This window comes from Crassostrea angulata, chromosome 9 (assembly GCF_025612915.1).
Source record: "Crassostrea angulata isolate pt1a10 chromosome 9, ASM2561291v2, whole genome shotgun sequence".
In the NCBI taxonomy this organism is placed as follows: Eukaryota; Metazoa; Mollusca; class Bivalvia; order Ostreida; family Ostreidae; genus Magallana; species Magallana angulata.
Window position 1 is genome coordinate 6,731,110 of NC_069119.1, and position 120,941 is coordinate 6,852,050.

General features: G+C 32.8%; 6 protein-coding genes and 2 long non-coding RNA genes across 14 annotated transcripts; 4 read left to right on the forward strand and 4 right to left on the reverse strand.

The window, feature by feature from the left end:
• Positions 1–8,440: 8,440 nt before the first annotated feature.
• Positions 8,441–17,850, reverse strand: LOC128162830 (tenascin-R-like). The gene is made up of 6 exons (XM_052826232.1): positions 17,470–17,850; positions 14,179–15,493; positions 13,939–14,054; positions 10,614–10,710; positions 9,754–9,921; positions 8,441–9,040 (listed from the first exon to the last, which is right to left on the reverse strand). Exons 1-6 carry the CDS (start codon positions 17,797–17,799, stop codon positions 8,781–8,783), a joined length of 2,286 nt encoding a protein of 761 aa, XP_052682192.1. The 5' UTR covers positions 17,800–17,850; the 3' UTR covers positions 8,441–8,780.
• Positions 17,851–33,941: 16,091 nt separating this feature from the next.
• Positions 33,942–36,555, reverse strand: LOC128162833 (uncharacterized). The gene is made up of 3 exons (XR_008240714.1): positions 36,171–36,555; positions 35,306–35,476; positions 33,942–34,076 (listed from the first exon to the last, which is right to left on the reverse strand). It is a non-coding gene; the product is annotated as an uncharacterized LOC128162833 (long non-coding RNA).
• An 11,204-nt stretch (positions 36,556–47,759) lies between these two features.
• Positions 47,760–52,685, reverse strand: LOC128162831 (26S proteasome non-ATPase regulatory subunit 3-like). Its single transcript, XM_052826233.1, has 2 exons — positions 52,567–52,685; positions 47,760–49,522 (listed from the first exon to the last, which is right to left on the reverse strand). The coding sequence occupies exon 2, from the start codon at positions 49,508–49,510 to the stop codon at positions 47,999–48,001; it is 1,512 nt and encodes a 503-aa protein (XP_052682193.1). The 5' UTR covers positions 49,511–49,522; positions 52,567–52,685; the 3' UTR covers positions 47,760–47,998.
• A 126-nt stretch (positions 52,686–52,811) lies between these two features.
• On the forward strand, positions 52,812–59,123 carry LOC128162832 (pituitary tumor-transforming gene 1 protein-interacting protein-like). The gene is made up of 7 exons (XM_052826234.1): positions 52,812–53,085; positions 53,338–53,387; positions 53,794–53,902; positions 54,179–54,290; positions 54,616–54,681; positions 54,910–54,956; positions 57,087–59,123. Exons 1-7 carry the CDS (start codon positions 52,917–52,919, stop codon positions 57,134–57,136), a joined length of 603 nt encoding a protein of 200 aa, XP_052682194.1. The 5' UTR covers positions 52,812–52,916; the 3' UTR covers positions 57,137–59,123.
• Positions 59,124–59,760: 637 nt separating this feature from the next.
• On the forward strand, positions 59,761–73,320 carry LOC128162713 (pre-mRNA-processing factor 40 homolog B-like). The gene is made up of 24 exons (XM_052825997.1): positions 59,761–59,779; positions 60,055–60,111; positions 60,611–60,692; positions 60,949–61,050; positions 61,579–61,652; positions 61,991–62,098; positions 62,393–62,513; positions 62,694–62,721; positions 62,949–63,155; positions 63,511–63,610; positions 64,014–64,151; positions 64,904–64,995; positions 65,214–65,322; positions 65,854–66,004; positions 66,397–66,530; positions 67,144–67,258; positions 67,488–67,579; positions 68,103–68,219; positions 68,619–68,675; positions 68,930–69,010; positions 69,781–69,948; positions 70,507–70,746; positions 71,295–71,372; positions 72,404–73,320. The coding sequence occupies exons 1-24, from the start codon at positions 59,774–59,776 to the stop codon at positions 72,497–72,499; spliced, it is 2,553 nt and encodes an 850-aa protein (XP_052681957.1). The 5' UTR covers positions 59,761–59,773; the 3' UTR covers positions 72,500–73,320.
• A 926-nt stretch (positions 73,321–74,246) lies between these two features.
• Positions 74,247–95,433, reverse strand: LOC128162714 (beta-galactosidase-like). 4 transcript variants are annotated; one of them, XM_052825999.1, is made up of 18 exons: positions 95,303–95,433; positions 93,717–93,883; positions 93,277–93,427; positions 88,241–88,304; positions 87,941–88,035; positions 86,164–86,347; positions 85,170–85,225; positions 84,739–84,860; positions 84,119–84,159; positions 83,436–83,486; positions 78,285–78,400; positions 77,881–77,955; positions 77,705–77,794; positions 77,300–77,410; positions 76,647–76,781; positions 76,263–76,369; positions 75,948–76,059; positions 74,247–75,276 (listed from the first exon to the last, which is right to left on the reverse strand). In XM_052825999.1, exons 1-18 carry the CDS (start codon positions 95,387–95,389, stop codon positions 75,001–75,003), a joined length of 2,040 nt encoding a protein of 679 aa, XP_052681959.1. In that variant the 5' UTR covers positions 95,390–95,433; the 3' UTR covers positions 74,247–75,000. The 4 variants fall into 4 exon arrangements, with proteins under 4 accessions (XP_052681959.1, XP_052681958.1, XP_052681961.1 ...); XM_052825998.1 differs by lacking the exon at positions 86,164–86,347 and adding an exon at positions 87,097–87,286; XM_052826001.1 differs by lacking the exon at positions 83,436–83,486.
• Positions 89,679–91,804, forward strand: LOC128162716 (uncharacterized). Of its 4 annotated transcripts, XR_008240699.1 has the most exons (4): positions 89,679–90,438; positions 90,683–90,757; positions 91,027–91,161; positions 91,282–91,804. It is a non-coding gene; the product is annotated as an uncharacterized LOC128162716 (long non-coding RNA). The 4 variants fall into 4 exon arrangements; XR_008240697.1 differs by having other exon boundaries at positions 90,683–91,161; XR_008240698.1 differs by lacking the exon at positions 89,679–90,438 and having other exon boundaries at positions 90,500–90,757.
• Positions 95,434–101,374: 5,941 nt separating the features above from the next.
• Positions 101,375–104,083, forward strand: LOC128164326 (tripartite motif-containing protein 3-like). Its single transcript, XM_052828119.1, has 2 exons — positions 101,375–101,472; positions 101,692–104,083. Exon 2 carries the CDS (start codon positions 101,730–101,732, stop codon positions 103,392–103,394), a length of 1,665 nt encoding a protein of 554 aa, XP_052684079.1. The 5' UTR covers positions 101,375–101,472; positions 101,692–101,729; the 3' UTR covers positions 103,395–104,083.
• Positions 104,084–120,941: the final 16,858 nt, after the last annotated feature.

Consider the following 120,941-nt stretch of genomic DNA (forward strand, 5'->3'; position numbering starts at 1 on the left):
GATTTTTAACGCTACGGTTAGCCACCGGAGCCACAACTGGCAAAAGCTGTTCATGTAGCACATGCTCCATTGCTTAACACGTACGACTGGGGCTTTTTTAACATCCTATTACTTTCAGAAAAAATGTAGCCGAATGCAATGGATTAATACACTTCTGTATTAGAAACAGTCATTGTTTTAATAAAAAATTTAGCGTATGTATTTTAGTTGGTTACAAACCGTCCATGAATAAGTTGAACTGTTTTCACATCTGACTTCTTTAAGCTGACTGTTCAAGTAAATCGGACGAGCTCCAGATAAACCCTTTGTCACCCAGCATTCACAATCTAGACAGTCTAAAAAATTACATAAAGAATTCAATTATTCTTTTAATTTACTTAAAAATTGAATGCTATTTACCAATTTAGGAAAATAAACTAGTCGACAAAACTAACATGACTCTGAAATTATTTCTATTGTGGTCGTGGTATCAGCTGTAGTTGAATCTGTTGTAGCGTCAACTGTGGTTGAGTCTTCAGATGAAGTGGCATCACTGATGTATAGGCATCAATTGTGGTTAAGTCTGATGATGTAGCGGAGTCAGCTGTGCTTGTGTCTCCTGATGTTAGTGGCATCAATTCTGGTCGAGTCTATTGATGTAATGGTGTCAACTGTAGTGGTGTCTCCTTGTGTAATGGTGTCAACTGTGAGTATGTCCACTGATGTAGAGGTGTCAACTCTATTCGAGTCTACTGATGTAGTGGTGCCAACTGTGGTGGATTCTTCTGATGTAGTGGCGTCAACTGAGGTTGAATCTACTGATATTTTGGTTGAGTCTACTGATGAAGTGGTGTCAGCTGTGGTTAAGTCAATCTGTATTGCCTCTTTTGTTGTTGTTGATGCACCACTTGTTGCTGTATCTTCTTTAGACGTTGTAAGCTGTTGTGTTGCTGTGTCTATAAAAGGTGGTGTGGTCCCGGGGGTCGTTACATTTACTTCAGTTATTGTATCAATCGTTGGCATTAAATCTGTGGATATCATTGTGTCGGATTCTGTCATCATACCAGAAGTCAATATTGGCTCCTACCATAAAAATAGATTAAATATGAATGGATAATGACATTTTTTTAAAAACATAAACTGAACTTTTTGTACAGATATCCTAAATCTTTAACAAAACGTAAGTTTAATACATGTATCCTATATTTTATTGAAAGTGTTTTTGAAGCATTTCGACAGTGTCTTAATGAAAATGGTTACATTATGGAATAAGTTTGCAACAAAATAGGTAAGTTTAGTTCAAGTAAGTTTTTTAGTTCAAAATTTAATCGGATAAATAAGCTATTACTTCTTTAATCTTAAATTAGGCTTAAATGTCATTAATGTCTTTGCTTATTAGATTAGAGTAGTTAATTATTTGGCCTCAAGTTTTGAATTCTTTGGTAATATGTCTCTAAAGCTGAGTTGTGAAACTACCCTAAACCATCTTAGTAAACACATACATATTAAGGGAAGTCATTAGAAATTATATGGGAACAAGATATCATCTGAAATCTTTTTTGAAAAATAAAAATGCAACTTACGACCTATAAATGCAAAAAGTCATTCTTAGATTCTACCGACTAAATAACCGGTTATCTTATATTTTTTGTATGAATTTTGTGCATGAAAATCATTCAAAAGACATAAATGCTTTTCCATAAAGTACTTTAAACGATAAAGATCTTCGACTATTAACAACTTCACGAGTTCAAAACCATGCATATTGTTTCAATTTGTTGCAGTGTTATACCTTTGATTTTTTTTTTATAGCTTACTTTGGAAAACCTATTGCATTCTGCTGAATGAGATCCATCAGCGGCCATCTGGTGGTCAAATGGTCCATTCCAAAGTCTACAAAGATTGTTTCCACTATTGCAGAATTCTATGCCACGACATCCGGGGATTTTTCTGCACTCGTTGTTGCACCACACCGTTGTGATTCTTGTTAAACTTATTTCCTTGGTAACAAGAATACTTGATTTCACTGTAGATGTCCCAGTCCAAGTAAATGTTTCTTCTCTGAACAATTCGCTCGTAAAACTGAGGACCGGGAATAACAATCCATATATTATTTTGGAATAAAAATCAGAAAACCACATTTTCATTTATCGTTCTGTTGAAATAATAATATGATAATGTTGTAAATTTTAGAGAATATTATGCATTGATGTCCCTACTGTTAGTCTTGAAGATTTGAATTGAAATGAGTTACATTTGTAAATATATAAACCTATCTATCGGAAAGGGGCTTAAAAATACTACGGTAAAGATTTTTCCTATGGAGTAAACGTCAATATTTCTGAGAGCATGAATTTATCAAAGTACGTTGTTAGTGAATCGATTGTGCTTACAAAATGCATTTCTTAAAAGTTGAAAGTGATTTCAATATGCATTTGATAAGTCCCTGCAATACAGATAAATACTAAACTGATGTATGCATTCAAATTTAATATTTAAATAAATATCTGACAAAATGTAGTTGGTATATTTAAAAGGTTTGAAATATGTTTAAGCAACGATTCTAAATGAGTTTTTTTTCAAATTTCAACAGGATTAAACATTTGTATTGGACGCATTCCGCTCTTTCATTAAAAGTTTAGATTGAATAATGATGGCATTACGTTAAACTGGCGCATTTATTGAATATTTCATCCAAGACTTTATTATTATGTATTTATACTTGAACAACATTTTCTCTACAAAAAAATATGCAAAAGTTAATTATTATATGCGGAAAAATAAAGCTTTCAAACTTAGATTTGAGCATCAACTCAGTATGTTTGAAGTTTGCTAGAATATATTCTGGTCTAAAGACATGTCATATTTTTGGTAATACTCACACAATACTTTATTGTTCGTAAAAAAAATAATAAACTTACACTGAAAAAAAGGAGAGTTAATTCTGATTTTTTTAAAGCAAAACGTAATATTTTAAAAATACTATTATATATCCATATCATCCTAATCAAGGCTCAAAAACAATAATGTTATTTCAAAAAGATATATAAAGATAAAGTCTCATATAATCTCATAATTCGATAGACTGATATTTATGAAATACGAATACTGTATACAGAAAAATATTCGTATCCGCTTTCTTTAATTTCAAATTAGCTTATTCATCTCCATTGTCAGCGTATAAATTTGACGTTGACGTTGACCCATAGGACCGGTATTGGTTTCTGTCTTTATAAAAAGCATATCGATTTCCCTTTCACTTCTTGATTTTAAGCCATACATAAAAGATCCTCAGGTTCTAGTTTTAATTATCATTTAATTATCATTACACGCGCAATATGCTAGGTTCTAAATAAAAATTTGAAAAATGTAGATATATGTACAGTATAAATATCATATAAACTTTGATTTTTAAAAGTGATTTATACCGTGAAATCGATCTCCCATTGAGGACAACTCTGTTGTTTAGATACAAGCGATCCTTTAAGACCACGTGAATTGTAACGAGAAAGTATTTCGTTTAGCACGAATGTGTCTTGGCGAATTTTAGACTGGGTGAAACCGTTTATTAGAATAGAAAGCCAAATATAACCCTGTCTATTAAAGTATAGCTAATATAACCAAAAACTTTTTTTATTGACATCAAATTAACCGTACTAGTAAATTTTATTTCTAAAGTGTTACATTCCTTTTTAACAGATACAGATAGTATCCCTTGTTTTCTTAAAAGTTAAAAATGATAAGAAAAAACAAGATATTTACAAGTGTACAAGTGTATACTTTTTAGATTTTGACGTAGGGATGCAAAGCCCCTTTTTCATCATCAATGACATAAGCAAATAATATATAATGCAGCTCACTACATCAATATGTTTGCTTTCCAAGACACAACGTCACAACCTGGCAATTTTAATGTTTTGTAAAATGTTATTAATCGGTTTGGATAAATATGATCAAAGCTTAGTGATGAACGTTTTGTAGTTGTTAAAAACAGATCATTTGTGAATTGTGTTCACATTTACTAAACTTAAGGTTTGAGAATCATAATTACTTTATCAAGTATTGCATATGTTTCGCTTATTAGACTCATTAACGTCTTGTTATCATGCTACCTGCCATAATCAATTAGTGTTTTAACTGATTGGACAGGCTACAATGTATCTCTAGGTTTAGTGAGCCACCTTATTTGCTTTTATAAGTTATTGATGTCAAAATGTATGCCAAATTGTCATTCAATGTTCTCTTTTATATGAACCCTTACATTATTAAGTATCATTAAACTTTGATAGAAAACTATTTTGTAACACATATCTGAAGACGAAATATATAATCTTGGTTGTTGATTTTTTACATTTTAAATTGTTAATGTCATTCGTTTCTCTCTATATAGTCTATATTACTTGCCTATTACATGATATAAATTCTTAATACATAAGAAACAAGGGCACTGCAAAGTGGAGCATCCGTTTGCGACATGACTCGTTATAGGGGGAAATGCATTATTTAGGAAAATACATGTAAATTTTTCAGATCAAAATTTATCAGATCAAAAAAAATATGACAGAAGATTTTCTAAAAACCACTTTGAATTCATAATTTTTATTTTATCCTAATCCCCAAGCTTTATGTTGTATAAATTGGGGGAGGGGGAACATGTGCGTGGTTGCACAGTTTTTCTATTCCAAGCAAAAACTCAAAATATGTACATATATGCTTTAAAGTTAAATAATATAGATTCATTTAGTGACCTTAATTTTTATATAAGCATACATGAACAAGTATACATGTATATTATGAAACGAAGCTGCAGATCTAGCAATCAGTAGTCTGCTCTGATGGACAATTCTTGCATGTTCCTTGTGGTATGTCAACTCATAGTAGTAGATATGCAGTTATTATTTATATGAAAAAATCTTCGCGTGATAAAAGTGCAATATCTGTCAAAGTATCATCTGAATTTTGGACTAGTTTTATGGTAAGTAATACGTAAAAAAGTTGTCCAAAAGTCGACTGCTTGTTTCGATATCAATCAGATGACTAATTTCTGGCCCGCTTCAACTTTTACCTATGGGCAAACTTTTAACCCTCCAATACTACAAAACGTTTGCATTTTTTACCTTTACTAGAGCAAAATCCCAAATATATCAAGTTGTTGATTTGAACTGCACACGGTAGCGATTTACTTATAGTCGTACATAAAATTAACGGAAATGTCTATTTTCAAGTCGTACATAGAATTCATGTGTTAACTTCGCTTTTTTACGATAATTAAAAAATGTTGAATCAATTGACTTGGAAATCAAAAGGGTTTGTCTTTTAACCATGCCAAAGAAGTGTACAAAGCTTGATGAATATTCATTGGAGGGTTTTCTGGAAATTTTGTTAGAGCTGACAATGGACACACACACACACACACACACACACACACACACACACACACACACACATACATACATACACACACACGCAGAGCAGCGATGCTATATCCCCCTCGCTACAAGTTGCGCGAGGGGATAATAATTCAGTTTAACTCCTTCTTACATATATTCGGTGAAATGTTTTGTGCTCAAAACATTTCAACGAATGTTATTTATAGGTGTATAACGAGAATTAAATTTTTACACCTCGATCTAGATAAATAATTTAACCCTGAGACATATAACAGAATTCTACTTTTATATAACGTATAAGTTCAAATTATTCAATGACCTTTCATTGGACACCTCAATTTAAATTATGAGGCATCCAATTTGACATTGATCCAGCGAATGCATGTATTCCAAAACTTGATTCCGATAAAGTATAACTGAGTTTAAAGTAAAGAAGTCATTAACCTGAGGAACAAAGTACGATACAACTATGGCATGTCAAACTTTGCAATAGTTTATCGTTGCCATTCGTGTTGTATCAAATCTTATTTGTATTCTATAATGTTCCATTCATATATTATCTAATAAATGTATGTTAACGGTTTCAAAAATAAAAAACTTTTTTAAATGCTAGTTGTTAGCCTTACTAGTTATCGTCCTTAAATCTATTTCTATTTATGTATGTTTATGACATGATTTTGTTTTCTCTGAATATAAAGAAAGAATAAAAATACAGAATTTGGTGATGATCACTTGTTTATATTCTTGGTATATAACGATAGGTTTATGGCATCGTTTAATCAATTATCCATTCACCCTGTCAGAATCATTTGAAATAAATTTGAAAGTTGTTTTTTTAATGATGCTTTTCATCGCTGTTCAAAGTTTTTATTTGGATTATTCCGAGATTTCAACAAATACGCGGAATGCTAGATAAATGAGACAAAATATCGTTTAAATAATCTGTTCCAAAATTCACTCGTCCGTAAACTGAAACGTTTGGATATCTGGTGTCCAGATATCTGACGCCCAATTTTATATTGTATTATATTGTATTAACCAATTACTTACCACAGACCGTTTTGACATAACCCTGGAATATCGAATGGATTCAGAAAGGGGGATACATATCACCATGACTCATATTTCTAAATTATTAGTAAAATTATTACAAAGGACCAGTACTGTGGTGCCATTTTGTTCCATAGCTATAAAAAGTAATAACCGGCTTCACAGAAAATAATTGAATGATCCTAGTTTTAAATAAATACATATTTTTAATTTTGATCATTAATTAAATTACTTACGTTTGATCAATGCCGACTAATACTGTGTGAACAAATCTCCCGCTAAGTCGGCATATATGAATTTTAACATCGATACGTAATCACACAATAGCTCTACTGATTCTCTTTTTTTTGTCGATCATCACTTGTTTGTATTCTTGGTAAATAAAAGTAGACATCGTTTAATAGATTATCCATGCACCCTGCCAGAATCATTTAAATCATATCATAGTTTTTGCATTTTATTTTTAATGATGCCTTTCCCCGATGTTTCCATTTGTTTATTTTGAGACTTCAACAAATATAGACAGGTGGCCAATATTCACACCTTGTCATGGCAAATTGTCGAATGTTTTTCTTGGTCTCAGATATTGTTTTAATGAACAAAATATATTCGTAAATTAGAGAGTGAGAGAGAGAGAGAGAGAGAGAGAGAAGGAAAGAGCAGATTAGAGAGAAAGCAGGTTTAGTATTGAAAGTTTGTGAGAAGATAGAGAAAGCAACAGTTCCTGTTTAGCAGAGTAAATGGGAAAGGGAGAGGAGGGATAAATAGAATGAGAAAGCAAGGGAACATGTGTGTGAAACTCTTGTTAACGATAAAATTAATAGGAGATATACAAAATAACACGTGGGTGAATGCACATTTTTCAAAGAACTAGATAGATTGCACAATCAGTATGTACTTAACCCTGCTGACAAGGCGGGTAACAACAATGTCTTTGTTTATGCGGCTCTTCATATTAATTGCATTTTAAAAAAAAATTGAGTTTCAATTCGACATTGTGTAATCCAACCTATACCCACAGCAGCCTTTCCAGGCAGAAAATACTTCAAAATCATCAATCGCTTTTGGCTATTTTTAATATCCCTAATAAGCAAAATGATTTTGATTTACCGTATTTATACTGGATTCCAAAGCTTCACAAGGATCCTTACAAACATAGATATATAGCAGTTTCCACTAAATGTTTTACAAAAGCCTCTTTCTTTACTCCTTACTTAAATTTTTACAGTTGTGAAGGAGAAACTTCAAGAGAACTGTACAGCAATACACGAATAAAAAACAAATCCGGAAAATTTAGAGTTATCCAACATTGCAGAGGATCGGAGATCGTTTAGCAATAAATTATACTGTAATTTATTTTGAAAACTGTAATGCAAGCTTTAATTTTTTTTCTTCTTCAAATATTGCATAAGTGATATCATAGATAAGATTGTTGAGGAATCTGTGTTGGTTATTTCACAGTAGACAACTAAGTTTAACAGCAATCTGTATTTCATACCGTATACAGGAAATTTTCGTCCATGTTAAATTTCGCCCTTTTCGCCCTCGTTGTCAGAGGGCGACTTTGAGACTCTGCAAATTCTGATGTCTAAAATTATTTCTCTTTAAACACAACTGTGTCTGAACGAATTCAATACGGGGCGAAACTGCTTGCAGAGTAGAAGGGCAAAAAAATACACATGGCGAAAATAACCCTATATAAATTATTTAAACGCCAACTGGCAGAACTGACAATAACATATTAGGCATAATTCCAGGGAAGGTCGTTTGGCTTTAAGTCATAATTAGGCAGTATTACTCGTGTTAATACCCATATCATTATCATTAAAATAATTCTTAAAAACTGTTTTGTTTAAGTTTAAAATCCTTAATGATAAAATAAAACAGGCGTTTTAATTTCTGCAGAAAGCTAAAATTTAACAATATAGTCATGTGTTGAAAATCAAAATTTTATATCGTACCGAGATTAAGGAATGCATCGCTTTTCAAAACATTAAAAGAAAATAACAAGAGAACAACAGTCAGCTTTGATTAGAGATTATATGAAATAATAAGAAATCCGTTATTAGGATATGATATATTATGTGAATGCAAATTCATTTTTATACATAAATGTATGGATTTTGCATGTCTCTCTTTCATGAACATTATATTTTTAGTTGCATATTTACACAGCATATTCGACAATAGGTTATTTTCTCAAATAAGTCTTTAATATCCATTGTCATGAAATAGTTGTTCTCTTAATTTTTTTTTCAAAAAGAACAATCCTCGAAAAAAATGATATCGACACTTTGATTTCAAAGTAACTTCAATACAGTCATAGAGTGTATCGCGAACACAAATACATGATATCATATTCTAAGGCTTCCTAATCTTCATTGTAGTCTCCTTCAAAGATATATCCCACCCCCAGGTGCCGAACCAATATATTTTTTCACTGGCATCTTTGATGTGACTATATTCTCCGTTTAAGTTGACGTCCGCACAATTGTTAAACCACCAACCGCTCTTTAAGATCAAAGCACAGTTGCCGTTTTTCTGGGCTTTGTTGTTGTCATTATCCATATCTGGTGTTGAAAAAGCTCTTGAAACACTGTCCGCCAGACTGTCATCCACAACTGTGACAAAAACATTTTGCATGTTTAATAGAAGCATTTTCATGTTTTTTTTTTAATTTACTATTTCGACTGGTGCTGGAACAACATCTCAGAGATCCAACTGAATGTCAAATAAAATGAGGTTAAACATTATGCATTCTTTCGTCTAGTTTCTCAATTCAAATCATAAATACATTTACCTTCCATAGCTCCTAGATAAATAAATAAAGTTACAGACGAAAACTGAATCTTTAAACAAAAAAAAATCAAGATAACCACTGATATTATACAGAAGGAATTGAGTTCGATTTAGAAACATACATTATAACCAAAACGTTGAAGCTTCAAGATAATTTTATAATGAGACCAATAACAACTCTCTTTGAATTCTTAACAATTAAGAGATACAAACACATCCGGTTTTTTAATCGGTTGCCTGTTCGCTTTGTTCCAAATATAATGATATTCAGGATTGAAAAAACAAGTTGCACAAAGCAAATGAGTGCGCTGATGTCATCTAATGTAAAAGTTACAAGAATGCATTGCAATTTGTTTCCACTGATGGCATGTTTATTGTCGTTGAGTGTTTTATTTCAATTGACAATCATAATATCAAATTATCTGTTCAGTTCTATTTGTAGATAGAGTTTAATGGTAAAAATTTTCGTTTTTCGATTAACGCCGATCCCTCCCCATAATTTTCTGATTCATTTACCAAGAAAACAAAATCTTACCTGAACTTGCTGCTGGTGTCCCAATACTTCTTAACAGATAGTTCTCGGTTGAATCCCCTAATTGAAAGTCAGGATACTCAATAAAACCGACAACGTTGTCAAAGGTTATGACCTCAATCCTCAGGTAAGTGTACCCAAGCATATTCAGCAAGTGAATATATTTATTTCCTGTAGAGAAAATTAACAGGCATAATAGCACGCTGTGGATTCATTTCTCCGTAGAGTGTAACAAATGAAATGTTTGAGATTTCAAGTAATCACTTGCTATCATGTGATTATTTTGATTATAAAAAAAAACCTTTCTTAAGTACGTCGTTGCTTAAGCAAATAATTTGCCGATATCTTAGTGTCATCATTCTTCTAAAGTTACTCTAAAAGAGTCAATGGCTATGGTCGAGATATTATCAGTCTTTTTGGCATTAACAAAGAAGTAGGGTATCCATAATTTTAAAAAAAAACCTCAATTTCTTAATTTAAAACATTATTTCTATAATAGAAAACTAGATATCTTTACTGTGCGTTTTAATATTATTCCTGTGCATTTTGTAGATTAAGTAAGGATGACAATTACGAAGGTGCGTAATTTGTGAATATCGCAATATTTCTGCGTATCTAGTCAGTATCAATGAAATAAATCTAGACAAGATATACCGCCAAAAAATCCTCTACTTTTGATTTATGCTTAATTCACTTTAGGACTTAAACAGCCCCACATTTGAAATTGCATTTTATTAAACAAATGATTATTTTTACCTACCTTATCTTTGTTTTAATAAAAATGTTTAAGATGGTAGAGCACGTTATTTTTTCTCAAGTTACTTTGTAACTTAAATGATTTAAGAATATGTACATGCAATTACCTAACCAAAACTCCCCTGCGGCTGAGCCAAACCCTTCCTCGTATTCTAGCCATGTTCTATCGAAACTTTCGCTACCGTCAAATCGCCTTTGAAATACCTATTGCAAAGACATAAAAAGAATTCCAAAAATCATCAGAAATCATCAGTTAAAGAGTACTAGTATAGGTAATGAACAAGGTATCTAACCGATCTACCTAATCATTTAAAATATGATATTCTTCTTTAAAATGGAAAGCTTTAAACAAAAACTTGTGATATCATAAACATTATGAGAGTACAAAAATGGCCATGGCCATCTAGTTCTCTTAATCTCTTCAAATTTCTGATTCTAAAAAAAGACAGCAAACGCCAAATTATTTACTTTAAAGTTTTCATTTTAAAATATATACATGTTGAATCTTTTACTTTAATGTTGAAAAAAAAAATTCATTAAATTTACAAATTATATTTGGCTAAAGGGTGTACAAGTGTATATGTTTGAAGACAAAAAAAGGGCAAACCATAACGATAAAGAGAATTTTCAGATCAGCTTTTATAAGCCTGAATTTTGGACTAGCCTTATTCACAAATTGTCGTATGTGCTTCCACTAGTGGTATACGGGTGGGTTTGTATGTAAATCTTGCTTGACACACAAGTGCATCTTACAATTTTGTAACGTAGGCTTCCGTAATTACGCACGGTGGCTGTTGGACATGAACAACAAACACCAGATCTGAAAACGTAAACTGCACTTGTACTTCACTCAAGGCGGCCTTTGAACACCACAAATGACATAAGGAGATCTCACATGTCCCTTGCGATATACGTACGTTGACTGCAAGTCGTTTGTGCTCACCATCAACATATATATTGAACGCAAAGTAAACGTAATTCACACTTTCGTCATGCGTACACCAGTTGCTCATGGTTGGTGCGGCCCATAAACAAGATTTTTATTTTAAAAGGTTATTATAAAAAAATAAAAAAAGAACCAACAATTTTACCATTCATCAAAATCAAATCAATGACTCAAATATTAAACATCCTTCTAAAAACCCAACCCAAACAAACAAATACGTTATTTTACAAAAAAGATGGAAAGCAAAAAAGGAGAACAGAGGAAACTGAATATTTAAGTATATATTAGATGTAGTAGAGGTAGAAAAAACGCATAAGATTCGACTTGCAGGCGTGCTAAGGTAGAATCATGCACATTTTCTGAGTAAGGCGAAAAAAAATCTTTACGCACAAAGTTTCAACCAAATAAAAAATCAACTTAACGAAAATTTCAACACATCCTACTGGAAGAAGTTGTTGTTTTCGTGAGAATAGTAATTTTTGTATGTAAACAGAGTACTTTTTTCCATTTTGAAAATATTGATTATCATCCCATACGACTAATAAAACTTTATAAAAATGTTTTCATATTTTATAATTATCAGAACATCAGAGAGGAATTCGTAGATTATGATTTATAAAATGTATCATGTGTAAATGGTGTCACTTTCATTATAAAGGCATTTGTAAAAGCAAATTAATTCAATGTAGCTTTTCTACTATCAAATGAAAGTTCCATCAAAGCTTTTTTCGGAGACATTTTAAAGTTTATAAAATACATATAGTTAACGAAATTGTAATATTATTTAAAGATCTCACTTTGGCCAGATAATTTCCCAGTTGATAATTAATTCGCTAAAATAAGATATATTTCAGAGAAGTTTCTAATTTCTTGTGGTATTAGATACAAAATACAAATTATGTTTTCAACACAATCTTTATTTAGCTAGTCTAACCAATGAAGCAACAATTGCAGAATAATAATCTTCTTTGTTACGATTGTTTTTACGATTCGATATAAACAAGCTTACAGTAGATATATTTCATTTAGTCTAGAGCGAAAATGTACTTTATTTAACGTGATAACTTACAATTGTCGACCGTGCAGCTGTACTGGGCCCAGACTTCGATAAAATTGATTAACAGAAGAAATATGAGGCCAATCTTATTACTGCCGTTCGCAAGGCAAACGCACGTCTTCTGCACAACAATCGTAAGAGGAAAGAACGGTTCCTAAGGGCATTACACGATGCGAGTTGCAACCCGTCTTTAAAGAAATTTGTACGTGACACCTACAACTGACACGTCAAACGTCTGTGTGTCTTTTGTTTCACTCAAAATAACTTAAATATGATTTTTAACGCCACGGTCAGCCACGGAAGCCATAACTGGCAAAAGCCGAAGCACACGCTCGATCAATTAGCACGTACGGACAAATTTGACTGAGTCTTTAATTTTCATCCCCTTTCTTTAAAAAAATATAAAGCTGAATGCAATAGCTAAATTCACTTCTGTATAAGTATTAGTCATTTGTTGAATAAAGACTTCAGCGTACTGTAAAACGAGAAAATTTGGCGCACTACAAATTTTAGCGCCTTTGGCGCAACTGCCTCTGAGCGCTAAAATTAATAGTGCGCCAACGATTTTCCATATGTATTAAATTTCTTCAAGTTGCAAAACAATAACGTCAGTCCATTTTTAAGGCTATATAGAAGTGTTTATTTAAATATCAGATGCTGTCGGTTCTGTTTGTTTAAACTATTACACAGGTAAACGGTATGAGTTATCGGGTATAAGTGCCTAAAGATGGATAAATTAATTTAGTTTTAACTGCTTTTTAATATCTCTCATTAGCACCTTAAAAATTGTGCTTCTCCCCATGCCACTTCCATTTAGCGCCTCGAGGTGAAAATGTGATTAAGCGTGGCGATCGTTAACGCTGACAATACATGATTGATCATAATTTCTTTGATCTCTGATTAGTGGATATAAAGATAACAAGACGATACCTATTTTGTGTTTTTTTAATGTAAAATTGCTGTGAAAAAGATTCTCTCATGGTGATCGAAACTCATGGTAAATGTAGCATTCGATTTCACTTTTAGTTTTGGGACTCTTCTAGTGTTATCCAAGTCGACACGTTAAATTCAAAGTCCGATAACTCAAATTTGTTCACCAACAAAAATTACACATCATCGCCAATAAATGAAGTTTTCATATCTATCTACTGACGATTCAAACAAAAGTAAGTGTATTGTTCTCAACGACAGTTTGCCGTGCATGCTTGATAGAATTCAAAGTCGTTGTGTTCACGTGCTTGAGTAAACACAGAACTAAATTTTGGGCGTGACGTTTATCAAACAACAACATTGTTTGTATTCTTTTTTAAAGAAAAGATGCATGCGCTAAAAAATAATTGTGCTAATGTACTGGCACTTGCGTTTGCGCTAAAATACGTATGCGCCAAATTTTCTCGTTTTACAGTATGTAATTTAGATGGTTACAAACCGTCCATGAATAAGTTGAACTGTTCCCACAACTGACTTCTTTAAGCTGGCCGTTCAAGTAAATTGGGAGAGCTCCAGATAAACCCTTTGTCATCCAGCATCCACAATCTGGACAGTCTGTAAATTTTCACATAGAATCAAAATATTCATTAGATTAGCTTAAAAATTTAGTTATTTAACAATTAATAATAATACTAATAATAACAATAAATATAACAAATAAATTAGTCCGCATAATTACATGACTCTGTTGTCGTGGTATCAGCTGCAGACGAATCTGTTGTGGCGTCAACTGTGGTTGAATCTACAGATGAAATGGCGTCAACTGTGGCTAAAACCACTGATGTAAAGGCATCAACTGTGGTTGAGTCTACTGATGTAGAGGCATCAACTGTGGTTGATTCTACTGATGTAGAGGCATCAACAGTGGTTGAGTCTACTGATGTAGAGTAATCAACAGTGGTTGAGTCTTCTGATGTAGAGGCATCAACAGTGGTTGATTCTAATGATGTAGTGGCGTCAATTGTGGTAGAGTCTACTAATGTAGAAGCGTCAACTGTTCTTGAGTCTATTGATGTTGAAACGTCAACTGTTGTTAAGTCTATTGATGTCGTGACATCAACTATTGGTGTTTCTGCTGATGTAGTGACTTCAGCTATCGGTGTGATGGCATCAACTGTTAGTGTGTCTGCTGATGTAGTGACATCAACTGTTGGTGTGTCTGCTGATGTAGTGACATCAACTGTTGATGTGTCTGCTGATGTAGAGGCATCAACTGTTGGTGTGTCTACTGATGTAGTGACTTCAGCTATCGGTGTGTTGGCATCAACTGTTAGTGTGTCTGCTGATGTAGTGACATCAACTGTTGGTGTGTCTGCTGATGTAGTGACATCAACTGTTGGTGTGTCTGCTGATGTAGTGACTTCAGCTATCGGTGTGTTGGCATCAAGTGTTAGTGTGTCTGCTGATGTAGTGACATCAACTGTTGGTGTGTCTGCTGATGTAGTGACATCAACTGTTGGTGTGTCTGCTGATGTAGAGGCATCAACTGTTGGTGTGTCTACTGATGTAGTAGTGTCAACTGTAGTGGAGCCTATTTGTGTGGTGGCGTCAACTCTAGTGGAGTCTACTGATATACTGGTGTCAAATGAGTTAGAAGGGCCAAGTGAAGTGAGAGTTATTTTTGTAGTGGCGTCATCTATGGTTGAGTTAATTGTTGTTATGGCGTCAGTCGTGGATGAGTCTACTAATGAAGTGACATTAACTGTGGTTGAGTCTACTAATACGGTGCCATCTTTGGTTGAATTTACTGATGTAGTAGTGTCATCTGTGGTTAAGTCAATCTGCATTGTGTTGTCTTTCGTTGATGTTGATTCACCAGAGGTTGCTGTGTCTTCTTTAGAAGTTGTGAGCAGTTGAGTTATTGTGTCTATTAAAGGTGATGTAGTCCCAGGGCTCGTTACATTCACCCCCATTATTGTATCAATCGTTGGCATCAAATCTGTGGATATCATTGTGACGGATTCTGTCATCATACCAGAAGCCAATATTGTCTCCTTCCAAGAAAATCAATTCAATATGAGAAGACGATTACATTCTTCAAAGAAAAGAGGTTTTTTGTAGAGATATTCTAAATTGCGAACGACACGTACTTAGTTACATGTAATTATGTTTTATTGATATTATTTTTTTAACTTGTTGACAGCGTCTTAATAAAGATGTATGGTAACATTATAGAATAAGGGATCCTTCTCTAATCATTAAGCTCTTGTCGCTACGATGTCTACATACTACTTTTTTTTAAAATGGTTTGTAAATACAGAAAACACAATTGTGTTTGCAATGTTTTAGTTTCCTTATACAAAATTTTATCGTTTCTATTGTCGGTCATTTCAATCAGACCCCGGTCATTTGAGCGGGATTTTATTTTAGGACTCCACGTTCTATGACTGTCAATTAGTTCAAGTATACCAGATCACGTCATGAATATAGGAAACAGCTAACACTTGTCCAACAAATTATAAATATCTCCTAACCATTAAAAGCAATGGTATATACCGTAAAATCCTAATTAACCGCGAGGAAGTAATATCTGCGTAAAATTGTGAGAAGCACATCTCGCGAAGTTTAAAGTTTTGATTTTATTTTTCTATGTAAGGGTAAGGGTTAACTGAATAACAAAAGCTAGTCAGACCCTTAAAAGATATTACCATTATAACTGTATTATATGAAATTTTCTATTTTCACCAGGCCTGTGAATGGTAATGGTTAATTTTTGTTAATTAATGGTGTAAACCCCATTCCTTTTGAGGGTCAACTGGATATTCCCGCGGCCTCATCATCACCAACAATGAAGGCCCAAATATGGGATAAAGGGTTTGCAAGCCTCTTGAATACTATTCTCAAAAGAACAGAATATGATGATATTCTTACCTTTTCGTCAAGCTAGCTAATATTTCATTCCGCAAGTAATTATAATCTTTATTATATTACTGTTTCTTTCGATTGAAAAGAGAAGTAAATATGGAATTTTGAATACAAGTTTATTATCATGTTTACGGTAATTTGAATAGCGAACAGACCATAGAATTTTATTCGTTTTTCAAATAGTGAATAGCAAAATGAGAATAGAACTCAAACTTATGAATGCAAACTGATAGTCATATTTTGACAATACACTTGATGATATTTCAGGCAATGACGGGTTAAATGTGACATGTGTTTACAAACAGGCATCAATATTTGAATGAATAAAATTTTGTGTCTAGTATTCACATATTTAGTAAAGCGGATAAATATAACATTTTTGCCTGTATTTTTAATTGTTTAGTCAACAGCGGAATTTGATTGACCAGAATGCACAGGGATTTTTTACATTACCAATTAAAGAGACTGTGTAATAAACGGTTTGACTTCAAATGTCTGTTTTGTTAATATATGTATAAAGAAACCGAAAGAAGCTTGTCATAATTACAACTGCCCGAAAATCAAGATAACATATCAAGCAAATTAAAGAAACATCAGAATAAAATCTGATCGATATTTTAAGCATTTTAAATAAATTAGAAATATTTACAAAACGTAAAATACAAATAAAGAAATAAAAGGATGCTTAAAATTATTGACAGGCCGAAATCAAAAAAATATTATTTGTTTTCGTTTATCTTATATGGTATCAAACCATTAATACAAAATACAGTGATGTAAAAGCAAAAAAAAAAACAAAAACAAAATCAAAAAAAAAAACAAAAAACAAATGACCTATGAATGCAGCGATTAATTAGATCTCTTAAATTTTACTGGCCAAAATACCGGGAATTTAATATTTTGTATGAATTTTGTGCATGAAAAACCATTCAAAAGACCAAATAATTAAATATGTCTTAGACGTAATTACAAATGTTTTTGTTTTTTTTTTCAAAATGTACTTAAACGATAAGGATCTTCAACGTAATTACAACATTAACACTACAAAACCATGCATATTGTTTCAATTTGCTGCATTGTTTTACTTTTGATTTTTATTGCTTACTTTGGAAAACCTATTGCATTCTGCTAAATGGGTTCCATTAGCGGTTGGCTGTTGGTCAAATGGTCCATTCCAAAGTCTACAAAAACTTTTTCCTATATTGCAGAAGTCTATGCCGCGACATCCGGGGAATTTTTTGCACTCGTTTATGCACCACACAGTTGTGGTTCTTGTAAAACTTATTTCCTTGATAACAAGATCACTTGATTCAACCGAAGCTGTTCCAACCCAAGTAAATGTATCTTCTCTAAATAAATCGCTTGTCAAACTGATGGCTGGAAATATCAGTATACATATTAATTTGAAATAAATATGAGAAAAACACATTTCCATTTCTCGTATTGTTTGAGAAATAAAATAGAAGTAACAATTCTGAAAGAAACTTATGGCATCGCTCTCATAACTTTTAGCCAGGAAGGTTCAAATTGAAATGTGTTAAAATTTTAACATGTATACCTATATCTCATTAACTGGTTTAAACATACGATGATAATGATTATCTTCAAGGTTAACGTCAATAGTAATAAAAGCATGAATAAACTCAAGTACATTAGTGAATCGATTTTGCTTTTAAAATGCAATGATTAACAAAGTTCTTCAAAGTTAAAATCAAATTCAGTATGAAACTCATAAATCACTACACTACAGTAAACAAGAGGCCCATGGGCCACATCGCTCACCTGAGGAACAATAGGTTTGATAAAATCAGCTCAATTGAGTCATAATACAAACTACCTGGACAATGTACAATAATTCATGTAAATCCTGTATAAATAAAATTCATTTTTTCCCTGGATATTCTTATGTTTATAATCATTAGTCCCTTTTCTAACAGGATGATTTTATAGTCATATCATATGTTGAGTATTGCAGTTCTCAAAAAGATCCCTAACAATAGTTTATATATGGGGTAAAAACGTACATCAAACTCTGAACCTTCTCATGAGGCCAAAGAATTGTCCTGGGGCCAAAGTCTTAACAATTATAAAGAATCATCTGGCTGATTAGTTTCTGAGAAGATTTTAAAAGATTTACCCTATATATTCCTTTGTTAAACTTTGACCTCCCCCCCCCCATTGCGGCCCCACCCTACCCCTGGGGATCATTATTTTCACAACTTTGAATCTACACTACCTGAGGATGCATTCACACAAGTTTCAGCTTTCCTGGCTGATTAGTTTCTGAGAAGAAGATTTTTAAAGAATAACTCTGTTTATTCCTATGTAAAACATCGACCTCCCATTGTGGCCCAAACCTACCCCCAGGGGTCATGATTTTCACAAATTTGAATTTACACTACCAGAGGATGCTTCCACACAAGTTTTAGCTTTCCTGGCGAATTAGTTTCTGAGAAGATTTTTAAAGATTTACTGTATATAATCATATGTTAAACTTCGATCCCCCATTGTGGCCCCAACCTACCCCCAGGTGTCATGATTTTCACAACTTTGAATCTACACTACCTGAGGATGCTTCCACACAAGTGTCAGCTTTCCTGGCCGATTAGTTTCTGAGAAGAAGATTTACTTTTTATATTCATATGTTAAATTTCGACCCTCCATTGTGGCCCCACCCTACACCCAGGGGTCATGATTTTCACATCTTTCAATCTACACTACCTGAGAATGCTTCCACACAAGTTTCAGCTTTCCTGGCCGATTAGTTTCTGAGAAAAAAAATTCTAAAGATTTACTCTATATATTCATTTGTTAAACTTCGACCCCCCATTGTGGCCCCATCCTCAGGTGAGCTGAAAAGGTTAAGTTTACAATACAATAAGTTGGTTTCTGGAAGAACAGATTTTGAAAATTTTCGTAATAAATATTGACAATTTTTTTTACTGTTTTAACCTTTAGCTTTTAAGATCCGTGTACAAACATAGAATTGTGAGCAAATCTCTGTATCTTGCTTATAATTCGAAGCTTAACACTTAAATATGGTTAGTAAATAGAAATTGTAAACAATTAAACACAAGAAACATGCACTACATGTATAACAAATAAAGAACACAATTTATTTTTTCGAAATGAATCATATATATACATGTATATACCTACATATTTCCGTAAGCGATATCAAACTCTATTTAAACTGAATAAACTAGAGAATCTCAACAAAACCTATTGCATTAATCTACCATTATGCAAAAGATAATGCCGAATTACCGATAGAATGAATTGTATTTCAGTACCCCTACATAAGATTTTGCTTAATTTGCTCAGGTAAACAGTTAACGTAACTGTTTGATTTACCGAAGTCTCTGTTTGATTTGATACGTAAAAATCACGAAATACAGACGATAGTTTCCAGGCTACAAAACATAAATAATGAAAACGAAACGAAAATCAGAACAAGCTAACACCAACGCCATGTGTGAAAACTGACAACGCATTGAAATATTTAGCCTCAATTTACTTCACAAAATCGGCACCAATATATTTTTCATGTTTCAAAATTTCCCTTCATACGCCAACTGTTGCACAACAAGCAAATTCATCATAGTCAGATCGACCCTTTTTCGTATAATGTCATGGCTGCTTTAAACAAAGAACCTCGTTTTAGAAGTATGGAATACGAGTCTTGGTAAAATGGGTATGCAAACCCGGGCCGTGGCAAAATAAATGCCGGGGCAGATCGGCAATCGTCAATTCCAAATACGCATTATTTTGCAGCAATATCTACAGCGAATACAAATATACTATTCCATCAAATATCCTGAAATTTTAATGAGATTGGCAGATTAATAACTGCCAATCTTTTGTTTTGCCCAGGCCAAGTCTTGCCTACCCATTTTACCGGATGCCGAGGCCGAAGCTATTATGGTGGAATGCTACACCAAAATTTTATTTTATGGATCGTTAGAGTATCATTTCTAAAGCAAGATTGCGTTGTTCAAATCAGGATATATGTCCTTAATTTTTTTATACGATTTTTTTTGTATTTTTTACGAAAAAGTAGCTAATGTATTTTGGTTGCAAGTAACGCACTGTAGAGTTTAAAATTTGATGTGAATAAATGCATAATATAGATATCTAATAAACCATGTCCAGTAATGTCAATAAGGCGTTTTATTTTTTTAATTAAAAAAATATCTATGAAAATAAAAAATTTCTTTTGATAATATTTTCCAAACCTCTTGATAAAATTTTCTAAAGAAACGTATTCTATAGAAAGGAAATGAAAGGCAATCATTTTTCAAATAGAAATTGAATCAAATTTGCATAATTTTAGAGATATGGCAAATTTTCAAAAATGAACCTCACCCGATCGAAATTAACCTGATCCCGACTTGAATGAGAGAAATTTTAAATATATAACAATTTCACCCAAAAACTAGGATGTTTGGTTGTAATATGGTTTGTAAATTAGGAGAACAATTAAAAATTCAACTGATTTCTTGTCTGCACATGAGGAAATATTGTTGTTTTGAATTTTTTGCTATTTAAATTGGGATCAGATTGTTTCTAATCGGGATCGGCCATATTTTGAAAATTAGCAATATTTGTAAAATTTCGTCAATTTGATTCAATTTGTTTTTAAAAAGTGATTGCCTTGTATTTCTTCTCCATTTTCCTTCCCATAAGTATAATTCATGCTAAACTACGTTGAATTTGCCTCGGTAGTTCTTGAGAAGAAGATTTTTAAAAATGCATCCCCCTTTTTCTACAGTTTCAAGGTTTTCTCCGCTTTGAATACAGATCGGACTTTTATTTTTGCAATTTATATTTGCCCTCCCATAAGGATGCTTTGTGCCAAATTTGGTTGAAATTGGATAAGCAGTTTTAGAGAAGAAGTTCAAAATGTAAAAAGATTATAGACGGACAGACGGACAGACGGACGGACGGACAGACGGACAGACGGACAGACGGACGACGGACAAAATGTGATCAGAATAGCTCACTTGAGCTTTCAGCTCAGGTGAGCTAAAAAACTATACTCGAATCATTAAAACTTAAAACTCATTAAAACAAGTATTCAGATAAATATCTGACAAAATCAGCAGCAAATACATGAATTACATGAATTATAATTTTTTACATGGATTTAACATTTGGAATATATATATTTTGATATTAAATCAGGTTGAAAATTGACTGATATAACTTCCGCTACTGAACTCACGATCTCTGAAACCTATTACACGGTCGTTTGAGATAATTTGAGAATGGGTTCCAGAGGTCATGAGTTCAAGCCCCGGCCGGGGCTGAGGTGGAGCTCTAATATTGTGAATTTCTCTGTGCTTTATGTATATCTACATCATTCACTATGGGCAAGTATATGTCAATTTGAGAGTTTTTGCGATCCTCTCAAATTGTCGTTTAACTGTATTCCACCTGTATCTCAATACCGTGTAGTGGGCGACCAGCGCGTTAGGTTCCGTTTGTCATCGGAAGCAAGATTTTTGTCTTGTCTAGATGAACAAGTGCTTAGCGCGGTGGATGCAACGTTGTGTAATTCGGTTATTGTGACCTTGCACAATACAATTTAGTACGTCATTTCTGACATAAATCTAACTGTTTTAAAGTAAAGTTTCATTGAAAAAAACATTGAAATAATTTTTTAACTCTAATTTATTTTTCTTCGAGCTTATTCACCTGATTAAATGGAAATACTGATCAGAAGACTTGACAAATCAAGTTGAATTACACAAAGTTGGGAATGCTCGTTAGTTTGAATTGACTCGAACGAGGAACAGTTGTTGATGTTTTATAAAACAAACACTAACCTAATGATTCGAAATTGAAAATAATGAATAAGGATGCTTACTGGTGGTGGAAAAAAAGTCTTATGAAACATTATTTCGGTTCGTTCTTGTATATAAACACAACCAGAGCGATCTGTTTTCATCGCGTCTTCAGGATGAACTCTTTGATAGTAAACGTAATTTGCAGTTTTATAAACTACACAAAGCAAATTGAAAGTTGTAGGGGGGGGGGGGGCTAAACTAATAAAAAAATCTTGAGAAAAAGAAAAAAGGGTCTTTTGGTTACGGTTATGAATAACTTGTAATAATGTAAAAAGTGTGGGGGGGGGGGGGGTGCTGAGCCCCCCCCCCCCCTCGGTTCCGACGCCTGTGCTACTCAGTTATGAGTTTTCCTTCATATTTGTAATTCAAATCTTTGACAAAATCCATTTAACATCAATTTTTAGACGGAGGCTCTATGAGCCTCCTCTATTGCTACCGGTCAGCTCACATGTGACGTCGATAGTGGATTTGACGGACACCACCTAGCGGCAAAAATTACAATATTCGTTTGGCATTCATATTTCAATATTATTATTGAAATAAATATCTTATCTGCAATTACAATAAATAGAACTATACATATTGCGATCAATAAACATATTTTCTCTCGAAAATTTTAGTCCATATGTCAAATTCCAAGTAAGTATGATTATGCACGAGTTTAAGAATAGCAATGGTGTGTAATCGTTTAGTGGCTATTTATACTTTTTATACAGCTTCCTGTCCGTGACGTCAAATAATGAGGATTCCTCAAGAACCATCTTGTGTTGACCGAAATGTTGAATAATTATAAGATTCAATGGATAAACACGGCGTGGTTCTTAGTCTGTATCGTATATTACTTGCGCATTATCAATTAATCTCCTGCGGAGATATATCTTTCTATGTATAGCTACACCCCCCCCCCCCCGGCATCGATCCAATAAAATGATTATTTAACAAGTTGAACCACTGCTATGTGAACTTGAGTATTCCCCCAATTAATTAGAGACAACCCTCATCATAGCATGGCACAGTTTAATTCAGTTATACTTGGCATGTATACTAAACCTACTATAAGGATAGTGAAACAAAAAAAATAAACATCCAGATTACACCCTTTAACGCTACCCCCCCCCCCCCCCCCACACACACACACATTCAGTGTGTGCATAAGTAGAGTACCGAAGCCACGTGCTGTGAAGCTTGATTAATACTGCATTGTCTGGCCAGCGCTGTCGATTCAAAGTAAGTTGGGAAGTCAGTGTGTTTTTGCAAGCTGATAAGAGAATGTCGGGTAAAAAAAAGTGTAAAAACATTTGACAGAATGTACATATTTTCTTTTAAAAGTGAAGTACCGGGTATTACAAGATCTACCGCGGTATATTATTTTAAAATTTAGCTTTAAAGAGATATTACAGCGAATTCTCTTCATCTTGGATATTTCCCTTTTTAAACATAGTTAGATAAAAGAATAGAAATCTTGCATATACTGAAAGATTGAATCTTTTTACAGCAAAAAAAGCTCGCAATTGCGTCTTAAATATTTTTCCGAAATTCTAAATTGATATCTCCAAAATTTTGTTTACACCACAAGTAAAATCTGTATAAATTCGTAATATTTTCATCCCTTGCAGAAAGTCACGATGAAATGTTTACAGTTGATGCGCTAAGCTGTTGATCAAAAGACTGAGCTAGCATGTTTACTTTTTTGGACCGCCTGAAATGATTAAATCAACGGTAATTTTGAGCAAAATTTAGCAAAATGAGCTGTAGCGTCCCTTATATATAAATAATTTAATTCTGGTTGTAACGCGCTTTCTGATTGGCTAAAAAATTATTTTATATCGTATAAAGAATGTTGCCTACGTCATAGTAAGACTAACGTCTAAAATGTATCAATACGCCTGACGTTCGGTTGAATTTTGTACAATTTTACGTCATTTTAAAGGTAAAATGACCATTTATATATACAATGAAGAATAAAAAAATTAAATTATAAGCAATGAACTCAAAATTTATTAGTTTTATACGATATAAAATGGTTTGTAACAGTTTACGCTTTTTTATAAACCGCTTCGCGGTTTATAAAGCGTAAACTGCCCCAAACCATTTTATATCGTATAAAACAAATAAATTTTGAATTCATTCCTTAAATATTTCATCTCCATAACTTTTTGAAACGCTTAAAAATATATTTGATCACTCTCTACAATCGAATCGTACATTCTGCAAAAGAAAAAGATTGAGATCATGCATGTATTACCTACATTTACCATTAGGGGTTTTTAAGCAGCAACGATTTTTTCATATGAAAAAAGTTCACTGTTTAAAAGTTTTTATTGATTATATATCATAAATTTTAGTATATATTGTGAATCATTGGGTAAAGTACTCACTAACAAAATATTTTTTGTTTGTAATTTGTTTTTGCATATTCCATAAAAGAACATGGATATGTTAGCGAAGTAGATTCTGTCCTGTAGTATTTAGTATAATTGCAAACTCTTAATCGATACTCTAAACCTTCTATACCTTGAAGAAGAAAAAAACCATTATTATTTTTTGGAGTTGATTTTTTCAACTCTCCTATGTAGTTACTCTGGCAAACCGGAAGTGAAACTGTGTTTGGACCTAACCATAGATCATCGCCGCTGACAAGACCTTGTTCTCGAAAATAATCGATTAATTCGATGTAATGCATTCTGAAGCATTAAATATCATTATAGTTAAATATTGCTTAGATCCATATAATTTTCCAGAAATATTTACAATACTGATACATAGTTTAATGGAATTTATTCTATCTTAAAATATTACACAACATGATTCATATGATGTTTTCCTAGAATTCTTAAAATTGTCGGAAAAGCCCGAAAATTCATATTATGAAAATATGCGTTATTAAATTACGGATAAGAAACTACTTGACATGCGAAATTACATATCGTTGATTTTAAGATAAATATCAATCGATGAAATCAACTCCCGTCGGTACTACAATACTTGGAATTATTAGATTAATCTCCTCCGCAATGATGCCTCCGTCTCTCAGTACTTTCAGTACTTTGATTGTTGTAGATATAGTTATGTTGAAAATACTAGCAAATCTTCGAAAATAGGTCACTGAGACGTTGAAGCGAGGGGCTGTGTCAAAATTAGTTCGGACCGGATGCATTTGATATAGGAAGAGCCGTTTGATAAAGCAAAGGTTTATCACACGGGTAATATACGCCACACGTATGAGATTATATATATATATATATATATATATATATATATATATATATATATATATATATATATATATATATATATATATATATATATATATATATATATATATATATATATATATATATATACTTAATTATAACATAACTTTGATGGCCTACTTTGTATGGAACTACTCGCACCGGGTAAGTCAACAGCTCTCACTTTGTTTTCAAAAGGAGTCAAAGTCCGGCTTTTATAACTTTTAAACACAAAATCCATTCCCTTTGATGCTAAAAGATTTCGGATATTTACACTGAATGACGTAAATGCAATCAACAAAACACATAAACTGTACACTGTTGTCACAAAAGACATGTAAACATGAAAGTCGAAAGAACATGTTGCTATTAATGAGGCAAGTCTCAAGTCAGAGTTACACGGTGTTACTAAATTGCTACAGATTTAAGCAGACATGTAGTTAATAAAATATGATCAACTAACATTTATGGACAGCTACAACTAAACTATAAAACGAAACAACTGACGCAGACGCAATTCAACAGCCAAAGTAACATACTGTTACGTATGCTTCTACTATGGATAGCCACTATGAACAGCTACAAATATACTACTAGTAACTGCAGTCAAAGTAACCCATTGTACAACGTTTTAACTATGGACAGCCACAAACATACTACATGTACTAGTAGCTATACAGTCAAAGTAACTCACTGTTACATGCTACCACTAAAGACAGCTACAAATATATTACTAGTATCTGTACAGTCAAAGAAACCCACTGTTACATGCACAACTATAGACAGCGACAAATAGACTACTTGTATCTGTACAGTCAAAGTAGCCCACTGTTACATGCACAACTATAGACAGCTACAAATAGACTACTTGTAACTGTACAGTCAAAGTGACCCACTGTTACATGCTACCACTATAGACTGCTACAAATTTACTACTACGACGGTCAATCAAAAAATACGAAGACTTTTACCATTGTTATTTTACTTAACATCATATTACTACTTAATTATGTAGACATAATTTAGTAATAGTTAGAAATAGTTTGAAATCAATAAATTAGATATACATGTATGTCTAAATATATATTTAAGATATATATGTCTATAATATATGTATGAATAAGATATCGGCTACTACCTTGTAAAGACAGATAGTTCTATTTAAAATTGACTTAAAACTTTAACGTCGCCAAAGTCACGGTGCAATGAAAGGTACAAATAATGATTTTCATAAAAAAAATATCATAGACAGCCAAATTGTCTTCGTATTTTTTATTGACCCTTCTAGTAACTGTACAGTCAAAGTCACTTAAGGTACAACGTTTTAGCTATGGAAAGCCACAAATATAGTACTAGAACATGTACAGCTGAAGTAACTCACAAACCAAAAATGCTACAATCTTCGATAAAGCTACAAATCCAGTGACTGTACAATTGAAGAAACTCATATTAGTACTGAGAAGTTCATCCTACCGATGGATGTTAAATTCTGATGACTCTCTGCCACCCGAATCGCTGCTGCATGGATTTTTCTAAATGCATGTACATATGTGATATCACTCATTATTTCTCGCAATAAGTGTGTTAATTTCAATTTCTTAACACTGACGACTTCAACCCCAAAAAATGTCATTTATATCCTCTATAAATATTTAAAAAAAAATTACTTTTTTTGTAAAATATTTGAGGAAAATTGACTATGTGCTTATCTACAGTTTGTGAAATCCTTACTCACACAACTCCACAAGCTTGGACATCCGGGATACAATCAGCCAGTTAAGAACTGCAACGCAATACTGGTGTTCATGTATGAGTTTTTGATTGAATTCTGCTTATTTGTTGTTTAGAATCGCAGCGAGAATAATCAAATTGTTCTTGTCTCAAATTAACATTTTTTTCCAACTTGAGGGGCTTTTAGAAAACCCCACGTTTCATATCCATAGTTTAGAAGAGAACTGATAAATTGTACATGTATATTGCTGCAGTTTATTTAATCGTGAAATTCAATTTTTTTTTATTTGTGTCAATTACTGAAATGTGTGTAGCATCTGTTATGCATTAAACGACCTTTCTTGAAAAGATTTTATTAATTAATCTTTAAACAAAGTACAAACTATTCCTCTAACTTTTTTATTATTTACACTTATTATTTGCAGCCATATGGCTTCAAATAATGAGAGTCCCCTTTACTTAATTATTAGTATGAATCCAGTTACGAGACTTGATCATTTAAAGAAAAATGTATATATTAAGTCAAGTTATTGACGATTCAAGTAAATTATAAGAGCTTAACACTTCAAGGATAACCTTTTATTATGTAAGTCTCACCATTTACAAACAGAATGATGGAGAGGGAAGGTTAAAAAAATGTATGTCAAGGATGCATTTCAATCATTGATTATGATACATTTACATTGAACTTTATGCCAGGTGGACAAGCGAAAAGCACTTTAGGAAATCCATTGTGTTTTAGGTAAACCTTGACGGAAGATTTTAGATACACAAGAAGATTAGAGGGAAGAATCAGTGCAAACACTACGATCAACCCCCTTGTAATTCACAATGTACAAAAAAAAAAAAAAAAATAAAACGAATCAATCAAAACTACTTAGCTTCTTCCGGTATATCTAAGATCTTAGGAGAACTTTATCGGAACCGGAAATGTGAGTGGTGAATTCAGAAAAATCAATGTTTTCTCTCTGACATGATATAATTTATAGGAGGTTCAAACTGATTTCGTTTTGTTTTAAAATGGATGGATTGCCATTTTTAGACTTATAGATATGCGGAAAAAAACCTTTGTATTAAGACCTAGAAAAACAGATTCTAAAGTAAAAATATATGGTAACGTCGATTATCGGTTTTTTAAAAGTTTGTTGGGATGTAAATTCTTTTGTTGAATTCGCCTGCACATACAATAGATAAACTTTTAAGAGTGTTTTGTAGTTGTTTAGAAGTAAATCTCCCAAGAATAAAGCCTTTACAAATTTCAATATTCGGATGTGCAATATGATGTTAACTTAATTGTTATTCTATCGTTATTTAGTAGAGTTGTTTTACTAAAAAACAAATAAAATGGAAAATTGACATTTTTTAAATTGCAGGGCACTGCAGTCCTTTAATGACGTGCTTAGAGAAGTCGTGGGAGCTCCAGGTTGCTGTCTCACATTGTCCAGTACATGTGTATATACACCAATTAGTATATATGATATTTTTAAAATCTGTATAATTTCGTTGAAGGCATTCGTCATTAATTGTAAGGATTATATATATATATATTTATATATATATATATAGAGAGAGAGAGAGAGAGAGAGAGAGAGAGAGAGAATCTATATTGTGTGATTTTATATTTGCTTTATCCAACGAGTTGAGATGGTGTATTTATTCGCGAGGCTTGTCAAGCGAATATAACCATTTCATCGAGTTGGATAAAGCAAATATAATATCACACAATTATGGATGTTCGATTTATCTCATACAATTTGATTTATATTTTGAGGCTTTTGAGACAGTCCTTTATATGACCCGAATTGATTTTTTTTCCAAAGATTAAAAACGATGATGCAACGTTGTGTTATGCGGTTATTGTGACCTTGTGCAATACAATTTAGTACGTCATTTCTGAGATAAATCTAACTGTTTTAATGTAAATTTTCACTGAAATAAACATTAAAATAATTGTTTAGCTCTAAATAATTTTTCTTAGAGCTTATTTATTTCATTAAATGGAAATACTGATCAGAAGACTTGCATATTAAATCAAGTTTGTTGACACAAAGTTGCGAATGCTCGTTAGTTTGAACTGACTCGAACGAGGAACAGTTGTTGACGTTTTATAACACAAACACCAGCCTAGTGATTCGGGATTGAAAAAGTGAATAAGGATGCTTACTGGTGGTGGAATCAAATTCTTATGAAACATTATTTCGGTAAGGTCTTGTATATAAACACAACCAGTACACTCTGTTTCCAACGTGTCGCGTCGTCAGGATGAACTCCTTGATAGTTAACGTAAATTGCAGTTTTATAAACTACACGAAGCAAATTGAAAGTTTGAAGGGGGCTAAACTTATCAAAAATCTTGACAAACAAGAGAAAAGATATTTTGGTTACGGTTATATGTAACTTTGCATAAAGAGTTGTGGGCGGGAGAGGTTCAAGCACCCCCCCCCCCCCAAAAAAAAAAGCCCGGGTTCCGACGCCTATGCTACGCAGTTATATTTTCCTTCATATTTGTAAGCAATTGATGTCTTTGACAAAATCCATTTTATATCACTTTTTGTAGTAGATATAATTATGTTGAAAGTACTAGCAAATCTTCAAAAATAGGTCACTGAAGTGTTGAAGCGAGGGGCTGTGTCAAAAATAGTTCGGACCGGAAGTATTTGATAAAGGATCACCCGTTTGATATAGCAAAGGTTTATCCCACGGGTAATATATACAACACGTATGATATTTATATATATAGAGAGAGAGAATATCTATATTGTGTGATTTTATATTTGCTTTATCCAACGAGTTGAAATGGTGTATATATTCGCGAGGCTTGCCGAGCGAATATAACCATTTCATCGAGTTGGATAAAGCAAATATAAAATCACACAATTATAGATGTTCCGAATGGATTTTTCAAAGATCAAAAACTATGATGCAACGTTGTGTTATGCGGTTATTGTGACCTTGCGCAATACAATTTAGTAAGTCATTTCTGATATAAATCTAACTGTTTTGATGTAAAGTTTCACTGAAATAAACCTTAAAATAATCGTTTAGCTCTAGATAATTTTTCTTAGAGCTTATTTACTTGATTAAAAAGAAATACTGATCAGAAGAATTAAATAATCAAGTTTGTTGACATACACAAAGTTGGGAATGTTCGTAAGTTTGAATTGACTCGAACGAGAAACAGTTGTTGATGTTTTATAAAACATACACTAGGCCTAGCCTCATGATTAGAAATTGAAAATAGTGAATAAGGATGCTTACTGGTGGTGGAATAAAATCTTATAAACATTATTTCGGTAAGTTCTTGTATAGGAACACAACCTTCATCGCGTCGTCAGGATGAACTCCTTGATAGTCAACGTAATTTGCAGTTTTATAAACTACACAAATGAAAAATGTCAAACTGTCCCGTTTTAAAGAATGAATTATAGAAAATTTACCAATTTATACTTTTTGGTGTTGATAATATTAAAACAAGAGTAAATATGATACATCCTGATTAAAGCGTTGATAGCTTGGGTCGGTTTTTATAGTAATGACTAAAGCATAATCGATAATTTTTTAAATCCTGTAACAATGAATTTCGTCTTCTCAATCATCTCAATCTTCTCAATTAAGTCAAAGGTTTCTGATCCGCACCGTCTCTAACAAAAGTGGTGCGGATCAGAAACCCTTGACTTAGAAAGATGAGATGGACCTCGGTTCGATATACGATATGTAAATGAATGAATTAAGAAGATCGGACAAGATTCGTTTACATATCACGTGAATTTATTTATCGCCAAATTCTCACCAGTTAGGGAGAAACTTAGCAAGCAGAAATGACATCCGTTAATGAATCAATTTACAAATAATGTATTCTTATAAATGGAGGTGTATTGCATATAAAGTTACAGCGAACAAATCGAACACAGAATAGTAAGATTATATGATTTTTTATATTTTTTTAATGTATTTTTCTCTTTTTTATGGGGGGGGGGTGTTTCTTTTGTTTTTTGTTATTTTGTTGTTTTTTGTTTTTTTTTTTTGTTTTTTTTTTATTTTGTGTTTTTATTGTTTATTATTTTTAATATAGTTTTAAGAATAATTTTTGAAATACAATCATACACACAAGAACAATAACCACACTCAAACACACAAACTCTCAAACATTATGAAGGTTGAGCAAGTTCACAACATCAGCGTATAATGGAGAATAATAATAGTAATCATTACTTATGGTGGGAGTACACTGTTACATTCAATCTCCGTAGACTTTTAGCGCTCTCATGCCTACAAATTTTGACAGATTTTCATTAAATTTGTACCAAATGTTTATACCACTATTACGTTGGTCAAGTTCAAAAATCAGCATTGGTCGATACTTTTTGTTGGAGTTATGGGACTTTGACCACAATAATGACTCCGTTTTATCCAAAAATTGACCTTGTAAGCGCTCTCATGCCTACAAATTTTGACGGATTTTCATTAAATTTATACCAAATGTTTATACCACTAATACTTTGGTCAAATTCGAAAATCAGCATTGGTCAATACTTTTTGTTGGAGTTATGGGACTTTGACCGTAATAATGACTCCGTTTAATCCAAAAATTAACCTTGTAAGCGCTCTCATGCCTACAAATTTTGACGGATTTTCATTAAATTTATACCAAATGTTTATACCACTAATACCTTGGTCAAGTTCCTAAAACAGCCTTGGTCGATAGACTCGATACTAGTATACTGCTTGACCGGCGGGGGACCCAGGAATTCTATTCTTGTTGAAAGAAAAACATTTCTGAATTTTCTACGCACTATAAACTACCTACATCATGTATTACATTTAAATTTGGATTTTAAACAGTAGGTACAAATGTAAGCCTACAAACTTAATTACAGATCCACTTGAGGGTCAATTCAAACTTAGTAATCACCAAATAAAGTATTTCTTTCTTTAGCGGTTTTATTAAAACGTGATCGTATACTCAAAATTACAACAATTAAAAGCAGTCCAAAGCAAAAAGTCTAAGAATCTGTTCAACATCATTTTACATGGGTATTTATAACATTTTACTTATGATGGACAGTTCTGACTAGTTTGGCCCATTTACGACGATCATGAGTGAACATTTAGTGTTCAAAATTAAGATTAATATTTTTTTCCTAAATAAAGTAACAAAACCGTCAAAACTGCCAATCAGTGAGTACGGATGAAGGATTTGAGTCTCCGAGTCCTGAGTCTCGGAGTCCCCACCTATGTATGAGGCATCACTTACACATAATACGTTCACTCATACATGGCATAAAAGGTTACAAAGGTTAATATATAGAATACACAATAAATGACTCAATATAGAGTACCAGAGCTATCGTTGCAGACACCGAATCGCCAAATATGACACTTGTTTTTAAACTCTCAATTTGGATATCATTATGCCCGTATTATTCACCAGGTTTTTTAACATCATTTAGGAATACTACGCAGGGCTAAAAGATTCACATAGTTCATTCTGTTAATTATCATTAACACCATTCAGTGCGCAGTACCTAGGTACACATAAGTATCATAGTGACTAATATGTAATACTAGCAATTCAAGGTCATAGCATGACTTTCTGTTTACACAAAAAAATCAGTAATAAATTACGTTTTATATAGGTTTGGCAATTCGTTGAGTGCATACATTACAGTTTTTATTTCAATTTGCGATGCATACATCACGTTTTCTTCAGCTCACAAAACGTATCCATCATATTTTTTTCAACTCACAATGTAAAAATCATATTTTTCTTTTCATAAAATTACTATGATTACATCATTATTTTTTCAACTAACATCATACACTTGCAATGTATACATTTTATTCACTTAAAATACTGTATACCTGATAGAAATATATAATATAAAAAGAATTATTTCTTTTAGCACGTAAATCACAGAAAGCTATCAAAGTCTTCGTCTGCGATTTCTTTAGCACTCTCTAACTCCTGTTCTCTCTCCCGCCTCTCCTCTGCCGATTGCACCAAACATGGCCAAGATTTCATTGAACTTGGCCAGATTTCCTGTTCGCACAGCCTGGGTCAGCTGAAAGTTGGGCGCCAGGGTTTTCCTCATTGAGGGTTGTCTGAACAGGTGTAGAACCGGGATGTCCTCCATCAATAGCTCTACCTTTAGTCTAGCATTTAAAAATGTTCGGCTGGGTCAGCTCGTAAGCTCTTGAGTAGTAGAAGTAACACTTGGCAGCAAGCATGTCTAGCGTCCGTCGATTTTGAACTGACACTTTCTGAACTAAAGACTCAGCACACCTGACAGCCTCTGCATATTTCTTCAGATCGATGAGGAAAATCACAACAAGCAAGTGAAGATAAGTTTCTAGATATAAGTAATGTGTATCATTTATATTATGAATGCAAATTCAAACTTTATACATAAATGTAAAAGTTTTCAAGTCTCTCTTTCGTATGTTTAAAATTTTAAGTTTCAAATTTACACAGCATATTCGACCACTTATTATTTTCTTATATGTCTTCAATGCCGTTAAAAAAGCTGTTCTCTCAATTATTTATCATTTTTTTCAAAAAGAACAATCCATGATAAAAAAAGGCATTGACACTTTTAAGAATGAATTTAACGTTATTGCAATACAGTCATAGATTGTATCGCTAACACAAAAACATGATAACATATTCTAAGGCTTCCTAATTTTCATTGTAGTCTCCTTTACAGATAAACCCCATCCATAATAGTCTTCGATGAGACTATATTCACCGTTCAAGTTGACGTCTGCACAATTGTTAAACCACCAACCGCTCTTGAAAGTCAAGGCACAGTTTTCGTCTTTTGGGGCATTGTTGTTGTCATTATCCCTATCTGGTGTTGAAAATGCTACTGAAACACTCTCCGCTAAAGTGTTCCCCATAACTGAGAAAAAAGATTGTGCATGCAAAATAAAAGATATTTTGTTTTAGTTTTTTTTTTTTTAATTACCATTTCGAATGTGCTGGATCGAAAGCTCGGAGTTTTAACTTAATGTAAAATGAGAAGACGTCAAACATAATGCATTATTAGCATTCCCAAATTAAATGATAAATACTTTTACTTTACATAGCTCTTAGATAAATAAAGAAAGCTTAAAGGGGCATGGTCACGATTTTTGTCAAATTTTATTTTTCTGTTTTTATTATTTGCAATGCTTTATGAATGCATTTCTTATGATCAAACAAAATTTGGGTGCCCGTCGATGAGTTTTAAGTAAGATACAGGGCTCACAATTCTTCGTCATGTAAACAAGGCTCGTGTCCTGTTTTTGTTTACATAGGTGCAATATACCCGTAAAAATCTTTTTTCAAGATGATTTGTCTATATTCTTATTCATTTTAAGCATAAACAAACAGTTCCTAACGATTAACACATGAATTTTAGGTCTAAAACTGGAATTTTCACTTCAACATTCAAAATGTAAACAAAAGCTTTGTTTACATAAATAGGAATTGTAAGTTCTGCAATTCGCTTATAACTCAGCAAATGACACTCAATTTTTGTTGTCTATTAAAAATGCCTTACTGAAGCATTATAAACAATTAAATCGGAAAAATAATTTTTAACCAAAATTGTGACCATGCCCCTTTAAGACGACCGCTGAATCTTTAAACAAAACAAAACAAAACAAAACAAAAACAAAAAACAAGATAACTACTGGTATTTTACAGACGGGGGAGAGTTCGCTTCAAAATCATGCTCTATAAACAAAAGTTGAAGCTTCAAAGTATTTGTACTTTTAGACAAACGACAACCCTCTTTGAACCCTCAACAATTTACAGGTACAAACACTTCTTTTTCTTTTGGTTGCTTCTTCGCGTGGTTCCAAATATTCTTTTCAGGATAGAAAAACCAAGTTACAAAGAAGAAAATGAGCGCGCGGATATCGTCTAATATAAAATTCAGAAGAATTTCTTACAAGTTGTTAACCTTCAAGTAGCATATTTATTGTCACTGACTTCATGTTTCATTCTATAGGACAATTATAATGTCTTCTTATCTATTTAGTTTTACTTTGTGTTTATTTGTAAAAAAAAAAATTGTCTTTCTTTAAACTAATGCGGATCCCCCCCTCTCCTAATTTTCTGATTCGTAGACCAAAAAAATCCTACCTGCAGATTTTGCTGTTGATGTCCCAATACTTCTTAGCAAATATTTTTCGGTTGAATCCCCTATTTCAAAGTTGGGATATTCAATAAAACGAACGCCATTGCCAAAAGTCATGATCTCAATCCTCAGGTAAGTGTACCCAAGCATAGTCAGTGAGTTAATATATCTATTTCCTGAAGAGAAACATTAACACCGATACAGTACGTTGTGGACGTTGTGGATTCATTTCTTTGATGTAGAAAGTAACAAATGAAATATTGGGGATTTCATATAATCACTTGCGTACATGTGATTATTTTGATAAAACTTTTCTTAGCTACGTCGTTGCTTAAGCAATCATTTAATGTCATCGTTGTTTTTAAAGTAACTCTAAAGTAGCCAATGGCTGTTGTCGAGATGGTATCAGTCTCTTTGGCATAAAAAACGAAGTTACGTATACAAGCTTAATTAAAAACCCAATTCCTTAAACTGAAAATTCGTTTCTATAATAGAAAAATAAATATCATTACTGTGAATTTTATTAATATTCCTATGCATCAAGTTTTGTGGATGAAGACCTGATGACAATTTCAACGGTGCGTGTCTTGTAAATTTCGTCAATATTTCAGAGTATCTAGTCGGTAAAAATATAATCAATTTAGATGAGAAATACTAAGTAAAACTTCCTCTATGTTTGATTTTATGCCAAATTTATTTCAAGATTTAAAAAGTCCCACCTTGAAATTGTATTTTATTAAACGAATGATTTTATTTTAATGACCTTATCTTTGTTTTATTAAAAAGTGTTTTAGATAGTAGAACACGTTTTTTTTCTCTCAACTACTTTGTAAATAAAATGATGATTTAAGAATATGTACAAGCAATTACCTAACCAAAACTCCCCTGCGGCTGAGCCAAACCCTTCCTCGTATTCTAACCATGTTCTGTTGAAACTTTCGCTACCGTTTAATCGCTTTTGAAAAACCTATTGCAAAGACATCAAAAAATATTATTAAAATTATCAGTTAAGGAGTAGGGGGGTTACAAATTACCCATCTAATCTACCCAAACATTTAAGATATGATATTTTCTACAACAATTTGGTAGTTTCCTCTTTCTCTATACAAAGCTCGTAATATCAAAAACAATATGATAGTCTATAAATGGCCGGAACAATCTAGTTCTCTTCATCTCTCCAAATTTCTGATTTCTGAATTGACAGCGATCGCCGACTTTTTTATTTTAAAGTCATATTTTAAAGGATACAATTGAATCTCTTACCCCTGCGAGATGAAATTCATGATTTTAAGAACTTTAATGAACCGTTCATGAAGTTTCATGATGTATTCATGACTGGTTCATAACTGGTTCATAAAGGTGGTTCATGAATTTTATTCATGAATATATTCTTAAAATGTAATTCATGAACAAATTATGAATATACAAGAATACAGGAAATACCTCAGGTATTCAATAGTTCTAGGTATTGAACATTCATGAATTTTCATGAAGTTCTAATTTACGAAATATATAATTAATTTCAAATACTTTTATAAATAACATAGTTTACTCTAGTATTCAGAACACTATCTTTTTTTAAAAAAAATTATACATCTTAAAATATTAATATTAAAACGCAGTCTTCATGAACATTCATGAATATTCATGCAAACACCTATATAAATGTGGCATCTTTAATTTTGAAAAAGAAAGATGTGATATATTATAGTTACTTTATTTATTACATTCTAAGAAACATGTAAATTCATTGACAACAGCGAAGGTCTCAGACATCATGATAAAATGGTCATTACTAGATCCTAAATTTGATGCTTAATTTCTTCATTGTTCAATTTTTTTTTTAAATGACATAATTTATTAGTGAAAAATCAGTCTTTGCAGATGATACATTATGGCTGTTTTATGTTGTTAAAAATCTTGTAAACTAAACTGAAAAAGTGAAATAATTTAAAACTTTGCATATTTCTTTGGAAAAAAAGATTTAGTATACGTTGAATTCAAACTTGTTGGAAGTACATTGTATATCAAGTTTATTAAAGACGTGGTAGGTTGTCAGTCTATCATAGAAGCATGAATACACACAAGACGAAGTGCGTCTGTTCCTGAGAGAACGACAGAGAAAATGTTCCGAGCACATTCGGTTGAAATTTGGACCCCATCGAGTTTAGAACCGTTGCGGTTTCTTTGCAACTAAAAGGCATTACTGTTGCACACATTTGAAAGCGATTCATTCTAAGAAGTTACAAATCCGTTATGTAAATATTCCGTTGAGAACTTCCAACAATTCATTTATGATTAGCTGTTTAAACTCAGGCAACTACCGTTACTACACTCCGAGTTTCGAGGAGTCCGCCATTGTTTATGAGGTGTCATGTCGATTCGCCTCCGTTACAAAAACACACTGAACTTCAATTTGTCAATTAACTTAATGATAAGCAATAATGAAAATATTACTTTTAAACATTAATGCAAACTATAGAAATAAAGTATAAAAGAATATTTAATTGAGTGTAAATTATTTTTTAAGTTCCAAAACCTTGAAGGTTCAAAAACGAAGGGGGTTGAAGTTTAACAGACACAACTTGTGTAAACCGAACGATATTAAATCGTACGTTTCTTCAATCTCTGAAAATATAATAATGAAAACTTAAGCATTTTATAATTAGTTTCATTTAAAGATATTTTTTTGATTATTATTAACATATGTTGAAAAAATTATTTAACCAAATGAAAGAGTCTCAGAATACACAGTCAGCGAGTTGTTTTGATTCTATTACGTCACTTCCGCCCAGTGATTACGCGTTTTGAATGAAAGCAGACGGATCTTCAACATGAGCGATGGATTAATTAAGCATGGAACATGCAAGAAGATAATGCAGCAGATGTAGTTCAAAGTAATGGTATTAAAGGTAATATAGTATGTATACATGTATATTGAAATAACTTTTATGAGGGAGTCAAAACGTAAGATTAAGTTTGTTCATTTTTTCAAACATTTCAAAATGGCGGTTTTTAATTTGTAGTGAAATTCTTTTTGAACTAACTTATAAGTTTTTACTACATAATTGATGATAAATTACACATTTGATATACCTAATTCGGTGCAATTACAAGGTAAAGTTATATGCTGATGTCATTTGAGTTAATACAAATTATTTTTTACTCTAAAATTATGCAGTGAAACCAGAATATTGGACAGCCCTAAAGATAGTGATCATTGAACATAAATTTCAGTAAGTAATAAATAAATGCTATTGCAAGTAGTTGAAAATTTCTAATAGGATGGCCAGTATCATTTACAAATTTGAAAACAGTTATAGTTTCATCGTAATAAATTAAAGAAGTATTTTATTCAAGTATATTGATACATTGAAATGGATTGAACAGCAGGCATAATGCCTATTTATGTTTTCTCTTGAATTTTTCATCTTGTTTTATCTTGAGTTGTTTTATTTTTCTGCGATATCACTTTTTCTAGGGTAGGCACTCTCATTCTTAAGCTTTAGTTCAATTTCAGCATTATCATTTGATAAAAATATTTGAAATAAGAATTAAATGAGATGATTGAATGATTAGTTGATGTTCCAAATGTTTTAAACGACATGTCATAATTATACTGCTATTTGTCATATTATTTTTGTACAGTACAGGGGTACAACTCTTCTGCCACCGAAGGGGCTATATGTGAAGCCTGAAGAATTGCCACCAAGAAGTATTGTCACCAAGACACTCTGGGTTTGTAGAAAATAATCATTTAAAGGATGGAGCATTTTACTTACCATGCAGTAAATGCACATTGCAATATATGGAATACAAGTGAAATCAACATGAGCAGAGGCAAGGAAGATGCAACAAAGGAAGATTTCATAAAGAACATATTGATAGCTATCAACTAGTAATCATATTCTAATGTCGCTTATATTTCAAATCATTGCATATTGGTATGTCAATTCTAATATTGTAACATTCCTTTAAAGCTAATGAGTTAGTATTGATATCATTACCTGTTGTTTTTTAAAACAACTTTATTAAACTTGCTGATTATTTAAAGTGATAGTCAGTACATAAGAATTATGTGATACTTAAGATATTGTCTCATTATTCTTCAATTTATTAATATAATAAATTATTTTATATTTGATTTTTTAGGAGATTTTACCTTTTTATATACAAAATGTAGAAGGTAAGAATTTTCATGAATAGTTCATGAATTTTATTTATGAATTATTCATGAATAGAATTCATAATGATATTCATGAACAGTTCATGAAGATTCATTAAACTTATTCATGAACAGTTCATGAAGATCCGATGAACTTATTATTGGACATTCATCAAATGATGAAGCTTCATGAATATAACTGTTCATGAATTATTCATGAAAAATTATATTCATGAATATTCATCAACATTTTTTCATGAACAAAAATTCATGACTTTAAAATGTCCAATAATAAGTTCATGGGATCCTCATGAACTGTTCATGAACATTTCATGAATATAATTCATGAATCATTCAAGGGAAAATCAGGAATTGTTCATGATCATCTCGCAGGGGTATCTTCTATTTTGCAAATAATATTGTATTAATTTTACAAATTATTGATGGCTAAAGGGTTTCTGAGAGTATTTGTTTGAGGACATAAATATGGCAAATTATGACAATAAATGGAATTTTCAGATCAGCTTTTATAAGCTTGAATTTTGATTATTTGGTTTTCTCTCAGAAAAAAATTGTTGCCGAATGCAACGGATAAATATACTTCTGTGTTAAGATTAGTCTTTAATTAAAAATAAAACTTAAGCGTATGTATTTAGTTGGTTACATACAGTCCATGAATGGGTTGCACTGTTCCCACAACTGACTTCTTTATAACGGCCGTTCAAATAAATCGGAAGAGCTCCAGATAAACCCTTTGTCTTCCAGCATTCGCAATCTGGACAATCTGTAAAGTTAAATAAAGAATCAAAATATTCATTTAGTTTATTTAAAAATTGAATGATATTTGACAAATAAAGGAAGTCAACTTGTAGACAAGACTAACATGACTCTGACGTTGTTTCCATTGCGGCCGTGGTATCAGATGCAGTTGAATTTGTTGTAGCATCAACTATGGTTGAGTCTATAGATGAAGTGGCGTCTTTTGTGGTTGAGTCTATTGATGTTATGGTGTCAGCTGTCAATGTTTTAATGGTATCAACTGTTGCTGAGCCAATTGATTTGGCGTCACTTATGGTTGAGTCTACCAATGTAGTGGTAGAGTCTACTGATACGGTGTCAACTTGGGTTGAATATACTGATGGATTGGTGTCAGCTGTGGTTAAGTCAATCTGTATTGTGTTGTCTTTTGTTGTGAGCTGTTGTGTTGCTGTATCTATTAAAGGTGATGTGGCCCCAGGGGTCGTTACATTTACCCCAGTTGTTGTACCAATCGTTGGCATCGTATATGTGGACATCATTGTGACGGATTCTGTCATCATACCAGAAGTCAATATCGTGTCCTACCAAGAAAATCAATTTGACATGAATAGATGATGACTTTCTAATAAAAGTACTGATTTTTCGTAAGATATTCTAAATTTTTAACGAAACGTACTTAAGGTCAGGATCTAGTCAATGATATCAGAGCGTGTTTTCGGTGCTAAAACAATTATGACGTCTAGTTTGATTTGTAAAATCTTTTTCCCGTACTTTACGGCTTTAAAGGTATGTAGAATTATCATGTAGAAAAAATTAAACAATTTTTTTAATTCATGTTAAATCATGGGAAAAGTAATCCCGATACCTATATTCAATTTGACATCATTTTAAAGAGGAGGCTTCTTTATTTCCGTTTTGGGGGAGATTGTAGGCATTCTAGACGTATTCTATTAGTCAAAAAATGGACAAAACTCCGAAATTTGTTCCTCACTTTCTTCATATTTCATTGAAAATGACAGTTAAAAACGTGATTTTCCATTGTGTTTACCAAAAATTTTAGTCCCGGTACACCATATCAAACAAATCTATTGTTATTAAACATCATTGAAAGAATCTTTATCTTAAATTTTATGAACCTGTAGGCACGTTTCATTTACTAGATCTTGACCTTAAATATCTTATGTTTTATTGAAGTGTTTATCAAAATTTTTGACAGTGTCTTAATGGAGATTTCCACAAACTAATTTTTTATAAATGGTTTGTACGTATTGGTACAGAAAAATGTAAATCCATAAAAAAATTATTGTGTGTTTTAAGAAAATCTGCAATAAATAATTAAGCAATGAGTACTTTGATCTAAAATTATGCTTAAATTTTATTTAGAAAAAACAATTCCTTGCTCAAAAGTTAGTCGTTAGTTATTTGAATCTTGAACTGTTCCTAAGCTGAGTTGTAAAACTACTCTTTACCATTTTATTAAACAAATACCAATTTAAGGGAAGCCATTAAAACCAACATGGGAACAAGATACCATTTTAGATAATTTCTTCATACCATCATTAAAAATTTATTCATCTATAAAAAAAACTGTCGCATTTCCAAACCGTGCATATTGATAAGCTAAATATATAATTTAAAATTTTATTTCACATTTATTCATTCTCAATAACCAATGAAGTATGTTATCTATATACACACATCTGTATATTTCCCCATTCTTTAAACACAAAGCACACGAGGCATATAAATTTTCCATGAAATAAATAGATCTTTCCACAAAACATTTTATTACATTTTTTTACATAAAATTGGTAATAAAGGTAATAAAAATATCTTTAAAACAATCTTAGATTTTACTGACTAAAATTATTAATAATAATTAAATTCTTGAATATTTTGCATGAACTTTCTGGTTTTGAAATCATTTAAAGAAAAAATGACTTAGGCGTTAATGCTCTTTCAAAAAGTACTGTTATCCATATATATATATATATATATATATATATATATATATATATATATATATATATATATATATATATATATATATATATATATATATATATATATCTTAAACGTAAAATTAATAAAAGTTCACCACATGAAAATCATATATATTGTTTCAATTTGTTGCAAATTGGAACATTTGAATTTTTTTATTGCTTACTTAGGTAAACCTATTGCATTCTGCTAAATGGGTTCCATTAGCGGCCATCTGTTCGTCAAATGGTCCATTCCAAAGTCTACACAAACTGTTTCCTATATTGCAGAATTCTATGCCGCTACATCCGGGGAATTTCTTGCACTCGTTTATGCACCACACAGTTGTTATTCTTGTAAAACTTATTTCCTTGGCAACAAGAACACTTGATTCGATCGAAGATGTCCCAACCCAAGTAAATGTATCTTCTCTAAATAAATCGCTTGTCAAACTTATGGTCGAAAATATCAATAAACATATTAATTTCGAATAAAGATGAGGAAGAAAACAAATTTCCATTTCTCCTAATGTTTGAGAAATACTATATATAATTTGTAATTTTCAGAGCATATTATCGCAAAATTCTCTTAACTGGTAGCCTAGAAGATTAAAAATGAAATGTTTTAAAATTTTAAAGATGTATACCAATAAATCGTGATCAGGTTTATAATACGATGCATGATAATGGTTTTCTTCAAGATTAACGTCACTAGTAAAGAAAGCATGAATAAACCCAAGTACATTAGTGAATCAATTTTGCTTCTTTTAAAATGCAATGATTAACAAAGTTCTTTTAAGTTGAAATCCAATTCAATATGCAACTCGTAAATCACTACAGAAAAAACATTTGAAATTTGGAAGAAAATTGATTATTTGCTTGTCTTCAGTTTGCAAAATCGTTACGCAAGATCCATAAATTGACCAAGCTTGGGCTACCGGGACAGTCTGCCAGCTCAGGACAGCAACACAGCACTGGTGTGTGTGTGTGTGTGTGTGTGTGTGTGTGTGTGTGTGTGTGTGTGTGTGTGTATATATATATATATATATATATATATATATATATATATATATATATATATATATATATATATATATATATATATATATATATATATATATAAGGCTTGGGGTAATGCTAAATGTAATGGGAATGCATTCCGATGCATTACATGTTTTCAAAGTAATGTTAGTAATGTGTAATGCCACAAAATTAGCATTACAAGTTAAGGTAATGTAATGAATTACTATCCACAATCTAGTGTAATGCTGGCATTACATGGCATTACTTTGCATACATGTTTTTCATGCATGTTTATTTTCATAAAACTGGGATGAATTGAATAACTGAAATTGTATTTGATTAAAAATTGTTTAAGAGAAGAAGAATAATTTTAAAAAAAATTTAGTTGTAGGGAAAAAAATTGTCAATATAACTAGCTATAACAACACAACTTTATAACATTTGAAGAGTGTTGTTAATAAAAAATTTTTATATCATTTGAAAAATTTACTCCAATTAGTTGTGCATTTAAGGTGCCCCACTACACCTTGAAATAGTTTCTCAAATAAATCAGCAGAAAATTACTTGATTATGATAGAAAGCATGATGGATAAGAAGTATATGTCAAATAGGCGACAAAATGTGCAATTTTAGATAAAAAATGATATTTTCAAAAATGTCATTCAGTAAACATAAACAAAAGCCCGAACTCATGACCTGCTGTTCACAAACCTTATGCTATGACGATATACATCTGAATCGATTGATACAAACAGTTTAACAAAACACTTAAATCGCCATCTTGTGACGCAGTGTCTTAAAACGTATAAGTCTCTGTGTAGTGAAGTACCTTAATGAATTCTTTACGTTAACAGCACACAATGTCCCAATGATAATCTAAGTATCAAAACAATCTATTGTTTTAAGAGGTGCTAAACACCCCAATCCCCACCCTTTTCTTGACTGTGTTGCATTAGAATAGAGAACAGACATACACCCTTAAAAGCAAAAAAGAATGCACTTAAGAGAATGCACTGTCCAAATATGATCTCTGGAAGCTTAAAACTTACTTCTAGTAATATAACCCATCTGAAAATAATAATATCTCTCTCTCTCTCTCTCTCTCTCTCTCTCTCTCTCTCTCTCTCTCTCTCTCTCTCTCTCTCAAAATATCTGTGTTGTATACAAGTACAATATTTATGACTGGTAGAATATAAAAGATCGTGTATTTTTTTCTATTATTGCGAGAACGCTTATGTCTTAAATTTTCAAACCCGACATGAGTCAGTTAAAAGATGAAACCTTTGAAACTTTGATGATCATAAAGTGTAACAGCAATCTTGTACAAGTCATTGAATTTGAACGTGATAGTGAACATGAACCTGTAAAAATTTTATAAACGAAATGTTTACATTTTTTTTCAGCTTTTAAATTACTTTTTAAAAACTAATTGACTTTTCACAAAGTTATGGTAATGGTAATGCATCACTTTACTCATGGAATGGTAATGTAATGCATTACTTTATATATATATATATATATATAATATATATATATATATATATATATATATATATATATATATATATATATATATATATATATATATATATATATATATAGGGAGTTGTGGTATCCTATTAAGATTTTTTCTTGCCATAATACAGTTTCCTGATCATGTGTAATTAGCTCAACTTTAGCGTTTTTGTAGTTCCAATATCTTTGTTTGTGGCGATACGCATCTGCGTATCAAGAACCCTCCTTGCTTTAGTAAATATTATTGGACGACAAAAAATTACAGTCAGGCTTTCCAATTTTATATACCAGCACACATTTTGCAAGAGTTCTTGCTGGGTATAATTCACCTGTTCTAGTTCTTGCTTCCATTATTAAATGAGACAAATATGTGTTCAGAGAATAAGAACTGATGAATTGCGGATCCTTTGCCAGAGGAACAGGGGGCTAAACCATTTGTCTATCACTGTTCCTTGCACAAGGCTACTTGTCCCAAGTAGAAATATTCCACCTGGTGTTTTTCTCGAATTTTTGGAGTCGTGTTATTTATAACATCTTCTATTTCTTGAAAGTTCATAAAACAAAACTTTAGGTGGTACGGGGCAGTTTTTTTTTATATACAATTCATTGAAGCCATGGGAGGTGTGTCTTTGGAACTCTGTAACTAAAATTTCCTCAGTTCCCATTCAGCACAAATATGTTTAATTCACTTGTTATAAGACCAATCACCAATTGCAATTTTTAAAGAAAATTACTAGTAAAAACTCGTAAAATATTCTACATACTGGTTTTATGAGATTTTGACCATTTCATATTTTGCTAATTTTTCATGATTTTTCAGCTTTTTAGAACTCCCCGGGCTAATTCCCTGCAAAGGGTTCACCTTCTGTGTCCTTTGCATGTTGCACCATCACATGTCAGAAACTTACCGGTGTATAGTTTACAATGTCGTATCCACCATCCTTTCGTGTTATTTAACCTCCCGTCTGTCACTTGCAATTTTACTGTGTAAAGTGAACATAACAATCATAGCCGCAGTTTTGCATTTTACTTCTGATTCTCATGTACCTAACTTATGGGGCCCACATATTGCATGTCAATTTCAACAAGAGACATTCCTCTAACTAATGATAATCATAAAAAATCATTTATATGAAGTTTAGCAACACTCATAAGCCCTTAAGTACAGCAACTCACAATTTTACAAAAATAGTACAGTAACTAGAGACGACCTCGTTGCAAGCAACGATTAGGTCTTCCGTCGTAGCTGCGTCATACTTGTGACGTAATATAAAAAATTGATACCTGACCATGGTACAATATTAGATGTATAAACACTGAGTAAAAGAAACAAAGTACTATACTTCATGTATATAAGCAAATAAAGATCTTTAAAAGTTGGCTGTAGTTTGATTCGCCGATTGTTGTTTTTTGGTATGTGCATTTTATTTTGAGAAACTTATTTAATCACACTAATTGAATTAATATAGAGAGAATATGGACGACGATTATATTTACACAGTGGGTATGCCAGGTATGAAGGTAAAAAGACCAAACATTTTACACGCATTTTTTATCGAACGCAAGCGCCAATGAATCTTATAGTATATGTGCGGAGATCCTGGAAATTTTACAGGGGGTTTTGAAGAAAAAAACAGCTTTTTGAGGAGGGGGAGCATGCGCGGATCAGAAAATGGAGATTGAGGGTTTGACGGTTATCAGAGTTTGCCAGCGGATGCCCGAGGCATATTTTTGGTAATTTTATAATGTACATGTAATAAAAAGAAATTTTGCGGGGGTAGGAGTGGGATCTGGAACCCTCCCCCTTCCCTTCTAGATCTGTGCATGGGGAATACCGATGCCGGTAATTTTACATTTTTATTTAATTAATCATTTTCAAAATTATCGGAATGCCAATAGTACCTTTAAACACAGTTAAACTTAAAATACAAACCATTAAGTCTCGGTGAGTATTTGGCCAACATGCGTCCGCGTACGAAAGAAACGATAACCGATCTCAGTTCTCTAATACACAAGCGCGTACAAGAACTGTTCTACAGAGCTTTGTGTTGGGTTTCAGATAATGATAACCAACACCTTAGTCCGTTGTCAGTTCAACATGTATTTACAATGAGAGTTCCACATAGTTTTGTGTTATGTCTTTTCGTCAATTAAGTCTACCTTAGTTTGTTTAAATGTCATAAAAACTCCGTTAATGTAGAAACTAAACCATGAAACTTATGGGGAAAAGGTTATTTTTTCTCCAATAGTTACTAGCGTTATAATCATAGATGGAATTAGATACACTAACGTGCCAAAAGTAGGTCAACTTTTCTTTTTCCTATATATTTCATTGAAAACAAGGCTTATGTTTAAAAGGGTTTTTTATGTAAATTTTATCAAATTTTGATTAAATTTTTATTGATTAAAGTAGATTCAATTAGCACTTTTTGACATACAATGAAATAGTTTTTTGACAACTCATATGCAAAATTTCATATTTCAAACACAACACGAAGATATTTTTCAAGTGCTCTACTATATATATATCCTTTGCAATATTATTTAGAGCCGAAAAATCCTACTTTGGATTGTAAACATCAAATCTCAAGAACTGAAGGTGCGTGGGAAAAATAATTAAATATGATGCCAAAAAAGTCAGAGAAATTTTGAATTTATCAATTTAAGTCTTTTTAAAATCGGTCAAGGAGTTATTTTTAATGAGTCTTTGAAAAAAGTTGGTTTTTAATGAAATATATAGTGAAAAGAAAAACAATTGACATACTTTTGGCACCTGTATTACAGATATTTCCTCTCTGTCAGTCCATAACCCCCGTTTTAATTCAGAGGACCTCTGCTCAATAACAAACTCAAAACATTGATTTTTGATAGAAAGACTTCGAAATTTCTCAGCACAAAAGACTACCTACAGTAAATCGCCTGTAAATTTGGTTTTTAACGGTAGGTAAAAAGAAAGATCATTATTAATTATTAAATTATGTTTATTTGGTTTTTTTTTTCAATTCATATTAAAGAACATACATTTCAATTTTTATTTCAATTTACAATGCATACATCATGTTTTTTTTTTTCAACTCACAACGCATACATCATATTTTTCTTCAATTCATAATGTATACATATTTTTTTTCAACTTACTATGTATACATCATTGTTTTCAAACTCTCGTAATACAATTATGATGTATACATTCACTTAAAACACTGTATACATCATAGAAAATACATATCCAAAAAGTGTTTCTATTAGCACGTAAATCACGGGAAGCCATCAAAGTCTTCGTCTGCGATTTCTTTAGCACTCTCTAGCTCCTGTTGTTCTCTCTCCCGCCTTTCTTCTGCCGATTCTAGATCCTTGTTGTACGATTTCGGAGGAAACCTCATGGCCTTGATCGAGTGATTATGAATGTCGAGGCAAAATGTGATGCGACTGTGGAAGGCGGCCATTGGTTCGCGGGTCGTGTAAACATCGCTGGTTTCTCGTGACTGCACAAAACCTTTCTCGTGGTCAATGTTGGCTTCGATCACCCCATCCCGGATGGCTTTAGCAACGATGTATTCCGCATCCTCCGGGCTATCCAGCATCAGTTTCTGTGCAATATCAGTGAGGGATATCCGCGAGTAAGACAGATTAATCATTCGGATTCCTGTTTTGATCACATTATGTCTCAGTCTAATGATCAGGGTGTAGGTATCCTCACCCTGGAACTTGGCACCAAACTTGGCCAGGACTTCATTGAACTTGGCTAGATTTCCTGTTCTCACAGCCTGGGTTAGCTGAAAATAGGGCGCCAGGGTCTTCCTCATTGAAGGTTGTCTGAACAGGTGTCGGTCAGGGATGTCCCCCATCAATAGCTCAACGGTGATGCAGAGCTTCTGAACAATTTGCTTGAATCCTACAGCACTGTGCTGCGGTGCTTTTCTGAGTGCCTGTTGCAGATACTTCTGTGCCTCTGAGTACTCAAGCTGTGCAGCCTTGATTCGGCCCATGTAGTACAGGAAACGTGCCCACTCATTATTGGAGGCACTCTCGGGAAAAGTGGACTTAGACACAAGCTTATCAGCCTGTTCAAATAAGTTGAAGTTTAGGTAGTTTCTAAGAAGCAAGTTTAGGAGCATGGCTTGGCCCTCAAAATCTGACCTTAGAGTAGAGGTCCTCAGCCTTGCATGTAAAAATGTTCGTATCTTATCAAGTTGCTGGGTCAGCTCATAAGCTCTTGAGTAGTAGAAGTAACACTTGGCAGCAAGCATGTCTAGCGTCCGTCGATTTTGAACTGACACTTTCTGAACTAAAGACTCAGCACACTTGACAGCTTCTGCATATTTCTTCAGATCAATGAGGTAAATCACAACAAGCAAGTGAAGATAGGTTTCTACCTCTGGGAGTAGAACAATAGCCTTCCCTGACTTGGGTCTAAACGGAGTAACTCCGTTTGGTTCTGGCCCCGAATCTACCACAAATTCTAATAATTCCTCTTTAAGAGCCACATTAGAATTCAAGTATCCTTGTAGAAGTTTCCGCAAAACCACTGGATTTAACCGCCGCCTGATTGAGACCAAACCGCGAATGACACGAGAAACATATCGTGGTTCTTTGGTGGCAACCGCTTTCTCAATGTGACGGACATGCTCTCTGATGTCCTCCAGGGTCAAAAGGTCAGGATCCTTTTTGGGCTCCTCTTCGCTGACTCCATTAGAGTTTTCTGTTTTCTCTGCATTCTTTTTGGGACTAGAAGTGTCCTTCATCTCGACATCCATATTCTTAACCATTTTGTCAACAGACTGAAAAAATAAGAAGTCTATAAAGTTTAATGTTTTATCATTGTAATTAGTATAGTACATATTAATTTTAGGTTACATGTAAAATGTTGTCTATTTTTGGTATATAACTTTAAATAATGTTGGTTTTGAGAATTTTGAATGCTGTGAAATAAAAATTATTTTGATTCTTTAAGTTCGGCTTAACCCTTCGAAATCAGAACACAAAAAAATTAAAAGATTGGAAAAAATTAAAATTCTTAACCAATCCTACTAAAATCAGCATTTCCTATCAACGAAGGGGTAAAACAAGGATTACTTAAAACATCATTAAGGTTTTCACAAAATATAATCTTAATTGCAAGATTCAGTATATCAGTTATCATTACATAGTTATTTTACCTGCTACCATATATAACTGCGTAAGGGGCTAAGCAGGGCTTATTAAAAATGTTTTATTTCAATGGGATTTTATAAAGTTCTAAAATCATGTTGAGAATCTCTCAACTCTTAGGGATTAAACATTGTGAATGTGAATGCCTATCCCTGTATCCTATTAGTGTATACTTTAGAATTATAGACATGGAATTATCAAAGAAATACTGTTAAAGAGGTTGGGACTTGGGACCAATCACCTAAGTGAAATACAAATTATACAATAGCCCATTTGGGATGTTATATGCCAAATGGGATATAAAATTAAAGTACCTATTTACCATAATATACTGTTAACTTATTCACAAAACTATATGTACATGTAAATGTATATGTAAATTCCAACCTATTTACCATAATAATAAATATACTGATAATTCACAAAACAAAATGTACATGTAAATTTTTTGAAAATATTGTTACACCATTAATTAAGCCTTCTCATAATTAACTGCCCTTGTCACCAATTATGAACACTTGATGGACTCAAGACTCCAAAAGATGCACTGCATGTATGTTTAAAAGTTAACATATTCACTATAGGTAGAGTACCATAGGCAGTTTAGTGGTTTGAGTCACATTTGGTGGTTAAATGCCTTAATAATTTACCTATTATCATGATTATACCTATGGAACTTTTTTTTTTCAACTTGGATTCCGTTTTTCTGGATTAAAAGTGCATCATCACATGATTACTACCAAGGCAAGTACTTTGCTTCATAATCAAACCTTCATTTAAAAAATTCTATATGCCAATTTTCCCCATGTGTAAAACTGTTTCAACAAAGGCCAAAATGAAATCTACCCCAGAAGTTGTGTATGAACAAAGTGTTTAGTCTTCAAATAGATACAGTCGTTTTACCGGTAACGAATCAGTATGCGGTTTCGTCGTGCATGCGACTATTATTATCGGAATTCCAAATGTTTTTATTTTTGTTTAAATCAAATTTCTTTGTCCTTCTTAAATGTAGTATCCGAAAATATAAACAGGGTTGTCTCTAAGACCCGGGAGGCGGGGGAATTCCCCCGCCTAAAGTGACGTAATTACCCGGCTATTATTGCATTTCAAACACAATCTAGCTATAAGCTAGACCTTTAGATTCCCTTCTACTTTTTTATTTCTCCCTTCTACTTCAATTTTCAGAGACAACCCTGTATAAAGGATGAATTACGGAGATAGTAATTTCAACACCCCCTCCATTTTCCTAGTTGCGAATTCGTTCTCCAGTATCGAGTCAAGTGCACTCTATTACTTCTGGCTGAATATTTTGAGGCGAATTAATTTCTAAAATGTACTAGAGGTACATGTTAATAGACTTATAAATGAAGAAAGAAAAATAATTGTGGGAATATGTCATTTAAACAAATAATACGATTGTTATTTTTATCATACCGTTTTCCCGTCAAATTGAAACTGGACTTAAACAGTTTTCATTTGCGTTACTTTATGAAACTGAATTTCAATGAAAACACTCTACAATAGTAATTGATGATAAGTAGTTGCCATTTGCCTTTGTTTTGCCCGTATATCTATCAATATATCCAGGCAAATAATGCTTCTATCGCAGTGAACCGAAACTAGGAAAACTACACATGGTTCTATTTGAAGTCGTAATTTCATTCAAAGCTCCATTATTATTTAATATGATGCATTATCTTATTAAATGGATTATAATTACTATAATTATCCACCAAATAGGGGTCAATAACAAACTTATTTTCATAATTAGGCTTAATTGTTTTCACACTTTCCTTTTTTCTGCCTTGCACTTCCGGCAGCTCATACCTGGGTCACCTTTTTAATTTGTAAACATTTCGGTAAATATAAATTGAGCAAATGTCAAACAACTTCACACACTGATAGAATATTTATTTCTGTATTATAATTACATAGCTAGGATTTTTTAAAGGCTGAACTTCCTCTTTTACCAATATTTTTTCTAAAAAGTATTCGATACTGGCAAATATTCGTTACCGTAAAAACGACTGTATAGATAAATTTTATTTAAAATTTGAGATTGCCTTATTCCTTGAACTCTTTACTTTCAATTTCTATCATCCGAGCAAATGAAAAACAATTGCAGCGAACCAAAACAATATCATTCAGGCATTAAACCACCAAATGGGACTCAACCCACGAAACAGGGGCTGGTTCCCAACCTGCAAGCTTATGAGACAAGGTGTCTTACAATCTGAAATCAAGTTGTCAATGGGCTGTATATCCAAGGACTGAGGTGCCTGACTACTTCATGACAAATATTTACCGCAGAACGCATGTTTTTCTGGTCTATATGTACAGAATATTACGTTAGAGGAGATTTTTTTTGCCATTGTCAATAACCATTTCACTTTCCCAAAACTTGAAAACAATTGAGCACCGTTCCAAATGGATTAACATATCAATAATTATTCATCAAGGAAGAATAAACGTTCATAATGTCAGAAATTCATTCTAAATGTCGATGTTTACTCATTCACATGTGCGTCTTATCCCCCCCCCCTTTTTTATAACCGTGGCAGCTTTTTATCTATCATATTCCCATTCTTGTATATAATGTTTTCCAAAATTGGATGGTTAGTTCAATATGAAAATTTTACACACAAATAAACTTTAAAAAATGTATAACACCTACCCAAGGCAATGGCTTATCAACCACTTGCCGTCGGTATGAAAAAGCACAATTGAAAGTTCAAACCGGAAGTGGATGAACAGTCGTCCTTCGAATTGAAAATTACTGCGCAAATCCTAAAGAAAAAGTTTTTTTTAACAAAACAATAAATACAAATTTTTTGATGTTTTATGAGGACAAAATTTTTTAATTAAAAATATAACTAGCCTTCGACATTTGTTTGAACTACATTGTACCTCGTAATACCATCAGCTGTCACCGCCGGAAGTTGTGATATTTACTCATAAGTTGTTTTCAGAAATAAGACGTCAAATCACCATTGTACCTTCAAGTGACATCGGGAAGAAAAAAGAATGTTTTTCAAGATGAATATAGCGCTAGTGTTCATATTCATGATTTTTGGCAGCGTTTCAGCGTCTGGAAACGGTACGGCAGATACTCCAACCACCTTTAAACCAACCACCCCCAAGGCAGTACCAACCAGCCAGCCTACCCCAGTGTCAACCCCTTCACTCCAAGAAGGTAAAAAGTGTAACACTATAAATAGATGTACACTTGTTAAATCACCTTTCAATCACAGTAGTGAATTGACTAATCGGTTGAATGTTTCTATAGTAAATATATATAACAAGTGAGCACTGAAGCCTGTACTGTACTTAAAACAGGTATACATATAGGCATATAATAGATATGAACAAAAAGTGATAAGTGGTTTATATAACTTAAATCCTGAAAGTAAAACCTTTTGAACATTTGCAAGAGTTTTATTTTCAGTGTGTATGAGCAGAAATTCCAGTTGTGAAACTTGTTTAAAGGATGCTAAGGTATTTATAATTACTGTACAATTAAAGTCCTTTGTTCCTGATAGATTATTAATTAAGACCATTTTAACAAGAGCTTGGACTTTGGGTAGTTGTGTCAAACATTGCTGTGACATAGGCCTGTCTATTTTATTGTTGGCCACTCAGCCATCACTCGATCTTTAAAACCAACATGATTTGTCTGCTTTTTGAGCTAAGACTACGCAATCAATGTGTATATTTTGCATGAGTCCAGTGTCATTTTTAACTTGTTTTGATGTAAGAAATAGATAGATACATCCTACAGAAGTCCACGGTCTTGTTTAAATGGTTCTTTTAGATGTCAGTCGGTCTTTGTATGTTTGAATTTTTTTTTTTGGCATGTACTTTGACATGAAGGTTTGATTTGATTACCACACTATATTTTTAGTGTCTTTGGTGCAAAACCAACAGTAAATGTGTTCCTTATCCAACGGGAGATGTCCTGCCTAAATCATCCTTATGTTCTCTCTCTGAGGCTCGCTGGGGAGTATGTTGGGGTAAGACTATGACCTGTCTCTCCTCTCTCTCTCTTTCTTTCTCTTCTCTGTCTCTCTGTATCTCTCTCTCTCTGTGCTTACTTTGGAATGTGTTTGGATAAAATTAGCTTCCGGTCTGAAGCTTCTGATATGAACAAATTTGGATGGACGACTTGGGAATTACAGTGTCTCCCGAGGTTAAATATATAATATATAATAATATATAACCTGAATTGTAAGACAATTCTTTTTAATGAACCGATAGTGACCAGGATACTAATTTCTTTCTTTTTTCAGTGAACTTTGAGGCGCTGATCATTGCTATGGGGGTGATTGGAGGAATCATCCTGCTGGCTGTGCTTGTGTGTATCTGTTGTTGCTGCTGCTGCAAGAAAGACAACAAAAACAAGTAAGTCACGGTAGACAACAAAACAAATAAGTTACGTAGATGACAATAACATTCCCCTCTATTTATTGATGAAGTCAAATTGCAAGCAAAACTTTGATGGTTTTATTTGATATCCCCCATGGATAAGTTGTTGCAAAGGGGGATATAGCATCGCTTATTTGGTATCCTCAATTATATGATGCATTTTCCACAATAATGTTTCAGGTTGTGAGTGGATGCTCCACTTTTCGGTGCCCTTGATATAATTTAAAATCAAACTTTCAGTATATAAACAACAAATAAAAGCATGTCAACAAAAGTTTAAAAAGCTTACATTTTTTCATAGGTATGCCAAAGAAGATGAAAAGTGGGAGAGAAAGAAGAAAGACAGACAAGAAAAATCAGCAGAAAAGTAAGTATTTATATTATATTAATAGAATATTTTAAGTTCAATCTCCCTCTAATAAGTATTATTTGATCGTTTTATTATGGGTATCATTTCAGTCAAATTTTGCACCTGAAAATAAGTACAGTTAGGTCAACATAAAAACACATTTTTTTTCCCATAATTTTATCCATTTACAATTTCATATAATACTAAATGGATTTGTTGATGCATGTTTTTTTTTGTCATTTTCAGGCGAGCAGAGCGGAAAGCTAAAACTGATGAGATTCGCCGTAAATATGGTAAGCTAAATAATTGAAGGCTATGTTAATATGATTGTCAAGGACAAAGGATTGATGAGAAGTCTAGGTTTTAATTCACACTAAGTCTTTTTAAAAAATTGTGAATAGTGTAGATAGGAAAGGGACATTAAAAAAAGTCGTTGTTATACATGTTATAGTAAACAAGTACAGAATATCTGATATATTGATGAAATAATTTAATACTGCTTTGAAAACTGATTTTGTAACCATGACAACCATTTTGAAAATTTATTTTAGACAAAATAAAAAAAAAAGAGGTTAGGAGAGTTTGTAATGTAGGCTTACAAATGAAAATGATTTTAAAGGGATCTGAAGTAGAATTAGTAAATTTCATGAAAACTGAACCTCCACATGATCTCAAATTTTATTCATTAAATCACCAATCCTGTTGGCATATGACAGCCTGACCTTGCTACACAATGTACAAAAAAAGTTTAATTCCTAAAATAAATGAATCAGATGATGAATTCCATCAAATAAATAAACTACAATAAAATGATGAAAAACTGAGTTACTAGTATATGTTTCTTGTTTTAATATATGATTTTTGCCACTGCTTTTACTTCACCCCAGGAATTTCATTCAAAGGTAAAATGCAATGCAGGGAAAGTTGTTGTATTATACCATTCGTTTTAATGCATTTCTTTTGCCAAGAAATTGGATTTATCGTACATTATATGTACTTCATTTCGGGTATTCTTAGTGGTGGTATGGGTTTGTTTTTAATTTCTTTTTCACACAAATCAAGACTGTTCAATACACAATAAGACAATTTCACAGATGAAGGTGGTTTTTTTTTCATTAAAATTTATTTATTTTGGCATGTACTGTAATACTTTTTATCCCATTTTTTTTTCTCTGATTCAACTATCCCTCTCATTTACCTTGCAAGGTGAAGAAGATAAATGCCATATGATACTTGTAAAATACATTTTAAGCTTAGATTGATTTTTTTTAAGCAATTATATTTCTTCCAGTCCTTTCATAGCTAGTTTTAATTTTGAAAGAAATGGTTATTATTTTTTGTTTATTGAATGTTGTCTGTCAAACGGCTCTATTACGGTATTTGTAAAAAACTGTTTTCACGATTAGATGAGAATTCTTCTTGCTTCTTGTTTACATGTACATAATTATATCAATGTATAATAATTTATAGGTATTTAAGGTTGTAAAAGCTCTGTTTTTATATAAATAATTATGAAAAAATAAGAAAGGAAGAAGAGTCGATGTGTCCTGAATCAAGGACAACATTTAATTTTAGCTTTGTTGTACTACCAGTATGTATCATATAGTGTCTATGAACTTCGGGAAACCTAAAGTTGTTATTGGGAAAATTATTTTATTTCCATTGATTTGATCAACTTTAAATTTGAATTTCTTCAGACAGAATTTTAATTAGTTACATTAATTGGTGTTAGTACAAAAAGGTTGTAAATACAAATTTTTAAATATTCAATATAAACAGTAAAACTCGTTCAGTACGTGCATGGATGTAGAGAATTTTAGGATATAGCAAAATTTTGTGGAGCCCCCAGCAAAATTCTCAACAAATCCTTGTGAAATTTTACAGTTATACATGTAACAAACTTTGTTACAAAGAATTTACAGATATAGCAAACTAATTGTAAGTCCTGTAAAAGTGGAAAATAGCAAATTTTACATCCTTTTTTCAACGAAAGGACAGAAATGTTTAATAGATTATATTTTCATGTATATGTATCAATTAAGAGGTTCAAATTTTTAAAAAATAGTTTTTAAAAAATGCATTTATATATTGCCTAAATAAACAACAAATGGTGTTCATGACATAAGAAACATGTGCAAAAAGAATTTGCTATATACTTCTTACTAGTAATACGATTTTGTTATTAATATATGGTTAAAAGGAATAATTCCTTTTAACCATATATAACAAAATCGTATTACTAGTAATAAGTATATAGCAAATTCTTTTTGCACATGTTTCAAATGTCATGAACACCATTTGTTGTTTATTAATGGATATAGCAAAGAAAATCAAATGGTTCCTAGGAATTTGTCATAACTGAGTTTTTCTGTACCTTGAAAGGTCAATGTATTTACATAAGTATTATTACTCTCTATTTATAGGGCTGATGAAAGATGACAATTATCAGAGATTTGATAATGAGGAAGCCTAAGTAAAATGGGACACAAGCTGAAAGCCAGGAGAACTCCACAACATTAAATCGAAGAACAATTGGTGTTGAGTAATATGTTCCAAATGAAGGAAATACATTGCAAGAATTTCTATGAAGAAAAAGAGTTCAATATAACTCTGAATTTCTCTTGTGTGGTTTATGATTTTTTCATGTGTTTTTGGTTTTGATTTGAAAAAAAAATCCATTTAAAAATTAAAATAACATAGATGTTTTTGTAAGTTTCTGAAAAATGAAATTATTATTAAGTTATCACCTTTACAGGGTGTTTATAAAGTTCATTCCATGATCAAAATCAGTGGAAATTGAATCAACCCTTGCTTATTGATAAGTTTGAGATTTCTTTGTTAATTTGTTAATTCTTTTTTTGAAGGGGGGGGGGGGTGTTCTTGAAAAATTTATTGTTGTAGAGTTTTTGTTCATTTTTGATGTTGAAATGTAGATGTTGATCTTCACCCTGTACATTTATTAGCGAGTAACATTTTACACCTTAAACATCATTTGCCTTACATACCTGGTCAACATTTATGTACGGTCCATCAATTTACCGGTATATCCATTTGTATCCATGAAATAATTATTTTTTCTTCCTCCGATGGTGCTTTTCTGATATGAAATTGATGTAACAAGATTTATTTTGCACATGGGTATATTTTTTGAAAAACAGATATTATTTAATATACATGCTTATGAATAAATTTAATTTAGACAGATGTGAAATACAATGCTCACAGGTGGATAGTGAATAGTTGGTTTAGTTTTGTAGCATGTCGGTATCATTTATTTAAACCTTTAAATTGTATCAGATTCTGTATATATTTTTTGAATATGTACGTGTACCTATATTTTTGTGGTTGTCTATTTATCTTTCTCCTCAGTTTTCAGGGCCATGTTTTACAAAAGAGCTTACGACTTACGACCAGATACCTCTGGGTTGATTATATTCATAACTTCGTTATAATTATAAAACGGCCATGTAAATTCATAAATAGTTTAGATATTTTCAAAGTTTTTTGTTAAGTTTCAGAATGACAACATTTTAATTTTAACGTGGGTTACTTAAAAATGCATCAATCAATTTCCAGCTATAGATGTTTTGTTCCAAGATACAGACTTTCACCCAGTGTATATAATTCTGAATCATGAGTGTAGGAGTCACACTCTTCCTTAATATGCCCACATTCCACATTGATTGTGCTTTTGTAACAACTTCTTTTTTTCAATTTAATTAAAACAAACTGGTCTTAATATTATTTACTTGTGTTGATGTGATATTTAAAGAGGATCGGTTGATTTGTAAAATGAAATTTTCTTGATAATATTTTTTCATAACTGAGAAATGTTTTGACCTGTACACATAACAGATTTTTTTTTTCTCTTGACCAAAATATCAACCAAGAAAAATCCAGTGAAAGGCATGAGGATTATCTAAATTTATCTTCTAATATTAGTTTCATATTTTTATGAATGTAAATTTGTGAATAGCCAGATGTTGCAGAGAGAGAGAGAGAGAGAGAGAGAGAGAGAGAGAGAGAGAGAGAGAGAGAGAGAGATTGTGGGAATTTTACACTTGTATGATTTATTCAATTATCAGTAAACTTTTGAACTTTTTTGGAGAAAAAATTTCCTTGTGTCTTAGATTTTTAATGTCTCAAGTTGTCTTTTCTATGTAATTCTATCTGGTACTTTATGAAAATTGAAAGTAAAATTTAAAAGGGATACATATCTTTATCATAATTTAAATATTTTACAATGTAACAAAAGTGATGACATTTTTTTTTCTTTTTAATAATTTATGATATTATCTCAATAAGAAATAAAATTTAATGGTCACCTTTAAAGTACATGTACCGGTATTTCAAATTGTGAATATTTTTCCTCAAAGTACATTTTTCTAAATGTTGGTGACTTATTTTGAAATTTTACTTGATTGCAAGTTATGATCACAATAAACATTTTCATCATTTTAGTTCTGAGTTTTGTTAGTGGTTTTTTTAACAAGGATTTGGGCGTCAGGAATAGTGCAAAAACAGTACAATGCAGATTCTTTAAATATGGTTTGCGTATGAAAAAAAAAATTAAGACAAAAAGGAGAATTAGGAGCAGTTTCTTAATATGTGCCCTAAAATTCATAAGTTGTTTAAATCTCATGAAAATACATATACACAATCAGGAATCTGTGGTCAAAAGTGCCAGGTTTTGCACTCTAAAGCTTTTATGTGATGTGGTATGATAGGTTATATATTGATGTGAATTTCATTGTGGGCGATGGCTGCAGAGAAAAATACAGGAAAAGGCACTTTTTATGAAGATTCAATTCTCCTTGTTAAAGTGTAAAGGAAACTAATTAATTTAATCCTAATGTCTGGGTATCAAATAAAATTAATATGCTTCTTTTCATTTTTTTTTTTTTGTATATTTCTATAAAAATCGACAATCAAAAAAAGGAGCTCTGATAGATCTCTGAATTTAAGAATATTTTAATAAAAAGACATTGTTTTTAAAAAAAAATAAATATACTATGATAATGAATAAAGCACAGTGTCAACTGCCCGTTTCGGAGAAAAAAATCCGGAAAAATATGTTCCGGTCGTGAATGTTTTACTAATTATAAACAGCATGGCGGTACGTACAGCGAATGCTTCCTTTGAAAAAGCGAAATGTTTAATTATAACTCTTAGCAGCTTTTAATTCATGTTAAATACAATAGATTTATTATGTATATAGCCATTAGAATTAGAGATAAGTTTTATTTTGCCTTGTATGTTGTATAAATATCGTGTACCGAATCGCTGATTTTTTTGTTGTTAGTTAGAATTTCCTCAATTATCCAATATAATGGGGTAAAGTCCAGAGTTATTTCTGACAACATTTTCATATATCGAGAATTATTTTTTCAGCAAAACAACGGACCTCCGGGACCGCCAAATCCTATGATGAGGCCTCCACCTTACGGGGTAAATGTTTATTTACACTTTAAACAAATGTAAATGCAATCAGACAGGGAATTATTATCATTATTTGAATAATCGTGTTGTTAATATCATTGAATGTTGAGAAATAAACCATGTAAGAAATGCAAATTGGAATTATCAACCATGTGACCAAAGAAGGTTACTGATGGCCCCAGATTAATTAAAACATTGACTGTTTTTTGCTTATTTCAAACACTGGAAATACATTTGCTTTGTTTTAAATGTTTTGTTATCCCCAACTTAATTTGATGAATGACCAAGTGCTATCTGCTCCATTTATTTATTCATCTACTAGTCAGTTTATTCCTATAGTCATTTTCTACATTAAACATGTACTTGTGTGATCACTGATGGTCAGACCACTTCAAATACTGGCACCAGGTAGCTCAGCTCAGTGGGTAAAGCATCTGACTAGAGATTCAAAGGCTTTTGGTTCGCACATGTACATGTGTTGATGTTCTAACTTGTTGATCAATTTTAGATGCCTCCCGGAGCGAACTTCATGCCCCCACCCATGGGAGCTCCAGACATGCCAGCTCCTCCTATGATGGGAGGGCCCCCTGGTATGTATATGTTGTGAAAGAACATTTTCTTTTAAGCAATAACAGACACCTTCCATCCATGTAAATTTTTGTGGTACATGTTTAAAAATAATTGATAAAAGCATGAAAATGGGAACTTTAAATAAATTATTGAAGAAAAAGAGAAAAAAGGCACAGATATATCTGGTGTACTTTAAAGCAAAGAAACAATTTTTCTGATGAGCAATTCTTATACATTCATATTTTTTAAAAGAAGTGTGTTTGATACATTTATTAGGTTTCCAGCCTCCAGCAGGAAATATTCCACCCCCTCACTACCCTCCCCCTGGGGGTATGCCACCTATGGGGATGCCTCCAGCCTTTCCCACCCCAGGAGGCAGTAAGTAAAATGATAGGCACTGACAACTTGATGATGTTGCTTTCAGCTTTTTATTTGAATGTGTGCTCATTGTTAGCATTGTCTGCTTGTTATTGACACTGTCAGCTTGTTAAATTAATGACACTGTCAGCTTGTTAAATTATTGACACTGTCAGCTTGTTAAATTATTGACACTGTCAGATTGTTAAATTATTGACACTGTCAGATTGTTGTCGACACTATCAGATTATTGATTGTTGACATTGTCAGCTTGTTGTTGACACTATAAGCTTATTAGTATCACTGTCAGCATGTTGTTGACACTGTCAGTTTGCTGTTGACAAATCAGTCAGCATTTTGTTGCATCTGTCAGTTGTGGCATTATCAGCTTGTTATCGACATTTTCAGGTTGTTGTTGACACAGTCAGCTTAATTTTGACATTCAGCTTATTGTGTGACTGTCAGCTTGTGTTGACACCATCAGCATGTTATTGACATTTTCATCATTGTCAGCTGTTATGACATTATGTTGTGGATGTCTTGTTGTAGGTAACCCACAGGTCCAGTCTGTTTCTCAGTCCAACTCTGCCTCAAATTCACCGCTAGGAGACAAACAGGATAAGGTGAGTTCTTTCGGACTTACAACTCGCATAAATCACAATAACATTTGTAAACAGACCTGTAAAGAAAACAACATAGTAATATTAAGAGATGTTAATGTTAACTTTCTTGAATTTTTCTAGAGTGAATTGCTTTTCATCTGAATAAGACTCTAAAAAGGATTTGACATAAAAGTGTGATAAGCACCATTAATTTATGCTTGTATTTAATTAAGAACTGAAAGTTTATGAGCCCACCATGGAGAAAGCATTAATATTTGCAAATTGTGTCTTGCACTCTGGTACATATATGAGTACAGTTTTTCAATAATAATTATACTGTACTGTATCCATGGTTACAGAAGGTATGGACGGAACACAAGGCCCCTGATGGTCGCACGTACTACTACAATCACATCAGCAAGCAGTCCAGCTGGGAAAAACCAGACGACCTGAAATCCAAGGCAGAGGTCAGAGTTCAATTCCTGTTTGTCTGAGTTGTATTTGAAGAAAAGGTCAATGTTAAATGTCCATTGTTTGTTTTGTTAGAATCCTGACCTTGGCAGTATAAAATGGTGACATTTGTAGATCTAAAAACCAGGAGTGAGTTGTAGACAAGACCAATTCAATCAGGGTTGTGTAAAGAGGGCTAGATGGCTGTGACCATTTCTAGACAATTTTTTGAAAGGAGAGCTCCAGCCTCTAAGTACTGGTTTTATAGAAAGCGGTGATTTTGTTTGACCTTGACACGCTTTATTTTACAGCTGATGCTGTCTAACTGCCCTTGGAAGGAGTACAAGTCAGACTCGGGCAAGATCTACTTCCACAACTCACAGACCAAGGAATCCCGCTGGACCAAGCCCAAGGAACTGGAAGAGTTAGAGGGTAAGCTTGATCTCACCAAAATAAAGTGGTGGCCTTTCCTTAGAAGTCAACTGTCTGCTGTTAATCAAGTTCATTTTTATCTTTTTTTCTAAAACATAAATTTATGTGAATTTTTTAAAAGAATAATAGAAATAACTAGGCACTTTGTTTGAAATCATTAAACTATTGATATTGTTGTAGAAATGGTGGCCAAGAAGACACAAGAAGGGTAAGTTTGATCCTATAACATTTTGAAAAGTCACATGATATTTCACTGTACAAACTCTGATAAGCTTGTTTTTATTTTCCTGATTCTTTTAATTAAAATTGTACATAATTCTTGCAGTTCAAAACTTATCAAATTGCTATTCTCTGTGTAACTATAAACTTGTGAATTTCAGCCATTATAATACATTGATTTATAAATGTAAATTTTTTTGTCACTGCCTGTTTTAGTGCATTAAGCAGCACAGATCCCGGTCCAGTGATTGCAGCACCCCCTACCACAGTAGCACCGCCCCCTGCAGGCAGCATCACGTTACCGCAGCAACCAGCCAAACCATCGTCCGCCATTCAGGCTGCCATGCAGGCAACACTGGCCTCAATCAAGTTACCACCCCCCACTCCTACAGCCAAGATGGAGAAAGAGATGAAAGAAATCAGGTAAGATAAGAAGATCAGACAGGTTTGGTTCTAATTCTGTTAATCCATACTTATTAAAAAAAAGACCCACCCCTACCCCCTCATGAATTCCTTGCCTATGCTATTCCTCAATCCACCTTCTACTATGACAAAGATTAAGGAAAATGTTGTTATTATAAACATTCATGTGCATTACTATGAGAATTTGTATCATGGAATTGAAGTCTTTTTGTATTGTCATGCAATTTTACAATGACAAAATATTAATGTAATCATCCAATCTCAAACTCTAATGATCATACATATCAGATTGATATCTCATTTATTTCTAGACCTTCTTCATTTTATTTGTTAACTACATGTATATATTTTGCAGTGATGAAGAAGAAGAAAAGCCGAAAAAAGAGGTTGTCCCACTTGTGTTCAAAAATAAAAAAGAGGCGATGGACGCCTTCAAAAGTCTGCTGAAGGAGAAGGTATGTTTATTATTATCATTAAAAAAATTCATATTTGGGCATCTTTTAGTGTTTTGATTTTGCTTAACTTTATCATAGTTCACTGCTAAAAAATCATACCTAAGATTTTAAGGTAAATCTTATTGGTAATTTGCACCGTTAAAGACCAATTTCATAACCGTACGGTTACCGAAAAGTAGGCGGGGCTAAATTAAAATAGGTGTTATTTACCTGAAGTGACCAGGGTCTGTCAAGGTGCTAATAGCTATACACAATGTCATACTCAGAGTGTAAAAAATATTTAAACTATGTAAATTGTGAATAAATTTTATCATCATTTTAAATCTCAATAACAATTTTATTATAAATTCCAGAACGTTTTAAAACATTGTGTTTGAATTAAATTAACTTTCCCGTTGTTCAGGGTGTGTCCTCCACAGCGAGCTGGGAGCAAGCGCTTAAGCTGATAGTGAACGACCCTCGATACGGGGCGCTCAAACAGCTCAATGAGCGGAAGCAAGCTTTTAATGAGTACAAAACTAAAAGAGCCAAGGAGGAAAAGGTAGGAGCTTAGTTTTGTGTGAATAAAATCTTTTCAAAGTTTCAATTTTGGCATTCAAAACTGCTAACAAATCTCTCTGCATTATGTTTAAAATGGACATTTCATGTTTCACTTTATGTACTGCACATTAACTACATCGCACCTTGCATTAAAGCTGAACACCGCTCGTAAATAGGCACTGTCCGCCATATTTCTCTTTAATCACTGCTGTCCCTACAACCCTTATATAAGGGACAGACCTCTAAACAGTTCAAAGTACTTCGCTGTAGAGGTCTCACCAGTGTGGACGTACATTTTGTCTCGCCGTGTTACTCGGTTGCGATGAAGTTATCAAATTTTACGCACCTTTTTGAAGCCAGGAGAATACTAACATCAAATAAATTGGTCAATGCATTATTTACGAACAGAAAATGAACATAAGATAAGAAAAAAATGCATAAAATCTAAAGAGCACAAAAGGAATACTACATGTCGGCCACGAGGTTCAGGTGTGCAATCGGGTGTAACGAAATTGAAGGGTTTATATACCAGGTATCTGTGGGACGGTGCCTATTTACGAGCGGTGTTCAGCTTTAAGATTGAAGACTTGTCATATTTAATCAACAAAATTTCATCGAAAAAAACCTCATTTAATATGGGAATACTGTACAATTACTACTATTAAAATACTATAATACCTTCTGACTTTCTAATCTATTTAAATGGTCCCTTTTTAAAGATTTCTTTATTAATTCTGAATTTTTTTTATTTAGGAGGAACAAAGATTAAGAGCAAAACAAGCAAAAGAAGACTTGGAGCATTTCTTGTTGCATGCAGACAAAATGAATTCAAGTGTCAAGTATTGGTAAGTGGTTAAATTAGTAATCCTCTCTCTCTCTCTCTCTCTCTCTCTCTCTCTCAGATAAAAAGTTGTAGTTATAAGATTTGTGAAAATGAAAGTAGAAAAAAGGGTTTGCATTGATTTGTATGCCAGTTAATATAGCCATGCAGATACTTTTATGTATGTGACTGTGTTTATGAATGTACAAGATGGAGATTTGTATTGTATCATGTCGTTTCTAGGAAAGCTGACGACCTGTTTGGAGACCAGGATGTGTGGCGACGAGTTGACGATCGGGATCGGCGGGAAATCTTTGACGACGTTGTGCACATGCTGGCCAAGAAAGAAAAAGTGAGGAAATTCTTTCAGTGACGGCCTTTGAGTTGTAGTTAAAGTTAGGCTTTGGGAAAGAAACGAATGAGCTTGCCTCATATGAGAAATAGCTAGCCATTAAAAGTTTTATATCTTTGATTTTGTTCCAGTACAATTTACTTTATTTAAGTTAGTGACTACTGTATACAGGGAAATATTTGTCCATGTTTTATTTTCGCCCTTGTTTGTCAGCGGGGGAATTTAAGACTGGGTGAATTTCAGGGTTTTAAATTACTTCTTTTTAAACATACTGTGTCTGGGCAAATTAAAGACAGGGCGAAACTTTTTGAAAACATAGAGGGGCGAAAATAACCCTGTATACGGTATTATTGAACTGGCCATGCCTTTACCAAAATTTTCAACTCGCTCAAATTATTAAAAGAAATGCATAAATAAATACTTGGACGTGAGGCTGTGTATTGATTTAAGGAAGGTTGGAGATGTTGGTGCCCTTATTACTGCCTTAAGTTGCTAAAAAATATAGTGTGTATAACTCTTTCTGTTTACCAGGAGGAATCAAAATCTTTGAGAAAGAGGAACACCAAGGTGTTTACGGAGATTCTGGACAGCATGCCGAGTCTGACCCACTGTACTACATGGTCGGAGGCCTCACAGATGCTGCTGGACAACCCTAGGTTTACGGAGGACCCCGATCTACACAGTGAGTAAAAGTTTAAACAGTTATCAATGATAGCGCAAGAAATGAAATAGATATCTCTGAAAGTAGACTAAATAAGGATATCACAGATATTACTGGACAACCCCAGATTTACAGAGGACCCAGATCTACACAGTGAGTAAAAGTTTAAACATGCATCAAAGATAAGACAAGAAATGAAGTAGATATCTCAAAAAGTAGACAAAATTAGGATATCAAAAATATTACTGGACAACCCTAGGTTCACTGAGGACTCGGAGCTACACAGTGGTAAAAAAGACATGTAAAAAAAAAAACCTCAGAATGTGTAAGAGATATTTCAGAAAGTAGAGCATAAGGTATAGGGTGTTACTCGACAGACTGAATTTAATGTTACATTCTACAAATTTTGACAGATATGGACAAAGAGGACGCACTCATATGTTTCGAGGAACACATTCGACTGTTGGAGCAAGAAAACGATGATGAGAAAGAGAGAGAGCGACGGAGAGTGAAACGACAGCAGAGGAAAAACAGGGAGGGATTCCTGGTCAGTTGTCACTTTCTTAATCAATTTTAGTTGATTTAATGTACCTATTACAGATTTTTTTCTGATCCAATGTCATGAGTATTTGGTCTCTTTACATTATTCTTTTTGATACTGTAAGTGGTCAAGACTCTTGTAATGTCATGACATTCTATCAATTTAATAATTTTTTATGACCAATCTGAGTTGTTACTTGTGCTTTCTTTTGAGTTGTCAGGCCTTTCTGTAATGTTTACGGTAGATTCCTAATTAAGCACGAGGAATTAGTAAATGCATATAATTGCGAAAAGCACACCTTGCGGAATTTAAAATCTTGCTTTTATTTTTAGGACATATGTAAAGAATATGAAACTATGCCAGCAATTCGGTGTTTGCGATTTAATTTTTCTTGCGATTTGATGCAAACCAGTTGAATTGCGGAATTAAGTACTCACGTAAAATAAGGAATCTACAGTACTAATAAACAACTGTATATGAGACTATGAGTGTTCCAAAAATTCTCCACAAGGATAAGGATCAGGTTTTTTTTTGGTTGGTGAGCAATGATGTATGATATAATGGTAGTTTACCAATCATTACATGGACTTCATTAGAATCTCTCTACTTTATTGGGCAGGTTCTACTAGATGAGCTTCATGAGCAGGCAAAGCTGAACTCCATGTCGCTGTGGATGGACCTCTACAGAATCATCAGTCAGGATGTCCGCTTCACCAACATGTTGGGACAGCCAGGTAAGAGACTATTGGTCAACTGCAAGGTCAGGGGTCAATGTTATCACAGGGTCAAGTTATTGAAAGAGGTGAGAGGTCAAACTGCTTGATGCAAAGCTTTTTAATACTAGTATTTTGAATTCTACATCTCCTTGTTAAACTTTACAGATTAAATATTTGAAAATGTCAACATGGCTTTTAATATCAAACTTATTAACAAGATTATTATTTGTTTGAAATCTTTTTTCAGGATCCACACCCCTGGACCTCTTTAAGTTTTATGTTGAGGATCTGAAGGCTAGGTTTCATGATGAAAAAAAAATTGTGAAAGAAATTCTGAAGGTAAGAAATAGTAGATGACCAAGGGAATGCATGTACAGTAAAAGACAGTTACAGCGAACACGCTTATAATGAATTGACGCTTACAGCGAAGTGATTTTCATTCCCCTTGACTATATAATAAGTTGTAAACTTGACGAATATAACGAATTTCGGATATAACGAAGCAAAATCACACGTCCCTAGCACTTCGTTATAACTGTGTTTTACTGTATATACAATAGAAACTGCAGCTTTTCTGTTGTATTATGGGGAAAATAATTCTGGCTTTAATTTCCTGTCAATTAATATTGCTTCTTTTGGATTTTATTTGTGCCTCTGTTCTATTCTTGAAAAATTGTAAATAAAATCTTTTCTTGTTTAATCTTTTTTGAAAGACATGAGGAATTGTTAACCAGTCATTTTGAAGTTTGAATTCTCAAATGCTTTAATTCAGAATTAATATCAGAACTGTTTTACAAAAGCTTGTTCTTCTCTATTGTGGTGCCACTTGGGTTTTGACCACTGACATTTTGCTCTGTTCCAGGAGAAGGGATTTATGGTAGAAGTAAGCACAGTGTTTGAGGACTTCGCCTCACAGATTGCTTCAGACAGAAGGGCCTCCGGTCTGGATACAGGGAACATTAAACTCACCTTTAACAGTGTAAGTCAGAAATACAAAACTCACGTACAACAGTGTGAGTCAGAAACATCAAACTCACCTTTATCAGTTAAGTCAGAAAACATCAAACTCACCTTTATCAGTTAAGTCAGAAAACATCAAACTCACCTTTATCAGTTAAGTCAGAAAACATCAAACTCACCTTTATCAGTTAAGTCAGAAAACATCAAACTCACCTTTAACAGTGTAAGTCAGAAAACATCAAACTCACATACAATAGTTGAAATCAGGAAAGACCATTATAATTTCAAAAGTTATTGATAATCTTGAGTAATGTTGGGCATTTTGAAATGCTGAAAGGTTGCATTCATTATGAAATTTGTATATGTTCTATGTACATGAGCATGTATATAATGATTAATTTTCTTGTGGTTTTTATAGCTTATAGAAAAAGCAGAAGCAAGGGAGAAAGAGAGATTGAAAGAGGAGGCTAGGAAGGTAATGTTGTCCTCTTGTTGTAGACACATTTTAATTCTTATGTCTTATTTAATATCTTCATTTCATTGTATGCAATGAGGATTCTTTTAAAAAAAAATTACCATTGAATAATCAAATAAAGAGTTAGAAAGCATTCCAAATTCAGTTTCTTTCAATGTTGTTAAATTGGAAATATAATGCGCTTTAAGTTGAAAACCTGATATATGTTAAACCAACTGTACATTAATTACACTTTGTGACATTATTTTTATCAGCTGCGCAAGTTGGAGAGTCAGTTTAGAACAGCCTTAAAGCAAATCAACCCCCCGATTGAGCCTGACTCTAAGTGGGATGATGTGAGTATTTCATTCCATCACTATAATGTTTACTCGGACATGTACAGTTCATGCATATTACTTTAGTATGCTACTTTGGTAAACTTGAGTCGTGAAACAGTTCATTGCAAATTCTTTTTGTTCTACTTACTACACTTTAACCTTTGCTTTATAGAGTTAACATTTACTAAAATGATTACTTGATGACCTCTAAATCATAAGATTTGGAGGTTATTCAAGAAGTTCAAGGTCTTACTGATTATAACTTTTGTGTACCTATAAGTACTGTGTATTTCTTGTGTCCATCGAAGACCTGTTCAGCAGAGTGCTTGTCAAAATTTCCTCAGCCCTACAATGCAAATTGTAGTTAGCACATGTTAGTGCCCACTCCTTTGATCGGGCCTCAGTAATTTATTTGTGTATGTAAAGGTAATTTTTGTGTATTTTTTGTTCCCAGCTGAAGCATTATCAACGGCATATTACCGGTAGATTTCCTCTGTGTAGGCAAAAATTACCTAACATGTACTGTAAATTCCTAGTTAAACGCAAGGAATTAATATCCGCGTAAAAGCGCGAGAAGCATATCTGACAAATTTTAAAATCTCACTTTAATTTATCGGACATATGTAAACTACATGAAACTTTGATAAAGAGTTGGTGTTCGTGATTTTATGTTTTCGCGATTTAATTGAAAACAACTGAATTGCAGAATTAAGTACTCACATAAAAAATTGTACAGTATATCAGGTTCTCAGCTAAAGGATCATCAGTATAAGATTTCCTCTGTTTAGGTGAAAGAAAAGCTAGAGAAGGACCCAGTGTTTGAGGTGATCACTCTGGAGTCGGAGAGGATCCGACTGTTCAAGGAGTACCAGGCTGTGTTAGAAGATGCCTGCAGTCATCACCACGCCAAGCGGAAGAAGAGGAAGCAGAAACACAAGAGGTCCAGATCACGATCTGTAAGTTTACGATGCAGAGTAGTCAGGGAAAGAATCATGAGACTTCTGTAAAAGCATAATGTGTTGAGAAGTCAGAAGTATTGTAAGCGTATTATAATTGGCGTGTACGACATTTGGTGAAAAATAGTGTTTTGAAGAAGGTGACATGGATTTGAATTAGCGTATTCCTGAATGTGATTATTCTTATACATATATGCATAACATTTAGGGATGTACTTAATTTAGTGGAAGCTGCATTCTGCCAAAAACTTTTAATAGAATACACAGCCAAATGTAATACGTTTACAGTATAGTGTAGTACTGTTTGCTAATTTAAAGTCATTAGAGAGAGGGCTTGATGAGTTATTGAACTTTTGACCAATCCCGTTGAGTTTATACAAACCCAATCCAACAAAAAAAGTTTTTAGGTCTGGACTTTTGTTTCACCCAGGATTCTTAAATATGTTCACGTTTATTGAAATTTTAATGAACCATATTGCTGTTGATAATGTCGCATGAAATTTTCAGGCCTTATGAACAAGTACATCTGACATTGTTGCTTCTGTTTGATTTTTATAGGGGAGTGAATCAGACAATGAAACAGCTTCAGTCAGATCCTCTTCCAAACACAAGTCAAAGAAGAAGAAGAAAACTCGCTCTGAATCTCGCTCACGGTCTCCTAGCAACATACCAGACTCAGATCATGAGGATCGTGAGCGAGAGAAGAAAAAGCGCAGCCATCCAGAGTCAGACCAGGAGGAGAGAGAGAAGAAGAAACACAAGAAGAAATCCAAGAAAAAGAAGCATGTTTCTCATAGCGTAAGTCATTTGTAAATTCCTCTGTAATAATGTACAGTAAAACTCGTTTAGTACGAACACGGATATTGCGAATTCATGGATATAGCGAAGTCATCTTGGATCCCCAGCTATGTAAATTTAATGAATTTCTTTTACGGTTATAACGAATTACGGATATAACGAAGTAATTTCTTAGGTCCCAGTGACTTCGATATAACCGAGTTTTGCTGTATTAAGGGAAAAGCAGTGGGTTTTATATTAATAAGGCTTGTTTTCCATGTGATATAACTCTTTAAGTTAAAAAAATTCATTTATAGTTTGAAAAGTTTGCAGATTGCAAGTTTTGTTTTTACACATTGAATTTCATTGAATTGACCAGATTGTTAAAAATCAAGATCGTGTATAATTCTGTGTAAGGATATACTGTAAGTTCATTGATTGAAGAGAATGCATGGATTATACACAAAATAATGACCCACATCAAATTTTTATTATTCTGTTAAATTAGTTAAATTTTCATTCGTTAGAATATTCTTAAGTGATACTAACTGCATGTTGTTTTTGATTAGGCATCTAGTGCCAGTGAAGATGAAGAGAAGCAGAAAAGTTCCAGCCAAAGTAAACCTAAAAAACGCAAGAAAAACAAGGTCAGTCTTATTGCAATATTTCATAAAGTAGAACTCCTTCGCAGTAGGAAGTAATTTTCATTTGTATAATACCATATCATTGTTAAGAATTTAGATGTTTATTGATAAGACTAATTCTTTATTGAGACTTGTTCAATGATAATTGCTATTTGTATGACTTGGTAATGACTTGGACTTGGGGAGTGATGACTTAAGTTTACATGTAAAGATCATCGGTATGTTTTAAGTCTTGTTCTTTGTAAACTGTTATTATGACTCATGTTCATTGTCATGACTTGTTTATTTACAAGTGTAACTTAAGTTTATTGGTAAGACTTGTTCAGGACTTGGACTTGTTAATTAGTATTTGTTGTGAATTGTTTATTGCCATGACTTGATATTGGTGAAAAATTTTCATTGGTAGGTTGGTGACAATTTCATAGAAGTGACTTGTTCATGATTAAGACTTGTTCATTTGTAAGTTTGTCATTTAAGTTCATTGTCATGACCTTTTCCTTGCTGTTACTTTTTCGTTAGCATTTGTTTTGACTGTTTGTTTTCAAGACCTGTGATGTGGCGTTTTCAATTTACATTGTAATTTAGGACTTGTTCATTGCCAGGACTTTTTCATTTATATATATGTGATTTATTCATTGCCAGGACTTGATCATTTTATGAGTTGTTCTATGTCACGACTTGTTCATAGTCATGACTTAACCATACATGTAGCTCTGACTTGTTCATTGTCATGACTTAATCATAGTTGTGACTTGTTCGTAGTCATGACATGTTCATTGTTGTGGGGTGTTTATTTGTTTGAGTTATGACATGTTCATGATTAAGACTTTGTCATCTGTATGTGTTATGACTTTATCATGACTAAGACTTGTCCATTGATGTGACTTGTTCACTGGTGGAATGTCATGACTTGCTTTGGCTTGTTCATTGGTTTGTTTCATAACGTGTTCATTGCTGTGATTTGTTAATTAGTAGGTGGTCTTGACTGGTCCATTGTTATGACTTGTTCATGACTATGACTTGTTCATTGGTAGGGTGGAGATAATGGCTCCTCAGACAGTGACCTCAGTGAGGGAGAGTTAGAGAGGAGAAGGAACCAACTTCTACAACAGCTCGAGGCAGATCAGTAAAACATACAGGGGTGGATCCAAGAAAAAACAGAGTGGATCAATGAATTTATAGTAAAATGTATAGGAGTGGATCAAAGAAAAAGACATATTGGATCAATGAACTTAAAGAAAAATGTACAGGGGTGGATCAAAGAAAAAGACACAAGTGAATTAGTGGAAAAAAAACAAGATCAATGATCAATGAATTTACAGCAGTAGCTTCCTGTACAGTTGTGATGATGAGTCAATAAAATGAAATGGAAAATATAGGATGTTATTAATAAAGAAAATTTCTGCATTAGATCAACTGAGGACCGAAGTCTGGATCCATTAAATGTACAGAGGAGAAGGTTACACAGATTAAGGAGGGTCTGCCATTATGTTATCACATTCTGTAAGATAACTCAATTTCCTGTCAGGGAAAGGTTGTAGATAATATTGAAAGAAATTGGTTGATAGGAAAAGAATGTCTTTGTAATAGAGTTGCTAATATCCTATCGATATATAGTGCAAGACAATTTTTGTATATAAAATTTCTATTCTTTTAACTAATGAAATTGAGATATCAACTGCGTGCATGTATATGTATTATTTTGATGATCAACAATAAAAATTAAATGTGAATAGTCATCATGCCACACAAATGGTGTCAGGATGAAAATATTTTTTGAAACCTATGATCAGTTTTTAATGTGACTGAAGTTTTGTTTATACATGTACATGTATATGTATCATAAAATATTTCATGGACATTTTGTTCAATATCATTGTCATTATCAAATATCACTAATAATTCATTGCAATCAGATCACACATGCAATGAAATAAAAAATTAAAATACTTGCAAGCTTCTTTTTTTATTTGCTAGATGGGGTACCAGTATTTCTATGTACATGACTATTGGTTGTAGGGTACTGTAAAAAGTATTGCGTGGTCTGATGATATTCAGTGCTTGACGCTGCATTGTCTCCATGTATGAATATTGAATTTGTGTTCTGTATGCCATCGTTGGAAACCCATGGTTAATTGCATGTTGTTCCCCTCTCCATTACCCTCTCCATGATGGAGAGAGGAACGACGCGTAATTATCGGTGGGTCTGTATGCTAGACTTCATAACTGTCTTCTGGCAAATATCCAAATTGGAGAATTTCAAAATTGAACTTATTAACTGCAGTAAATTTTGTACGTTAAGTCTAATCACATGCATTGAAACAAGAGTCAACTGCTTATTAACTTGTTCAAGCGACTTTTGCAATTGATGGCACTCCTGATGAAGTAATCTTTTCAAGTTAGATGTGAAAAAAATACATGTGAATTCAACCTGGGAATAGTTTTCCTCTTGGATTTAAACTTTCTTGTCCGCTTATAGATATATTTTTTTTTCTCTCGTTCAACTGATGTACAGTGATGAAAATCTAAATATCACAATATTTTTCAATTTTTTAATTTGTAAAATGTAAGAAATATAAAAAATTTGGTCTTTAAATGCCAGGTATAAGTGAGAATTTTAAAACAAGTTTAATTTCATTGTACAATTTCAAAATTAAAGAAAATGCATGGTCTACTCATCAGAAATTTATTTTTAAGTAATTGCCACTTATCATTTTAAAAATTTCTGGTTAGATCTCTATGACTTGTGTTTCAGTCTGTGCACAGATCCAAAATTTTTTACCAAAAGGGGGTCTGGACCCCTCTTACCCCACCCCCAATAGATCCACGCATGCAGTCATTCTAATGTAGTAGACCGATACAAAAACATAATTCTCATATGTATGTATCAATCATTTAATAGCAAAGATTCTTATTCACAGCATTTTGGAATGAAATATTTTATTAATTAATCAGTCACACAGGATTAGTCTCTATGGATCAGACACAATCAACACACATTGTTAAGGAATGAGTGCATACAAACATACAAATCTTGTAACATACGATTTGAGAAATTATTCTCATGGAATGACAATATTGATTTTTTGGTGTATAAAGAGACAGATACATACTCATAATGGCAGGGAAAGAATATGAATGAAATACAACAGCACTCTTTGTGATCAAATGATCATTTCAAAGCATTAATATCAAAACCAATTGTTTCCTTGTAATGTTAAAAGTAAATACAAAGGTTATATGTATTATATTTTTAAAAAAACACACAAATAAAAATGCCTTTGAACATACCAAGTTAAGTAGTCTGTAGATAAACTTCAAAAATTCATTAGTGATAAACCATCCTTTATGAAAAATATATACATGTACAGGTTAATGCATTTTGATATAAAAGAAGTGAGATAGATATTCTTCGTAATCCCAAGTAATGTCATCGTGGTACATGAACTGGATGTGCATTTGCTTAACAATAGCTTGAATCTCTTATCATATATTTAATACAACAGATACATGTGTTTACTTTTTGCAAAACACAATTATAGGCACATCATGAAAGTATGGCAAATCGCTAGCAATACAATTGCACTTACATAGTAAAACATACACCCATGTTATCACAGTATGTTAATAATTATACAGAAATTCGCTTTCTCGAGAATACTGTCTCCTCCCGCTCAAAGTTTGGTTTGTGAGGCGCTGCGTTAATTAAAGCTTGATCCACAAACTCAACAGTGCACTTGTCAGCGGTATCACAGGGGGCTTGTTCCAGCTCGAACATGATGATGTAATTGATTGTAGGAGAGGGGGCGAGGAATGGCTTCGGGACGTAGAGTCGGACCTGGGGCCCCACGTAGGGCCAGTATCGCCCCACGTTGATCATGGACGATGACATGATTAAATTCTGACCCTGGAAAAAATCATCAGTAGATGTAAATATTAATTATATTATGTGTATATTGGTTCAACTGCAGTATATTCTGAATGAATTTGAATACATAATGAGTAATTTTGATTGAGTATATTTGAATATATAATGAATAAATTTAAAAACTGTAAACCAACTTTTATTCGCGGTTTGCGAGAGCCTTATGGATGCGAATATTTCTCGCCACAAACTAGTCCATATGTGTTGTATATTTGTTTTAACGACAAGGATCATGATAAGATTAAGTTGCTAACAAGTTTATCCCCAGTAAATCTCAAAATAAAGTTGTAGTGAATAAAAGTTAGTCAACAGTATACAATAGGTAAATTGGAAAGATCAAATACCATTACAGTAAAACGCGCTTATAACGAAGTGCCAGGGATGGCGATTTTCCCTCCTTATAAATGTAAGTCGTTATATCCGTTAGCTTTATAATATGTTCAAAACCCATAGAAAATAAAAATCATTTTGTATCACTTAAGCGTCAACTCATTAGAAGCATGTGCACTATAAGTGTGCTTCCTGTAGTGTTTAATTTTGTAGTTTTTAATACAATATTACATCATAAGTATGATGGATAGCAACAACTCTCAACAGTATGGACTTTTTTATTTGTTCATTGCAAAATGCATTTAACTATTATGGGATTTTACCTTTCCCCAGGCACTCATGTCTAGGAAGGTATCCGATGGTTCTTTGGGGACGTGGAGTTTACCCACATAGAAGGAGGGTGTGGTCAAATTACCATTCCTAAATGGTTTATCTCTGGAGAAGAAGGTTTAATTATTTACATAACTGTATCGTTACACATTTGTACAGTAAACACAGATTTATATACAAAAATTTGTGATTGATTCAACATTTGTTATCAACTCTCAATAGGGAATATTTGGTTGGTTAAAGGTATTAATTACATGTACTACCTCAATAATAACCAAATATACAGTCAGTTGTATATAAACAGGTACCTATATATTCCTGAAAGACTTGAAGGTTTAAAGTTTTCGACCGTGAGTGGAAATATTGACCATCCAGTCAAAATGGAGCCACCAAATGTGACATTACTGATCAGGCCCTGAAATAAAAGGAATGTCTCAACCAAATCTGAATAAACAATGAGTAAAATCAATGATACATAATGATGCATAATTTTAATTTAAATTTTTTAAAATTCAGTCATAACTTGATCTGGTTAGAGCCAGAAAGAGAATATGTTGTAACGTAAAGATTTTTAAAATAATTTTGTTTAAATTAATATGTAATTATATAACAATATATCAATATATATCATATATACATTACATAATGGTGAAGTATTTTTTTCAATATCGATAATTTTCAGTAAAGCAAACCTTTGAATTATTGTTCATCTCAGATCCAAATCCAATATGGCCCATATTCTCCACCAAGATATCAATAGTTTCATTGACCTTCAGGGTGAGATTCATTGTCTTCTGTCCATTGCGATCAAATATTCCTTGCGGAACCTGTAGTAGTAATTAAATGGAGAATTTGAATAAAAATTTTAATTGACTCCTGACTTTGGTTTCAATCATCATCGGAACCCAGATTTTCTATCCATAACATCCATTACTGTAACACTGTTTCAAGCAGCGTAACAGATAGAAAACCTTTGGGTTCCCACTATGGTTACCAATGTACAGTATGTTGGGAAATATTCGCCCCCATTTTATTTTTGCACCTTCCACCCTCGTGATTGGTGGGCAAATTTAAGACTGGGTGAATTTATATTTCTTTTAACACTACAGTAACTGTATATGGGGGAATTCAAAACTGGGCAAAGCTGTCTGCAAGTGTAGAAGGGCAAAAATAACAAGGAGCGAAAATAATCATTTATACAGTATTACTTAAATAATTACGCAAAGCCAGTTTTAAAGCATGGTAGAATACTAGATCATGTGGTGGCATCTTACAGTGTCAATCATTTAATTACCAGTAGGTTAATAAAGGCAATGAAATGATATTTACACAGGTGCTTACTTACCTGGTTAATCATCAGATAAGCCCGGTCCCTGACTCCAGACAGATCCAATGTTTTGGGTTCCGATGGAGTGTCCCCTAACAAGGTGTGTCTATACAGTACAAATCCCTGCCACTAGAAACAGGTAAACATCTTTATAGGTTGTAGATCAATGTTAAAAAATTTAGAATATTTTACAGAGTAGAATTTACCTCATCAGTGAGGGTTCAGAGGTTTATCTTTTTTAACATCAACAAATGCTCAGAGAGAGAAAGAGAGAGAGAGACAAGGGACAGAGAAGGAGAGAAAGTTTAGAATTCAAGTTACTGGTACATGTATATTGAAACCAAAGGAAAATATTTTTCATTAAGAAAGGACATTTCTAATAAATTGGAAAATACAAAATGGTAACTCATTCAAGACATATACCTGTCCGATGGCCTCCATTGTAAGTGGGTATTGGGATTTTATTGGTCCTTTTGGACAAAGAGTTTGCAAAGCATCTTGAACAGTCGCCATCTGTAAAACAGAAAGATACCGGTAGATACAAAAATCTATTTCAATACACATGTAAATCTCAGAGACGGACAGACTTCAGGGCTTACAAAGCTCATTTCCACTTTGCCGTATGCTGTTTTTGTGGTATTCTTTGGGATTGGCATGCTTGGTAGCTGCTTGTACTAAAAAGACAAAATATGACATTATATATACCGGTAATTCCTACATACATGTATATAGGTATATTTGAATTATTAAATGCATGTATATATTAATGATATCATATAACTTTCTGAACACACTGCGAGATTTTTTTACGACACATGAATGTCAGAATTGGTTCTCCAACTGCTAGCAAAGAATTATGATGACAAAATGAAGTGAATTTTATTATTTGATTACTGTAACAATACAATTTTCAATTTCAAAGTTTTACAGTGATTAAAGTACTGAAATCTAAAGAAAATAATTTATCATGTAAATCCTCTTGACCATAAAATGACCTACTAACCTTAGAAATGACCTGTCTGATAGCGATGTATTTATCAGTTATGTCCCCTGCCTCTGTTAACGGTGCATCATAATCATAGCTAGTGGGCACTGCTTGGTATGGGGCATAATTTGCACCTTCAGAAATACCCCAAACAATTTAAAGTTATTAATATAAAAAATATTAGTATGGTGTTAATTTTGCAAAGAATTAAGGTTTAATTTTTTCAATTTAATTTGAAATGGAACAATTAAGTTTTAAATACTTTCTCTTAAAAATACAAAGCATCATGCCTTATAGCATTTAATTAATCAATAAATAGGAAAGCCATGCCAATTCCAAAACATAAGGATACAAGGAGGAAGAGATGGCCAAGGGATCAGATACATGAATTTGTACAAGTCATAGTTATTATCTGAATGCAAGGAAATGGTATAATTAAACACTGATCTCTGCAATATATTCACTTTTAACCAATTGGCCATGCTAAATATATATGCTGAAGGAGCATTATTTTCAACGGTAAAAAATTCAATTGCTTCAGCTTTTAAAATTGTTTCATGGGGATTAATTTGTTTAAAGAATAACCCCACTAAACTTAAAACAAAGTAGAAATTTTGCTGAGGATCTCATTTTCACAGTATGACATTGTTTGAAATCTTGTACACTTGTATACTTTTTTAGTATTTTCCTAAGTGAGACACATTCTTAAAGCAAAAAATTTGAAAACTTGCAACAATTAATGCACAATTAAATTCCCCATGGCATAAAATATGCTTTCCTGAAGAAAAAGATATCATAATTGTGAAAAGCTTTCAAATTAACAAATTTGTGTGAATCTAATATTAAACACTGTATATAAAATGTATATGAATATTTTTGCTCCATGCCATTTTAATTTTGCCTCATTCTAGCTCCCACTGTGATTGTAAATAGGCAAAACAGTGCTCATTTAAAATGAAAACTTATAGACATATCTTCAAACAAAACTTTGTTTGGGTGACTTAAGGTAGCAAGGGACAGTTTCGAATAAAGTACCCGTCAAAATTTTTGTAAAATTGAGAGTTGCTGCACTTGAAGGCTTATGATTGTTGCTAAAATTCATGAAATGATTTTTAATGATTATCATTAGTTAGAGGGGTGTCTGTTGTTGAAATTGATATGCAATATGTAGGCCCCTTATGTTAGGTACATGAGAATCAGAAGTAAAATGCGAAACCTGCGGCTATGACTGTTGTGCTGACTTTACACAGTGAAATTGCAAGTTACAGACGGGAGGTAAAATAACACGAAAAGTAGGTGGATGGGACATTGTAAACTATACACTGGTAAGTTTCTGACATGTGATAGTGCAACATGCACGCGGTACGGAAGGTCAACCCTCTGCAGGGAATTAGCTGGGGGAGGTCTAAAAAGGTGAAAAATCATGAAAAATAAGCAAAATATTAAAGGGTCAAAATCTCATAAAAACCAGTATGTAGAGAATTTTACAGGTTTTGACTAGTAATTTTCTTCAGAAATTGGTGATTGGCCTTATAAAGAGTGAATTAAAGGTATTTGTGCTGAATGGGAACTGAGGAAATTCTAGTTACAGAGTTCCGAAGACATGCATCTCTCGGCTACAGTGAATTGTATCAAAAAAACTGTCCCCTGCCACCTAAGGAGGCCGACTTTAGTTTGCATTGCGCATGTTTTTGCGCATTCTAATATTATACAGTTGATTTATACTTCTTATGATTTTTTTTCGATATCATTTATAAAATTGAACACAATAAACAAAATACAGATAAAAATATTAAGGTTTTTAAAGGAAATTTTTATTTTTAACACGATTTTTACGTTGTGCGGTAGGGGAGCATTGCCATTGCGCTTTTATGACGTTATGATAAAATGAAGCTTTGTAGGTGTACGTTATAAGAAATAACATAAAAGAAAAAGTAAAAATTGTACGCTCAGCCTGTTGAAATTTTATATACAGAATGATGCTATCCTCGAGGACATTTTCATTATTTTTGGAATGAATCCATTATACCAAATGAATCATCATTCGTGATGATCCAAATATGTAGCAAAATTTGGTGCATTTTAATATTTTGAGATGGCCCCCACTAAAAACCAGATGGTAGAATTTTGTGTTTTTTACATATAAGGTAGGAAATGATATTACTAATCATATATAACAATTTGAGAAACAAGAGGCCAATTGGCCTTAACGGTCACCTGAGTAGCATATATCCAATACACAAACTTGTCATGGAGTCTCATATATGCATCTAATTAATTAGGTTTCATACTGGAGTAGAAAAATTATAAATTTGTAATGACAACCACATTTAATTCAAAAAGAACTGTGAAACCTATAATGTTGGTGAAAAACTAAAAGATCTGGTCTACAAAATAATGAATTCAGTTTTCCTTTCAGGTGTGTGGGAGTAAAGAAGATAATTTTTTAACGTTATATGCATTAACATCTATACATCCATTTTGGCCCTGCCCTAGAGTCAAAACCCATACCCCAGGGGACATGAAAATTAAAATTTCAGTAGAGGACTTCCTGGTAAACATAATTATTAGTCGGGTTTTTTTTATACAGATGTGTGAGAATAGAGAAGAAGATTTTTAAACATTATATGCATTAACACTTTATTGCCACATTGCCCCCTCATGTCCTGAACCCCTGACCCTGGGGCCATGAATTTCACAATTTAGGTAAAGGAGATTGTGGATATCATAACCATGTATTCAGTTTTTTGCCCACATGTGTGGGAGTAGAGAAGAAGATTTTTTAAGATTTAAATCATTTTTACTATATGGCCATATTGGCCCCACCCTAGAGCATGAACACCTAACAAAAGGGTCATGAATTTCACAATTTTAGTAGAGAGCCTCATGGACATCATAATCATGCATTTAATTTTTAACAAATATATATGGGAGTAGAGAAGAAGATTTTCTAAGATTTAATACATTTTTACTATTTGGCCATATCGGCCTCACCATAGAGCCTGAACCCCTGACCGAGGGGTCATGAATTTCACAATTAAGGTAGAGGGCTTCATGGACATCATAACCATGCATTTAGTTTTTAACAAATATATATGGGAGTAGAGAAGAAGATTTTCTAAGATTTGAAACATTTTTACTATTTGGCCATATCGGCCCCACCCTAGAGCCTGAACCCCTGACCCAGGGGTCATGAATTTCACAATTTAGGTAGAGGGCTTCATGGACATCATAACCATGCATTTAGTATTTAACAAATATATATGATAGTAGAGAAGAAGATTTTCTAAGATTTAATACATTTTAACTATATGGCCATATTGGCCCCACCCTAGAGCCTGAACCCCTGACCCAGGGGTCATGAATTTCACAATTTAGGTTGAGGGCTTCATGGACATCATTATCATGCATTTAGTTTTTAACAAATATATATGATAGTAGAGAAGAAGATTTTCTAAGATTTAATACATTTTTACTATTTGGCCATATTGACCCCACCCTAGAGCCTGAACCCCTGACCCAGGGGTCATGAATTTCACAATTTAGGAAGAGGGCTTCATGGACATCATAATCATGCATTTAGTTTTTAACAAATATATATGGTAGTAGAGAAGAAGATTTTCTAAGATTTAATACATTTTTACTATATGGCCATATTGGCCCCACCCTAGAGCCAGAACCCCTGACCCAGGGGCCATAAATTTCACAATTTTGGCAGAGGGCCTCATGGACATCATAACCATGCATTCAGTTTTTTCCTCACATGTGTGGAAGTAAAGAAGAAGATTTTTGAAAATTTGGCTTTTTTTTGCATATTTGGCCCCGCCCGTGGCACCCCAGGGGTGGTAGAGCCATAAATTTCACAATTTAGATTTTTCTTACCATAGAGATGCTTCACACCCAAAATGGTAACGATTGGCCTGGTAGTTTTCAAGAAGAAGTTAAAAATTGTAAAATTGTTAACGCACGACTCACAACGCACGACGACGGACGAAGACCAATTGCAATAGGTCACCTGAGTGACTCAGGTGACCTAAAAAAAACTATTGTAGTATTTTTTTAAACTGCTTTGATGTGCGGAAAATGACAGTTTCCTATATATTCCTATAGTAAATGTACCTTTATTTTGAGATGGTCCCTAAAAAGAACCAGACGGTCAATTTTCATGAACCTTCACAAATAAACTAGAGTTGGTTTAAATTACATATGGTTAAAAAATAAAGAGTTATGCTATTGTAGTTTTTCCGCAAAAAAAAACGAAATCGGCCTCCTTAAAGGGGCATGGTCACGATTTTGGTCAAACTATATTTTTCTGTTTTTAATATTTACAATGCTTTAGGAATGCATTTCTAATGATGAAATGAAATTTGGGTGTCAGTCAATGTTTTAAGCAAGATACAGGGCTCACAATTCTTCATCATGTAAACAAGGCTCGTGCCCTGTTTTTGTTTACATAGGTTCAATATACCAGTAAAAATCTGTTTCAAGCTGATTTGTCTATCTTCTTGTTTATTCTAAGCATAAATAAACAGTTCCGAACGATTTGCACATTCATTTGAAGTTTAAAACTGGAATTTTCACTTCAACATTTAAAATATAAACAAAAGCTTTGTTTACATATCGAATAATTGTAAGCTCTGTAACTCGCTTAAAACTCAACAAATGAAACTCAAATTTTGTTTGCCTATAAAAAAAAATGCCTTACTTAAGCATTGTTAACATTAAAATCAAAAAATTAATTTTGACCAAAATCGTTACCATGCCCCTTTAAAATCGGATTAAATATTTTACAAGACATTGCGATAGGGCAAAAATAATATTAGGCATACATAAACAGTACTGTACATTTCTTTAATGTCCATTTCTCTCAATTCTAAGTTTCTAACATGTCATACTCTGAAATTGTTGAGCGGACTCTGCAGTGAATGTCTACTCACTGCAACAAGTTCATGCAAACCAAAAAATGTATAGCCTTTTTCCTCAATAATACAAGAAAGGAAAAACATTGATTGGCAATGTTAAAATTGCTATCGGTATTATTGTTGTAAATATGTAACTATATAATATTAGCTGTCAGCTGTTACCAATGCATTAAAGCTAGGATTCTACATTTTGCAGAATACTCATATAAAGACTTTAATTTCCTGATGAATCGCTATATCACGACACCTTTTAGATTCTTAGAGCCTGATTTAGAACCTGCAGCGTCATAATCAGCACCTGGAAATTTCCATAGAGACACAGGTAGAAAACTCAGATAGGAAAACAAAGATGAGAAAACCCTGGTGAGAAAATTATTGTGACATTTAAGGAGGAATACTATAGATTTTTAATTCAATGCGAGGAGTTAATATCCATGTAATATTGTGAAAAGTTCCCTTAGGTAGATTCTAAAATCTTCCAGTTATTATAATACTATTTAATATCTCTGGTACAAAGGTTTAGTGCTCATGATTTCTTAAAAATGTGATGCAAAATGGCATGATCAGAAGTTTAAAGCACACAGTTGCATGTAAAATAATGAGCACATTGTGTATTATGCAATTTTTTAAACACTTTTTTCACATATATCTAAGAAATGTGATCATTCATGTTAAATGAAATTATCAATACATGGGTACTTTCTGTGTTTATATTTTTTTTTCATGAATTACATGTTTTTCCAAATTATGGGGGTAAAAATGTATGAAAAAGTAGTAAATACAAATGGTTAGAAAGACTGACAGTAATGATATCAATACACTTAGTCTTTCATATTACAATGTAAATAAGTTATGTACTAGCATACCTGTTAACTAGTCTAGTATAAATAGAAAAGTTTTAAATCAGTAAATTTGTCATAATAAAATTACCATTCCAAAAGCCAAAATTCGTTCCTCCTTCAAACATATACCTGTCAAAGAGAAAAAGTTTATTTCAAAATTTCCACTATTGTAAATTGACATACAGTTGTAGATGATTCAGCAAGATTAAAATAACCCACAACTGTACAGTAACATCTGAGCTTTATTTTTCATAATTTCAATTTGATGCAAATGTGTGATATTACATGTATAATAATTCTGCTTTCCCTTTTGCCCCAGCCAACTAATCATCCACTCTTCCATCCCACCAATAATATTACTCCCCCTTCATATCCACCCCTCCTCCTTCCTAAAAATGAAATGACCTTTTCCTAAATGTACCTCTTAAAATTCCATTACTGTAGATTCCTTATTATACACGAGTACTTAATTCCGCGATTCAGCCATATCCCATCAAATAGCAAGAACAAAAAAAATCATGAATGCCAAATTTTTATCATATGTCCAGAAAACTAAAAACAAGATTTTAAAATTTGCGAGATGTGCTTCTTGCAATTTTTCTCCTACCTCCCTAGACCTACTGATCATTCACTAACCTCCTACCCCTCCCCCAAAATTATACCCTATTCTTCGCCCCACACTGACCATTCATACACCTATCAACTCACATGTTGACATTGGCCCCATAGTCCAGCAGCAGGTCCAATGCCTTGGAGAAGACGTCTAAGTTGACCGTGGAGTGAGGGTAGCCCCAGTGGTCAAGCCATCCAGGGTAAAACTCTGAGTTTACCTGAAATTAACATCAAATCAAATTAATTTTTGTTAAATTAAACTTTAAAATTCAAATTTTTATCAGATAGACCAATTCAAGAGAGACCAGTTCATGGCAAAACTTTACTGAAAAATGTTCTAGGTCTTTATGCAAGTCATGCAATAACAAAAACTACTGCAATAAGGCTACAGGAGATCCAATCTTATTCCAGAATTGTGATTTTAACCAGAATACATATGTATATATTTTTACATATACATGTATTAACTTTAATTGCTGCATAATATGTGTCGGCCATTGACGATTTATTTTTTATTTTAATCTTACCAGAGGTCCGAACGGTTCATAGTCCCTCTGTGGCTGGAAAGACTTCTGTGGATTGACTAAAAACAGGAAAATATGCTCAAGTCAGGCGGTGACTAGTAATTAAGCAGAAGTATATGGAAAATATTTTCTTCAGCAATTAAGTTTCTTTGACAAATTATGAACATTTATTGAGGATTTTAACATACAAAAACTAATATTTATGATTGCATGTAGACATAAATATTTAAGATTCTAACAAATTAAAGAAATCATGCTTTAAAGTTACATTTCTTAACTTTGTATAGAATATTTAGTTAAGTGTAAGATCATTAAATAATGTTAATATCATTGAAATTGAGATGATTATTTGAGTAAGTGCAAAACTACATGTACATGTACGTTGTAAAGGTAGGTGATAAACTGAATTAAGCGAAAAGATTTCAAAATAACGTACACAGCAGAAGCTACACTTTACATAAGATTGTAATTCATAGATCCATTTAACAAACTGAAGAAGAAATAAATAAGCATCCCTTGCAGCATACATAAATCAGTAGGTTCCACCTATCTCCCCTCTGTCAGTGACTCAATCCATATCACCCCATTCAGAAATTGTTGCATGATTGTAAAACTTGTTCTCATAAACTTGATAATTGCATACATCAAAAGAATGGGCACAAGACAGACCAGCACTGAATTATGTGCATGATGAGGTCTAAGTAAGTATCATTATAAGTAAAATGGAGTCTTAAACTTCTGCTGTTATCTTCTATTTATAGAATTGTTTTTGGAAACAAGAACATGTAGTACAAGTACATCTATAATATACATCTCCACATGTCTTTACCCTGACTGGATCATTATGTATTGAGGAAGGCAGAAAGAACTATGAATTTAAAACCTCAAATTTCTCTCGAAATAAACAAAAATATATGTATAAAACAACACTACTTCAGACATTATAAAAAAAATTCCCTGATTTTAGTCATATTTTGGGCAATTTTAAAAAGCTTACAGGAATTGCCAAAGTCCACGGTGACATATGCCCCTGGTACTGTGCCACATTTAAGGAACCCATCCCCGCTCCCGTCGGTGGTGTAAAGCAAGGCACGGGGCCCCAAATGTTCTCGAGCCTTGTCTCTTAAATGGGCCATGTAGTCATGGTCGCAAGTATAGAAACTGCCGTATTCATTCTCAATCTGTAAGTATACACCAAGGTCAAGGTCATGTTATTCAAGGTCAAAGGTTATTCATCTAATTAATGACTGTAATCAAATGGATAAAGCAATTGCTCTGTCACTTTTGATTTTGGACCATGGTCTGTAATAATACTGAAAGGGGGGAGGGGGAGGTATTTTAAGATTTTTTTAATCCCAAGACACTGTATCCAGTACATGTATAACTAAAACTTAATTCTAAAGATCCATGGTAGTTGTTTCAGTTTGTATGCAACCACTACAACCCAGTGTGTGTGACAGGATTTTGATTGACCTGGCACTGCCACTTATGTCAATAGGTACAATAAACAGACACAAAATTTACCAAGACTCCAATCTATATATCAGTACATGAAGGTAGGGAACACTACTGATTTTGTAGGCAGCAATGAATCTGTTAAGTTTAGTAAGATAGCCTTATGAAAAGAGAACATCTTTTCACATTAAAGCTCTGGAATAATTCATTAGTATGCTCATCAACTTGCAACATATGTCTTTGAGATGTTATTAATAAGCATTTAAAGTACAGTAAAACTGGTTTTAGAAGACCTGAACCAGCTAGTGTATGAAAAATAGAGCTGAGAATTTAATAGAAAGCAGATCTACATGCCTAAGATTAAGTACAACAAAACTCTCAGCTGTGCATGCTAACAAAGGAACTGTCACAATAACTAATGGTCAGAGAAAAGATTAAGGAAAACACACTATATGCAACAATCAATCATTCTCACAGAAAAGGGTGACCCCAAAATCTGTTGTGGCGTAGGCCCCAGGGGTGGGGCCACACTGAAAGTTGGACTGCAGGTCACCGTCCGTGGTGTAAATTATAGACCTGGGCCCCAGGATTTGCCTCGCTTTGATAAATAGATGGGCCATGTAGTCATGGTCACAGGCAAAATAACTACCATACTCGTTCTCAATCTGCAAAGTTGCCATGACAATCAAAAACATGATTTACATGTACTAGTGTAAGTGACACAATAGGAATTAAGATTAAAACAAAATATGGAGGGAAAAATCAGAGAACGCTTATAATAAAGAATATGTTGTAAGACAATGTTTACAAGCTACTGGATTACACAAACAACAATTTTTGAAATTCTTACAAAAGTCAGATTTGAAATGATTTGAATTTTAACATGTATCAAAAATGAAACTTAGAATATTGCATTATGGAGTGCAGGGAACACATTTGTGGATATCAGGAAGTAATATCTGTAAATATTTCAAAATCCCCAAACTCTTAGTAAGAGAATTCAATATATTGCAAAACAGGGCTGCCAATTTTAACAATGTAATACTGAACTTACAGAACATTTTTTTTATTCACGAGCCTCATCAGGCAAATATGGGATGCAAGAGCAATTTCTCTTATGAGTTTTTATTTGACTTATTGATATTTTGATTATTGATACAAGTATTTATAAAAATTAGGTTTTTGACTCCTTCCTCATTAAGTTACTATAATGCATATACCTGCATCATTGGAGATGTTGATGCTGATTATAATTAAAAAGAACTGGGATAAGTTGTCAGAGATTCTAAATTCATTATGAACAGAGAGCAGTGCCTTACCTGAACCATTAGAATTGGGCCCCCGTTTTCATACATGAGTGGAGTTAACATCGGCAATAGCTTGTCCATCCAAGTGTCCACATACTTAATGTACGCTGTAAATAATGACAAAGAGAGACACACTGTTTGAAAATCAGTGGACAGTATATTACATTATCTGGAATACTGGGTATAATAATCTTAGTATATTAAATTTGAGGCTTCATCCATAAGAAGAAATGTTAACTTTAATTAGAGATTGAAATAGTCTCCTCTAAACAATTTTAGAAGAGAAAGAGTAAAAATCTATTCAATATGTACTTGGATCCATTTTCCTGAGCACCATCTTGGGATTTTCCTTCAACAACCAGGCTGGGAATCCTCCCTACAATAACAATGCAATAACAATACAATCACAATACTAAAATGCAATGAAATGGTAAAATTTGTAAATATAGTAATGGATAATCAATTTTCAAAATCACTTTTCAAATTTTTTTATTACATGTAAAACTATGTATAATTGTTCAATCTATGCTTGATAGAATAATTTTTAATACTTGTTACAAAAAAATTGTAACACTGAAAATATAATAACATTACTGCAATCATGCCCATACAAAAAAAAGTTACACTTAGTCATAACTTTTCTGTAACTAAAGTGTAACTTTTATGTACCTAAGATTTAGGCACATAAAAGTTATAACTTTTTTGTACCTAGATTGGACTTAAACTTTTTGCCCTATAACTAAAATGTACCTACATGGAACTTAGAAATTTCTTAGTATAACTAAAATGTACCTACATTGAACTTAGAAACTTTTCAGTATAACTAAAATGTACCTACATTGAACTTAGAAACTTTTCAGTATAACTAAAATGTACCTACATTGAACTTAGAAACTTTTCAGTATAACTGAAATGTACCTACATTGAACTTAGAAAATGTTCAGTATAACTGAAATGTACCTACATTGAACTTAGAAACTTTTCAGTGTAACTAAAATGTACCTACATTGAACTTAGTCAATTTGTGAATGTGTTTGGACTTTGTCATTTTTACACTAAAAATTTAAGTGTATCTTATCCAAGAGGTTCAAGTCTAAAGTAGACTTTTATCACAATAAATCTAAAAACTAATATAAACTATCGTTATAACTTTGTTTTTTTTTTTTTTTATAAAATCACGATAAGTGGGGGGGGGGGGGGGGGGGGTAGATGTAGGTTGATCACACACTGGGTAGTAAAATCACTAAGATTTGTTTAAAAACAATGACATAACCATTATAACGGGAATCCAGTCCATCAATTGCAACACAAACACCTGTCCAAAATTTTATTGTTTTTATAAGGCAGAAACAGGAAATCACTTTCCGCCTGAACGCACACACATCCCAGGTTAACAGTAAAGGGTGTCTAAAGAGGTCATGATTAGTCCGTGCTGTGATGACACTGATGTTTGTTTAAGAAAAAAAGTTGATGTGTGTGTTTTGACCAGCAGACTGACATTTTTTTATTTTGCTCCTGCAAGCATTATTTTGTTATCTGTCTCTTGAACATCATTAGACATATTACGATTTCGTTTAAACACTGTTAAATACTAAGGGGTAGCATCAACTTTATATTATCACTGAAAATTTTTCCAACTTTTCATGGCCTACCCCATGAATAAAGGAATAGAGTAGATTTCTATATAGAAATTGATTCAGAATTTTCCCACGACATCGAATGCATGCGAAGAAAAGGGGGGGGGGGGGGGGCTGGGGAGGGGTGGTAGCATTGTTTGTTATTATGAGATGGGTTCATCATATTTATTCACATATTTGATTAATAGACATGCTGTTAACAAAGAACAGTACTGCTATTTCCATCTGTATGTTTTCCCAGTACTAGCCTATCTCTCATCGTAATTTACAACAGCACATAGCTATAAGGACTGTGTTATAAACTTTGGGAAACATGTTTTATTTAAAAAAGGTGTTATAATTTTTGGTTTTACATATTCATCAATTGTAAAAATGCATTGGTACTTAAATTGATTTAGTTTTTAAAATTCCCTCATATTATTCAAAATGGCGGCTCTTGAGACCGGAAATGCCCAGTTTTGATGATCGGTTAATAAACTAACAGGTTGTAAGGAAAGAAAATATTACTAAAATTTGTTTCAATTAAATGCAGAATTCTTTAGATAATATTAAGTAAATAATATTGTTTTTTAACCAAAATAAATTTTAAAGATTTATCCCGGTATTAATCTTGGCTGTATCGTGATTGGCCAAAATTTCAAACTTTGACTTCCGTGAATTCTGATTGGACAATTGCCATTCCGCCATCAAATTTTGAAATGGGCAAAGAAGACAGGAGTTGTTGTGAAGATTTTCCTGATTTTTTCAAGAAATATGCAGAATCACAGCGTGTTGTATGTAGTAATGAAGCTGCAAGCAGTAGTTTCATAAAGATAGACATGCTTAAGACCTGGATGATATGGCTTTAGTTGTGGATGACCATTTCCATTCAGGGTAAGTCTAATATACAAACAAGTCATTTTGAATAATTCATTTGTGTTTGCTTATCTCAATTTCTATATTATTGTTTGCACTTACAAATGAATTACATTTGGAATATTTCTAGAATTCTAATAAGAAGTGCATGATTTTATCATCTATATCAAAGCCTATGCAGCCATGTATATCTAGTGATGTACATTCTATATGTAATCAAATTATGACCGACTCTTTTAAAAAGAGTATCATTGTATTGCAGAAAAAATCCCAACAAAGTCCAGCTAGCAGACTGTACACCAGATTGAAGATACATCATTAATACAAGATGAAAAAAGTAAGTGTGTGTGTTTATCAAGTAAAGATATACAGATTTTAAATTTTTAACCATATATTATGTATATCTTTAAGTAAATGAATTATTAAAAATCTGAGAATATAATGGCAACTGCTGTATCAATGTTGACTTTTTTTTTTTAGAGGGGAGGGGGGTACCAGGTCAACAGAGAATTGAAAAGTTTTACTGATATTTAATAATAATTTATGCTACATATATTGAAAATTGTCAAACAGTATCATGTTTTAAATATTATTGCCTTCTTTTAGATTAATGGAGGACGAGGATGATACTATGAAAGAGATCAGATGCAAGAGCAACCGTCCCCATAGAAATACATGCAACCATGTAAACAGAAACCAGTTTTCACCTGCCAGGTGCTGGTCACATATATATTCAACTTGGTATGCTATAAAATTTTCTGTTTTAAGTATAAGGTAGTTGTCAAGGATTTTAACAGTTACAATGAAAGTACATGTAGTAAGAAATTGCCATAATGAAACATTCTTTTTTATACATTTTAGGAACAGATTCAAGAAACAGATCCAGTTGTTTGCTGATAAATTACTGCAGGTCATTGGTATCATCTAGAACCAGGACTGTTTTAAAAATCATACTAGTATGTTTGGAACAAAATCATGCTAGTATATGTTAGGAATTTAACCTAAAACATGCTTTATGAAGGTTTTGGTCAAATTTTGGTTTACAAAATAATGTTTTTCAAACTTTCTATTCAAATTTAGCAAGAACATTAGACACACATGTAATCCCAAATGCTTTTATGTTAGATTATTGCTTTATTTAAAAAACTTGCATATAGGGTCTGTAATGATTTGAGATTATTATGTAAACAATAAAATGCTTTCTTTGGTGACATATGCAGGATATGAATGTAGCGACATTGCAGAAAAAATACATTACCCGCATTAGCGAGTTATGTAAATTTTTTCTGCAATCATTGCTCCCTTCATTACCTGCATGAATCGTCAAAGAAAGCATTATATTGTTTATATTTACATCTTTCTTTTAACAAATTAATAAATTGTTTGTAAAGAGTAAGTTAAATTTACTATATTATTTTTAATGTGCATCAGTACGTTAGCTAAAAGAAACAGCCAAATTGTCTTCAATGGGAATGTGAGTCTGCATTGATATCCTGATTATTTCAGTGATTTTTCTAAGGTCATTGTAGGTTTCGAACAATCGTTTAACAAGGCGTTAACTATAAGTTTCCATAAGAAATGGAGGAAAGCATACTCATTAGATGTAAATATAATTCAGTAAACATATTGATTAACAAAAACATTGACTTGTGTTCTTCTACTCACATGAACAGATATGATTTTAAATTCCTATTCAAGAGCAAAAACAATTTGATGAAAAGTTCATGTCAACATTAGGGACTTTTTTTTTCATCAGTATAACACCTGTACATGTACCTGGGTTTTTTTTTTTATCTGAAGTTTATGATACAGATAGATATTTTTTGCCTACATCTGTAATTTTTCTGTGTAACTTTTCTGTACCTAAATGATAACTTTTTTGTACCTACATCTATAACTTTTCTGTACCTAAACAATAACTTTTCTGTAACTTTATGTATAACTTTTCTGTAACTATATGTATAACTTTTCTGTACCTACATCTATAACTTTTCTGTACCTAAATGATAACTTTTCTGTAACTATATGTATAACTTTTCTGTACCTACATCTATAACTTTTCTGTACCTACGTCTATAACTTTTCTGTACCTAAATGATAACTTTTCTGTAACTATATATATAACTTTTCTGTACCTACATCTATAACTTTTCTGTACCTAAATGATAACTTTTCTATACCTATATGTATAACTTTTTTGTACCTAAATGATAACTTTTCTGTAACTTTAATTTGTAACTTTTTTGTACCTAAATGATAACTTTATTATAACTTTTTGATAACTTTTTTATACCTATTTATTTTTATGAAAAAAAATAAATTGTCAATAGTTACACTCTAGTTATGACTTTTTTGTACTTAAGCAAAAAGTTACAATATAGGTATAACTTTTTGATGCTAATTTGGAACCATAATTGATCAGATGGTTCCAAATTGTGCTAACTTAGTTATGACTTTTTTGTAACTTTTTTAAGGGCTCATAGGTATAACTTTTTAGTGCTTTTTTTTGGTATGGGTGGTTTTTTACATACATGTATCATTGTTAATTGTTATGAATTGGGATAAAGTAATTATAAATAACATATTTCAGTTAAAATTAAGCTTTCGTTGCACATATTTGTCAAAGGATTCCACAAGATGTATGTAGAACATGGATTGTTCATATTTGAAAATTTGCTCACAAATCTATTCTTAACCTTTTGTAAATTTTTGGTTTAGTAATGAATACATGTAATCATTGTATGTGCTAAAGCTTTTTGAAAATTTTCAAAAAATAAAAAATGACATAATGTTTCTGTATCAAAGCAGCAACTAAGGCAAGAAAACAGAATAGTACAGTACAGAAAAGACTCTTACAAATTCCCATTCTCCACAGATATAGGGGCCAGCTCGAATTAGAACCAGTAAACCCACTTCCTGTGCTAGTTTGATAAACTGCACAAAGTCTCTTTGACCTTCAAAGTTGTACTGCCCTATCTCTGGTTCATGGTAGTTCCAGGGAATGTAGCTATTAAATAAACACGGATGAATGAGAGAGAGAGAGAGAGAGAGAGAGAGAGAGAGAGAGAGAGAGACACACACACACACACAGACAGACAGACAGACAGACAGAGAGAGGTGGTTGGGTGAGCAAGAGTAGTGAATAGTATGTAATGGTACATAAAAAATTGGTATGTAATTGTCAACTCATTACAGCAAATCATTTTCTGATGAAAATAAAAGCACTATTATGGGTGCTAATAAACTTGAAATACATGTTAAACTGAAGGCAACACAAAATAACATATTACACTCACAACTGAATAGCATCTAATCCTGCAGCATACATCTTCTCAAGTCGATCTCGCCAGTATTCCTTTGGAACTCTCATGTAATGGATGCTTCCTGACACATAGCGGAAAGCCTTGCCATCTTTCACAAATGTGTTCCCCAGGTAGTCTATCTCGAATGTCCTGTTCTGTGCCTGTATATGCAAGAAGCAAATGTTAAAGGAATCAAAGATGCCAGCTAAATAAAACTCTCTGCTATTAACCAATAAGTTGTGTATTGATACCGAGCCAGGCGATAAGCTGGCAAAGCCCGTCTTTCAAAGCGAGGCTTAATATAAGTAAATAAATGAAAATTGAGTTGAATTAGGGGTACTATAAACAGCTAAAAAAAATTTCCAGCTCTGGGCACCGCAATTTTCTCGATCATGAAATGGCTAGAGTTTACCGATGTTTATATCCCTCAACCTGATCCCTTCATCCTTGAGACATCACCAGATTACACATCTTCGCTAGCCAAGGGTTTTCGGTTCACTTTGCTCCCCATAAACCCATGGCAGATTTCATTACGAAAACTCGGTGACAAGCTCCATTTTATGATTGGCTGCAGCTGCGAGTAGCTGATCCAATCGCAGTGCTTGTAAATATGAACTTTAAAAGAAAACACATGTGTGATCTTTGGTAAAACATTTGGTGCTCTTAACAAGTTCAGAGACAAGTTCTCGTATACAGTGCCTCCCCAACGTTTGTCTAACCAGATCGCTTTAAAAACCTATACATTTTACTGGGATTGACCATAGTTCTACAAACCAGTCAAGGCTCGCGTGATAGCATGGGAAGTAAACATGGCGAATGTAGAGATTGCCTATCCCGTTAGTATATATACGTTCCTGTTTATGGTTATTGCTTTTAAAGGTTCAGTGAGCTCTGTTTTTTTATCTAATTTCTTTGGTCCGCAATATTCACGACAACGATACCTGATTTAATGGCATGAAAGCTTTCATATAAATCGGCGACTTTTCGCTCCCGGTACAGGTCCTTACAAAACACAATGAATAAAACATTCCGTGCTTTCCCTAGGTTATAACTTAATTCATATTTCATATATGATTTCATATGTTCCGATAATCGGTAGTCAACATGTTTTCAGGTTGTATTAATGCCGTAGTGTGTATACAACATGTTGTTTAATTCGATTTAAATGTAAATATGCAAGGGGCGCAACTCAAGTTGCTCGCTAGATAGCGCCACCACATCACCAAGTTTTCGTAATGAAATCCGCCAAGAGTTTATGGGGAGCAAAGTGGACCCAATTGGCCCAAAACCTTTGGCTAGCGAAGATGCAGATTACAATTTCAAGCTTTAAAAAAATACTTGATGACATCATAATGCCATGTCGGGATTTGCATAACACTGCTTCGGTAGGCCTACACGAATTTGTTTGATAACACACATTTACAAATAAAACCAATTGTTATCAAACAATTAAGCGTCTACATGTGTGCTTGCGTATTTTTAAAAAAGAAAAATGAGGTGTTTTAATGTTTTATTTATTTTCTCTTTTAATTCAAACACATTTCTTAATCGAAAATAAAACTTGTGCGTACGTGCATTACCTGAGATAATTGACATGCCGACAGTAAACAAACTATACAACAGGACAGGAAAATCCACCTCCTCGTGGCAGCCATTTTTTCTGTCATGTGATGGGATGTTATTGTTTTACACGTGATTTGTGACCGTGTAACAACATGAGTTGGACACGGGCGTTATCCGGGTGTACCTGTTTGACATTTCAATGAACAGGATATTTCGAATAGAAATAATTTGTGACTTTTTGTTGCATTGTTCATATTATGACCAAGTTCTGCGAACTTTTAGAATTCAAAAGCAAAATACCAAACCAACGAGGGAGGGCGTTAAATTAAAGCAAACTCAAACCAGAGACATTTATTTATGTCCCTGCTCAATCAAATGATTTTTATACAAATACAGTTAGTATACAAACTACATATAGATTTTCACTTTAACGACGACGGACCTAATTCGCTTTACACAGATATATCGCGCACCTAAAACGAGTGATTGTTACGAGCATAGAATTCTCAAGAATATTGTAGTCACATGCAATCACTAAACTCGATCGATGAAAATATATAAAACTGTTCAACGTCATCAATACACACTTTAAAAGAAAATGTATTGCAGATAGTGGGCGACCTTGCTACATGTATTATTTAACACGCTGAAATACGCTTTTCAACAATTAATATAAAAAAATATGCACATATTTTGTTGGGGGATGCACAGGGACCAAGCCGGTTTTGGGATTTTTTTTTTGTTTTCTTTGTTGTTTGTTGTTGTTGTTTTTTTTTTACGTATACCTTTGTATGCCCAAAAGGGCCCAGAATTTGGAAATAAAATTATCTTATCTCTTGAAATTAATGTTAAAACGTGCTTGGCCCCTGTGGGGGGGGGGGGGGGGGATGTTAAATTTTTGTAGTGAGTTTTAAATCAGTTCACAATATTTATAAGCATCTACATAGATTATTTACCAGAATTTGAGCCAATGAACATATTATTTACATTCCAATCCGTATCAATACTACATGAGATAACAGTTATAACAATGTCTATACTGACTCTGTCCCAATTAAGTTTCTGCTCTCCACCACTTTTTGCATAATATCTCGATAATTATAAATACGTGTACCTTTGCGCCAAAAATTACATCCAATCATTAGAATGCAAAAGTCCAGATGATCTGTTTTGAAAAGCCCCCTCTATCATTTCAGGTTTCAATACACAACTAAACATAAAAAGTCTATGGGGATTTTGCAATGGAAAAGACATAAAAGTACCCCGGATGATAAAGTTGAAAAATTAAGCGAGGTGTTCCGAGTATTTCCGAAAGGAGAAAAGATGTAAACATTTCCCATTTTGAATCTCTGAACGATGACTTGGAACAGACAGTCGTAAAAATTGACCACGGTACAAAGGAGGGTGACGTTCCGTATTTTGAACAATGTAAATTGTATTTTTCCTCTTTATAATGATTTTCGTCTGAAAGAATTAACGTTTACGTTAACCGAGAAATCGTGACTGAAACAATTTGATCTGGTATTACTTTTTGAGCAAACATTTGAGACGACAGTTGAAAAAAAGATGACATTCCTAAAGAAAAGGCGGATATTTCATGACGGCGGATATAATGTGACGATAATTTTATTCGAGATAATGTCGGACAATTTGTACGGCGGACAAAATGTTAAGATTTTTCAAAAAAGGCGATATTTCGAAGCGGTGGACAAAATAAAACGGAAAAGGCATACTTTTGGTGGCGGCGGACAGAATGTGACGATTTTAATTATCGATCGCGAAATAAAGGCGGACTTTTCGTAACGGCGAACATAATGTAAAGATTTTTCCCCCCAAAAAGCCCGAATCATTGTAAAAAGAAAACAAAACTCGCCAATGATAGGTTTTGTACGATTGTTTTATGGGAAAAAATGTAGGTTTTACTGCACAGCACTAAATTATAACCAATATTATGAATTTAACTGACATAAATAAATATGTAAATAAATAATCAATGAATGATAAATAAATAAATACATGTATGCTTTCTATAAATTAGATAGAACAAAACTACCCGGCGGGGTCCAAAATACATAAAAACATACAAAGTAAAGGCAAAACATCTCAGTTTGCAATTGATCAAAACCGCTGCTAGAATCCTATGTTCTTCTCAATTAATTATTTATTGATTTGATTTGATTTGAACATATTTTATTGCATTATATATTACAATGGGATTGGGCAGAAGTTATAAAAACTTAATTCGCCCTCTCCCTATTATTAATTCGGTTCTCGGAAAATCCTTCCCAACTTTTATACAGTTTGCACGGAAAACGGCAGTTTGCATCAAAACAAAACAAAACATTGGATTCTAGCAGCTTAAGCATTGTTCAAACTATCGATATGTGTAAAATTTGAAGTTCAATTCATACGAGGTGGTGTTGTTCTAGTCGGATATTATATCGTAAACAACGACAGAGGAAATAAAATCAAATTTACATAACTTTTAGCGAATGATTGATAAAACTATCATCTCTCCCAGTATTTTTATTTTTAATTCTCAATAAATCACACCTATTACTTTATTAGAGTCCTTGTATTACTTATATTTTGAATCTGTTTACAATGCTCTCCGATTAAATTTACACGACATTCAACTTTCAGTCCTGGCGTCATCAATGTGTTAATCTACGTAATACAATCTGATTTGTGAACAAATTGTCTCCAGTAATTTTTGTTTATTTTTTAATATTTTTGGTCTACGTTTCGTTGCTTAAAAATTTGAATATGTACATAATTACATGTAACTCAGAATCCATATACTTCCACAACACCTCCGCGAAATTCGTATATTTTACAAATTTTATGACAAAAATAGGAACTCTTTGTAAAGCAGATTTGTTACCTGAAATTATCTCCTTTTTAGCTCACCTGAGCTGAAAGCTCAAGTGAGCTATTCTGATCACTTTTTGTCCGTCGTCCGTCCGTCCGTCCGTCTGTCCGTCCGTCTGTCTGTCCGTCTGTAAACTTTTTACATTTTGAACTTCTTCTCTAAAACCGCTTATCCAATTTCAACCAAATTTGGCACAAAGCATCCTTATGGGAGGACGAATATAAATTGCAGAAATAAAAGTCAGATCTGTATTCAAAGCGGAGAAAACCTTGAAACTGTAAAAAAAGGGGGGTGCATTTTAAAAAATCTTCTTCTCAAGAACTACTGATTCCAATTCAACGTTGTTTAGCATAAATTATCCTTATGGGAAGGAAAATATAAATTGCAAAAATTAAGGTCTAATTATGTTTCAAATCTGAGTTATTACGAAAATAATAATAAAGGAAAGGCGTGTTTCAATCAGTTTAATAGCTTCGGATTCGGCATTCGGTAAAATGGGTAGACAAGACTTGGCCTGGGCAAAACAAAAGATTGGCAGTTATTAATCTGCCAATCTCATTAAAATTTCAGGATATTTGATGGACCAGTATATTTGTATTTGCTGTAAATATTGCTGCAAAATAATGCGTATTTGGAATTGACGATTGCCGATCTGCCCCGGCTTTTATTTTGCCACGGCCCAGCTTTGCGTACCCATTTTACCAAGACTCGTATTCCATACATCTAAAACGAGGTTCTTTGTTTAAAGCAGCCATGACATTATACGAAAAAGGGTCGATCTGACTATGATGAATTTGCTTGTTGTGCAACAGTTCGCGAATGAAGGGAGAGTTTTGAAACATGCAAAATGTATTTGTGCCGATTTTGTGAAGTAAATTGAGGCTAAATATTTCAATGCGTTGACAGTTTTCACACATGACGTTGGTGTTAGCTTGTTCTGATTTTCGTTTCGTTTTCATTATTTATGCTTTGTAACCTGGGAACTATCGTCTGTATTTCGTGATTTTTACGTATCAAATCAAACAGAGACTTCGGTAAATCAAACAGTTAACTGTTTACCTGCGCAAATTAAGCAAAATCTGATGTATCAAAAAAGTACTGAAATACAATTCATTCTATCGGTAATTCGGCATTATATTTTGCGTAATGGTATATTAATGCAATAGGTTTTGTTGAGATGCTCGGCATTTTCTCGAGTTTATTCAGTTTAAATAGAGTTTGATATCGCTGTCGGAAATATGTAGGTATATACATGTACATGTATATATATGATTCATTTCGAAAAAATAAATTGTGTTCTTTATTTGTTATAGTGCATGTTTCTTGTGTTTTATATAATTGTTTACAATTTCTATTTACTAACCATATTTGAGTGTTAAGCTTCGAATTATAAGCAAGATACAGAGATTTGCTCACAATTCTATGTTTGTACACAGATCTTAAAAACTAAAGATTAAAAAACTAAAAAAAATTTCAATATTTATTAGGAAAATTTTCAAAGTCTCTTCTTCCAGAAACCAACTTTAACAACTTATTGCATTGTAAACTTAACCTTTTTTAGCTCACCTGAGCCAAAGTCTTCTCAAAAACTATTAGGCCAGGAAAGCTCAAATTTGAGTGGAAGCATCCTCAGATAGTGTAGATTCAAGTTTGTTCAAATCATGGTTCCCGGGGGTAGGGTGGGGCCACAATAGGGGGATCATGTTTTACATAAGAATATATAGAGAAAATCTTTAAAAATCTTCTCAAAAACTATTAGGCCAGAAAAGTTCAAATTGAAATGAAAGCATCCTCAGGAAGTGTAGATTCAAGTTTGTTCAAATCATGATCCCCGGGGGTAGGGTGGGGCCACAATTGGGAGATCAAGTTTTACATAGGAATATATTGAGAAAATCTTTTAAAAATCTTCTTCTCAAAAATATTTGGCCAAGAAATCTCAAATTGGCATGTAACCATCCTAAGGAAGTGTAGATTCAAGTTTGTTCAAATCATGGTCCCTGGGGGTAGGGCGGGGTCACAATGGGGGATGAATTTTTATAGATAGAGAAAATCTTTAAAAGTCTTCTTCTCAAAATTATAAGGCCAGGAAAGCCCAAATTTGAGTGGAAGCATCCCCAGATCGTATAGATTCAAGTTTGTTTAAATAATAGTCCAGGGGTAGGGTGAGGCCACAATGGGGGATGAATTTTTACTTAGGAATATATAGAGAAAATCTTTAGAAATCTTCTTTTTAAAGAATTTTTGGCCAGAAAGGGTTTAAACTTGTGTAGAGGCATCCTCGGGTAGTGTAAATTCAAGTTTGCAAAATCACAGTCCCTAGTGGTAGGGCGGGACCGTGATGGCGGTTTGAATTTTTACATAGGAATATGAAGAGAAAATCTTTAAAACTATTCTGGGAAAGTGTCCGGTTCAAAACTCAGTACTTAGTGTGAAAGCAAAGGTTATGCAGATTTAAGTCTGATGAAACCATGATTCCCTAGAGAAAAATGGGGCCATGAAATGGGGGGAGTGGGGGGGGGGGGGTATATAGGAATAGAGACAAATCTTCTTACAGGTACAACAACAAAAGGGGCTTGGTATTTACCAAAAAATAAGAGGTTGATAAAAATTGGCAGATTTTCAATTTTTTTTAGCAAGATCTACTGTACTCAGTTGTCAAGATATTTTGATACTGTAATGCTAATTTGATCAGAATTAAGGCAATTTTTGCTCAGGTGAGCGATGTGGCCCCTGGGCCTCTTGTTGTTTATACCAATCAATCAAAGTTAATATGCTATACATATAAAATATTTTTCAACTAAGATGTAAATTTAAAATAAGGGTTTGGAATACCACAAATGACTGTTTATGTAATGATGTACTCGGGAAAATGTTCAAATTTTGAAACCTGTATTAAATTTTACATAATTATACATCCTAACAATGAGTAGATGTCCTCAGATGGACTTTAAATGTGACTATCAACGTGCTATTTCTTAATCATTTTTGAGAAGAAGAAATAAAAACCACTGGTACTTCATGAAAGAGAATATATCAGCTAGTCTTACAGAGATATTTTCTTTTTTCTTTTTTAAAATGAAGACTACTGCATGGACTTTAAAAAGAAATATGGCAACTTTTTCTACATATAAGTTATAACAAGCAGGTTATATTATTAACCGCTTTCGAGTACTTTCAGTTCTTTGATTTTAAAGGGGGCGTTAACTTAATCAGGTGATGGTAACGCTAGACCAGGAAGTAAAAATACAAAGTTCGTCATGTTAAATAGTACAGATTTATAATTTGTTCACGAAGAGTGGTGGTGCACAACAAGTAGTAAGTATTTGTATTTAATCTACAGGAAACTAGCAACTGGTCTATAATTATAAAATTTAGCCCAAACGTAGAAATGTCTAGTAGGTCATAATCTAGAACTTAAAATGACACACTTGCAACTTTAAGATTTCACATTTTTTGCTGTAAAATTAATACTTATAAGCGAATGTTCAACAACTAACACTAAAATTAAAATAATTAAATTATAATGTCTTACAGAATTCTGTTAATGAAAAATTCCATCAAGTTCCTTGAGCATGGACCCCCGACGTAGTGCCCAGGATGTGTTACGGTGTGATCTCTGTGAGACCCCAGTCCCCCCTCCAGAATGTATGTGTTGTGACATTTGTGACAACTATCTGTGTAGCCCATGTGTAGGTAAGCATCTCTCAGATATATCCAAAGAACACAAAGTGGTGCCATTTGAAAAGCGAGGTTCAACTACGAAATGTCAAAACCATTCCTCAAAAATATGTGAACTTTTCTGTAAACAATGCGACATTCCTATTTGTGTAAAGTGTGCTTCTTCTAAAGAACACATAAGTCATGAATTTATTGAAATTGTTGAAACACTAGAACACCAAAAAGAAATCATACTCAATGATTTGCAAGAACTGGAAAAATCTGTCTATCCTAAATATCAAGAGATTGCATCTATCATCCCAGTTATGAAAGCTGATCTGAATGAAAACTCCAAGAAACTAATAAAAGCTATTGACAAACATGGAGAAGACTTGCACAGAGAAATAGACACCATAATCAAGAAACTGAAATCAGATCTTGATGAAATGGACTCCAATTATCTGACTGTACTAAATAAACAGGAAAATGAAATCACCCGCAATATTTCTAAAATCAAACAGAGCATTGCTGATCTGAAGAAGTTACTAAACTCAAATGATGTCAGTATCATCTCTGCGTATAAATCCAGGAATGCTGAATTTAGAAGATTGCCTCCTAAACTCACAGCTACCTTACCAAAATTTACCCCTGAGAAAATAAACAAAGAACAGCTTAATGAACAGTTTGGTTCTCTGTCAGCGTTATCTATCAAAACAGACAAACATGGATACACAACGGATTCTCCGGCTGCTGAGTCCTCTTCCCCGAACAGACAGTTCATTAATGAACCACGGGTCATCACAGATATAAATACTGATATAAGAGCTGGTTTACGCCATGTGTCCTGTCAGATTGATGACGAGATTTGGGCGTGTGGTGATGACAAAATGATGAGACTCTACAACTTGCAAGGCAAACTAGTGAATTCAGTCCAAACCAAGTCAGGGAACAATCCACGAGACATAGCAGTGGCAAGGAGTGGGGATCTAGTTTATACAGATAAAGATGATAGAACTGTAAACATAATAAAGAATACACAGATACAGACAGTGATCAGACTACAGGGGTGGAGACCTTTCGGTGTCTGTAGTACCTCCTCTGGTGACCTCCTGGTTGTCGTTATCAGTGATAATAATAAACAAACAAAAGTTGTGCGTTACATTGGCTCCATGGAGAAACAAAGTATTCAATACAATGACAAAGGACAGCCTCTCTATTCAACACATACCCTAAAATACATCTGTGAAAACAGAAACCTAGATATCTGTGTGTCAGACTATTGGGCCCATGCAGTAGTGGTGGTCAACCAGGCCGGGAAACTTCGCTTTACCTACACTGGTAATAGCTCTAGTGCTACCTTGGGATATCCACGCCACATCACTACAGACAGCCAGAGTCGCATCTTAATAGCAGGCAGCAACAACTGCATCCACATCCTGGACCAGGATGGCCAGTTCCTCCGCTCCATTGACAACTGTCAATTACAGACTTTGTGGGGTTTATGTGTGGACTCCAGGGACAACCTCTTTGTGGCCGAACTTTACACAGGCAATGTAAAGAAAATACCATATTACAAATAAAAATGTGTTAATGTCAACATAACTACTTTGAGACTAATCATAAATGTGATGATTAAATAAGCCTTAATTTGTAAATATATTCTTGTATAACAGATGTAAACAAACTGAGTGTATTTAAACAATAAAATGCTTTCTTTGGTGATTCATTCGGGATATGAAGGTAGCGACATTGCAGAAAAATACATGACCCGCGTTAACGGGTCATGTAATTTTTTTCTGCAATGATCGATACCCTCATTACCCGCATGAATCATCAAAGAAAGCGTTTTATTAATTATATTAACATCTTTCTTTTTTAATTAATAAATTGATTATGAAAAGTTAGAAAAGTTCACTAAATTACTGTAAATGTACATAAGTACGTTAGCTAAAAGAAACAGCCAAATCGTCTCCTGTGAGACTTTGAGTCTGATATCATCATGATTATTTTGTGCAGTCCGTGATTTTTCTTAGGTTGCTGGTGGCTTCGACCAATCGATAAACAGGACGTGTCTATTTTATTCCTGTCACTTTCTTGTCAGTTTCAGCAGCAGTAGATTTCGACCAATCGATAAACGGGGCATATAGATTTCAGTCTGGCTGTTTCTATAGAGCTATGAATTAACTATATGTTTCTGTAAGAAATAGAGGAAATAATACTTTAGTAAGTAGATGTTAATATATTCATATAACCACTGTCGTGTATCCGCGCCGGTAGTGACATGTTTGGATAGCGTGAAAATGGTGATCCATTACAAAAACAATGAGTGTTGTGTCCTTTTTTCTATCGACAACGAGGTAAATATTACTTAAAATATCGTAATGATCATTCATATTTTTCTGAAGGTTTTGCAGTTGAAAAAAGTGTGCCTTATTTTTGTTCATCGTTAATAAAAACGACTTATTTATAGGAAAATCAATCGTTAACGTGTCATTTAAACGCTAAAGCTAAGAACGATTTCTAGATTACGTAGATCATTTAACACATACTAAAAATCTGAAGCAGCCAAAATTAATTTTAAACATTACATTAACCAAATAAAATCAAACCAATGTCTTTTTAACACATTATTATTATAAAAATAGCAATAACTTTATGCATCTGCTAAAGAAGTAGTACGGTTTGGATAAATAAATTATTCCGGTTTGGATGCTAAAATATGAATTGTGCAAATGGTACAGTTTGAGTAATTTAAATTTATAGCATTTTTAGCTCACCGAGACGAAGTCAGGGGGAGCTTATGCTATACCCTCGGCGTCGGCGTCGGCGTCCGGACCTGGTTAAAGTTTTTGTTGCAGGTCCTGTATCTAAGCTATTACTTGTCCTATCTTCACCAAACTTGCATGGATGATGCATCTGGACCTACTTATGGACTTGAAAGACTTGGATGCTGAATCTGAGTCCTAAATTTCAGATGCTGGAGGAGGTTAAGGTTGTTGGACCAGGTTAAAGTTTTTGTTGCAGGTGCCCTTTGATAGCAATATCTAAGTTACTGCAGGTCCGTACTTCACCAAACTTGCATGGATGGTGTGTCTTATGATACTGATGCACCAGACAGGCTTGAGTGCTGAATCTGAGCTATAGGTTTCGGATGCTGGAGGAGGTTAAGGTTTTTGGAGCTGGTTAAAGTTTTTGTTGCAGGTGCCCTTTGATAGCAATAACTAAGTTACTGCAGGTCCGTACTTAACCAAACTTGCATGGATGGTGTGTCTTATGATACTGATGCACCAGACAGGCTTGAGTGCTGAATCTGAGCTGTAGGTTTCGGATACTGGAGGAGGTAAAGGCTTTTAGAGCTGGTTAAAGTTTTTGTTGCAGGTGCCCTCTGATGATTATATCTTAGTTACTGCTGGTCCGTACTTCACCAAACTTGCATGGATGGTGTGTCTTATGATACTGATGCACCTGACAGGCTTGAATGCTGAATCTGAGCCATACGTTTCGGATGCTGAAGGAGGTTAAGGTTTTTAGAGCTGGTTAAAGTTTTTGAAACAGGTGCCCTCTGATGATTATATCTTAGTTATTACTTGTCCTAACTTCACCAGACTTCTATGGATGGTGCGTCTTATGATACTGATACACCTGACAGGTTTGAATGCTGAGTCTGAGCCATAGGTTTCAGATGCTGGATATGGTTAAGTTTTTTGGAACAGGTCACATGTTTAATTGATGATAGTACTTTTTCAAACTTGCATAGTTGATTAAACTGTAGTATGAATGAATCACAGAGGAAGCTTCAGATGCAGAGCTTGATCTCCATTATCAAGGATGCTTAAAATATATCTTAGTTATTACAGGTCCTAACTTCACCAAACTTGAATGGATGGTGTGTCTTATGATACAGATGCACCTGACAGGCATGGATGTTGAATCTGAGACATAGGTTGCGAATGCTGGAGCAGGTTAAGGTTTTAATTGCTAGTGCCTTCTGATGATGATATCTTAGTTATTACTGGTCTGAACTTCACCAAACTTGCATGGAGATGCATCTTATGTATACTGATGCACCTGACAGGCTTGAATGCTGAATCTGAACCATAGGTTTCGGATGCTGGATGAGGTTTAGTTTTTTTGGAACAGGTCACATGTTTTATAGATGATAGCTTGCATAGTTGATTTAACTATATTATAAATGAAACGCAGAGGTTGCTTCAGATGCAGAGCCTGATCTCCATTATCAAGTATGCTAAAGAAATCTCCTACCTCACTCAAACCTGCTCGATAGATAGATGTATTTGTTGATAAATGATATAACATGATTCCTATGATATAGTATTGTATGATATGAAAGAGTATTGTTTGATATGATACAATATGATATCATATGTTATATTATAAAAAGTTATACGATACGATATGATATTGTATCAATTTTTTTTTATATTTTATGATATGATATTGTATCATGATATTGCTATGTATAGTATTGTATATAATGATACAATATTGTATTATATTATATTGTTTTTTTAATTTATTATTTTATCACATGATACAATTACATAAGATATTGCAAAATATTATATTGTATCCTATGATACAATATTGTATATTCTATGATATTGTATCATACAATATTGTATAATATGATATTGGTTTCTGTAATATAGATATATCACATGAAATTGTATAATATGATACTGTTATATTATATAATATCGTATCATACGATATTGTTTAATATGATATTGTTTTATAATATGATATATTATCACATCACATGAAATTGTATTGTATGATATTGTAAAATATATTATTGTATCATATGATACAATATGTATAAATATAATATTGTATTATATAATATTTTACTTTATCATATAAAATTGTATCATTTGATATGATACAATGTTGTATCAAATAATATTGTACAGTGCATCATATGGTACAATATCATATTATGTATCAAAAATGATACAGTATCATACAATATCATATTATATTTTATACAATATAATATCATAAGCTTCAATGTTATGATGTATTATGTAATATGATATTGTAATATAATACTATATTGTTTTATATTTTATGATATTGTATTATTTGATCAAATACAATAACGTATAACACAATACAATGTCATATCATACGTTACAATATCATATCTCATCATTGATTATTATGGTATTTTATTGAATTATATGATATATGTTGTAAATATGATAGGATGCAATATTTAATTTTATATTATTGTATTGATTAACATATGAACATATGATTAGCATACAATTTTTTAACAGATGATATACGATATTGTGTCAAAACAGAATCCATGAATATCCAAGATCATGAAGTATGATTTTCATTTAATATGATAAAGGTGGTCTCATAGAGGTGAAGTCTCATAAGGGTGATGTCTCGTCTCGGTGAGCTTTGTAATCTGTGATTACCTATGTTTTTTTATATTTTAGACATAAATAGAGCAGTTTGTTTTTCATCGGTGTGCAACCGACGATACATCTTTTTGAAAAATAGTGGGTCATTCAATTACACAGCGTGCAAAAGATGTATTTAAAGCCAGGTAAAAAGAACTTAACATACAGAAGGTGAATTTTTCTTTCCTGTCCGACAATTTTATAAACCTGATGAAACCAAACGAAGGGGACTAAAACTGGATGACTAAGTTCATTTCTTTAGACAAGCATGTTTTTTTCCTCTGAAAAAATGGTATATTTAGTATTTACTATAATTGATCAGAAATTAATTATTTAACGAATAAGGAATCATTCTTGGACCGAGTATCATGAGTTGATTATTTTGGTCGGGGCGTGGTCAAATTCAATAAAGCTCGAAACGAAATTATCACCTCATAATATCCAAAGAATGAATCCTTATTACCTCATAATATCCAAAGAATGATTCCTTATTACTTATATTCATTTAATTCACAGCAATTGTACGCTTAAATATTTGAATATTGATAAGCAAACGTCATTTGAATTTATTGGACTGAATATGAACAAATTGATACGTAGTGTTATCACATGAAAAAACACTGAACAATGTAAATATACATGTAGTTATATCAAGTTTTTTTTTACTTACATCTCAAAAGAATACTTTCTTTAATTTTAATTTATAAAGAAAATATGAGTTAAAGCTCGAGGAACACAATGAAATGTTTTAAGAAAAAGTTTTTCACCTTTAACCTGAAAAGCAATACATCATATAAACAACTTAACAGACAACTATCTACTACTTTTATGACAAACGACAATATGATGTGGTTTTTTTTAGTTACTTCACGATATCGTGAAGTAAGTTGAACGGAGAAAGTGCTTGATAATAATACTATTAACGTGAGCCTCGTTTATATTCAATACAAAGCCAGTACATCGCTAAACGAAGAAAATTATGCGATTATTTCACTCCCAGTGATATAATACAAAAAACCATAGTTGTCTGCCAAGTCATATATTTACTATGTTGTTAGAAATAGTTAGTCCAGAAAATTCAAGTGATGACGAGACCTAAATAAACATCGCCATTTTATATGTTCATTTATTCAATCATAATTCTCCCCAGACAATCAAAAAAAAAGTTAATATGATATGCACTTGCATTTCAATTTACAAATTAAGTGAAACAAGAAACCTTTTAAAGAAATGATCGGCAATAATGATATATTGATAGCTAGAGGCATTCAACATGATCAGTTTGATGTAAAAAAATTAAAAAAGTACTGTATTTTTACAAAATATAGAATATTTTGAATCTGTACACAATAATTTCATGATTATTAACCGTCAACAAATTTAATTTTGAAATAAATTTGAGGAAAGCCGTTCGTAAACTCCTTGTCTAGTTTTATATTTTTAACGTAATTATTAGATGTTAATGTATCTTCTTCAGAGTACTGAGTAGGGTTCTTCAAAGAGCATTAACACGTATACAAAGAAAGAGTTGTATTATATGGCATGTCAAACGTTGCAATATTCGATCTTTTCTATTTGTATAATATAAATATTCATTTGTATTGTATAATTTTCCATTTGTATTGTATAATTTTCCATTTGTATTGTATAATTTTCAATTTGTATTGTATAAATTACATTTTTATTGTATAAATTACATTTGTATTGTATAATTTTCTATTTGTATTGTATAATTTTTTATTTGTATTGTATAATTTCCATTCGTATTGTACAATTTTCAATTTGTATTCTTTAAGTTTCCATTTGTATTGTAAAATTTTTAATTTGTATTCTATATTCTATAATTTTCAATTTGTATTGTATCCGAGGGATTGTTTATTTGTTTTGTTACGAAGGTTTTAATTGGTTAAAAGTTTTATACTGTATTTTGGGGAAACCAGCGAAATTTTCCAGATGCTGAACGCAAACTGGTCCCCTTAAAAGTTTTAAACACGTGTTGATCTCATTTAGCGGCAGTGACGCCAGTGTGAGGTTTGTCGTGTTGGACAACTTGGGACTTTTCTGGTTTTTTCAGGTAAACAGATAGGGCCATCGTGATAAAAGATATACCAAAGCATTATACATATATAATGACTGTATAAGGTGTCTCGATCTGCCCCTGTCCCTTCATTGACAGTAAGTCTATCGAGAGACGTACATGTATGTACAGGCACGTAACATCGTTTTTGAAATTGGGGGGGGGGGGGGGGACTCATCCAAAAAATCTTGACAAGGAAAAAAAAAAGAAGAAGGAAATTTCAACTTTTTCAAATCTTCAAAATCTTAATCCGTGGGGGGGGGGGGGGGGGGGGGGGGGGGGGGGGGGGGGGTAGTATATAACTTCAATTTCACTCCCCATTTCCTTATTTTCATATCAATTTTTTACATATTCCCAAAAAAGTGGGGGGGGGGCAACTCCATGATAATTCAATTTTTTATATGTAAAATTTAAAAAATGTGTTGCTGCGTGCCTGATGTTCGTCCCTACTGGTCTATACCAGGTTTGAAAAATCTGGTTCGGTTAACAAGCTACATGTGTATAATGTCTTGGTATATCTTTTATAACAATGACATGTTTACCTGAAAAAACCAGAACAGTCCAAGTTGTCAAATACGGCGAGCCTCACACTAGCATCACTGCCGCTAAATAAACCACCACGTCAAGCAGTGGCGTTGCAAGCAAATTGAAAGTGGGGTGGGGGCTAGACTAATCCTCAGAAATCTTGACAAAACCTAATTCCCAAAATCATGAAATTCTTAATCCGGGGGGGCTAGTATACCTATAACTCCAACTTCTCAATATATCAATCTTTTCAAGGTAAATTTCAGTTCAATTATGTTTGCTGCGAGAAAAAATGGGGGGGGGGGGCTATCCCCCCCCCCCCCCCCCGGTTCCGACGCCTATGACGTGTTTAAACAAGTCATGTTAAGGGGACCAGTTTGCGTTCAGCATCCGGAACATCTCTCTGGTTTTCCGACAATACAGTATAAAACTTTAAACCAATGATAACCTTCGTAACAAAACAAATGAACAATCCCTCGGATACAATACAAATTGAAAATTATAGAATACAAATTGAAAATTATAGAATACAAATTGAAAATTATACAATACAATTTGAAAATTATACAATACAAATGGAAATTATACAATACAAATAAAAAATTATAGACTACAAATGAAATATATACAATACAAATGGAAAATCATACAATACAAATAGAAAATTATAGAATACAAATGAAATTTATACAATACAAATGAAAAATTATAGAATACAAATGGAAAATTATACAAAACAAATAGAAAATTATAGAATACAAATGAAATTTATACAATACAAATGAAAAATTATAGAATACAAATGGAAAATTATACAAAACAAATAGAAAATTATACAATACAAATGAATATTTATATAATACAAATGGAAAATATGGAATATTGCAACGTTTGAGATGCCATAGTATTAAGATAATTTGATGCGACTGAAAAATATTGAGTGCCATCATAACTTGCTATTGAGGTCGCATTATAATGTAACCTTGTTTATAAATCAAGCCGTCTTCCTAGCTACTATTATGCAACATCAATAGATCGAGGTCAGTTCATGGATCATCTTCTTATGATTGAAGTCAGTTCATCGAGGTCAACTGCATTCCTGAATGAATCTTTCGATCGAATTTTTTACGCGTGAGACAAAATGTGCATTCTTGAATTAGCAGGTCGAACCTTATTTTATGTATGTTTGCATCTCTTAAGGTAAATGAATTGAAATAAAACTGAGTAAAATGTTATATAAATACTATACTAAACTTCAAGTTTTTATAAGAACTACTTATTCAAGCGGAATGTATGCGGACGTGGAGGCATTTGCCGGATGCCTCATATGGTCACAACAGTGATCGGCCGAAGCCGATCACAAAAATACTGGGGTTATGTTATACACATATTTCATAAAAACAAAATTAAATTACGAGTAAGGGAATATTCCTAATATGACAGTAGCACTGATACACTGCATTAATTTATACTAAATTACTGCTAGTTTTACAGTTTTAAAGAGAATTCCAATTTCAAGGCAGTATTTAGACAATCAATTAACGGGAAACATGTTACTTAATAATTAAATCAGCATTTTATAATATGTTTTACGGTGCGACCGTTGGGGCGAGCACAGCATGTGATCAAACAATGAATTATAATATATTAATAAAATAAAATTAACAACGTGAAATTTGAATGCCAAAAAATAAAACATACCTATTTTTCAGTAAATTTTCATTATTCATAGTTTATTAGATTTGTTATAATTTATTTATTTATATGTAGAACAATAGTTTAATCTCAGATACAATGTTGTAAATAATAAAGATTTTAATATATAAATATTCATTGCACTGCATCTCCTCTTTTAAAGTGATTGTGATTATGATTGATTGATTGATTTCCCCCTTTTTTTGCAGTAGACATTTTTTCTTAAACTTACATATAAAACTTGACTCATCATAGAGCTCCCCCCATGCTAAAATTTTTTTCATTTTTGTCAATTTATACATAGAAAATCGACTTACCATGGATTTGCCCCTCCACTTAAAAAAAAATATTTATGTTTAATTTTATTTTTAATTTACGCTTAAAAATATTTGCTTATCATGTTAAAAGAACATGGTGTTGTCCCCCCCCCCCCCCCCCCCCCCCCCCGCATGTAATAAATGGAAGTGAAAATAAAGAAACCATTGAACTGCTAAAGAGCTGAAGGATTAGAATTTTCATGATTTATTTTTCTTTTTGCTTGCAAAGATTTTTTGGATGAGGCTGCCATCCACCCACCCACCCCCTTTAAAAAAAAGGCGCTGCTACGTATAACGTTACGTTTCAGGAAATTACCGTAATTATAGTGAATAAAATATTTGTGAGCATTCATCCAAATTAGTGCAATTTACAACTGTTTCCTGTATCTGAAGAAATGTCCTTATTCGTCAGCTGTTCTTTATCTTAGCCTTTGCAAGATTTTAAGAGGATTTTGGTCATTTCAGCAGATTGATAATAACTTCAATTAGAGTAATTTCCCCATGTCAGTGCTTATTGTGACGTCAAAGCTGACGTTGGTAAAGTGTCGTCTTACTCTTTAAAACTCCCCTGAGAAATAAAAGTATGCGAAGTATACTGTTTTATTTACTTAAAAAGCATGATGTTCTTAAAATTACACATCTTATAAGCTTTCCAAAGGTTTTACTTTGATTCTCGGGAGAACGTGATGTTGGAACGTGAGGTTGGAATCCATTGGTACTATGAATTGTGGGTCAAAATTTACTGACTCCGAAAAAATATATCAGATCAATGTGTAAACGTTTGTGACGTCACACGATTATTTTTGATTGCAAGTGTACTGAGGTGAACTTTAGAGGTAACATTGACTGTATGTCGCTTACATCGTTATTGTTTTTACTGTCTAAATTTGTCTTGCTGATTCTCGTGAGAGTGTGAAGTGATAAAAATTGCCATGATTACAGGGAACTACTGGGACGATTAAAACGATGCATTACTGGTCCGATTTACTGACGCCAAAAAAATCCGTTGAATGAATGTGCAACTAGTCCGAATTTTCTATTCACACACGCCTTGCCGGTAGAGCTCGCTTCGCGCCGGCGCTGCGCGCCGGCGAGCTGCGCTCGCTATAATAGAAATAATATTCGTTATTTGTTTGAAAATTTTCGAAAAGTTTTCGAAAAATCTTTATTTTGTTTTAATGTGAATCCTTCTTGGGACAATCACACAACCTTATTTGGGAAATTTACCCATTTCCTTAAAACCAGAAAACCATGAAAATCATGACCTGAGGTGATGAAGCACTTGACATATATATATACAGTGTACTCAGATGTGTAAGGTTTTTCTCAAGTCTTCAGCAGGTCAATTCAATTAATTGAGCTAATAATATTGGGGAAAAAAACCCAGTTCCTTACGTTTAACACATTCATTTTGGATTTAAACCTGGAATTTTCACTTCAACATTCAAAATGGAAACAAAAAAAACTTTGTTTACATAGCAAAGAATTGCAAGCTCTGTAACTTTCTTATAACTCACCGAATGACACTCAAATTTTGGTTGCCTATTAGAAATGCCTTACTGAATCATTGTAAACATTAAAATCGGAAAAATAATTTTTGACCAAAAATTGTGATCATGCCCCTTTAAAATTTTCAAAGTTTATTTTTCCAGAATCGACTACAGAGTTCATAATTCTTTGTTTTGTAATCAAAGCTAAAATACTGTCATTTCTTACATATGTGTTGTATTAATGTAAGTTTCAATCAAATGTATATTTCTTTTGTTGATAATAGTATTTATGAAGATATTGAATTAGTTTATGTGTTACTGTCAACATAGTTAGTGTGGTGGTGATTATAAATGTGATAATTAAATGAGCCTTTGTAACAAATACTCTTGTATTACGGATGTAAACACACTGATTGTATATTGATATAACTTGTGTAAACAGACGGGTTGTTTTGTGTACATGTGATAAGTGAAAGCGAAATGTTTTTATTCATTGAATGTATTTCATTCATTTACACATGTCTGCAGATTAAAATGTTCAATTTATAAACTAAACAAAAAACTTGTTTATACATATCTAAAATGTAAAGAGATTAAATTTAATCATCACAGTGTTGCATTACCTAATATAATTTACTTACCATTAAGCTATTTGTTATATATGTTTATAAATTGTTTGTATCAAATACATGTAATTGTAAATTTTTGCATTATCAAGTGAAGACTCTAAGCAACTCTGCAATAACGGTTATCAAGGACTGATGAAAGTAAAATCAAGTTATCTGTACATGAAGTAAAGAAAGACAAGCTTCAAAAATGAAAGATCTTAGATCCTTTGCTGTTTCTGAATAATTGTTCAATCGTATAAACAATATCAAATTAGGAAGGGAATACTTTGCACAACATACCTCATTCATTGTCTTAACAAGAGGCCCATGGGCCACATTGCTCACCTGAACAACAATAGACATAATAAAATCAAATTTATGGAGTCATATACAAAACAGATCCTGTAAAAAATTGTCCCTAGCTTTTCTGGCAAAATGTTTTTAAATTTTTGAAAAATACAAACAAATTTTCAATGATTTTTAATGATCATCCTTAAAAGGACTTGGTCACGATTTGACTGAAAATTTTCAAATTTTATTTTTCCATTTTCAATGTTTATACTGATAAATATAGAAGTTTATAATACTATGTCAAAATTTGAAAGTCAAATATCAAGTTATAAGCAAGATACAGAGTCCATAATTCTATGTTTTGTTAACAAAGCTCGAATGTTGTCATTTTTTACATATGTGTTGTATTGGTGTAGGTTTTAACTAAATGTATCTTTCTTTTGTTGATAATAGTATTTATGAATATATTGAAGTTTAAATTGATTTTACATGTCATTTTGTCTAAGATATGGTAATTCTCCTCATTACATTTTTGTAAACAACTAAAAGATCGACTCAAGCTTTGTTTACATAACAATCAATACTTTATCGTACCCAATCTTACCTATGTATCTCGCTTGTAACTTGACTATAACATTCAATATTTTGGTCAATCATTTAAAATGCACCAGTACAAAATTTAATACTCGCCATTTGCTAATTAGATTTTTTTCTCCTAAAGATTGGGGAGGGGGGGGGGTTAATAATGTCTCTTGGTTGTACATGTGATAAGTAACAACACGAAATCTCAATGATTTTAATATATATATATATATATATATATATATATATATATATATATATATATATATATATATATATATATATATATATTCGTATACACAAACAACACGTCAATCAACCCGAGTACAGAAAAATCAAACTTAGTGAACATCTTGATATTTGTGGCCACGGACAATTTTCAGTTTTTTCGTTTTATAAACTTTATACTGACAATGCAATTGAACGAAGGGAAAAAGAAAAACATTTTATAAAGTCACTAAAATCTTCGTTAAATAGTTTGATAAAGACTGTTTCATCGTCTCTGATTTTGTTTTACTGTATATAACGCTATATAACTTTATTCTATGATTGTTTCCTTCAATACGCATTATGACGTCATAGTATTATTGTCGACGTTATCACTAGGTAACGTAATTACGTCATAGTTTTAACGACTGTAAAACGTCTGAAGATTTTTAACAATGAAAGCGCTTATGTTTTGAAGTTAGTGTTGCTTTTTTTCTTTTATCATATTTTTACCGGACACTGAGAAAATACTTTTGTGATTTGGATATATATATATATATATATATATATATATATATATATATATATATATATATATATATATATATATATATATATATATATATATATATATATAAATATATTAATTTAATGAGTAGTAAAGTTATTATTGTATTATTGTAAATTTTCCATTACCCATGTTTTTCCTTTTTTCAGTGACACTTTGTATATATTAACGTATTGAAACGTATCCTTATAAAAAATTTGACCTTTTTTTAGCATTATTCATTTGTTCCTTGTTTTTAAAAATATTGTGAAATATTGCGATGTTGGTAAACGTAATCTTAAAATCCTGCATGAGATTTCGCTGTGCATTTATGTTATATGATTGATCTAATATCAAGTATGTATATAATATTGAAGAATTTAATGCTATACTTTAGATGGTTAGATGTATAATAGTTGATGAACTGTTTGCACAGTAAAGTTAATTACACAGTGTCTGGTTTTTTTAGTCATACGTCATGATTTTCTAAATGTTAAAAGAAGGTTTGTACAATCTCAAATTCTTCATTAACATGGAGAGAACTAGCAGTTCGTCAACAGAACCGTGGAGTTTAATGGGAAATAAAATCCCCAAATCAGAAATTGTCTACTTTTGCCAAATGATTGTGGTGTACATATGATCATCATCATCTCGATTGTGAACTTATCTTTACAAAACGGTTCCTCTGAATTGTGGATTTCCTTACTTAGCAGTGCAATAGGTTACATATTACCTAATCCCTCATTAAAACCAGAAAAAATATAGGAAAGTTAATGATACTAGGATATGACTTGAATTATCATCATGTCTATTCCTTTTCAATCGTGTTCAAGTATGTGTATAAGCGGTCAAACAGGAAGTGGTAAGACGCAATTTGTGTACCATCTGTTGTCTCATCTGAATGAAATGTATGACGGTGTGCCTCTTAAAAAAATATTATATTGTTACGGTATTCATCAACCTCTTTTTGACGAAATGGAGCAACGCTTTCCTAACTTGAGACTACATCATGGGCTCCCTTCTAATTAAGTGTAATAGAGGAACTAACTTCTGATCGACAACATGCATTGATCGTGCTGGACGATTTGATGCATAGAGTAGTCAGAGATGCGGACATGGAACTTTTATTTACTCAAGGCTGTCACCACCGACGTTTCAGCGTAGTATTAATCACACAGAATTTGTTTCCTTAAAGGTTCAAAGTCAAAAACCATAGCTTTAAATACCTATAACTTGATATTGATGAAAAATGCTAGAGATGCCTCACAGATATCGATGTTGAGTCGTCAGTTGTATCCTGGATGTTCTAGTCTCTTGGTGGAAGCATACAAAGATGCTACTAAGCAGTCATTCGGATATCTCGTACACCCCTGCGAATGTTACTGTCATTCAAACTTTAGACCACGTGGTTTTATTTGACCCTTTCAGTTTCGCAGTAAAAATCGTACCTCGTGTATAACTTCTTTTTCACAGTATCTAGGTTCTTGTAGTCAAATATAAAAATCTACAGATTTATTGATTTTAAACTTTATTTTCATTAATTGGTGAATAAAATGTGTTCTAGAAATAAATTTGACTATACAAAAATTAGTTTTTGTCTGCTGTTGTAACAACTAATATGCTTAAAAGAGATTCCTCCTGATGATTAATTTTCGATCCGCGCCTGACCTAGTAATAACATCAATAGTGAAACAGACTATAACATTTTATGCAGAATGTTCCTTGAAAATGGCTCGATATACTAAGTTTTAATGCAAAACCGACACTCATTATTTTTTTAACATGGCATTGCACACCACAAGCATCAAACATGGCTATGATTTTATTAAGCAACTCAATTTTTATGTTACCATCCACTCTACACGTTGTTGAACACGAACGATAACTCTGTTCTGAATATTATCGTTTAATATGAATAACTGCTAGATGGTGAAATACGACATACATCTTGAAAGCTTTTCCCGTTTTAACATAAATCAAAGTAGGGTATGATATGAAAAACGACCAGTACTTACGTATTTTGAGAATAATATCCGAACACTTATACTTCCGCTCGAAATTTCAAAAACTGAACAAATCTCGGTGAAGTCTCGTGAACTTTCATTCGAGCACCTCTGGATTTATTACTTTCTTAGCAACGATAAAGAAAACATTCCGAACACATTCGCAGGGGTGTCGTAGTGGACACGTCACTTCGAGGTGAATATAAATACAGACTAAGGACAAATATATTTCCAGGAGAAGCCCCGATAGTTTACACGAGTTTATAAGAATATAACCGCTCTTTGTTGTACCAGATAACATGGATTCTTCCTTTAGTCAACAGAGACACTTTTTAGAATTTTTAATTCAATCCAATCCCAAACAAAGGAAACTGGTATTAGAGATCAGTTAAAGGTGTTGGGAGAAATAGCCGCGAACGTCATACATAGAGTGATTTTACTTAATCCAGAGGGAAAAAAAGTACTGAAAAAATACAAGTCGTTCCTTCTAGTTTTGGGTGATAAAACAGCTGCTTGAAAAGTAAAAGTTGACTTCTTAAAACGAAAGCAACGCGTCATTGCTTCATTGTTAAAAATTGTAAAACTTTTTCTTAAAAAATGGTGGACGTGATGCAGAAGTCAGTGTTGGTTCATTATAACAAGTACAAACGTCTCATGTCACTTCAGGAGACACATCGCGCGAATTCCGAAGCAGACTCGGAGAGTGTCGTGGCAGTCAATGTACCTGAAAAAATGATAGTCTTACCACACCTGGAGAAATCACAGAGCATCGACATGTCAACTCAGACCGAATCCGAGGACTCGGAGGATAAAAGTACACCAACCAATCTATTTACGAAGGAATCCGAGGAACCGCTTATCACAGGAAAGCCAGTGATCAAAAAAACAAAAACAAACTAAAAATAAAAACATTAAAGCAAAATCTCGTTACCGACTTCAAAAACGTGGATTCGATTTTATCCAATGTACACTTCCTGAATAAATATTTTTTCATTTGATTATATCATAGTTATTATTTATTTATTACACTTTTAAATATCAATTATTAATTATCATTTTAATTTATAAAAGAAAGAGCGTTTCCCAAAGGGATTATTCCTATTTATTTATCAATAGTTCTTCAGTATGATTTAATACTATCAACACAAACTAAATCATTAGGTTTCCGGAAAAACTTATTCAAATGATTTTCGGGGTAGTCGTGATGACTTCCTGCTTGCTACGTCACGGTCCTCAATCTTGGCTATAATGTCTCACACTATATACTGACCAAGCCAGTTACATTGAAATTAATGTCAAAACGGGCTTGGTCCATGTGGGGGATATCAAATTTCTGTAGTGAGTTTTAAATCAGTTCACAATATTTATAAGCATCTACATAGATTATTTAACATAATTTTTTGAGCCAATGAATTAATTATTTACATTCCGATCCGTATCAATACTACATGTATATAACAGTTAAAACAATGTCTATACTGACTCTGTCCTAATTAAGTTTCTGCTCTCCATCACTTTTTGCGTAATATCTCGATAATTAAAAATACGTGTACCTTTGCGCCAAAAATTACATCCAATCATTAGAATGCGAAATTCCAGATGATCTGTTTTGAAAAGCCCCCTCTACCGCGTTTCAGGTTTCAATACACAACCAAAAATAGAAAGTCTATGGGGATTTTGCATTGGAAAAGACATAAAAGTACCCCGGACAATCAAGTTGAAAAATTGCACGAGGTTTTCCGAGTATTTCCAAAAGGAGAAAAGATGTAAACATTTCCCATTTTGAATCTCTGTACGATGACTTGGGACAGACAGCCGTAAAGACTGACTACGGTACAAAGGAGGGTGACGTTCCGTATTTTGAACAATGTAAATTGTATTTTTCCTCTTTATAATGATTTTCGTCTGAAAGAATTGACGTTTACGTTAAAAGCGTCTGAAAGAATTGACGTTTACGTTAACCGAGAAATCGTGACTGAAACAATTTGATCTGGTAATACTTTTTAAGCAAAAAATTGAGACGACAGTTGAAAAAATGTGACAATCCTACAGAAAAGGCGGATATTTCGTGACGGCCGGGCGGATATAATGTGACGATAATTTGATTCGAGATAATGTCGGACATTTTGTACAGCGGACAAAATGTAAAGATTTTTCAAAAAAGGCGATATTTCGAAGCGGTGGACAAAATAAAACGGAAAAGGCGTACTTGTTGGTGGCGGCGGACAGAATGTGACGATTTTGTCGAAATAAAGGCGGACTTTTCGTAACGGCGGACATAATGTGAAGATTTTCCCCCCAAAAAGCCCGAATCATTATAAAAAGAAAACAAAACACGCCAATGATAGGTTTTGTACGGTTGTTTTATGGGGTGAAATGTAGGTTTCACTGCACAGCACTAAATTATAACCAATATTATGAATTTAACTGACATAAATAAATAAATAAATAAATAATGAGTGATAAATAAATAAAAATTCATGTATGCTTTCTATAAAATGAGATAGAACAAAACTTCCCTGCGGGGTCCAAAATACATAAAACATACAAAGTAAAGGCAAAACATCTCAGTTTGATCAAAACCGCTGCTAGAATTCTATGGTCTTCTCAATTGAATATTTATTCATTCGGTTCTCGGAAAAACCTTCCCAACGTTTATACAGTTTGCACGGAAAACGGTTTGTTGCATCAAAACAAAACAAAACATTGGATCCTAGCAGCTTAAGCATTGTTCAAACTATCGATATGTGTAAAATTTGAAGTTCAATACATACGAGGTAGTGTTGTTCTAGTCGGATTTTATATCGTAAACAACGACAGAGGAAATAGAAGCAAATTTACATAACTTTTAGCGAATGATTGATAAAACTATCATCTCTCCCAGTATTTTTATTTTTGATTCTCAATAAATCACACCAAAATACTTTATTCGAGTCCTTAGATTACTTATATTTTGAATATGTTAACAATGCTCTCCGATTAAATTTACACGACATTCAACTTTCAGTCCTGGCGTCATCAATGTGTTAATCTACGTAATACAATCTGATTTGTGAACAAATTGTCTCCAGTATTTTTTGTTTGTTTTTGGTCTACGTTTCGTTGCTTAAAAATTTGAATATGTACATAATTACATGTAACTCAGATTCCATATACTTCCATAACACCTCCGCGAAACTCGTATATTTAACAAATGTTATGACAAAAATAGGAACTCTTTGTAAAGCAGATTGTTTACCTGAAATTATCTCCTTTTTGTTTATACCAATCAATCAAAGTTAATATGTTATACATGTAAAATATGTTCAACTAAGATGTTTTAAAATAAGGGTTTGGAATACCCCGAA

Bases quoted from the DNA above. Each gene is read 5' to 3' on its own strand.
- LOC128162830 (XM_052826232.1), bottom strand. From the start codon at position 17,799: ATGGAAATGTGTTTTTCTCATATTTATTTCAAATTAATATGTATACTG. The intron at 14,055-14,178 runs GTAATTATGCGG...GAAAATTTACAG, and splicing joins TACCACGACAACAGAGTCAT to ACTGTCCAGATTGTGGATGC. The intron at 9,922-10,613 runs GTAATTGCATGT...TTTTCTCTACAG, and splicing joins CGCAGGGGAGTTTTGGTTAG to GAAATAAATATATTCACTTG.
- LOC128162831 (XM_052826233.1), bottom strand. From the start codon at position 49,510: ATGGTTAAGAATATGGATGTCGAGATGAAGGACACTTCTAGTCCCAAA.
- LOC128162832 (XM_052826234.1), top strand. From the start codon at position 52,917: ATGTTTTTCAAGATGAATATAGCGCTAGTGTTCATATTCATGATTTTT. The intron at 54,291-54,615 runs GTAAGTCACGGT...ATTTTTTCATAG, and splicing joins AAGAAAGACAACAAAAACAA to GTATGCCAAAGAAGATGAAA. The intron at 54,682-54,909 runs GTAAGTATTTAT...TGTCATTTTCAG, and splicing joins CAAGAAAAATCAGCAGAAAA to GCGAGCAGAGCGGAAAGCTA.
- LOC128162713 (XM_052825997.1), top strand. The intron at 61,051-61,578 runs GTAAGTAAAATG...GTCTTGTTGTAG, and splicing joins CTTTCCCACCCCAGGAGGCA to GTAACCCACAGGTCCAGTCT. The intron at 62,722-62,948 runs GTAAGTTTGATC...TGCCTGTTTTAG, and splicing joins GCCAAGAAGACACAAGAAGG to TGCATTAAGCAGCACAGATC.
- LOC128162714 (XM_052825998.1), bottom strand. From the start codon at position 95,389: ATGACAGAAAAAATGGCTGCCACGAGGAGGTGGATTTTCCTGTCCTGT. The intron at 77,795-77,880 runs GTAAGCCCTGAA...TCTGTTTTACAG, and splicing joins GCAAAGTGGAAATGAGCTTT to ATGGCGACTGTTCAAGATGC. The intron at 77,411-77,704 runs GTATATGTCTTG...ACCTGTTTCTAG, and splicing joins CAATGGAGGCCATCGGACAG to TGGCAGGGATTTGTACTGTA.
- LOC128164326 (XM_052828119.1), top strand. From the start codon at position 101,730: ATGGACCCCCGACGTAGTGCCCAGGATGTGTTACGGTGTGATCTCTGT.